The sequence below is a fragment of the Armigeres subalbatus genome, chromosome 2 (assembly GCF_024139115.2).
Source record: "Armigeres subalbatus isolate Guangzhou_Male chromosome 2, GZ_Asu_2, whole genome shotgun sequence".
Classification (NCBI taxonomy): Eukaryota; Metazoa; Arthropoda; class Insecta; order Diptera; family Culicidae; genus Armigeres; species Armigeres subalbatus.
The window spans coordinates 367,340,054-367,451,625 of NC_085140.1; the positions used below are offsets into that span (position 1 = coordinate 367,340,054).

At 39.5% G+C, this 111,572-nt stretch overlaps 1 protein-coding gene across 1 annotated transcript; it reads right to left on the bottom strand.

The window, feature by feature from the left end:
* Positions 1-395: 395 nt before the first annotated feature.
* Positions 396-93,568, bottom strand: LOC134217206 (transmembrane protease serine 9). The gene is made up of 6 exons (XM_062695987.1): positions 93,066-93,568; positions 21,957-22,171; positions 20,746-21,071; positions 20,165-20,681; positions 19,985-20,092; positions 396-985 (listed from the first exon to the last, which is right to left on the bottom strand). Exons 2-6 carry the CDS (start codon positions 22,051-22,053, stop codon positions 822-824), a joined length of 1,212 nt encoding a protein of 403 aa, XP_062551971.1. The 5' UTR covers positions 22,054-22,171; positions 93,066-93,568; the 3' UTR covers positions 396-821.
* Positions 93,569-111,572: the final 18,004 nt, after the last annotated feature.

Genomic DNA, 111,572 nt, shown 5'->3' on the forward strand with positions numbered 1-111,572 from the left:
ATCGCATACCCTTAGTCGATAGGTGGTCCAAGTATTCGTGTCCTTGGGCTCACTGACGACATTACTACGCCGTCTGCTCGCACAAGGCATGCAGATAGGTACATCAATCGACTGGAAACCGAAATGTACATTAGCAAAACCGTTACATTAGAAACATTCGAAAGGCAGAGAAAAACCAAAGTTTTCATAAAATACATACACAAAGCACACACATCCTATGGGAAGTAACACTGTGTCGTATCTCCCGTGGAAACGTTTCAGGACTCAAATGCGAAGTGCGTGTCTATGCAGAATCAACTCAATCAGGGAAAACATATCTCAAAGTGTTTAAGGGGAGCACATCAACATATTTGAAACACTACAATAAAAGGAATAAAACACACAATAGCATTGAATAAATTTAAAAAATTTAATTTATTTGTTCTGCTCTAAATAAATAGTTCCCTACTATTGGCTTCACGTGGGCCGTACATTATGTTCTAAAAGCTTACATCATGTTCAAATGTATCTAGCAGTAGAGATAGAAAAGTAAAATAGTTCTTAAGTACCATAAAAACAGATTATCACCCATCGAATAGTAATAGTTGGAGTATTTTCCCATTTAAAAGTAGTAGGTACTGCATAAAATTGTCACTGAAATTCCACAGTAGTTTAGATCATCACATTCATAGCTTGATTTATTTAAAAGGTAAAATATTCCGCTTGCCGCTAACGTAGCAATATAGAGTTGCGGCGCACAAATTTTCTAAAAAAAATACTGTTGATTACTTCGTTACAGCACCACCCCTTTTCGCTGGTTCTGCCCGACACGCCTCGCCCTTCTAGCTTGCATTCAAAATCACATTCTGTATCCACTTGACAGTCTTCTGGATGTTGTGGTAGATGCCCGGCTGGTGATCTACACCGCACCCGAACCCGGCACTGGTGATGCCGATCAGCGTGAACCGACCCCGATCGTTGATTATCAGCGGACCACCGGAGTCACCTGCCGAAGAAGAAGAAAAGGGGAGACAGGTGAGATATGCGATGGAATCGAGTGGTGGAAATAAACTAGCGTTAGCGAGTGCGCCTAAATGTTAGGCTTCTTGTGTTTTGATCTGAGCTTTGGTATTCTGCCAACACAGATGTCGAAAAGAATTTGTACACCTGAGCCAAAATTCTCTCAATGAGATCTTCGATACTGTGTAGGTACGACACAAAATAATGATATGCAATTAAAATAAGTTTTAATAAGTTAACAATGAATTATTTAGACAATTGTATTAGGTACCAGCAAATTTAACAATATTTGGATGGAAATAAAATAATATCGGACCGTTCAAGGTACAGATGCTATTCCAATAATGTAGAGTAAAATGACCAATATTGGACAGGGGTAGCGGAATTTTGCACTTACTGCAAAAAGGCAAGGAAACTTTCAACACAGACAAACAGACATAACACTCGTCAAATTCCATCGTTCACTGATTTACTGGTCAATTCAAATAATCATTAGTTGGCCAATCGGACACTAGTGGCGCTCGCATCGGATTTGCTCGAGTTTGACATTTGCTCACTACCGCCATCTGGTTCGTGATTTGCCCAAATAACTGAAATCAACAGATGTCGTTAGTGTTTAAACGACGATGAATTTGATGAGTTAATGTTCAATGTGTTATGTCTGTTTGTCTGTGCTTTCAATATATGAAGTCGTAGGGTAGTAGCTAATAAGTTCTGAATCTCTCATGCAAATAGGATACATAAAAAATCAAATACACGACGTTATTCGATGAAACAAAGCTTTTAAAGTCTGACTCAAAAATGGTTAAATGTGCAGTACCTTAGAGCCGAATTTACGAAGGCAATAAACGGTGTACAAAGCCGTTGAAATTCTTTTGGTTTCCCAGTGATGAGAAGCAAGAATCTACTTGGCTTCGAGCGTGTGGAAGAATGTCGAACGAAGCATGACATATAAAAATCTGCTCCGAACATTTTTGTGATCAAGCTCAGAGATTACAGGATGATATTGCTCAACAAAGAATTTTCAAAACAACGGTTGAGAAAAGGTGCTCTTCCTAACTCAGATAGTTCCAAGAATATTGATCTTTACGCTTATCGGTGAGGATTTCAGTGTGCGGAATCTCCGTGAACTGCTAAAATACAAACCGGGTAAGTTGACGCTCAGAAACTCGTTGTGTACATAAAAAGCGCAAGAAATGTTTTCACCAGTAAGGTGCAAGCCATTGATGTTCAAAGGCAATTTAAGTCCCAATAAAGCGTTTTTAACACTTGTGCAAAAACTTGATACAGTACAAGACAAGAAATAATTGAAGTTGCAAAAAAACGTGAAAGTTATTATCACCACATCTTTATAAATAGGGGTAACGGCTCAAACCTTGGCCCATTATGCTACGGTTGAGCACATTTATCGTTATAAATCTTCTTATATTGCATTTCCAACCAGAATTATTCCACCAGCCAGCTTGCTTACATTTGGTTTTGACGCCAAATAGCAAAAGACGACGATGAATGTCCGCAATATCTCATTTAAACCAGCGAAAGTCTCGAGAGAAATGGACAAAAGGTCGGCATCCTTGTCCCTATCATGTGGATAATTTTTCAGCCCACTTGGGACGAGTGAGTGTTGATTTCGAACATACGAGAGATAAAGATGGGTTGCTGTTTATAGTACCAGTCATTTTGCTTGCGTTAAATAAAGGCAGCATGCAAACAAATAGAGAAAATTAAATCATCTTATTGAGCGTGAATTCTAATTGGTTGCATGTAAAATACTACCACACTGACTGTGAGAGTGCGTTTCAGATTCCCCCAATAGCACGCTTACCAAGGACATGCTAACGAAAATACTATTGTATGAATCGTTTATTTCCCAAATATTTACCATATTTGCAAGTGTAGAAGTTTAAAAAAATGAAAACTGTATTAAAAACTGCACTTGCAAAAAGGCTACATGTTCTAGCCCTCATGTTGTACCTTCAAACAAATTGCATACGTTAATTATTAGCTGCCGCATAATTTTGAGATTTACTGCTAGTTGAAACCATGGCAGTTGTGTTGCTCTCGCTCTTGCGATACTCTCCAAGACACTTTTTTCCAAAACGTAAACAACGCTTTAGGTGGGGATGATGCATAACGCACTACTAAAGAAAGCCAATTGTAAAACTTATTCTAGGCAATTCCTTGCTTTGTACTGTGCATAAACAGTTATAACTGTGCCAACTACCTGATATTATTACACAATTATTCATAAATAAAATTATTGGATGCTTGTTTTTAACTCTGCCTGCATTGAAGTTTTATGATTGGTACGTGCGTTTGATTCCACTCCTCTCTATATCGATCAGCTGTTGTGAATCCTCTCAAAACTCTCACGTGTTTCAACTTCCCGAGTTGAAAGAATACTTTTTCGGTATAATTTTTCAGATCAAAATACTTTTTGCAAGCAATAATAAATCTAAATTATGATGAAGGTATTTGTCAAGTAATTTGACTTGAAATTATTCACATGAAATGACGTTGAAAGTTTATCTAATGAAACATCCGATCCATTGTATCTTTCCATTATTTAATGGGAAAATGTTTGTAGGATTCGTGCGAAAGATGATAAAACTAAATGTTCTTACACTTATTGAATCATTTATTTGCGAAATTATGAAGAAAATGGTGTATCGAACCACGAAAGGTTGATGCTTGAAACGCTTTTGCTTGAATCGTGTTTGTAAGCCGTAAGGTAGGCAATTATTTTTGGTATGTTCTGCGAATGGAAGCGATTATAAATATCGTGATTCGAGAAAAGCATCATGAGGGCCCATTTACAAACTACATGCTGTTTCAGGTTGTGGGAGGGTACTTGTCTGAGCGTTAAGGACTTAATAAATTTCAGAATCCTACCATACATGAAGCATTACTAGAGGCTTGGTGTGGGTTGAGTTTAGCGTTATGTAATTTACGAATGAAACTTAACCGCTGAGTGGATTAACCTGTTTTAACAAAAATTCTTTGCAACCTAATCCCAAGCATCGGATATTCTATCTGCAGCTTTCGGTTATTTTCTCCAGTACGGGTTATTGGTGAGAATGTTTTGATTTTAGAGTTTCACCTATACTAACGTAGTGCTACAAATCGAAAGCACATGCCACCATTTGGCTACCGGTGCCCCAGTATTGTCCAAAAAGTTTTGGTTAATTTTGTCGCTATACTAATGGAAATTGTGAAATAAAATGATATCTGACATAGTGTGGTTGTTATCCATTCATCTGATGTGCGAAAGCAGGTATGTTCATTCATAAAACTCTTTTATTGGGCAAAAGAAAAACTCTAGTAGAGCCAGCCTGCATAAGTCAACGAAACATGGCTGCTAAAAAACCGAGTCAAAGTGATTTTTCACGCAAGATAAATGCTTGTAATAGTTTAAGAAGAGTATAAATCTAGAGTTATGAAGCAGATATGTGTTTGATACACTTTTCTATAGAAGCAGTGGTTAATATCTCCCTACAAATCGACGTATTATCGCTGAAATATTGATTAATTTGCGTGAAGAGCCAATGTTACATCCAGGGCCAACATTACCGCCGGTTACCCTATAATTTATTTATTTATCATCAGACTAAGGTCGGAGTGGCCTGTGCTGCACATAAAAGACTTCTCCATTCAGCTCGGTCCATGGCTGCACTTCGCCAACCACGTAGTCTGCGGAGGGTCCGCAAGTCGTCCTCCACCTGATCGACCCACTTTGCCCGCTGTGCACCTCGCCTTCGGTGGTAGGTCATTTGGCATAAAGTCGTTTGGCATAACGCCGTTTGGCATAAAGGTCATTTGGCATAAAGTCGTTTGGCATAACGGCCGTTTGGCATAATGGCCGTTTGGCATAATGGTCATTTGGCATAATAGTTGTGTAATCATCAATTTCGAAACTTATGCATAATGTGTTCAATTATGTATAATGATTGTCAATTTAACATTATAAGAGAGATGTTTTAATTTTTTTCGAATTAAAGTTCAGATTCTATCAAATCACTCTGATAGACTTTTTATTATCTGCCTATTTCAAATAGAATCTTTTTATCTCTGGGTCAGCAGCAAGATCGTCGTTGACTAAAAAAAAAACAAAATATGGAGAGTCTAAATAGCAAAATTGTAAGTGCTCAAGAGCAAAAACAATTTTACACAAAAAAGGCAATGAAAAGCAAATGAAGTTATATCTGGATGACATATATTCATCTCTTTAAAAGCATACTTTGTCGTTCATAAGTCTAAAATGGCTTCTTTTTTCAAATAATGCATTTGTCAGGCATAACATAAGGGAGAATATGTATGGTTTTTTTTCTCAATGTATGCAATATTCAGTTCAGGGAAGATATAGTTCTTTCTTTTAAAGGATGCATTTTCTTGGCGAAGGCAAGGGAAGATTTTTTTCATTTGTTCAATGAAGGCATTTGCTCGGTTTAAGGCAAAGTATGATATGATCCCTTCTTTCAAAGGATGCATCTTCCCGACAGTTACATCAGAGAAGATATGGTTCCATTTTCCAAAGGATACATTTGCCCGGCAGATAGCGAAGTTCGAAGATAGTTCCTTCTTCCAAATCAGGCATTTGCTCGGTTTAATGCGATGGAAGATATGATCCCTTCTTTCAGAGGATGGCAGAAGGTCCAGTAGAAGGCAAAAGATGATATGGTTCCTTCCTGCATTTCAAGCATTTACCCGGTTAGAGGTAAGGGAAGATGAGATCCCTTCATTCAGAAAATGCATTCGCCCGGCAGAAGTCAAGAGAGGAATTGGTGGCTCCACTCATGTACCACGAATGCCATTACCCCGAAGGCAACCACCCCCAATGGGACAGTACCCCGAAAGTCATTACCTCGAATGGGACACTACCCCGAGATCCATTACCCCGAAAATTCATTAGCCCGAATACATTTCGAATATGTATATTTCTACTCATTATTACTAGTTTTAACACCCACAGATACCGATGAATCGTAAAATGACAATCTTTGAAAAGAATTTGTTTAGAACAAAATTATATACACCCGATTCTGTTTTTAAACGGATTTTTTTTACACGGCCGTGAAAAAAACATTCCCATACAAATTTTTTGCAAAATTGCTCCATTTTGCATGATTCGTCGAGAAATCATAAAACTTTTTTTTACACGGAACGCTTCCCGGAACGTACTACTTAGAGTCACTTAGAGAAACGCAATAAAGCTTCTGTTTAATAAACATTTTTGAGTTAAATTATCATTTATTGTTATCTGGAAAAGTTCTATCCTACGAAATGGTTCTTTCTATTAACATAAGTGTACAGTGGAAATAATACCTCTTTAAATGAACGCATTTGTCCAGTATAAGGCAAACAGATGAGGTAAAGCCCTTTTTCAAATGAACGCCTTTGCCCGGTTTAAGGCGAACGGAGATGATCTTCTTCTCCTTTTCTCCAATGACATTGCATCCCCCACTGGGACATTGCCGTCTCGCAGCTTAGTGTTCATTCAGCACTTCCACAGTTAATCACTGCGAGGTTTCTAAGCCAAGTTACCATTTCTGCATTAGTAAATCATGAGGCTAACGCGATGATACTTTTATGCCCAGGAAGTCGAGACATTTTCCAAACCGCAAATTGCCTAGACCGTACCGGGAATCGCATCCAGCCACCCTCAGCATGGCCTTGCTTTGTAGCCGCGCATCTTACCGCAGAGCTAAGGAGCGCCCCGGGGTTGTTAATGCCTTCTTTTAATGAACGCATCTGTGCAATATAAGGCAGACAGAGGATAATAGTGTAAGGCGAACACAGTTGATAATCTTCTTTAGATGAACGCGTTAGCCCGATATAAGGCGAACCGTGTTGGCAATGCCTTTTTTAAATGAACGCATTTGTCCGGTATAAGGCGAACATAGAAAATAACGCCTTTTTTAAATGAATGCGTTGGGCCGGTTTAAGGCAAACAGAGTTGATAATGTATTTTTTAATGAACGCAAATACGCCTGATATAAAGCGAACATGGTTGATAACGCTATCTTCAAATGAAGCTTCTGGCCGTACTAATTATTTTCGAAGACGGTGTGTAATAAATAAATAAATTTAATGGTGTAAGGCGAACAGAGTTTATAATGCCTTCTTTAGATGAACACATTTTAAGGCGAACCGAGTTGATAACGCTTTTTTTTAATGAACGCATTTGCCCGGTATAAGGTAAACATAGAAGATAGTGCCTTTCTTTAAATGAACGCTTTTATCGGTTTAATGATAGATGATAAGAGATGATAATGTCTTGTTTAGATGAAGGCATTTTCCCGATATGAACAGTTTTCAAAGGTAGCACGTGATATGTAATGAGAGTTTTTGGACCGAGAACTATTCGTTCTATACTGTTTTCAAACAGTTGGAGTTTGATGAAACGAATCACGTGTCCAACACGGTGAACCTTGTAAAAGGATCGAAAAATAAGTAAGGATCAACGATAAAAATTATTATAAAAATTGTATTATTTACTCAACTGGAGTCGCCCTGCTATTGAATAAGTTGGAAAACAAGTAGTAATCGTTCACATCAATTATAAATAAATTTCTATTGATTAATTTTTTTCACTGAAATAAACTATAAATTTGAAATCAGGACCACTTGGGGTACTGGCTTATTTGGGGTAATGGCGTTCGGGGTAGTGGCCTTTGGGGTATTGGCATTATGGGTAATGGATATATGGGTGGCGCCATAGAGTCGAAAAGGTTCCTTCTTTGAATTAAGGAATTTGCTTGGTTTAAGACACGGAACGATATTTCCCTTCTTTCAAAAGGTGCATTTTCCCGGCAGACGGCAAGAGAGGATATGACTCCTTCTTTCGATTAAAGCATTTGTTTCGCTCGGTTCAATGCAAGGGGAGATATGGTCCTTTCTTAGAAACCGTTTGCTTAAGTTCTCTTTCTTGCCCTTACAGAAAAAATATTCAATGTCAATTTAATATAATGCTGATCTATCTTGCTGGTAGGTGCGTTAATATTTCAAATGGTCCTGTTCTGACAGGAAGCATCTTTATTCTAAATTTGTCACGCCGTACAACTCCGTTCCCAATTATTACTCATATGAAGGAAATCACGTAACTGAATGGCTCTAAAAATCTTACTTATCAATTACCCAGCTCAAATAACAATTATGCCAAATGACCTTATGCCAAACGACCATTATGCCAAACGGCCGTTATGCCAAACGACCATTATGCCAAACGACTTTATGCCAAACGACATTATGCCAAACGGCATTATGCCAAATGACTTTATGCCAAACGGGGTACAATCCTCGCCTTCTTGTTCCCGTCGGATCGTTGTCAAGAACCATTTTCACAGGATTACTGTCCGACATTCTGGCTACGTGCCCGGCCCACCGCAGTCTTCCGATTTTCGCGGTGTGAACGATGGATGGTTCTCCCAACAGCTGATGCAACTCGTGGTTCATTCGCTTCCTCCACGTACTGTCCGCCATCTGCACCCCACCATAGATGATACGCAGCACTTTCCTTTCGAAAACTCCCAGTGCGCGTTGGTCCTCCACGAGCATCGTCCAGGTCTCGTGTCCGTAGAGAACTACCGGTCTTATAAGCGTTTTGTAGATAGTCAGTTTGGTACGGCGGCGAACTCTATTCGATCGGAGCGTCTTACGGAGTCCAAAGTACGTACGATTGCCAGCCACTATGCGCCTCCGAATTTCTCTGCTGGTATCGTTATCGGCGGTCACCAGTGAGCCCAAGTACACGAATTCTTCAACCACCTCGATTTCGTCACCACCGATAGAAACTCGTGGTGGGTGGCTTACATTGACCTCTCTTGAGCCTCTTCCTATCATGTACTTCGTCTTCAACGTGTTGATGACAAGTCCAATCCGTTTAGCTTCGCTTTTCAGTCTGATGTAGGCTTCCTTCAACCTCTCAAAGTTACGTGCCATGATATCAATGTCGTCGGCGAAACCAAATAACTGGACGGACTTCGTGAAAATCATACCACCCGTGTCGATCCCTGCCCTTCGTATTACTCCCTCCAAGGCGAATAGCAAACACGAAAGACCATCACCTTGCCGTAACCCTCTTCGCATTTCGAAAGGACTCAACAATGCCCCTGAAACTCGAACTACGCACATCACCCGATCCATCGTCGCCTTGATCAACCGTATCAGTTTATCCGGAAATCCGTTTTCGTGCATTAGCTGCCATAGCTGGTCCCGATCGATTGTATCATATGCGGCTTTGAAGTCGATGAATAGATGATGTATGGACGTTGTATTCGCGGCATTTCTGCAATACCTGATGTACGGCGAACACCTGGTCCGTGGTAGAACGTTCACCCATAAATACCGCCTGGTACTGCCATACGAACTCTCTTGCAAATAGAGTTAGTCGGCGGCATAAAATTTGGTAGAGTACCTTGTAGGCGGCGTTCAGCAGTAGTTGCTACAATCCAGCTTATCGCTCTTTTGTAGATGGGACACACGACACCTTCCATCCACTCCTGTGGCAGAACCTCATCCTCCCAAACCTTGGTAATCACCCAGTGCAGCGCTCTAGCCAGTGCCTCACCACCGTGTTTAAACAGCTCTCCTGGTAGTTGGTCAACTCCAGGGGCTTTCCTGGAGATTCGGAGCCGGAAGTCGCATGTCCAGAACGCGCGTGCTCCTAGGTTCATTACCATACCGACGTTGTCTGCCATATCGCCATTCAGGTGCTCTTCGTAGTGCTGCCGCCACCTTTGGATCACCTCACGCTCGTTTGTAAGAAGGTTCCCGTTTAGCTCCTTACACATATCGGGCTGTGGCACGTGGCCCTTACGTGAACGGTTCAACTTCTCATAGAACTTTCGTGCGTTGTTAGCGCGGTACAGTTCCTCCGTCTCTTCACGGTCTCGATCTTCCTGCTGGCGCTTTTTCCTTCGGAAAATCGAGTTTTGTCTGTTCCGCGCCCGTTTGTATCGTGCCTCGTTCGCCCTCGTGTGGTGTTGCAGCAATCTCGCCCATGCTGCATTCTTCTCCTCAACTAACTGCTCACATTCGTCGTCATACCAGCCGTTTCTCTTTCCGGATAGTGCAGCGGTTGCGGTGCTACCAATGGCGGATCGAATATCTCTCCAGCCATCTTCAAGAGATGCTGCGCCTAGCTGCTCTTCCGTTGGGAGTGTCACTTCCAGCTGCTGCGCGTAGTCTTGGGCTTGTCTACCGTCTTGCAGCCGCCCAATGTTTAGCCGCGGCGGACGACTCCGACGCGAATTGATCACCGTCGAGAGTTTTGAGCGCAGACATACTGCAGCGAGGTAGTGGTCCGCAAGACGCTCCGATCGAATAGAGTTCGCCGCCGTACCAAACTGACAATCTACAAAACGCTCATTAGACCGGTAGTTCTCTACGAACACGAGACCTGGACGATGCTCGTGGAGGAGCAACGCGCACTTGGAGTTTTCGAAAGGAAAGTGTTGCGTACCATCTATGGTGGGGTGCAGATGGCGGACGGTACGTGGAGGGGGCGGATGAGGCACGAGTTGCATCAGCTGTTGGGAGAACCATCCATCGTTCACACAGCGAAATTCGGTCGACTGCGGTGGGCCGGGCACGTAGCCAGAATGTCGGACAGTAATCCTGTGAAAATGGTTCTCGACAACGATCCGACGGGCACAAGAAGGCGAGGTGCGCAGCGGGCAAGGTGGATCGATCAGGTGGAAGATGACTTGCGGACCCTCCGTAGACTGCGTGATTGGCGACGTGTAGCCATGGACCGAGCCGAATGGAGAAGACTCTTATATACCGCACAGGCCACTTCGGCCTTAGTCTGAATAAATAAATAAATAAATAAATAATAATGCTAAAAGAGAACGGTCTTCTGCATTCTCCGTGAGTGTCACAAGGGCAAGGAATAGTTGGTTAGTTGATTACCCGATTACCTTTTCATGGGAACTCGGCTTGGTGAACGACTAAATATTTATTGTGAATGAAGTTATTTTAAAATCACGAAGATTAAAACCGTGTTTCAAATCAATCCGAAGCGAAATCAATTTGCTTCGTTTTAGTAAGCTTCTACAACACAATCGATCCCGTACGAATCAATTTTCTGCTCTTCGATGGAGAAATCAATTCTCTCCAATTGAACGCACACTAATAAAAAAATGTCTGCTCTGCGAGGCAGATTTTTTTTTTCACTACGCGTTGTTTGCAACACTCTCATTCCTCATTTCTTAATTCTCACTGTCACTGTACGCACTAGGGCCTTGTATTTAGGCTTATTAGGGCCTTGTTATTACACACCAAATTTTTTTCGCTGGAATTCAGCAAAATTTTGCTGGATTTTGCCGAGCTGTAAAACCAGCAATCCATCCAGCAAAATTTAGTTTGCTGTTCTTCCAGCAAACAAGGAAATCATGATAATGACAGCTACTTAACTGTATTTTCAGTAATGTTATTAATGGTTTGCTGGACATCCAGCAAAACAAAAATCAAAATAATCTGCTGTATTTCCAGCAATGCGATTTCATTACTGAAATGTCACTTCAGTATGAACGAAGAAGCGCATTGAATTAAAAAGATATCAATTAAGAGAATGAAAACTTCCATTAACATGTATCAGTTAATGCAATCAAGTTAATCAATTAATCAATAGTTAATCAATAAAAGTTGGAATAAAGTTTTGCATGATTGACTGCTGATACATGACATAGGAAATCACTCAATACACCGATAATTTTGTTTCACATCATTTTTTATTTTCTGTTATTTTAAATCAAATAACGTTATCCAAAACAGCTATTGAATCTGGGCTATCACTGGATTTTACCGCTTCAATAGTCCAAGACATCATGCATGTTTCAGCTATAACAAAAAGTAGTGTTAAATATAATTATAACATTTTTCATAACAAACCATTACGTTTATCCAACGATGCCATGCGAAAGGTTTTTTGTCGATCCTCCACTAGCTGTTTCGAAACCTTTGATTTTAAATTACTAAAACGCACAGCTCACACGAAACACTTTTGGCGGCCGTGTTCTTTCCACGTATTTTGAACTCTAGCTCGTGACTTCAAATTGACAGATAATCACAATTGCTGGATTTCCAGCAATAACATGACTTTCGGTGATTTTCAGTAAACCATTTTGACGATTGCTGTATTTCAGCAAACAAGCTCATTGCTGGTTTACAACCAGCAAATCGTTTTGCTGGAACGAGAAATGAAATTTTGGTGTGTAGGCTCTCTTGATAAACTTTTTTTGTCGATAATTTAAATAACATGTTATTCGGGCTTCAGTGCGAACATAGTATAAAAGAAAGAAATTCGAATTGAGAAGTGAGAAAGGAGGAGAAACACGTGAGACATCTCATTTTCATTTCTCACTTCACTTTTAACCAGTGTTAGTAGAATCACACTCAAATCTCAATCATCGAGGCTTCATGCACGAGCTTGCGATTCTGGAGGGAGAACATCGCATAATCGTACCGGTTGCTGATTGGTTGAAAATGACAATCGATTACTTCGATTGGCGGCGGCGCGTTTTTCGTAGGGCAGTATGTTGTTAGTTTGGCCGTGTTGCTGGTTTTTAAAGATGATATTAAGCAATATACGTAAATGTTTGAGTTCGAGTTTTTTGACACAAAATTTATTTATATTGAACTGCAAACGCCATATAAATTATGCTCAAGGGTTGTAAAGGTTTAAAACAGCTTATTTTAAGCGTTATTATTCACTTTTCTGTCATTTTCGATATCAAAGTCATATTTTCATTAGTGAAAAATTCTCTCTGTTAATCTTTCGCTTCTCTTTCATAAATAATGGATGGAATGGAAAGAAAAACATCAAGTTTTGATAAATGAAATTTGGAAGATTTTGTACCAAATTAATTTGGCTGCACTAGCGACCACCTCGTCAGAGGAATCGATTAAAAAACAACAAGGCAATTTCAATTGAATTGTCACATCCTATCCTAGGAGTTTCCCGGACAGAATCGCATCGCTTCGCTCACTCACTGAAACATGATTTCGCTCTAAAAAGCCTCAAAACGAAATCGAGGCGTATGTATTGTTCATATATGGATTTATTAGCCGTTGTTTCAAGCGAACTTGTTGTATTTAACGATGAAGAACACGTAAAAATCATGAAATGATGGAAATCGCGATTCGAACATGAGCGTTTCCTTGGCCCATGATTATGATGGGATTTGACTCATGCATGATTTGAATCGCCGATGAGATTTGAGAATATGAGATTTTACCAACACTGTTTTTAAAAAAAATTCAGATCTCAATCATCATTAATTACTTGATACATTTTACATTCTTTATTGCTCGGCTAAACGACATCTTGCCCATATGAACGGAGAAGGGTCGTTTGGCCGAAACCCGCCACTAGGCTGAACAAACCATTAGACCGAAACCCATCTGACCGAAAGTTATTTGATCGAAAGGGTAATTTTGCCGAACGGGTCATTTGGCCGAAAGGGTCGTTTGGCCGAAAGGGTCATAAGGTCGAAAGCGAAAGGGTCATAAGGTTTCGCTAAGTGAACGGCTGGTCATAGGAAGTTTTTGCGAGTAGACTACGAAGTTTTTGAGTTTTTGAAGTTAAGTTAAGCTAGTTTTGACTAAAGTGTGATTGGAGTGAATTGTTTTGTCTATTTTAATCAAATTTCTAAATTAACAGTTCACGTTACAGACGTCATTAGGACGTATTTTTTGAATTCCGCGAACATCTCGTTAATTAGTGAAACGTACAAAAGGTAAAACACTTTTTGGTACGGTTGGAGTTTGTACACCCGATTTTTTTACACGGGGGTTGCGTTCCGTGTAAAAAAAGTTTTCAGTTCAAAATTTGAAAATCCGTTTAATAAAACTTTATGAATCATGCAACATGGAGCAAATTTGCAAAAAAATTGTATGGGATTTTTTTTACACGGCCGGTTAAAAAAAGAATCGGGTGTATATTCGACCGGGGTCGGATTCGGGAATACGTGCGGGAAAACGAAGCTCGAGCGTGCGTCAAGGCCCACCTGTAAAAGTAGTCAAACGGAAGAAGAGTGAAGTCGCTCGAGTCAAAAAACGAAAACTCGGCGGTCGCCAATTAACCGTCGAAGGTAAGATCTCCGAGCCAATTCCCGTGGACCATTCCCGAGAGTGTGGTCCCCGTGCGTCGTCAATAATCGTACGCAGGACCGAACCCAACCCAAGCAGCACAAGTCAAGTGAAACTGGTTGCAACCCCAGGGGCTTTGTTGTTCTTCAGCCGGCCAATCTCCTCCTGGATTTCCTGGAGATCCGGAGCCGGTAGAATTATGTCCTGCGCGCGTTCTCCCAGGTCTATCACCATACCGCCATCTTCGTCTGCCACATCGCCATTCAGGTGCTCTTCGTAGTGCTGCCGCCACCTTTGGATCACCTCACGCTCGTTCGTAAGAAGGTTCCCGTTTATGTCCTTACACATATCAGGCTGTGGCACGTGGCCCTTACGTGAACGGTTTAACTTCTCATAGAACTTTCGTGTGTTATTAGCGCGGTACAGTTGCTCCGTTTCTTCACGGTCTCGATCTTCCTGCTGGCGCTTTTTCCTCCGGAAAGTCGAGTTTTGTCTGTTCCGCGCCTGTTTATATCGTGCCTCGTTCGCCCTCGTGCGGTGTTGCAGCAATCTCGCCCATGCTGCATTCTTCTCTTCCACTAACTGCTCACATTCGCCGTCATACCAGTCGTTTCTCTGATCCGGGGCACCGTCCCTAGTGCAGCGGTTGCGGTGCTTCCAATGGCGGATCGAATATCTCTCCAGCCATCTTCAAGAGACGCTGCGCCTAGCTGCTCTTCCGTTGGAAGTGCCACTTCCAGCTGCTGCGCGTATTCTTGGGCTAGTCTACCGTCTTGTAGTCGCCCAATGTTAAGCCGCGGCGTCCGACTTCGACGCGTGTTGTACACCGTCGAGAGTTTTGAGCGCAGGCATACTGCAACGAGGTAGTGGTCGGATTCAATATTCGCACTGCGGTAAGTGCGGACATTCGTGATGTCGGAGAAGAATTTACCGTCGATTAGAACGTGATCGATTTGGTTTTCCGTTTCTTGATTAGGTGATCTCAATGTGGCCTTGTGGATATTTTTCGGGGAAAGAAGGTGCTTCGGACTACCATTCCGCGGGAGGCTGCGAAGTTTATGCATCGCTGGCCGTTGTCATTCGATACGGTGTGCAGACTATCCGGTCCGACGACCGGTCTATACATTTCCTCGCTTCCTACCTGTGCGTTCATGTCACCGATGACGATTTTAACGTCCCGCAGTGGGCATCCATCGTATGTCTGCTCCAGCTGTGCGTAGAACGCTTCTTTCTCGTCGTCGGGTCTCCCTTCGTGTGGGCAGTGCACGTTGATGATGCTATAGTTGAAGAAACGGCCTTTAATCCTCAGCTTGCACATCCTTGCGTTGATTGGCTGCCACCCAATCACGCGTTGGCGCATCTTACCCAGCACTATGAAGCCGGTTCCCAGCTCGTTGGTGGTGCCACAGCTTTGGTAGAAGGTAGCCGCTCGATGCCCGCTTTTCCACACTTTCTGTCCTGTCCAGCAAATCTCCTGCAGCGCCACGACGTCGAAGTTGCGGGGATGTAATTCATCGTAGATCATCCTGTCGCAACCTGCGAAACCTAGCGACTTGCAATTCCATGTTCCAAGCTTCCAATCGTGATCCTGTATACGTCGCCTAGGTCTTTGCCGATTATATCGAGTCGCATTATCTCTTATATTGTTCGTAATGATTGGTTTTCTAGGCGGCTTATTGGGCCTGCGCAAACCTCCTGTCTCGTCGGAGGGCCGTCGTGTCAGGGCTGTTTAGCGTCCCACCTAACACCAGGACTTGGGCTTGTGCGCTTTGAGCGGCACACGGTCGCTTTGGTGGGGCCTGCTTGCGGATACATGCAGCTTTTTATAGGAATTTAACAGGGCCCACTGTCAAACCCCACCACATTCTAGGCAAGTCCCACAACTCGCAGATGGCTTGGCGTGGGATCGTCAAGCTCTTGGACATAGTCCCTGCTGCCCGCAATTCGAAGTTAGCTTGAGTGTTTAATTCGTATTGAGTTTCACGGAGCTGGGAAAATTCAATCCCATTGCGTTCGCCGTGGCTACAGTTTTCTCGAGTTCACTTCGAAGATTTTACGTTTACAGTATACAGCGGGTGGGGAAAATAGAGTATTCTAGGCGTAAGTAATTTTGGAGCCAGCGGCCGTTCGAGAGTCCCCAGAGGTAAATGGTCTATAAGAGTCGGGTAAATAAAGAACACGACCGGTGGTCTCTCTTTGAGAGTGGGGCTTAAGCCACCGTGCTTTTAATAACCTAACCTAATAAGAACAATTCGCGAACGGTTACAATTTCTCTTTCGTAATTTTTCTCTTCTCACTGTAGACTGTAGAATGCTGAATGGTCCTTTCTGGCAAACGACCATTTTGGCCAATCGGAATTTTAGGTCAAATTAGCTACTCGGCCAAACGACTTTTTTGGGCAAATGGCCCTTTCTGTCAAACTCTATTGCGGACAAATTGCGCTTTTTGCGAACCAACCATTTAAGCTAAGCGACATTTTCGGTCAAATGACCTATTCAGCAAAACGAGGATGATCGCAGCAAGCTGCCTTAGATAGTGGACGTGTTTTTCCTCCGCGAAAAAAATCTCCGTTTTTCAATCAAACGATAAATTTAAATTAAAGAAAAAGCTGTGCTGTGAAGTGAGAATATATTTAAGAAACCTTCCTGTAGATGGATTCAAGTAGTTCGAAAATACCGAAATACTGCAATACCGCAACTAGGACGACCTCGCGCTTTGTTTTTACTTCCGGGAATTGGTTTGTATATATTGCCCAATTCTAATAAAAAAGTTTCCATCCAGGTATGTAGTGAACTTATGATATTGAAAGTATTTCTATCAAGTGATGCAGCTTTATTGGCCTCGCAACCATTTCTTCCCGAAAATGACGAGCGTGTAGCTCCAATTTGGTCTTGATACATTGTGTAGCTAACTTTTGAGTAGAAAATTGTCTTGAATTCACCTACTTTTAGTGAAATGCAGAAACATAAAATAAAAGACGCCATTTCTGATAACATTAAATGTGTATTAGACCGATACAAATATTTAAAATCCATTTTGTCTCCCCCCCCCCCTCGGATTTTTTTTGCCAAAAAATGATATTTTGAGGGGGCAACAAAATAAAATTAGGATAATTTTGAGGATTTTCAAAACATTCTTTAACAAATCCGAGGAGTTTTTTGATTTTTTTCATTTTAATATTTATTTTTTATTATCCCCCCCCCCCTTGACCTTTCGGAGACTAGTAGGACAAAAAGTCAATTAAATATTTGTAACGGCCTTATCAAATTTTCATACAATTCACTTCAAATGGTCACGTAGAGATGGTACCTTGTGATAAAAAAGAGCCTTGACAGTCATTTGACTTTTTATAACAAGATACCACGGACAAAGATTGTATGCGCTATCCGGAGAAAATCGTTTACTTTGCTTTTTGTTTGCTATCTCTTTCTCTCTGCTTGGGAATTTACCCGTTTTTGAGGGTGAGTAGGTTTACTCATTAAAATGAGTGGATCGACTCATTCTCACAAGATGGGTGATTTTTTCTTTGAACAGAAGGAGACGGCGGGGAAGGATGCCCATTTGTAAGTGAACGAGTTTCTCCAGGTATGGTAGCTTTCATGTGGTTGCCTCTAATTTCTTATTTTTATATTTTAAAATCCATTTTTAAACGGTTCTTAATTATGCCATATGTTTCTAAAAGTATTCACAGTTTTATAAATATTTTAATATGCCATAAGTTGTCATATAGATATGCGTCAGATATTCCCAGCAGACTATTATACATAATTACCCTAACAATTTGTTTCAAGAATCTTCCATGAATCCTCGAGTTTTTGCAACATAACATCACTATTATCAAAATTTACATTCTTTTAAATCAATTATTACAAGGACTGTCATTTTATGTTTTTTTGGAAAAAATATATGATAACCAGAATTTTAATTTACAGAATGGCATAAAAAAATGTGTACCACCTACTGGTAATAATTGGAATAGTGTTTGAAAGATCGTGTTAAAGTGCGCGTCGGTTCGGTCGCAGTTGCGCGTTTCTCGGTATGCTATAGTAAACGAGCTTACATTATGCGATATTTACTCTGCGGGACAATCCAGTTAATAATTGAAAGTTCATAAAGTTTATTAGTGCGCGAAGATTCGGTCGTAGAAGCGCAATACCTAGTATGCAGAAGCCACCGAACCTGCATTGTGTTAGTTTTTTTTATCGTTGTCGCGGGATAATAAAGATAAAAGACTTTTTAAATTAATTAGTGTGCGATAGAAAGTGTTTGTTTAAAAGTAGAACGGTTTCGAGACCACGGGTTTTTGTTCTGCTTTGTGCCGAAAGTTATTCAAATAATTAAGTGCGCGATCGGACGTGTTTGTTCAAAACAGAACGGTCTCGAGATCACGGAAATTTTGTTCTACTTGGTGCGGTCAGTAATTGAACTAATTAGTGCACGATAATCAAACTACACGTTATACACTGCATACCGTTTACCAACACGAACCCCGCTACATGCCCTACCCCATATATCCAACATCCCAGTGATTTCTCGTGGAAGTGCAGATGACTCGTCGGCTTCCATCAAAGCGAGTATCACGTCAACATTTTCCTACCCATTCTTTAATTGACCTGCATTCGGACACGGCCGGCGCTGGTATTGCTTTATATTGGGTCACCAGTTTTTACACATTGAGGATGGTGTTAGTCCCAAACATCATCTGTTGCTTCCCTGTGTAATTACTGCTGACCTGGCAATAACGGAGTAGCAATCGTGGGCGGTCAATCATGCTCATGCTCTGCTCATGCAAATGACCTATTCAGCAAAACGACATTTGACCTATTCGACCATACGGCTTGTTCAGGTCGACTGAAAAACATTTTCAGCATTGGTCAAATGACTTTCGGCCAGATGGGTTTGAGCCTAATGGTTTGTTCGGTCAAATGGCATATTTAGAAAGGTTCTATCACAAATACCCAAAACCATTAACCCGAATGACATTCACCAAAACGTAACAAACGTAACATATACCCGAAACAATACTTTTAGTAAAAATCAATTGTCATTATTCCGTTCCTGAATGAAGGAAAGGAAAAACAGGCCTTCTCGGTGGTGAGTTGAGCACCAGCTATTGTTAGAAAGTACAGTGACTGATTGATTTTTACACACCAATAATGCCTTCTGTAAATTGACGCGTCTGCCCGGTGTAAAGCGAAGGGATGATCGATACGTCCATTCAAAGAAGGCATTATCTTCCCCTTTCGCCTTACACCGGTAGCGATAAGACCAGACCTTAGACCAGTTCTTACGTTCCTGACGCGATAATTTGAAGAACCCATTATCTCCTCGATTCGCCTTGTACCGAGCAGATGCGATCATTCAAAGAAGGCATTATCTCCTTCTTGTAAAACTCTTTGTAAAATAATTACGAAATAATTACGAAAAATAATTAAAGTTGACAGATGGCATGAGCATCATGATCGTACAATTCGTAGTTGCTACTCCATGATTCACTAGCTCAAACCTAGCGTTCAAGGTAGAATACATCCGAGAATGTTAGGTATAACTACATTTTACACAAAAGTACTTTATAGATCAGTATTGGAAAAAACTCAAATTCTCAAATCTTGTTTGCATCGTTGCATGATTTTTATATGTTTTTCTTCGAATTAATTTTTTGCGCCTGAACGATGCACGATGCTCTTCCTGCAGAATCGCAAGCAAGTTAGCTCGCGCATGTGGTCTAGATGATTAAGATTTGAGCATTCTACCAACATGGTTAGGGATTATGGATGTTTGGCAATTATAACAAATGCGACGACATAAAGAAGAAATAATTGTGCCAAATGTCCATTATGTCAAAAAAAAAGACTTATCCCAAACTTCGCGCTCCCAGCTCATACACTAAGCTCACCTAAACAAGCATCCTGATGACCGTCCGAGTGACCCGCACAAAACATCTCATTGTAGAGCTCCACACTGATGTGCTTACTATTGTGCCACCGAAGGCAATCCTTTGTACCTAAAAAGTGTGTAAAATATAGTTAAATACATTTTACATAAAAGTAAACCGATATGTGAACAGAAAGGTTACTAATAATGGGCACCGCAGCCGTCCTCAGGATATTGGTCCCTGTTTGACCCATGTTGGCATCCGTTTTTCCCCACCCAGCTATGATTCCTTTCCGACCGGTTAGCTCCAGCGGCCTCACCGGCAGACAAATCGGTAGAATATGCGTTTTGTAGCCAGCCGGTCTGGTTAGTTTGAGCAGCGCCAAATCGTACCGGTCCGGTTGTGTCATTCGAAAGAGGAACTTAGGGTGAACGATTTTCAGCTCGGCACGGTGCTTCTCCGCCGGAAGCGGTTCAGCTATTTTGCCGGAATTTTGAGTGTCCAGTTCACCCAAATAGATTATGATGTCCTTGAGGCGCGCCTGTTGGATACAATGGGCCGCCGTTGCTATAAACATCCGGGACACGAGAACACCTCCGCACTGGTACTCGGCTATTCGGATGTGCGCTTGCCATGGGTACTCCGCAAAGTTGGCCGTTCGACCACCGATAATTCGCTTCTGGAGGGTATTTTGCGGTGTTCTGGGGATGCCACAATCCTTAAAAAATAGATAACGTTAGTCTGTTTTTGATTAATCCATCTCTGCACTTTTCCTAGGCTACCATATTTCCCATCTGATCGGATCGCCTTCGGAGAAAACTACTTTTCTTTGCAGCTGCATAGGGAACGGGTTTCATTGGAGCTACGGGGATTGGTGCCACCATCGGTCGCATCGGTGGGGCAGCGAATGCCAGTTTGGGATTGATCATTGACGGGGCTGCAGATAGTTCATTGTCCTTGACGCAGCATGAGAACAGCCATCGGCTATCGCCACATCCGGCAACATGCCGACCTCCTTCCAGCCAGCAGGAGAATGATAGTCGACACTGCCGCACTACGTTCTGGTGGACGCAGGTCGATGGGACGCCCAGAACGTTGTGGATTACGTCTGGAAAAATAGAGGTTTTTTAATCAACATTTTAGATATTCTGCTAATGTAATAACAATTTCGCCATCTTGATTTTTACTGAAATCTCATACGAATTTGATCTGGTCACCAAATTCAATTACGTTTATGAAATGCGAAATTATGCAAGCCAAGTCATGCTAAACGAAACACATCCATTGTGATTTGATCACAGTAATTTCTCATAATCCAATCTTCTGTACCTTTCAAGCTCCGGGGCACGAGGTTCACGGCCGAAAAGTTTGATCAAAAACGTCTTTTGACCGTTTGCCTTTTGATTAGTTCATAGACGCGATATCTCAAAGAACATAGAAACTAAATTACACCGACGACCTCGACAAGATCGTGAGAATCGCAGCTAAGGGATGACAAATTGGTGGGCTGCTCCATGACCTCAATCATTTCAATAGAAAATTAGCAACTATAGGCCAAATGTCTTGTTGACTGCTAAATTTGTCTTGGGTCTGTACACGATCGGCAGCACTAATCCAACGCCATCGTCAGCTGCACAAACTCAAAAAAGATGATGATTACCATCTAACCTCTCGGCTAGGCTAATGCCGTGAAACCGGTGCCGGTTTAATCGTTTCTGTGTAAAGCTCGAAGAACATTCAACACATGATGGTGCGATTTCGTATTCACCCTTTTGTGATAAACGGCTTACAAACCATCTTGCATCTAAAATCGGCTTGAGAATAAGTAGTGTGAAAATGCATCCGAATTGAATCTTTTCAAAAGCATGCCCCTGACTTAATGAGATTTTTTCCAGTCTATTCATATCAAATCACCTGAATACTTAAAACCCAACTGGCCTACCTCGCCAGGGTGTCTCAAGTAAGGCTTTTTCTAACTTCTCCGCAAACTTACTTGCTCTCGCTATTGTTGTGGCCGTTTTCGTTAGGAAACACCCGTGGCCGACGATGGAAATTCCAATCACGCACGTTACGAAATGCCATGAGAGCATCTTCCACCGGCGGCGTTCAGCTCGGCCAACACCACCACTGGAACTGCAGATGTCCGTGCTGCTACTGCTGCTGCTGCTGCTGCTCCGATTGATTGCGCGGATCTATTTTTCATTCTTTCTGCAATTAAATCGAGCAATGGGGAGAAGAGGAAATTGTGGCGTTAGATTTCCAGAACAAGATGGATGGGTGGGAAAACGTTTTGTTGGTTGGACAATGTGCGCAGCTAATGTGGTAAAGAGCGATGGGTTAATTGTTCTGCGGTAGAGCATTAATCTTAACCGGGGTGGTATAAAAGAGCAACTGCCGGTAAACTTACGGAACAATGGATGTGTGGAAATGTTGCAAAGAAGATTGTTTATTTTATCGTTTATCTGACAGAAGATGAATGTACGGGAGATCGCTTTTCGCTGGGTAACATATGCATTGTTTCTATGATTGAAAAATGTATGTAAGAAAGAAAAAGCGTGTGCAGAATAATGATTTAATTGAACTGTTTACTAAATTAATTGAGTGCGAATTCATTTAAAACGATGCACATGAATTGCGGAAATGCTTAAAAACTGTAATACTTGAATGATTTATGAGATGACTGTATTACTTCTGCGTGAAGTTAAACATTGTAAAACTTTAGTTTATTGCAAGAATTAATCAATTTTCTAGGATGCAGTTGAAACGAAATCTAGAAGCATTGGACCAACCTGTTCTCACAGATTTGTAACGACTTATGTTATGTATATCACATGGTGGTACATTGAGGGAAGAGCAGTATTGAAAAATACTTTAAAATAATAAATCATTAATTGTGTAGAATCAGAATATGAAATAATTTCAATACGACAATTTTTTTTTTCTTTGTCTGTCATATCGAGCTCGGACCTAGTTGATCCATCTCGCAATACGACAATTTTGTATGTATAGTTTTTACGCCAATATGTTAGCCAATGCAAAGTCGTCTTCAAGCATGGTATGCTTCATACAAAGCCGTAAGTCTCAGACACCTTTTGGTATAACGCGACGTGACACCATGAGGAACCGACTTCAATAAGGAATTAGATTATTATGATTTATTCAGACTAAGGCCGGAGTGGCCCGTGCGGTATATAAGAGTCTTCTCCATTTGGCTTGGTCCTTGGCTACACGTCGCCAACCACGCAGTCTACAGAGAGTCCGCAAGTTATCATCCACCTGATCGATACACCCTGCCCGCTGCGCACCTCGCCATCTTGTGCCCGTCGGATCGTTGTCGAGAACCATTTTTACCGGGTTACTATCCGACATTCTGGCTCATGGGCGTAGCCAAGGGGGGGCAGGGGGAAAGATTGAACGGGTACTGAAATGAATTCCCTCAAACATGTGCACTTTACGATCCAATCATATACAGAAATAGGTGGTTGAAATTCAAAAAATTCCCAAAACTTATTAGGGCATCCAGGATCCATAATATATGAAAGTTCAAAACAATTCGAAACATTTCGGGCTCAAAAATTCTCCTTGAAATCCTTCTAGAAGCTCCCCTGGGAATTTTCAAATTCCTCCGGAAAGTTATCAACAAATTCCTCTGAAAATCGTTCGAAAATCCTTCTCATGTAATTGTAATTCCTCCTTATCTAGAAACCCCCCACTATTTTTTTTAGGAAATTCACGAGGAAATTCCTTGAAGATATCTTTTCTTCTCTTCAAGATTTACTTCTAAATATTTCTTCGGCTATTCTCTCTTCAGGAAGAAACCGGCATTTCCTTCAGGCATGCATCCGCAGAGATTTTTTTCAGCAATTAATCTGGGAATACTTTTAGGATTTCATCGGGGAATTTCTGCATTAATTCCTTCAGATATTTTTTCGGAAATTCCTTTAGGAACTTCTCTAAGAATTACTTCAGGACTTCCATGTGGGAATTCCTACGGAAGTGCTTATGGGAGTTCCTCCGGGAGTTCTTCCAGGAGTTTTTCCAAGAAATTCTCCGGTAATACCTCCAGGAACTTCACAGGGAATTCCTGGACGATATTTGGCAGGAATTGCACGGGAAATGGAATTTTTGAAGTTCCTTCAGAAATATTTTTTCTCTTCCTCTAGGGTATTCCACCGGATGTTCCTCTGAAGTTCCACCAGTAGTTCCTTCGGGAATTCAATTTAGCATTTCTTTAGGCATTTATCTACAAATTCCTCCAGAAGTTTTTCGGAAAGTTTCTCTGGGAGTTCTTACGGGAATTCCTCCGGGAGGTTCTTTTAAGAATTCTTCCAGGAGTTCCTCCTGGAATTCTTACGGAAGTTCCTTTGGGAGTTCATCCTAGAATTCTTACGAGAGTTCCTCCAGGATTTCCTAAGGAAATTCTTCCTGTAGTTCTTCAATAAATTTCTCAAAAAGTTCCACCGACAGTTCCTCCGAGAATTCCTCTGATAATTTCTCCGGAAATTCCTAAAGAAAATCGCCCGGGAGTTCCTCCGGAAATTGCTCTGGGAGTTCCTCCGGGAGTTCCTTTTCAGAGAAACACCCGGAGAAACTGCAGGTGAAACTCCCGAAGGGATTCTCGTAGAAACTGCTGGTGGATCTCCCGGAGGAATTCCCGAAGGAACTGCCGGAGGAGCTCCCGTAAGATCTCCTGTAAGAACTCCCGGAGGAATTTCAGGTGGAACTCCTAGAAGAATTCCTAGAGGGCCTCCCGCATGAGCTATCAGAGAAACTATCGGAAGAACTTCGGGAGGAATTTCCAGCTTAATTTCTGAAGAAAGCCTAAATGATTTCCTGAAAAAAACCTGAATAATTTCCTGGAGTAGCTTCTGGTGGAACTCCCGGAAGAATTTCCGGAGAAACTCCCGGATGAATTGCTGGTGGAATTCCCGGAGGAACTCTCGAAGGAATTTTCAGTAAAAATTTCCGAAGAAACTCCCGGGAGAATTTTCAAACGAACTCCGGGGAAACTACCAGAAGCATTCTCGGAAACAAGAGAATTCATCTTATAGACAAATCTAGTCTAGCTGAAACCTTTGTTGGGGTTTGTAGCTGGACCATCATCATCATCAGAGGACCTCCCGGAGAATTCCCTGAGGAGCTCGCAGAGAAATTCTCGGAGGAGCTTCTGGTGGAAAATCTATATAAATTCCTGAAGAAGCCTAAATAAATTCCTATTCCGCCAAAATTCCCGGAAGAATTTTCAGAGGACCTGCCGATAGAACTACCGGAATAATTCTCGAAGGAAATCCTAGAGAAATTATTGGTGGAAATACCGGTGGAACTCCTGGAAGAATTCCAGGAGGAATTTTCAGAGAAACTCCTGGAGGATCTCCCAGTGGAAATCTTGAAGTTCAGGATTTCATTGCGAATTAATCTATTAACTCCTCCGAAAATTCCATTGTTGATTTGATTTTCGGTATAATTTCTGTATAAATTTCCGGTGGAATTCCTGGAGAAATTCTTTAAAATTTTCACAAGAAATTATTCGAAACAATTCGCGGAAAATTTTATGGAATTTACACAAGAAATTCGAAGATTTTTCGTGAATTTCTTAGGAATGGTTTCTGCGGAATTTCCACGGAATATTCTTATTCTTAAAAATTATGGGAAACAGCACGAAATTATTTGAATTATTGCAGGTAATTCTGCAGAACATACAAAGAAGTTCGTGAAGATTTTCTTGGAGTAAATAATGGTGGAATTTTCGGATTAATTCCCGGCAAAATTTATGGTGGAATTCCTGAAGACACTGCCGAAGAAGTTGCTGGAGGCATTTCTAAAGAATTTCTGATAGAATTTCGGATAGAATTTCAGGAGCAATTGTCGAAGGAATTCCTGGATAAAGCTTGCATATTGTTTTTTTCTGCCTATTTTATAATAAATATTATTTCAGAGAGGATTTATTTAGAAATTCAGATGTATGGTTCTGGTTTTCTAAAACTTATGGAGAATGCAGGATTTTTATAATAATTGTTATAGCCGATTTAATATTCTTTCTGAATACTAAGTTCGTTAATATTATTGTTTCGATTTGGTTTCATGTGTTTCATAAAACTACTATAATACTACGATTTGGAAGACCAAAAAATTTGGCCCCCCCTTCTCGAAATCCTGGCTACGCCCATGTTCTGGCTACGTGCCCGGCATGTCTTCCGATTTTGCGGTGTGAACGATGGATGCTCCCAACAGCTGATGCAACTCGTGGTTCATTCGCCTCCTCCACGTACCGTCCCCCATCTGCACCCCACCATAGATGGTACGCAGCACTTTCCTTTCGAAAACTCCAAGTGCGCGTTGGTCCTCCACGAGCATCGTCCAGGTCTCGTGTCCGTAGAGGACTACCGGTCTAATGAGCGTTTTGTAGATAGTCAGTTTGGTACGGCGGCGAACTCTATTCGATCGGAGCCGTCTTGCGGAGTCCAAAGTACGTACGATTTCCAGCCACTATGCGTCTCCGAATTTCTCTGCTGGTATCGTTTTCGGCAGTCACCAGTGAGCCCAAGTACACAAATTCTTCTACCACCTCGATTTCGTCACCACCGATGCAAACTTGCGGTGGGTGGCTCACATTGTATTCTCTTGAACCTCTTCCTATCATGTACTTCGCCTTCGACGTGTTGATGACTAGTCCGATCCGCTTGGCTTCCCTCTTCAGTCTGATGTAGGCTTCCGCCATCTTCTCAAAGTTACGTGCCATAATATCTATGTCGTCAGCGAAGCCAAATAGCTAAACGGACTTATTGGAAATTGTACCACTCGTGTTAATCCCTGCTCTTCGTATTTCACCTTCTAAAGCGATGTTGAATAGCAGACACGAAAGACCATCACCTTACCGTAGCCCTCTGCGGGTTTCGAAGGGACTCGAGAATGCCCCTGAGACTCGAACTACGCACATCACCCGATCCATCGTCGCTTTGATCAACCGTGTCAGCTTATCCGGAAAAACGTGTTCGTGCATTAGCTGCCTTAGCTGGTCCTGATCGATTGTATCATATGCGGCTTTGAAGTCGATGAATAGATGATGTGTGGGCACGTTGTATTCACGGCATTTCTACAGTACTTGGCGAATGGCGAACACCTGGTCCGTGGTGGAGCGTTCGCCCATAAACCCGCCTGGTACTGTTCCACGAACTCCCTTGCAATTGGTGCTAGTCGACGGCATAAAATTTGGGAGAGTATCTTGTAGGCGGCGTTCAGCAATGGGATTGCGCGGCAGTTGCTACAATCCAACTTATCGCCCTTTTGTAGATGGGACACACGACACCTTCCATCCACTCCTGCGGCAAAACTTCCTCCTCTCTCCGCAGCGCTCTAGCCAGCGCCTCACGACCGTGCTTAAATAGCTCTCCTGGTAGTTGGTCAACCCCAGGGCTGTGTTGTTCTTCCAGTCACACTCGTCATATCAGTCGTTTCTCTGATCGGGGGGCAGAGTGCCAAGTGCAGTGGTTGCTACTAATGGCGGATCGAATATCTCTCCAGCCATCTTCAAGAGATGCTGCGCCTAGCTGCTCTTCCGTTGGGAGTGCCACTTCCAACTGCTGCGCGTATTCTTGGGCTAGTCTACCGTCTTGTAGCCGCCCAATGTTAAGCCGCGGCTTCCGACTTTGACGCGTGTTGTAAACCGTCGAGAGTTTTCAGCGCAGGCATACTGCAACGAGGTAGTGGTCGGATTCAATATTCGCACTGCGGTAAGTATGTTTTACGAAATAATCAATAGCAATCCTTCGTCACCTCCTTTTCACGTCTTGTTCAACTACTAAGTACTCGACGGTGCTTTCCGTTCTTCAAACTGGAACTGGTATGAATTCTTGTTCCGTAAAATCCCATCTCAGCTTTCCGATTATTAAAATTGGGGGTAAATTTTGAAGCATATTTCATGCAAAATTAAAATAGTCTGTGGAAACTTAAGTCCACGACGACTGGGCTATACTTAGACATAGACTGCAAAATTTAGATATAGGGTATGCCTCGTTGCGACAAGAAGAACAACTCTTCTTTTTTTCTTTTCATATTATTTTATACCGGCAGTCTCGTTGATTTAAAGGAGGCATCATTTCTGTTTGCTTCATGCCGGGCAAATTCGTTCATTTAAGGAACGAATTTTTTCTTCTATTTGTATTATACCGGGCAGACGAATTGATTTAAAAAAGGCATCATCTCCTCTGTTCACCTTACACCGGGCAAAAGCGTTCATTAAAGAAGTCTTTATCTATCATGTTTGACTTATACCGAGCAAATGCATTTATTTATAGAGGGCATTATTTTTATCTCATACCGAGCAGACGCGTTTATTTGACGTAGGCATCATCTCACAAAAGTTATTTTCCATAGTTTAGAATAGAAAAAAACTAAAAAAAAAATTTACTTGATTGTTTTCAATACTTTCACTATTTTTAGCATAGCATATGTGATTGTACAAATCATGGGTGGCTATACAATGCTTAATTGAGCAATCTACTGTATATTGTCGCAAATTGATACTTGGGATTAGTACCTTTTCCTATAGAGTAGCATTTGTATACTTAGCCACGTCCTTACAATTACGGAAGGAAGGGAAGGAATGTTAGTTCAACATCTACTAGTGAAGATGCAGGGAACCCATACTACCTTCAGGAAGGAAAATTATTGTTAATGGGTAAGGTGAATAATAGGGAGCTCTATTCGACAATATAGAGCGTTTATCAATAACAGTATATGCTGGAAAAAAATTAAAATATATTCATTAAGTCACTTACGAACCGTCCACAGGAGGACAAAGTAACCTGGATCTTACAAATGTTCCGCATCATATACAAAACACGTTCAACCGCACACTTTTCACCGAACATTAAAAACAGAACCAAAACTCGGACTTTACGAATGTTCAAAATCCTACCTGAAACACGTCCGAACACGCACCAATTGTTTACTCACTCGGCCGCGCGAACTATCTGCTTACTGAGCAGACACACCACAGGCCGCGCAATGCGGAACACAAAATTTCGTTTTTTTTAAACTAATTTTATTTGCTAATTATCTAATACATGCATTCATCTCTTAGACTAGGTGTTCCGTGTTTTCTTAACACTATCATCCTTATTTGCTATGTTATATGTTTTAGTTATTATTAATACATTTCAATTGCCTCTGGCAGTTAGAATTTTTCCTCTGGTTGAATTGAACCATGTAGGAATTACAATGTTTTGAACTTAAACTAAACTGAATCTATTTTATACTTAGGGTACAAGGAGTTAATCGTTGCAATAGAAGATTGCAACGATTTTTGTCTAAAAATTGGAAATTATTTTGTTGGACATTTGTTGCAATGACTCAATGTTAGAAATTCTAGGAAGTTCATTGGTACTATACCACGGTGGCAACTTCAGAATCATTTTCAGAATTTTATTTTGAATCCTCTGAAGTGCCTTCTTTCTGGAATTGCAGCAACTAGTCCATATTGGCACAGCATACAACATGGCAGGTCTAAAATTTTGTTTGTAAATCAAGAGTTTGTTCTTAAGACAAAGTTTTGATTTTCTGTTTATAAGTGGATATAGACACTTAATATATTTGTTACATTTGGCTTGAAGGCTTTCAATGAAATTTTGATCTAGCAGAAGTCCTAAATATTTAGCTTCGCTAGACCAAATAATTGGAACCCCATTCATCGTGACAATATGTGTGCTACCAGGGTACAAATAAGAAGCTCTCGGCTTATGTGGGAAAATTATAAGCTGAGTTTTGGAAGCATTCAGGGAAATTTTCCATTTTTGCAAGTAAGTGGAGAAAATATCCAAACTTTTTGCAATCTACTACAAATGACACGAAGGCTACGCCCTTTGGCTGAGAGACCTGTGTCATCTGCAAACAAAGATTTTTGACACCCTGGTGGTAAATCAGGTAAGTCAGAAGTAAAAATGTTATACAAAATGGGCCCCAGTATGCTGCCTTGGGGGACACCAGCCCTTACAGGTAATCTATCAGATTTAGAATTCTGACAGTTTACCTGCAGTGAGCGATCTGATAAATAATTTTGGATCAGTTTAATGATGCACAGAGGAAAATTAAAATACATCAATTTTACAATCAAACCTTCATGCCAAACACTGTCAAAAGCTTTCTCTATATCAAGAAGAGCAACTCCAGTCGAATATCCTTCAGATTTGTTTAGCCGAATTAAATTCGTTACTCTTAATAACTGTGGTTGAACGCCCATGGCGAAAACCAAATTGCTCGTCAGCAAAAAATAGAATTGTCATTAATGTGAACCATCATTCTATTTAAAATAATCTTTTCAAACAGTTTGCTTATTGAAGAAAGCAAACTGATTGGGCGATAACTAGAAGCCTCAGCTGGATTTTTGTCCGGCTTCAAAATTGGAACAACTTTGGCGTTTTTCCATTTATCTGGAAAGTATGCCAATTGAAAACATTGGTTAAATAAATTAACCAAAAGAATAAAGAGCTCTCAGGAAGTTTTTTGATGAGTATGTAGAAAATACCATCATCACCCGTGGCTTTCATATTTTTAAATTTTCTAGTAATAGATCTCACTTCATCCAAATTAGTTCCCAACGAAGGGTCAAAAACATTATCTTGGTTGAGAATGTCTTCGAAGCTTCGTGTAACCTGATCCTCAATTGGACTAGTGAGACCTAGACTAAAATTATGGACAAAATTTCGGTCAATCGCGCGATCGTTCTGCTGTCCGAAACAAGAGCCAACACGCATTCGTTTTCAATACATTCACTATTTTTAATCACAAAATTCTGTTAATTTTAATCACAAAATTGATTATATAAGCAATCGAATGAAACTATAAAGCTGTGCTAAATATTTCTTTCTGTTGTTGAGAAAATCAATGAAAGTTCTAAAATCTCTATTTTGCTTTCTAAAATCGATCTAAACATGGTTTGGGTATTAACATTTTTTAATTCAATACTATCGTACAGATGTGCAAGGTCTCAGTACAACATACGCTGGTTTGTTGCACACTATACTAAAGTCGACATAAGTAGTAATGCGATAATACACTTTTTGTCCTGACGAAACGAAACGAAACGAAACGAAATTTAAAATGTCTATATTGATTCGAAAGAAAAACGAAACGAAATACAGATTTATTTTCGAGACCTCGAAACGATACGAAATCAAATTCCATTCAATTCGTAATTTTTCTAAACGAAACGAAATTTCAAACTTTTCCGCGCAATTTTGGTGAATTTCTTATGTACGCATGTTAAATTAATTTTTTGGAAGTCCAATAAGGCCTAAACAAATATTTAATTTCAATTATGTCCTACTGGTCTCCGAAACGTCGAGGGTGGGAAGTAGCGGGGGATGATAAAAAATTTAAATGAAAAAAAAAAACTCCTCGGGTTTATTGAAGAATGTTTTGAAAATCCTCAAAATTACCAGAATTTATATTTCTCGCGCTTAGGATCATGGGGGCGTAACTGCGTTGATTGATTTCTCTTCATCGATGCTTTTTTTTTTAACAATGCAGCGACATTTAGACGGTTTACCATAGATCTTATGGTTTGAGATGGTAAAGGATGGTTGCCTTTTGCTTCAGAAGCAACAATAGCGAAGCAACAACACGAAGCGATACTAACGAAAGAAAAAATCAATGAAGAGAAATCGATCCATGAAGTTACGCCCTAATAAAACTACGCGTGAGATATAATTTGTCACGATTTGTCATGTTTTTTAAATCCCTCTTCTCTGTGACGCACTATAAAGTACGTCGATTTCTTCAATTAAGGCTCAAGAAAAGTTGAACGATGAAAAGAGCTTTCTGAATGATTTACCACCGGCGTTGTGTCGTCTGTCTCTTTCCGTCCTTCGAAAAATTGTAATTGTAGTAGTGCAACACCGAGAAATACCACAAACACTCATTCAAAAGATGCGGATTAATGTTGTGGTTTGATGCCAATCCTTGTTCCCCTCTAGGCTCAAGAAACAACTGAATAATGGTTAGAGGTTTCGGATGGAACCACCATCGACAGTGTGCCATTTGTCTCTTCTCGACTGTCGCAAAATTATAACTCCGGCAGTGCAAAACCGAGCGGCAGCACAAAAACTCACTTGAAACATGTGGTTATTGGTTTGCCAATTTTACATCCTCCTTAAGTGCAAGAAACAGCTGCTATGGACAGTGTAAGCTGAACTTGAAGGCAATCATGAATCTTTACTTTTATCAATTCTTTCAATACGTTCTGGACTTTGGCAAAGCACTAGCTCTAGCTCTAGCTCTAAGAATACCCAGGACGTTGCAATGTTATATACGTATTTTGCAAATAGTCAAACACTATGACAAAACTTAAAACCGTCTCAAGAATTGTACGTTTCTCCAATCCAATGGAGAATCTCCAATCCTCTAAAAAAAATATTCTTATTTTCGGTGAGATTCAAATTGTGGTTTGAATGTGACATGTTGAACCTTTTGTGTTGGCCTTCTTCACGCTCGCTTAACTCTTGAACGGTGCTTTTTTAACTATTTCATTTATTTGACGGGCTCAGGCGTGTATGAAACTTAACGGAGCCGAGACTCTTTATGATATTTACAATCTATATCATTATTATCAACAGTTAATAAGGGGTGACTGACAAAGACCAAGATTGAACGGTGCTTACTCATATGCTAATACCTAGTTTAAGGTCTAAGTGGAGGTAAAGGCCTTTAGTACGAAAGAGGCGCAGACGGAGTGGCCGGAGTGGCCTGTGCTGCACATAAATGTCTTCTCCATTCAGCTCGGTCCATGTCTGCACGTCGCCAACCACGCAGTCTGCGGAGGGTCCGCAAATCGTCCTCCACCTGATCGATCCACATTGCTCGCTGCGCACCTCGCCTTCTTGTTCCCCATTTTCACCGGATTACTGTCCGACATTCTGGCTACGTGCCCGGCCCACCGATGGTTCTCAAAAACAGCTGATGCAACTCGTGATTCATTCGCCTCCTCCACGTACCGTTCGCCATCTGCACCCCACCATAGATAGTTCGCAGCACTTTCCTTTCGAAAACTCTAAGTGCGCGTTGGTTATAAGCGTTTTGTAGATAGTCAGTTTGATACGGCGGCGAACTCTATTCGATCGGAGCGTCTTGCGGAGTCCAAAGTACGTATGATTTCCAGCCACTATGCGTCTCCGAATTTCTCTGCTGGTATCGTTATCGGCGGTCACCAGTGAGCCCAAGTACACGAATTCTTCAACCACCTCGATTTCGTCACCACCGATAGAAACTCGTGGTGGGTGGCTTATATTGACCTCTCTAGAGCCTCTTCCTATCATGTACTTCGTCTTCAACGTGTTGATGACAAGTCCAATCCGTTTAGCTTTGCTTTTCAGTCTGGTGTAGGCTTCCTCCATCCTCTCAAAGTTACGTGCCATGTTATCAATGTCGTCGGCGAAACCAAATAACTGGACGGACCCTAGCAGCACACATGTTTCACATAGGTTACTGCAACACATATGTGACCAGATTTAGTCACAATTAAGTTGCTGCAACCATTTTTGTCTGACTTGTGCTGCTCGGGGACTTCGTGAAAATCGTACCACTCGTGTCAATTCATGCCCTTCGTATTACTCCCTCCAAAGCGATATTGAATAGCAGACACGAAAGACCATCACCTTGCCGTAACCCTCTGCGCGTTTCGAAGGGACTCGATAATCCTCCTGAAACTGGAACTACGCACATCTCCCGACCCATCGTCGCCTTGAGCAACCATATCAGTTTATCCGGAAATCCGTTTTCATGCATTAGCTGCCATAGCTGGTCCCGATCGATTGTATTATATGCGGCTTTGAAGTCGATAAATAGATGATGTGTGGGCACGTTGTTTTCGCAGCATTTCTGCAATACCTGACGGCAATGGCAATACCTGTCTGTGGTAGAGCGTTCACTCATAAATCCCGCTTGGTACTGCCCCACGAGCTCTCTTGCAATTGGTGTTAGTCGGCGGCATAAAATTTGGGAGAGTACCTTGTAGGCAGCGTTCAGCAATGTGATTGCGCAGTAGTGGCTACAATCCAGCTTATCGCCCTTTTTGTAGATGGGACACACGATGTTCCGTCATGGAGGCAGAAATTCTGGGGATTCAAGAATCCTCCAATAACTCGGGAGAATTCCAACACTAAGAATTTTGAGGAATTTTGGATTCTTTAATTTTGAGGAAATCCCGTCCCAGAAATACTATGAAATTTCTTCTTTCGAATTCTCAGGAATTCAGGGCTTCTCATATTTCAAGAAATACAGGGTATGCTATGCTTGGTCATAGAATTCCAACGAGATAAAAGGCGGCAGACTAACTGTCACAGGCTCGATTGCCTGACAGCATTTTACTAGTTCAGTTCTTGACTACTAGTGGTGTCTACTTGCGTAGATCACTAGATTTGGAATTTCGGTATGCAGTATTAAAGACAAAAGTCTAGAAGTGCATCGAACACCAGTCAGAGCAGAACTCTGACCATTCTTCATTGATCGTACGTTTATATAGATTTCACTTAACAATAGATTGATTATATTTAATCGAAAAACTATAAACGCCTAGGACTGTATTTACAAATATCGAACGAAATATAAATCTGCTTATTCGGCACTTATTCTATGGCCTACTTCTTACGCTCCGCTCGTGCTGGTTCTACTGTACGTTTAACGATAAGAAGCGTGTCACTGCTCAACGCATGTCGAGTTGCTTGCGCCGCCGCATCACGTGCTTACAAACATACCGTACATGTTGTTGTTGCTTTTCCACGACCTACCGCAATCGTTCTACTGTCGTTGGGTTGCTCTTAATTAATTAATTATGTGTATGGTTTTAGATGTAAGGAAAATGCGTATAGCACAAGGGCAGCTAAATAAAATTTCCATTTAAAATTAGAAATTTTCCATAAACAATTAGGAAATTGCCAATAAAAAATCAGGGTATGAGCAATAAATAATTATAAAATTTCCACAAATAAAACAAAATTTCCATAAACTATTAAGAATTTTCCACAAAACAAAAATAAATAAGCACTTTTAAAAGCAAAAATAGCAATTATAAAAGAAGATTTTGCAATAAAAAAATCAAAATGTTCAACAAAAAAAAAATACAAAATTTCCATAAATAAATCAATATTAGCCATAAACAATTACAAAATTTTGCACAAAATAAATATTTTTTCCAAAAAAAAATATTTTTTTTCAAAATGATCAATAAAGAAAAATAAAAAAATAAGAAAATTTCCATAAAAAATACAAGAAAGCAATGTAGCTGATGAAATTTTACATGAACTTTAAACGCTTTTGAAGAATGGGTCATCTATGGAAAAAAAGCACAGTTTGATTGCTTTTTGCCTTTCTCGTATACTAAGTATACGGTAAAGGCTATATGATCGCTCCAAAAACAAACTTTTTATAGAAGGCCCGGAGACCCATAGTGTTATATACCAATCGACTCAGTTCGACGAATCGAGGTGATGTCTGTGTGTGTGTGTGTGTGTGTGTGTGTGTGTGTGTGTGTGTATGTGTGTGTGTGTGTGCGCAAAACTACTCAAAAAATGTCACTCATTTTTCGGGCACTTATCCTCAACCGATTTGCTCGCAACAAGTTGCATTCGACGCAGAATCCTGTCCCATTGTTTCCTATTTGAAATTGGCCAGATCGGACTATGGGATCAGAAGTTATGGCCAAAATACAAATTCAAACGAAAAAATCGCGTAAAAAATGTCACTCATTTTTCGGGCACTTATCCTCAACCGATTTGCTCGCAACAAGTTGCATTCGACGCAGAATCCTGTCCCATTGTTTCCTATTTGAAATTGGCCAGATCGGACTATGGGATCAGAAGTTATGGCCAAAATACAAATTCATACGAAAAAATCTCGTAAAAAATGTCACTCATTTTTCGAGCACTTATCTTCAACCGATTTGCTCGCAACAAGTTGCATTCGACGCAGAATCCTATCCCATTGTTTCCTATTTGAAATTGGTCAGATCGGACTATGGGATCAGAAGTTATGGCCAAAATACAAATTCATACGAAAAAATCGCGTAAAAAATGTCACTCATTTTTCGGGCACTTATCCTCAACCGATTTGCTTGCAACAAGTTGCATTCGACGCAGAATCTTGTCCCATTGTTTCCTATTTGAAATTTGCCAGATCGGACTATGGGATCAGAAGTTATGGCCAAAATACAAATTCATACGAAAAAATCGCGTGAAAAATGTCACTCATTTTTCGAGCACTTATCCTCAACCGATTTGCTCGCAACAAGTTGCATTCGACGCAGAATCCTGTCCCATTGTTTCCTATTTGAAATTGGTCAGATCGGACTATGGGATCAGAAGTTATGGCAAAAATACAAATTCATACGAAAAAATTGCGTAAAAAATGTCACTCATTTTCCGGGCCTTTATCCTCAATCGATTTGCTCACAACAAGTTGCATTCGACGTAGAATCCTATCTAGTTGTTTCCTATTGAAAATTGGCCATATCGGACTATGGGATCGAAAATTATACCATTTTTGCCTTTCTCGTATACTAAGTATACGGTAAAGGCTATATGATCGCTCCAAAAACAAACTTTTTATAGAAGGCCCGGAGACCCATAGTGTTATATACCAATCGACTCAGTTCAACGAATCGAGGTGATGTCTGTGTGTGTATGTGTGTGTGTGTGCGCAAAACTACTCAAAAAATGTCACTCATTTTTCGGGCACTTATCCTCAACCGATTTGCTCACAACAAGTTGCATTCGACGCAGAATCCTGTCCCATTGTTTCCTATTTGAAATTGGCCAGATCGGACTATGGGATCAGAAGTTATGGCCAAAATACAAATTCATACGAAAAAATCGCGTAAAAAATGTCACTCATTTTTCGGGCACTTATCCTCAACCGATTTGCTTGCAACAAGTTGCATTCGACGCAGAATCCTGTCCCATTGTTTCCTATTTGAAATTGGCCAGATCGGACTATGGGATCAGAAGTTATGGCCAAAATACAAATTCATACGAAAAAATCGCGTAAAAAATGTCACTCATTTTTCGGGCACTTATCCTCAACTGATTTGCTTGCAACAAGTTGCATTCGACGCAGAATCCTGTCCCATTGTTTCCTATTTGAAATTGGCCAGATCGGACTATGGGATCAGAAATTATGGCCAAAATACAAATTCATACGAAAAAATCGCGTAAAAAATGTCACTCATTTTTCGGGCACTTATCCTCAACCGATTTGCTCACAACAAGTTGCATTCGACGCAGAATCCTGTCCCATTGTTTCCTATTTGAAATTGGCCAGATCGGACTATGGGATCAGAAGTTATGGCCAAAATACAAATTCATACGAAAAAATTGCGTAAAAAATGTCACTCATTTTCCGGGCACTTATCCTCAATCGATTTGCTCACAACAAGTTGCATTCGACGTAGAATCCTGTCCCGTTGTTTCCTATTGAAAATTGGCCATATCGGACTATGGGATCTAAAATTATACCATTTTTGCCTTTCTCGTATACTAAGTATACGGTAAAGGCTATATGATCGCTCCAAAACAAACTTTTATAGAAGGCCCAGAGACCCATAGTGTTATATACCAATCGACTCAGTTCGACGAATCGAGGTGATGTCTGTGTGTGTGTGTGTGTGTGTATGTGTGTGTGTATGTGTGTGTGTGTGTGCGCAAAACTACTCAAAAAATGTCACTCATTTTTCGGGCACTTATCCTCAACCGATTTGCTCGCAACAAGCTGCATTCGACGCAGAATCCTGTCCCATTGTTTCCTATTTGAAATTGGCTAGATCGAACTATGGGATCGAAAGTTATGGCCAAAATACAAATTCATACGAAAAAATCGCGTAAGAAATGTCACTCATTTTTCGGGTACTTATCCTTAACCGATTTCCTCGCATTAAGTTCCATTCGACGCAGAATCCTGTCCCATTGTTTCCTATTTGAAATTGGTCAGATCGGACTATGGGATCAGAAGTTATGGCCAAAACACAAATTCATACGAAAAAATCGCGTAAGAAATGTCACTCATTCTTCGGGTACTTATCCTTAACCGATTTCCTCGCAACAAGTTCCATTCGACGCAGAATCCTGTCCCATTGTTTCCTATTTGAAATTGGTCAGATCGGACTATGGGATCAGAAGTTATGGCCAAAATACAAATTCATACGAAAAAATCGCGTAAAAAATGTCACTCATTTTTCGGGCACTTATCCTTAACCGATTTGCTTGCAACAAGTTGCATTTGATGCAGAATCCTGTCCCATTGTTTCCTATCTGAAATTGGCCAGATCGAACTATGGGATCGAAAGTTATGGCCAAAATACAAATTTATACGAAAAAATCGCGTAAAAAATGTCACTCATTTTCCGGGCTGTTATCCTCAATCGATTTGCTCGCAACAAGTTGCATTCGACGTAGAATCCTGTCCCATTGTTTCCTATTAAAAATTGGCCATATCGGACTATGGGATCGAAAATTATACCATTTTTGCCTTTCTCGTATACTAAGTAGAGTAGAGTGGGGCAAGAGTGCGCGTGGGGTAAGAGTACGTTTTCGATTTTTTGAAGTAATAAAAAAAGATAAACTAACAGCAGTTTGACAGGTATTCTGACCAACTATTATCATATGTAATTGTAAACGATTTGAATAAACAACAAGGGAGATATGGAGTTAGATAACTTTTTGGTCATTTTGCTTAAAATAATTGAATTTCCGCAACTAGTATTTCATTACCATATATACATTCAATCAGGTGAACATTATACCATTTCGATAACCTATTGTATAGAGTACTTTATGGTTACAGAACACCAATCCGGTTGGTTTTCCAAGAAGTCAAAACCATTACTTGAAGAATTTTTGGGACTGTGGGGTAAAAGTACGCAGGAACAGGTGGGGCAAGAGTACGCATATGAATCTTCAAGTTATGATGTCAAACCCGTATCTCCGGCCGAAATCAGACTTCTTCCTAAGCGTAAAGATTCACAACTAAGAAAAAAGGGACAGAATTCGAAATTATCACAAGTTTTTAGGATAAGTTGAAGTAATTCGGTGTTAGGAAGGAACAAACAAAGCACAAACAAAGCACGAAATAAGCACTGAAGCGAAATAATGAAATTGTATTAGGACTTGTTGTACACCTAAACATACAGTATCCCCCGCTTATCCGGACCTGGTTAGTCCGACGACTCGTTAGTCCGGATCTCACTAATTCGGAATTTTCCGGATTAAAAAGTATCAACACCCGTTTAAACACATTATGCAGTCAGTTTTCAAATTTGTGCTGTGATTTTGTTTTGGTTCATTTGTATGGATTTGACAGTCTGATTAACGAGAGAAACCCCGATAGTCCAGCCATACATTTGTCGGATCAGCGGGGGTATACTGTAGTACGAAAACACAATTTCATCTAAATGATAATTTTATTTAATCAAAAGAATCATTCATAAATTACGCAACATTTAGCTGGGAGGGGTTATGAGATGTGTGACGATCCATACAATTTTTAGAGGATTCATACAAATAGTGTAAGATAGGGGGGAAGGGGTGATGAAATAGCCAAATTTTACGTTACGTGATTGGTGGACTTTCTTTAAGGAAAATGCCTTTGTATACGCCACACGAAACCTGATATATATTTTTACCTTTGAAGTTTTTTGTATATATAAAAAACAATGATTTTTCGAATGAAAGTGCACCCCCTTCCCCTTTAAGAGTTACGTAATCTTTAAACATTCCCTAGTATATGCTCATTAAACATCAATTAAATGTTATAACTCTTATTTGTGATAATATATACTTAAAGCACATGATTGGATAAATGCGTACTCTTACCCACCTGATGCGCACTTTTACCCCACCGGTGGGGTAAGAGTGCGTTTTCACTCTGTCTTGCAATAAGGGTTCTACTAAAACGAATCTCAATAATTTCAATATTTTTCCCTGGGTAACATACAGGAAGAGTATATGAATCATCGACACTGATTTGATATGCAGAAGCTTCCTTCATAAGGGCCACATGATCGATTGAAAACTAAGTGCGTACTCTTGCCCCACTCTACTCTATACGGTAAAGGCTATATGATCGCTCCAAAAACAAACTTTTTATAGAAGGCCCGGAGACCCATAGTGTTATATACCAATCGACTCAGTTCGACCAATTGAGGTGATGTCTGTGTGTGTGTGTGTGTGTGCGCACAAAGCGACGCAAAAAATGTCACTCATTTTTCGGGCACTTATCCTCAACCGATTTGCTCGCAACAAATTGCATTCGACGCAGAATCCTTTCCCATTGTTTCCTATTGAAAATTGGCCTATGGGATCGAAAATTATGGCCAAAATACAAATTTATACGTAAAAATCGCGTAAAAAATGTCACTCATTTTTCGGGCACTTATCCTCAACCGATTTGCTCGCAACAAATTGCATTCGACGCAGAATCCTTTCCCATTGTTTCCTATTGAAAATTGGCCAGTTATGGCTAAAATGCAAACTTTTACGAAAAAATCGCGTAAAGAATGTCACTCATTTTTAGGCATTTATCTTCAGATTATTTGCTCGCAACAAGTTGCATTCGACGCATAATCCTGTCCCAATGTGTCCTATTGAACATTGGCCAGATCGAAATATGGGATCGGAAGTTATGACCGAACCACCATTTTTTCCTTTTGTCTACAAAGTATACGAAAAGGCTATACGTTCGCTCCAAAACCAAACTTTCACAAAAGACCTGGAGACCCATAGTGTTATATACCAATCGATTCAGCTCGATGATCTGAGATGTGTGTGTGCGGTGCGCGCCAGAGATGCATCTGAACACGAGAACGCGTGTTCGTGTTCAAAAAGTTTTGAACACTGAACACTGTTCAAGAGCACTGACCTAACTTAGCAACATGTATCCTAGGAAAACAAACTGAAGCGACGGCATGCTACTCATTTTTCGGCTAGTAATGGAACACGTGGGCGTCTAACGGATAGAAATCAAGCATGCTCGTATGTTTTTGCATAGTTCCAAATCTAAGGAAACTTAGTTACCATGATCGTTTTGCTTGCGTACCAACCCAGTGCACACTGAACTGTGTTCAGAGTTCAAAACTTAGAACACCAAGGCGCGCTCTTGGCTCATGTTCTGTTCAGGATGCATCTCTGGCACGCACCAAAAGTGCGAAAAGTTTAGCTCACTTTTTTGGTACTTATCCTCAACCGATTTACTTGCAACAAATTCCATTCGACGCGGGATCCTGTCGTATTGTTTTCTATTGAAAATTTGGAAGATCGGCCAAAATGCTTTATGTTATAAAAAAGCGCGTAAAAAAGTCTAGCTCATTTTTAATGCACTTACCCTCAATCGATTTACTCACAACAAATTGCATTGGACGCGGAATCCTATTCTATTATTTTCTATTGAAAATTGGCCAGCTTGAAATTACGGCCAACATACTTTTTGCCTTCCTTGGGCTACAAAGTTGTACCGAAAGGCTATAATTTCTCTCCGAAAACGAACTATCGGATGCTTTCACACTGATACACTTCCCTCCCTCTTCATACGAGAGTTTTGCAGAAGGATGGTCATGAGATATATCATAACAAATATTGCCCTCCGCTCGCTTGATGGGAATGACATTTTCGTTTTCTTTTTGTGTAGTCAGAGCTTCAGTTTAACAAACATCCAAATGTGATATCTTTAAAATATATAACTAGGTAAAATAAAACAGGGGTATATACATCAAAAAGATTGGAAAAGGAAAACAAATTGTAGAAATTCTTATTAGCATATTGTAGATCAAGTTGAAAACCGATCCGAGATCTCGCGTTTTCAACTGGATCTACAATATCTTTGCTTGAAATAATTCGATTTTCATAGAACGGACAAAGAAGTTTTCTTTTTTACTCCTAACTACTAGCTCATCTACTTTCAAGCAAACACATTTTACGAAGGTCGAGAAAGGCACCATCACCGCTAGGTGGATTAATCTGGGTTTTTATGAAAAATCGCGTAAAAAATGTCACTCATTTTTCAGGCACTTTTCCTCAACCGATTTGCTCGCATTTGCATTCAACGCAGAATGTCTCATATTTTCTTATTGAAAATTAGCCAGATCGGACTATGGGCTTAGATGTTATGGTCAAATTACTATTTATTGTGAAAAAGAGTTCAAAAAAGTCTTGCTCACTTTCTTAGCACTTATACTTCATCTATTCCCCAAGCAACACAATTTCAACAAATCTGGTTGCAGTAACCATATTGTGACTGAATCCGGTCATATATAAGTTACTGTGATTGATGTGCAATATGTGTGCTTTTCAGGTCACTCGCAACAGATTGCATTCGACGCAGAATCTTGTCCCATTGTTTCCTATAGAAACTAGGCCGGATCGTACAATTGGGTCAAAAGTTATGGCGAAAATACTAATTTTAAAACTACTAAATAAAATGCCATTTTTTGCTCTTATGCTCATCCGATTTGTTTGCAACAAATTGCGTTTGGCGAGAATTTTTTTATGCATATAAACAAATATGAAAAATAAGACCAATCCACATATTGATGTTATTTGAGATTTTTCCAAACCTTTTGAACGAACGAGAAAGGCACCATCACCGCTAGGTGGATTAATCTGGGTTTTATATTTCTTTATGGAAATTTTCTTATATTTTTTATTTCTTTTATTGATCATTTCGTGGAAAATTTTTATTTTGTTATGGAAAAAATATATTTATTTTGTGGAAAATTTTGTAATTTTTATTGTTAATATTGATTTATTTATGGAAATTTTGTATTTTTTCGTGGGACATTTAATTTTTTTATGGAAAATTCTTCTTTTATAATTGCAATTTTTGCTTTTAAAAGTGCTTATTTATTTTTGTTTTGTGGAAAATTTTTAATTGTTTATGGAAATTTTGTTTTATTTGTGGAAATTTTATATTTATTTATTGCTCATACCCTGATTTCTTTTATTGGCAATTTTCTATTTTTTTATTGAAATTTTTTAATTGTTTAGGGGGAGTATTTATTTTAGTCATAGCACAAGGGTTCTATTTTCTCTAGAAACTTTTGAGAATACCTTCTCAGGAACTCTGATCAATTATCCCTTGAGAAATTATGGAGAATGCTTCCTCCAATGATTTCAGGAAACTATCGCCTCCTGCAGACTGTATTTTTCCTTGGATGCTGTACAATTTCTCTATGACTCTAGAAAATTCCTCCATGAATTATGGGAAACTGATTTTCCAACCATTCTGGGTTCTTCCATCTCGAGTAATTCTGATTTCCTTCTTCAGGAGTTTCTGAGAACTTCATTCAAATATGGGAAATTATACTACCAACAATCTAAAGAACTATCAACCCAGGTATTCCTTTTTCTAAAGTTTTATGGAAATTTCGCATAGAGAAGAGAATTGTTCTTCAGGAAATCTAGGAGCTCGATATACAAGAATCGTAGAAAATTCATGCATTAGCATTTTTGGGAGTTCTCATTCAAAAGCTCTGGGATATTCCAATTTCAACGCAGTGTTCCATCTTTTTGATTTTAATCTATCGCCAGATGCCCTAAATGACTTTTCACAACACGCTTGAGGCACCAATTTACACAAAAACTGAAGATTGCTAAGTCCTGTTTTATTTGATTGATATATTTCTTATATATTTTGATTGCTGTTCATATTGTGAGTATATTTAAACTATATTTGTATAACAATTAGATTTAGTGAGCAGTTTAATCCATATAGTCATTGAGACATCAGATGTCAGCTTACGATTATTCTTATTCCTTCTATAGGAATTATCTGGAATACTCCAAAACATTTGGCCAATTCCACTCGCACGAACTTTATGGGATGCCTTCCTCAGAAATAAAGGTGAATTCCTCCTTAAGGAATTTAGGAATTTATCCTCCTAGGATCCTGGCGAATTACTTACTCACGAATTATGAGGAAATCTTCTCCTATGAATTTCAGGAAATTCCTTCTCCTTGTATTCTAGTGAATTCCTTCGAAAGAACTCCTAAAACGTTCCTTCTACGAAAATTCCTGTTAAAAGGCGGGGTAGGGTTTTTATACTACCATGTTTTTAATTCGCTCCAAGAATTGCTTATCTATGAGTTTAGGGATTCCCTTATTAAGAAATTCTGAGGAATGAATAATACGTGTCCCAGAATAGCTGGATAAGAAACTTTTGGAAAATTTCTTTCATCAATTCCTGTAAATTTATGTAGGATTTTCACATATGTCCTGCAGAAATTTTCTCATCTGATATTTTTTGTTGGAATTTAATCCTCCATTTGAAAATTGCAGTATCACACATTGGTGTTCATCAAATACTTCTACAGTTTTTATCAGCGAGGTTTCTGAGTAGATTCACTTTTTGCATTCCTGTATCATAACACTAACACGATGATGCTCATAGTCATAGCGGTGTACAAAATAATCTTACACCGTACCATGAAATGGATCAAGTCACCTTCTACATGGCCTTGCTTTTTGGCCATCAGGCGAAGGAAGGCATAATTCAAGATTTTTAATAGTATTTTTACTTGAAATTAGAAAACCTCCCGGAAAAAATAATGAAGAAATTTGTATCAGATAGTAAAGAAACTCCTAAAGATTTTGTTAAAGGAATCTTAAGTGAATTTTCTTATTGTCTTCCTAAAGGATTATTTAACAGCTTATAATATAAATTATGCTTACTGTTATTAATGAACGATACATGCAAATTATATTCAAAAACGGTATTGTTCGTCTCCCACCAACAAAATGATAATTTTGAATCGCGCCGATCCGAGCCGTCGCTGCGCCGTTAGAAAACTGTGTCCACTCCGCCGCTGGTTCAAAGTGGATCGGCGCACAATTCTATTCAGACAAATCAACCATTTGACCATAATATTTGACTGCAATTCACGTAACAACAAAGATTTCTCGCTTAACTTTTCAAAAGGACCTAAGTAACATTTTTTTTTGTGAATTAATTTGAGTAGTGCAATTAAAAGCTTTCATGTTTTTCTGTTAATTGCGCTATTCAAATTAATTCATGAAAAAAATGTCACTTAGGTCCTTTTGAAAAGTTAAGCGAGATTTAATCATGCGCGTCACGATAAAACATAAATAAACATAATTTCTGTCAATCCAATTTTGAATGGCTTTCTCCTGTCTCCAATGGTAAATCCCAACTCGACTTGCGCAGTAATCGTTATTCACTAAACCTAAGCCGGATCCTTTCATAATCCCTACTGCTGCTCCTTCGGTCAGTTGCCTTTACGAAACACAAATTGATTTCCCCCATTGTCACCTTCATTCGAATTATCCACTTTTCCGCTCTTTCGCCTGCAGCAGCCTATAGTCATAGATAGACAAACGCGAAGCCATTGCATTGTGCTTTGTTTCCACCTTGCACAAATGAAGCATCCAGCTGTTTTTAATCTTTTAATTTGCTCTGCCTGGTGACTAAATAATGGCACGTGACGCCACCAACTCCACCTCCAGGCGCCAGGCACGGCTCGATCCCTTCGTCGTCCATTAGATTGGTAGAAAGTTCGCCGTCCTTCTCCGTCGGTTTAATCTCATTTCACTACAAAACAACCTCCTTCACTACTTTGCCGCACAATCCATCCGCATCCATCGACCGCGAAGCGGGTGGGGGAGGGGGATCTGATCTGCACCGCTGATTTGACTGGCGGTGAGAAAAGCAACAACGAAACAACTGCACCACCATCGTCGTCGTCGTCACCGTCGTCATAATGCAGCATAACATGGCTGTTAATTAATCCTCTTAATTGCAAACTTCTCCGACTTTTCTGTGTTGTTGCTACTGTTGTCTACGATAGGCATGAGTGGCGCCGCACAGTGCAATGAAATGCAAATCAAATGTTTCTACATTTTGGTTCAAGAGCTGAACATTGCTCTTAACTCGGATAACTTATTGCTTTGGTCCTCATTTCATGTTCATGGTATTGTTTCATAATAGAAACGAAGTGTATTTTACAGATATAACCACAACAAATATCAAAGCTATTTTAATCCGAATAACCAAATCTGCTGAATAATGCATGATAATACATCACCCAAACTAGGGCCCCTAATTGATTTTTCACATTCTAAAAAAATAACTGTTGGTTGTCTTGGAACCGCCCACAGATGTTGAAGCGTCCATGGGACAAAACAAAAATTGCATGAGCATGAGCATGATGACCGTGCATTTCGTAGTTGCTACTCCGTGATCAACCGAACAATCGCAATTGCACAGGGAATTAATGGATGGAAGCATGGGATTTGCTCTCCAACCTCAATGTGCACAGTCCGAGAGTTATAGTATGTTGGATGGAGAGAAATATATGAAAGATACAAAGGAGAAAATGGAACGGTCCTGGGATTCAACCCACGACCTCCTGCGTATGAGGCACAAGCGGTAGCCATATGACCACCAAGCCCGTCCATGGGACAAAACAAAAATTAGGGCGAAACTTTACTCGAACTAGATCTCCTCACTTTCCAGAGTGGTGTTATCGGAGTAGAAGCACTTATAGAAGTCCCTCCAACACCTTATGTAGAACAACCGTCTAAGACGAGTTTAGTTCTTTTCATTTAATTCCACTACGTTTTGTTATCTTTGCAGATACGTATTTCGACATCAACTGTGAAGCCATCTGCAGTGTCTCGTACTTGACTCGACTTCTGTCAAGTACGTCATACGTCGAAGTCGAGTCAAGCATGAGACACTGAAGACGGCCTCACAGTTGAGGTCGAAATACGTATCTGCAAAGATAACAAAACGTAGTGGAATTAAATAGAAAGTAATAAACCCGTTTTATGCGGTTGAATACATTCCACTAAAAGAGCTTAAAATATTTTGTCCACCTTATGTATACATAAGGTGGACAAAATATTTTAAGCTCTTTTAGTGGAATGTACTAGTACAAAACGAAGATAAGAAATCCTTTTATAAAAGTGGCTTTTTTTTATTTGAGATTAATTTTTTCTCCTAATATCAATATAGATATTGTTTTGATCCTTTTAGAATTTAGTCATATTTTGCACAAAATTCATGATTTGTCAGACATCTTGTGTTAATATATGTAGTCTGAAACCAAGTTCGGTACCAGAGCAGCTGTTGCACAGGTCCGAACAGTAACCTTTTCATGTGAGCAAACAATCCGTATATGTTGTTACCTAATTCCAGCGAAATTATGCCACATTACTTTTAACCTATTCCACTGTTCATCATGACGACGACGAAACGGAACTACTGCAGCCAGCACGGCATCGCTTCGCAACGGCCTTGCCGAAGGTCATTTTCCAAAACGCAATCCCTCAGGTCCATCGAATGTTGCTGTACCTACTCGATGTAATAATATGTGCACGATCACTCACAATGGAGGAAAGGCGGACCTCATTGCCGCCACTTCCACCGCTCTGCTCCACGCCCATGGACTTTGGTCGACGAAACGGGGCAGATCGCCGCAGGGGTGTTTACTCATCGAATGATCATTATTCTCATTTTCTCCCATTTCACGTCGAATTGTGAATTAGGGTGCAATAGATTTTTATATTGATGCCCTTCCTACATTTTATTAAATATTGTATGAGAGCTACAAACAAATTGTTCATAACGTTTCATGATAGGTACATATCACATATAACTTATAGACTTTTTTGGAATGCTGTCATTAAGACAAAAATGTGTCTCACCCTGATTATTTTTTTATAGTTGGCGTAAATGCGATGTTATCACCCTCGTCGTGGTCAATCCCAGCATAACCAACATTATCATCGTCATCATCTTCATCATCATTAGCATCATCGTCGTCGTCGTCGTTGTCGATGGGACAGCATCCACCAATTCGAACGATTTCGATTGCGCGTCGTCTTCCTTTTCGGAACTTTCCGCGCACACATAAGAGAAAGGAGGAGGAGGAGGATTACGCGAGGATTGCGTGCCGGCCGTCGTCGTCGTCGTCTGTTATTATTTGTGCAGTCAGTCAGTCAATTAAGATTTGCCTTCCGGCTAGTATTATGACCTCGCGGCCTCGCGCAGCGGTAGCCCACAGCGGGGGATGAGCGATGAAGCGTATATGTGCGTATAGGTTCGAAATTGCAGGTTTGCGAATATGGCAATAATGGAGGAGAAGGTTAATCAACCTGCTTGATTTTGGTTGGTGTGCTTCCTGCAACTTGATGGAGTAACAGATCCGTTATATTTTTAAGATTTTCGTTTGATACAGCAGACATTTTCAATCACATGTTGATGAAATTTTGACGTATTTGAAATATGAAAGCTTTACATAAGTCCTATTTGAAATCTGTCATTTTGCAGATTAAATTGGCTTTGGTGCATACGTTTGCGAAGCTATATTTAAGTGTTTGATTTTAACTAGAAATTTTTCAAAGTCTGTGACCCAACTAGTACGAGAAATTTTTTCTTACTATGAATTCTGCTAATGCTAAGTACCAACAAGTGTGTCTCATATGTAGAAATAATTGTTCCATACCGAAGATGTTTTTGCATCGGTGCGCCTCTGATTTATAATTCCTCACGGTTCACATTTGTAGCAGTCTATTTTATTCAATAGCATAGTTGCAATGTTGTTGATTGAGAATTTTCCGTGAAAATGCCTCAGAATTTTTCATATAAATTCAAAAGAATGCCATGAAATTCGATACGAAAATGGTGTTATGCTCATAGTGGAACATATTTACTTTGTGTGTATCTGTACTTTGTATGTGTGTATGTGTACAAAATGTTGTAAACACACATTTTGGAACTTAGCATTGGCCGAATTACTCGCGACAAGTTCCATTCGACTGAGAATCCTGTCTCATTGTTTGCTATTGGAAATTGGCCAGATTAGATTATGGGATCAGAATTTATGGCCAAAATACTATTTTCTTTGCGCAAAACACGCTAAAAAGCATTAAAAAGCATTTTATTTTACTCATATTTTCTAGTATTTTTTTTTGCACGAGAAAGGCACCAACACCGCTAGGTGGATGAATCAGGGTTTTTTCTTTTAATGTCAAATTTATCCTGCCACGCATGCCTAGTAGTCCAGGGGAGGTCCTTTCACATGGCAGGAGTCAGTTTAATAGCGGTTCGTCGATGAACGGGTCAGGCAGGTAGCAGAGTCATTTAGGTCGTGGTGGGTGTAGCAAAAAATCTAGGGGGTTGGTTGTATCGTTGGCAGGTCGTCATATTCGGTCGAAAAGGTAGCTGTCTTTCAGAAAATTGATGACGTTCCTGTCGTCGACACGCTTATTCCGGAAAGTGGTGTTAGTCCACTCATAGTATGGGTGGCATTGGTGTGACCCGTCCGTAGGCGCAAGAGGACCATCTTCTCGCGAAGGTTAAGCAAATCTTCTCTATGGAGCGTGGATTTTTTTTATCATGATATATTTATCCGCCATTCCGAGGCGCAGGCTGCGGATATTTCATAGATTTGGGCCATTTAACAACCTAGCCCACTCCTACTTGTAGCTTTCTCCTCACCGCTTTAAATGGAGTCCGGACGCAATGAGAAGGAGATCGTCGGCATAAACTACGATAAATATCCCTTTGGGGAGGTTAGTGAAGACCTCTTTCATAGCTACCTGGAATAGTGTTACGGCAATGACCGAATCTTGGGGTCCTGGTTTTCTCCTTGACGATCATTACTATTTTTACGGTCTGCTTCCGTGTTTCACTCGGAAGAAGCTATCGGACAAAAAGGGTTTAATGAATTGAAGGAGGTTCCCAGAGATCCCCCAAAGTTTGAGCTGCTTCGGGTGTCCAAGTTATGTTGCACGCCCTGGTAATGTCATGTAATGGAAGTTCGACGTAGTGATTGTCGTAACTTTTTATTAAACCTACCACTTCGGATGGAAATCAAACGATTATAATCCGCAAGAAAAAAAACTGAGACGTGCTACTGCCTCTAAAATAGCCAATAGAATGACCCAGACCATGAACTGCACTTGAGACCGACTGAAAATCGTTCCACTCTTTCATGCACACACATATCCAATCTTCGTTCTCTTCCTTCATTTCCACCGAAAACCATCGCAATGAAAATGCAAACAATGCTTTCACTGTCTCACTCACATCCAACATGCATTTCATTCCAAATCAGGGATGCCAGGGGATATTTTCAAATGTCTTCACAGTCGAGTAAAAATGTCTTCAAATGTCTTCAATATCAAAATTATGATTATCAGTGGAAAAAAAAATCAAAATCCAATAAGTTTATAATTTCAATCATCTCCTTGTTTTATGTATCGTTTATTTTTTAACACTCAAATTGTTAGAATTCAAAAGAATATTCTTTAAATCTTCATGAGTAAGGGCAATCACTTTCCCTTGGATTTTTTAATCAGTCCTTACATATAATTCCAACGGATTTTTCTAACTGAATTTCTTTGTGGAATTCTTCTGTATTTATTTTTAAAGAATTGCCTGTAAGGATTCGGAATATATATACCTGAAGGAGCTTCCACAAGATTTTTTGAAGAATTTTCCGGAAGAAATTCTGGAGAATCTTCAGGATAAATTCGTGATGAATTTTTCGAAGACTTCTTAATGGAACTCCTGAAGGAATTTCCGGGGGAATTGCTGTTGGAACAACCGAGAGATTTTCTGAAGGAACTTCCAGATAAATTTCTGGAGGAGCTTCCGGGTGAAATGGTAATGAAACTTCCACCCGGAATGGTAATGGAAATACAGGAGGAATTCCTGAGGGATTTTTTGAAGGATTTTCAGGAGGAATTCCTGGAGGGTTTTCCTGAGCAATTACTGAAAGAGTTTGCAGTGTAGTTCCTGAAGAAATTTCTGAAAGAACTTCTGGATAACTTTTTGGAGGAACTTCCTGAGGTATTGCTGCAGGAATTTCCGAAAGAAATTCCAGAGTATAATTCCAGAGGTATTATTGGAGAATCTTTCGGCAACAATCTTGGAACATCATCAAGAGGAATCCCTGGAGAAACTTCCGAAGGGATTCTTGGAGATTCGAAAGGATTCTTGGGAAATTTCGAACGAATGCCTGCAGGAGCTTCGAGAGGTATTCCTAGAAGAACTACTGGAGAATGTCGGGAAAGAAACAAACTAAGGAATTTCTGAAGGAACGACTGGAGGACTTTCCGACGGAATTCTTGAAGGATGCTACGGAGAAAACTTATGGAAAGAAAAAGAGAAAAACTTATGGAGGAGTTCCTAGATGTACTTCCAAAGGAAATTCTGGAGAAATTTTCTTAAAAATCTCTGAGAATTGCTGGACGAATTCCTGGAGGAACTTCAAGGGGAATTTCAAAAAGAATTCCAGAGATGGATTTACTTGCGAAATTCATAGAGTGATTTCCAGTTAAAATACTGGAAGAGTGCCCAAAGATATTTTTTGAAAAAATACCAAAGGAATTCAAGGAAGAATTCAACAAGAAAGTGTAACGAGTTTCTTTAATAAAAACTCTGCCGGATTTGCCTTTTTGTTTATGAAATTCCTCCAAATTTTTTCAAAAGATTTTCCTGTCCAAATTAAAAATAATTTACCGTGGCTATTCTGAGAAATATCCATTAACCAGAACAATTTTAATTTCTTGTCGACATTCGTAAGAATTTTCTATGGAAACTTAAGAGAATTTTCTGAGAAAATTCAAAATAATTTCCTGTGGAAATTTAGAACTTTCCGTAAAATATGGTACATGGAAAATCCGAAGAGACATCCCAAAAATTTCAAATACAAATCCAGAGTACATCCCACGAAAATTCAAGACAAATTTCCGCAAGAACTTAGAAATTTGTTTGTGTAAATAAAGATGAATTTCCCGTTTCAATTTTGGGGGAATCCCTTTATTTGGCCATACTGAAATTGTTATAAATTTTCAAGATAATTTAAAAGAATTCTCAATTTCAAGTCTCTTGAATTTTCATGAAAAATTCCTCAAAATTTTCATGGTTAATTCTCTCTATTTTACACGAATTAATTCTTTAAAACGAATTTTCACTGAAAATTATTTCTAAAATCCACGGAAAATTCATCGAGTTGTTCAAAATTTATTCTCATTCTCGACGGGTATTCTGGAAATACCGAAAAGATCAGATGAATTATAAAGAAATTTTAAAAAATTGGTTTCAGCCAAAAAAGTCATGATGGAATTCTATTTTTTTTTTTTTGTCGTTTGAAATAAATTAGATCGGTCATTGTGTTCTGATACAATGATCGAAATACCTTTTAACCAGACACTTTGAAAACGCCATGCTACCAAGGAAAATTTAAACGAATGCCGCCATCGGGAATTTTTTAACCAGCACATAATTAAAAAATGTCAACCGGCTAGTGTACATGTGTTTTTACGTATGAAATTTTAAGCCTGAAACATTATTCAAGTATGTATAACTTTTGTGATATTTATATTATCTGCATTTAGAAGTCGCAAAATTTATAAGTTAGTAATCCAATTATATTTTATATTTGCTGGCTTATTGATTGTCTTCAAGTATCTTTAAATAAGAAGGTAAGTCTTCAAATATTTTGAAAAGTCTTCAAAATGTCTTCATGAAATAAATGTCTTCACAGAGATTCAAATGTCTTCAAATTGAAGACATGTCTTCAAATCTGGCATCCCTGTTCCAAATACATTAATAGCTCTCACTCCCGCTTGTGCAACCTGCGTAATCGAGACGGGTCGTCGTGAGTGGCTGAAACACGATTGGCGCTTTGATGTTGCATGAAGAAGAAGAAGCAGAAAGATGATAATCGAAAAATTCTCAACGGGAAAGCATAAGAAGTTTTGAAAACTCTTCTCAAAAATTCTAAAAAGGACTTTTCTTATACTGTATAATAAGTGGAATATCACAAAAGAAACCGGAGTATTCCAAAAAAAAAACGATCAAACGTCTGTTGATCATTCGTTCGTTGGGGTACGCCGTTGATGGACAGGATGGTTCCCTTCGACCGCTTTTTGGCTTGTACGGCACCAATGCATCTCCACAGCTCGCTTGTCGTTTGCTCACTGGAGATACCGTTTTGCTTCATGCACTATCTGGCGGCACTTGTTCTTGCATTGCTGGTATGTCGACCGTAGATTTTTCAATTCCGGACTATCGAGGGTAAGCCGAGCTTTAGCTCTTTTCAGGGCTCACAGCGCTTTTAGACGTAGTCACTAGCATCGCGTCTTCGCTTCGGTGTTTGTTGGGATGGGCTTGTGTCCATGACCATAGTGACAGAGAAGTCCGTCAAAATGTCGTCGCTGTCGCTGTCCGTGTTTCTCTTTCCTTGCTAACTTGCATTGCTGGATTTGGCACTTTTGGAGAGACGCCAGTGCGGATTGAGCTTCTCGATGATTTGGTCCTTGATTTTGCAGTTGTTAACTGAGTCGATAAGGAGAGCGATCTTTTGAACCAGGTCTTCGATTGTTCTATGCTTCTGCACCTAGGGTTTCGGTCCCTTTTCGGCGATTCTCTTCCTCCAGTCTTGAAATGGTCATTTTCAGTTCCTCGATCTCCTGGTCTTTGCTGGTTGATACAGCTTTGGCGTACGAGCTTCGCTGGTTAGCACCAGATCGAAGGTCGATTTCGCGCCGGGCTTAAGCGTTTGGGATGCCTTGATCTACCCGGATACGATGGATTTCAGTCTCCTTCACGTACGCTGGGCATTTCATGCTGGAGGTTGCATGGGTATTGAATTTGCAAAATTTGCATTATGACATTGTGGCAGGATGCGGGGGTTTTCGATTCTACGTCCACGTTCATGGCATTTTCAGGTTGCTGATGGTTCCCACAGGTGCCGCAGATCTGGTCAGAACTAGGGTACCGGTAGCACCTAATTGGGATGGAGTAGTAGTTCCTCGTGCGAACCCTAGTCGAACCAAAATCAAAATGGTCCCAGCCAGAGTCAGGACGTGGAAGTATTTATGAGTCTTCCTTTCGGGCGGTATGTATGCGGTGGATTTCTTTCACTCCTTGCGGCTTCAGCTCCAAAATATAGTCGTCTGGCAGCGAAATTGCGTCCACATACGGTACAACACATTTAGCGGAATTTAGCATGAGTTCAGGAGCAACTGACCGTTTTTACCTTGAAGTCGTAGGTCTTGGAGCATGCCTAACGTATCGTTCGTGTTCATATACCATGATAGACGTCTGACAGTGTATTCTCCGTCGATTCAATTCTATGCATCGTTATCGTCCCAGTGATCCTTCGTAGCTTACTAGGGAAAGCACCTGTCTAGCGTACTGGTTTCGTGTGCAATTGCACAAATCGATATTCAGACATAGTAACTAATTTCCACTCCGCGTGGCTAATACCCGGAATATAGGCAATTAGCTTTGATTGTAATGTCTTTCTTATTGTATTTACAGTACAGCCGAAGAGGTTGACGAAGACATTGGGTCGTATGAATAAAAAGTAGCAAAGCTCAGCTCTTGTAGTAGGGTAAGACGGTATAATGCGCCCCACCCGGCCAAAACGCCCCCCTCTGATTTCTAGAAAACTATAACTAATTAAGGGTCAAAATCAGTTGGTACCTGTAAGTATTTGTAAACCCATCATACTATGTGAATGTGGAAGTATTTTTGTATTACACAATGAAAATAATAGCAAAATACAAAAAGTTACAGTTTTGATGTAACTTTTCATGTTTGTTAGCTCAACATTCTGGAGCGACTCTGGCATACTATCCACAAAACTTGCACCGGAACACTCAGTTGGGCAACAAAATAACTTTTCTCAGTGGTTAATATGATATAAAATTGCTTCCATCCTAAAAAATGTAACGTTTTTCGAAAACATGTTTCACTGGCCAAAACGCCCCAGTGTAGGCCGGACGATATGCCCTTACCAACTGGACACAAGCGCAGCGAGCCTGCAGCAGTTGCTTCCAAATTGTATGGAAAATATTGAAATGTAATTCACACCTGCTTAAATGGACCTATGTTGGTTTTTTAATGTCAAGCGCATAAGGATTTGTAACCTTTTTATTATGGGATTGATAAAATACTAATGAAAGGCCATAAAACGTCTGTGGCTAAGGTGGGGCGTATTGCCCAGGCACTTGTTGAAATCCATTTTTTCGCGACTTTTTAAAAAAGCGTTATTACGTGATATTTGTAATGTTTTTGTATGACTACTCACGGGCAATGCATTTGCGTCTTCCTGGACTACCAAATAACACAAAGTTTGCATAAATTGCGTTGAAAAGTAAAAAGTTATCAAGGAGTTGCCTTAGGGGGGGCATATTATACCGTCTTGCCCTATCTACTCAAAAATAAAGTCCACAGAGAAAACTACATGTTCGATATGAATAAAAATATTTTCGAACTTATGGCATATGCTACATTCGAAATTAGCCTTTACTACAGTTTACTGCCATTTACTACACGGAGAAACGTCAAAACAAAACTAGACCCTTGATGATGACGATGATGATTTCATCATTTTTTGCGGCTAATCAACAAAAAGACATGTCTGTTTTGATTGTTTTCCCTAAATTGGACTTATATTTTCAAGAACAAAGCCAATTCGCTTCGATTCTGATGAATAATCTGCATTTAAAATATGAGTCGCAACTTCTTGAGCAGACTACAAGAAATCAGTAGTAAACTCTCGTTTTATTCATACCGAATCCGTTGTTTGTAGTATGTTCGAAATGTGTAGTGTAGTGAAGTTTCTTTTATTCATACGAACATGTTCCACAAATGACGTTTACTACTGAAAATGTAGTAAAGTTGAACTTACTACTTTTTATTCATACGACCCATTGAGAAATTAGACAAGTCATTGTGGAGTTCATCCTTTGAAAACTTCAGTCCCCTGAGAAAACTTCCGGTGGTAAGCGAAATTATGATTTTAAATGAAGTTGATAAGATGAACTAGATGTTCTGCTGATGGCTTTTTTCCGCAAAAGTTTTGGGATCTAATAACCGCCCATACAAATGAGAAACTTGATATTTTCTCGAAGAATAAGCGTAAAAACATCAGAGCTACTAACAGTGTTCGGTTTCAATCAAGGTTTCAATACATTTTTCTAAAGCTTTATTTCAATTCGCCGGAGAAACCGGAAGGCGCAAGTAAGCTGTATTATCTTGAAAAAGTATTACCAACGTCCAATTCGTCATTTCAAAAATGCATTCCAACATTGTTTACCAGTCCATCGATGGTGAAATTTTTTGGTCGTTTGTCTTTCAAGCAATACCAGCATCTTAAGCCCATTAAGCATGGAGTAAATTTTCGGGACCGTTGCGAAGCGTTAACTGGCTATGTGTACGAAATTCTTTTGGAAAAGATACAACAACTACTGACAGATGAAATCGATTCCGTCTGCTTGTGCTTTGATAGATTCTTCACATCACTTGAACTGCTACGACATATGCCATGCTGCGGCGTGGGAACTATCCAAAAAGACCGTAAGAATAAATATAGTTACAAGTTCCAGCACACAGCGGATGGGACTTCGCAATGTAGTTGACAGGACGCGAAGGACGTGTTCGTAGTCAGCAATTGCCACTCAAGCATTAGCATTAGCATTAGCATTGTTACGGTGTAATTCGTAGATTGGACACTAGTGATACTCATGTTTTACTTTTGAAATCCTTATCTAGAATGCTATCAGAAATCAAGAGGGGAGTGGTCCTTGATTCCAGTCTTAAACAAAAATAACAAAAGCATGAGGATTACTACTCCTGGCCACGCCCATCTTCACCGTAACTAGGGAGAGGAAGGAAGTGTTGATGTGGTACTTACTTAACGAGAGGCCACTGACCTAGCTACCACGGAGTTGGATAATGAAGAAGGAATTCGTTGGGTCAGGATTTGGCTGTAGCTGGCAATGTAACTGTGGTAGATCTTACCCCGTAACACACCACGTAAAGGTGTCTACCCAGCATTACGGGTAGTCAGCAATTGCCACTCAAGCAACTCACTTACAATCGTGAAGCGTACTTATGAAACCGGAACAAAAAATGATATCAGTTGTCCTGAAGCGATAGCGTTTTACAACACATACATGGGAGAAGTCGGTCAAATGGTTACAATTACGATGTTGATGAAACATATAAGTTGTGGCATCGTGTTTTTTCCAAGCTCTTCTTGATTGCAGTTTTGAACTCTTTTTTTATTTTCAAAGAGTTGAAAGGAATCGATAAGCAATCCTTTATCGATTTTCTTGTTCCATTAGCAGACCAACTAATTGCTAAAAGAACCAAAGAAAATTAAAGACAACGAGGAAGACAATCGAACAGGAAATCTCAGGGTAAAGACCATCTTATTATCGTCGGGGATATAAGTAGACGTTGCGTCAGTTGTTCAGCAAAATGTGATGATCTCGAGACCAATACACGCTGTTCAAAAGTACGTGTTTTCAAAGAAATTTGTTTTCTCTGTTAGGCAAAGCTGAATGTTGGCTTCTCACTTTGAGAATAAAGTTTGAATATTGTAAAATGGGCCTTGTAGAATACATGTGAGTTGTTGGATTCTATTTGGCACGTTCATTTGTTGTGAAAGTATTTTAGTAACAAAAGTGCGTATTTTCAAAGGAATTTGGTTTCTGCACTCCCCAAACTGAATTTTGGCTTCTCACTTTGAGAATAAAGTTTGAATATCGTAGTTTAGGCCTTGAAGAAAGCATATGGTCTGTTGTATTTCATTTGGCGCGTACATGTGTTGTGAAAAACGGAATTTAATTCACAAAAGTGCGTTATTTCATAGAAATTTGGTTTCTCTGCTCTGCGAAGTTGAATGTCAGCATCCTTTTATATTCAAACTAAATTAACGTGCCTAATAAAATCCAACAACCCACATGCATTCTACAATGGCATATTTCACGATATCAAAATTTATTCTCAATATGAGGAGCCAAAATTCAACTTTTCAGAGCAGAGAAACCAAATTTCTTGGAAAATACATAGGAGGAATGACGGCTTTGGCAGGTTTTGTTCTATTATTGTCAAGGTTTTTTTTATGACTGGTTATGCTCAAATTTCGCCCAAACATTATTTGTATTTCAAAGAATATTTTTACCAAATTTCATAAAACTTGGTTGACTAAAACTACCCTGACAATAATAAAACAAAACCTGCCAAAGCCGTTTTCCCCCTACTTTTGTAAATTAAAATCCAGAAAATTATATTAAGCTCGTTTAGTGGAATGTATTAAACCGTCTAAGACGAATTAAGTACTGTCCATTTAATTCCACCAGTTAATTTTCGTTATCTTTGCAGATACGTATTTCGACCACAACTGTGTGGTCGTCTTCCGTGTCCGGTGTCGACTTGTGTCGAGTCGAGTACAAGACACGGAAGTCGACCACACAGTTGTGGTCGAAATACGTATCTGCAAAGATAACGAAATTAAATGGACAGTACCGTAATCCGGGGTATCATTGATCAATTTTTTCAATGTTTTGTAAATATTTCCTCCGTAAGTAAAATAATGGTTTTTTCATATTTTTAAAACGAGTACTGCTACGTGTAGAACGTTTGAGGCTATTGTTCTTGATTATTTGATAATTATAAAATTGTTTTAAAAATCTGTTTTGTCTAGTTTTTCGAATTTCCAATTTGGGGTAACTTTGATCATCAATCATTTCACTTTGTTACGTCTATAAAGCAAGCGTTTGTAAACGCCTTAAGGTAGGCAATTACTTTTGAAATCCTTATACTGAGGCGAAGCGTATTGATTGTTTCGAGTAAGGCATCATGACCGCTAGGTGAATTATCTGGTTTTTCAACAATAAAAATCAAAATTTTGAAACAAAAAATATGGATAAACAAAGAAAATAAGATTACTTATCACCCAATTGTAGGTACGATCTCAATTTTTTTGTTATTATGCTTGTTTTGAGTGCTTTTTTGGCAGCTTACTGTGAGTTAACAAAATGATGTTGATTTTATTTTTCAAACTATGGCAAAAATTAAATGCAAAGTCTAGTGGAGATTATATTATTCGGTAGCAAATTTAGTCAAGATTAAAATACCTAACTCATAATAAGTAATCGTAATAACAGAAAGTAATACTTTATTCATCTTTTGAAAATGGTTCAACTGATCAATGTTACCCCGCTGATCAATGTTCCCCCGGATTACGGTACTTAATTCGTCTTAGACAATTAAAATCCGTTTATCTCAAAAACTGGACGGAAAATCTGAATACGTAGGTATCTGAATTCAGCGTAAAAAAAATCTATTGAGTGTATTGAAAATGGTTGAAGGGAGCGCTCTTTTAGCTCTTTTAGTGGAACGTCTTCACCCGTCATAAGACAAGTTTAATATTATTTCATTAAATTCCACCACTTTTTGTAATCTTTACAAATACGAATTTCGACCTCAACTGTGTGGCTATCTTCAGTGTCTCGTACTTGATTCGACTAAAGCGTAAAGTACGAGACACTGAAGACGGTCTCACAGTTTAGGTCGAAATACATATCTGTAAAGATTACAAAACGTGGTGAAATTAAATGCATAGCTGTTGCAACAGTCGCGGATTTCACGATTTTCGCGTTTTTCGCGAATTTTGCGGATTTAACTTTTCAGTTGCGAAAATCACGGTTTCGTCAAACATTATCGCGAGAATCGCGGATTTATAATTACACTCTCGTGAAAACTGCAATTTCCTCAATCTAATTTCAGGATAAATTGTCAATTATTTGGGCGTTTGCAAAATAAGCAATCCGTCAAAGATTCAAACACGGTTTAAGTGGGCGCATAGGAAGTCTGTTGAATTGTCAGATCGATCATATTGCATTTATAGATACAAGAAATGGCGAGAACTACTTATTATATTGCTTAGAACTTTTGTGCCACTATTTCCGGAATTACAATTATGATTACTTGCGCTGCATAGAGGGTCGACGATAAAGTCGGATCAAACGCATTAATATTCACACCTGCAACTGCCGAGATGGAACTGATAGCTGATCGAACTGTCTTTATTTATGCGTTTTTGATTTATAATATTAGGTTCAACACCAATGAGGAAAGGAATCAGAACGATTACTTTCGCGAGCCAAGCGTGGGTCCCGCAAATAGCAAGGTACACATAGCAATTTTAATTAAGAGAAAGGTTGGACAAGAAGGGCCTCCTTCCTTAAGCCAACCAAGGGCTTCTCCAGTTATTTTGAATTAAAATTGCCACTTTAAAATTAATGTAAGGATAAAATTGTGATGAAAGTGTTTCCACGGTTCCGGCTTCTCTGTAAGGACTGGAATCCTGGGGTTCCTGCCGCTTTGTATGACTCCTTATCCTAGGGTGGGAATCTGGTTCATCTGCATCCTCGAGTGTCTCGCAATCTTTTCTTTGCGCGCAGTTCTCCGGTGGTGTGTTAACTTGCTGCTGAAGGATTGAGGTCTAGGTTGGGATGGTTGGGGCGATATTCAGAAATCCGAACATCGTTGGTTGAACGACAGATAGGTTTTTTTTCACTGCCGGACCATCAGTTGCGTCCAGTTCTCTACCGTGCTTAATTACTCCCACTACTACAGGCATCACATTTAAATCATTCAATATTCGTCCTTTATTCCAATAACTTTTTGGTATGCTAATTTTGTCAGTTCCATGTGTATTTGTTCCATTACCAGTGCTTCAAAATTCCTCGCTGTTCTTATATCTATTGAGTTTATTCGTAATTACTTAGTGTGTTGCAACACTGCACAATGGGGAAATACGATTTCAAAGGTGGAAAAAATTGATAACTTTCTTCACGAACAACTTACAGAAGAGATCAAGAGCTTATTTGAAAGGGAATTTTGCAAAGAATTCAGTGAGTGCTGTTTCATGGACGTGGAACGCTTCTGTATGTAGTTATCGAGCTTGTTTTGCCCTAATGCCCCATATATCGCGAGTTTCCAAACTATTTGTCATTTTATCTTTACGACATTATTCTAAAATTGTGTTTATCTCTTTACTGTGGATCCATAGAAGGGCACTAAATATGTTTTGTTGGTAAAAGTTGGAAATTTAAGGGATTTTGGGGTCAAATAAGCATCAAAGTGCATTTTATGTGAAATTTTCATGTATTCTGTAAAAATAATAATATTTACAGATAATTGTTGATATTATTGTCTCAAAGTGTTGAACACTTCGGGTTCTGCATATGAATGGTTTAGAAGCTATTTGTCTGACAGAACTCAAAAGACTGCTTTTAATGATTGTGTTTCAAATCCTATGGAAAATAATCTTGGTGTTCCACAAGGAAGTGTATTAGGGCCCGTTTTATTTATTATGTATATTAATGACATGGGACGGGTTTTACGATTTTGTAATATAAATCTATTCGCGGATGACACCGTATTATTCATTGCAGCTAGAACTATCGAAGATGCAGTTTCACGCTTGAATACAGATTTGCGTTCTTTAAGTAGATGGTTGAAGTACAAACAGTTGAAATTGAATGTAAGTAAAACTAAATACATGGTAATTTCGCGAAATCGAGTCATTGGTAATGTTTCCGTTCAAATTGATGATGAAACACTTGATCGCGTTCGGGAAATTAAATATCTTGGCGTGATTATTGATGATAAATTGAAATTTGATTCTCATATCAACAATGTCATCAAGAAAATAGCCAAGAAGTATGGAATTTTATGTCGATTAAAAACAGAATTACCTGTTGCGAGTAAAATACAGTTGTACAAATCAATCACCTCTCCTCACTTGGACTTTTGTGCTTCCATTTTGTTTCTAGCTAATGAAACACAAATATCGAGGTTACAGCGTTTGCAAAATAAAGTTATGCGTTTGATTTTGAGATGTAAAAGATTCACTTCCTCTTCCTTTTTGTTGGATGCTTTATAATGGTTATTAGTGAAGCAGAGATATTTGTGTAATCGAATTGAAAGAGGAAGTGACATTCATGGATATAATATTAGAAACGCGGAAGAAATAAAAACACCTTATTTTTTGCATGATGCTTCACAAAATTCATTGTTTTATAAAGGAATAAATGTTTTCAATTCGATGCCTGCACACATCAAGCGAGCAAGTACACTATCACAGTTCAAGAGACTTTGCATTTCACACGTGAAAGCTGTTTTTTAAACAGCTATTTATTTAAGTTTTTATTATTGACTAATTGTGTATCTTGACGAAGTTTGTGATAACGGATTTTTGTTTGGACGAATGTAAATGATTTGTTATTTCATTAGGGCGCTTATAGACTATATTGTTCGCCTCGATGATGATGATGGTATTTTATTTGTTGATGTGTTTTAACTTTTATTCTTTATGTGTAGTCTACGAAAGTTTGAGAATCGCGCGCGTAATACAGGTATAAATGACTTTTTGTATTTATCACTACAATTTGAAATATTTGAAACTGTTTGAAAGATACTACAGAAAAGTAGGGAGCTCTCAGATAGAACGCGATTTTCTCGAAACTTTTGGTATCTACGGAGAGGTAACACAAGTTTTGAATGTTGTCGAGCTTTGTACAGTAAATTGATTGGTACTAGCGAGAATGGTTTGAGTACGCGCTTCCTGACTAAACTTTTGGCATCATGCGAGAGGTATCACAAGTTTTGTATTTGTATCGGACTCGCTGTATCACTGATGATGCTTGCGAACATCTGCAGTAGAACTCAACGGTTCTTTTTACTTATTTATATTTTTTGCTGGAAAGCGATGATAATTTGTATTGTTGTTTATATCTGTGAAAATAATCGGATCGTTTAATGTTTTGCAAAATCTGATTAAATTGATCACAATTAAATATCTTAAAGATAAATCGTCTAGCTCAAACCTTTGTAGGGGTATGTGGCGGGACCATCATCATCATCATCAACAGATATTGACAAATGTTTGCCGAACTTGCCGAAAATTAATGAAATAAATCGTTTTACAAATGTTTTATTTGGTTATTTAATGAGTAAAATACGATTTTTTAAAACTTTTGATTAGCACCGATGCCAAACATTTCCAAACCATACCCGATAGCACAACTAGACAAGAATAGTCATATGTTATGAGTCTTGATGTGATCATAGATAGGAGGTGATGGGAGATACTCTTTTTTCTTACCTTTTTGCCCAAATTCTCCTATGGAAGAATATAGCTCAATGATGCTGAGCAAAGAAATGATGTAGTAATGTTAATTTAATTCATAGTTTACCAATGATATAATAAAAATAACAAATAATCATATAATTCATTAAAAATATTGAATTATAGGGGATTTAGGGGTCATAAAGCTCATTGATTGTAATTTTTTATTCAGAGTAGTATAACATTTTTCACGGACGACGTACATAGAAGATTAAGGGCTTATTCGAAAGGGGGTTTTCCAAGAAATTCAGTGAGACATGTTTTATAGACGTGAGACACTTCTGTATGTGGTTATTAAGCTAGTTTTGCCCCAATGTCCCATACAGCACAGTTTATCATATTTTTCGTGCTTTTATCTTCTAAGTATTGTACTAAAGATGTGTTCTCCTCTTCATTATAAATCCATAGAAAAGCACTATACATGCTTTGCTGGTAAAAGTTGAAAATTTAAAAGATTTTGGGGTCAAATAAACATTAAATTGCACTTTACGTGAATTTTTCATTTTTCAATTACTAATGAAGTAAGTCATTTCGCAAGTGTTTTGTTTTATGATTTATTGGGTAAAACCCGATTTTTTAAATGCAACATCGTAGTAAGCTTCGCTTGAGAAAAGACGCATTTTTCTTCTCTCACGCCAAAAAATATTTTTCCCTAGTTGAACTTTTATTACTTTATATCAAAATTTCAATCAAAATGGATACGAACTAGAAGTTTTTACGACTTTTACGACGAGAAGTGAACGACTCGTAGCTTTTCCATTTATTCCTGAACACCGGAAATCAGGACCGAGGGTGATTAAATGCTGGATCTTCGTGTTCCTGAATGGTATATTGCGACGGCAACGGTATGTGGCAACGGTACTGCGCAACGGAGCACCCTCAAGTATGCATCAAATTTATCTTCGATGAAGGAAATTCGTTTGGAGATGGAATCTGCAGCAGTCCTTGGTATAATTTCAACATAAAGGTAAACAGCTTTCCATGTTCTGCTGGAATAGTGATATGTCGGTAAGTTTTTCCTCTCAAGACTCCCTTTATTACAAGTCACTTTAATGCCGTCCCAGGCATAAATGTCCAATATCATTTTAAGTCAATAACGTGGCGGCCAACAAAAGAAACTATTGATGATGTTAAACACTAGAATTGATTGCTTGAAAGTCTTGATTCTGACAAAGAAATAACTTGTCTGGTTCAATGTGTCACCGCCAGCACAGTGGGAATGGCATCGCAAAAAAAAAAAATACGACGTGGAAAAACTATTCTTAGCACGGCGCGTCGTTGTCTGTAAGGGTAAAAACATCACAAACCACAATCTATTCAATCTTGCTACGTATTAACTATTTTTTCAGATTTCTGCGAGTTTCACCAAAAATCTCAATAGGACCGTTAATTATTTGTGAATTATTTTTCAAAGCATTACTACATTTCTACCGTTGTCCTCGTTCTAGTCATACATCGTAGCTATATTCAAATAAATATTTTCGCATCAAATACTACAAATAATAATGGAAATTAAAACTGTATACAAGTTGTATAAACTTACAAATTCACCTATTAATCATTTGCTTTACAATTTATATTGTAGTTACGAAATCTTAAATTAATCTTTTTCCTATGCCATATTCCGATAAAAATGCCGTCAAAAAGATTTGATTTATACCTGTATTCTTTTGAAATATTCTACCTCTTCCCGGTAGAAAATAGTGAAAGTAGTGATACCATTTGTGTTTTAAGAAATTATAGTCGGAGGCGAGCCAAGGGCTGAAAGCCTCCCTAATAAAGATAAAAAAAGAAATTATAGAAAACTCAACAGATTTAGGATCCAAAGAGTTACTACATGAAACTGAATGGTTATATGTTTTAAAGACTGGACGGCTCCTCAATTGTTTTTTTTTCGTGTATTTTTTAAAATGTAAGCCGATGTATCCTGAAACGATTCTCATACGAATTTCAAAATCCAACGCTTCATTCGATGCGGAGAATATATTTTTTATTATTACCTATATATCTTATTTATGACGTATATTTTATCAATTCGGTCCCTTCATTTTATTCATATGACAAACTCAATACATTCATTATATTCCAGACATAGTTAATTTTCAACCTGAAAACATGATAGTTCAGTTAGAAGCAGAAGCATTGGATTAGAAACAAGCAAGGCTTATGATTTATTATATTTATTGTAAAGATTGAATTTTATTAATTTTATACTTGTTATATTCAATGTTTGCTTCTATTGATGTTATTATAAATGAAGAATATTCTAATTATGTATAACTTTCAATATTATATTACTTTATTTCATACCATCATACACGTAACTGAAGCTGACATTTATTGATCGGAGAAATGAACTGTTTACATTACATTTATATCATTTTATTGCCGTTTACATCATAATTAAGAATATCTGTCTTCATGATATTCATATTTTAATCGCCCTGGGCCGGACCGAGAATGAACTTTTTACCTCAGGATTGACGATGCTTTGCTCGAAAGAATTATGACGGCATGGTATTCTTCATATGTACTGTATATTTATGACATTTATCGTATTTCTTCTAATTAAAGTACATAATAGGAACAAATATCCCAAATTGAGGGGAACGTGCCTCCTGAGCCGACCTTCTGTTACATTAAAAACATGTTTCTTGGTTACAGGTATTTCAGAGATTCATTACATTTTCTTTCACTGCAATTTTAATATTTACAGTAGATCCAGGAATGTTTCCATTGTAGTTTTGTATCTTCAAATGTATTATATATGGCATTTTTGCATTACTACCTATTACTTATAACTATTTATCGTAATTCAAATCACTCATGCTTATATTATTAAACTCATCAAATGATTTGTAATATTCGTTAATAAATTAAATATAAGACCTATCAAACTCATTAGAATGGCCATCTAAGGTTTGTGCTCGCAAAGCTATTGCATACATTGTATTCTAAATATGTATTACTATTATTGTATATTAATCACATTCTTTCTTATCATGCATATAATTCATACTAGTTATAATACATGTGCTTTATTATATATTGTATACATCTTTTAACATTTTCTTATTGGATTAACTACTTCTTAGCCTGTGTTGAACTTAATTAATAATTAAAAAACACATTAATAAAGATTAAAAAAAAAAAACTACTTCTTAGGCCGTCAGGGATAGTTCTTCCGATACATGTCCAAGGTGCAGTGATGGCGTTATTCTTCCACCGAAACACCACCGTTTTTCGTTGTCCTTACAGAAAGTAGTTATTTATAGTTTAAATTTACGATGAAATTGATGTTTCAGAGTAAAGTATTTCATAAATTCCCTACACATGCCTTAATTTCTCTTACGATATATATATGATATGGGGTTGGGAGGGTGCATCAGGGCATCAATAAAGTTACAATTGGACAATGAAGTGGTAGCCAATCGGAGTCAAGGAAAGAAAGCATTAGTCATTCGCGTCTATTACTTTCATCTCCAACAAATATTATCCAGTTGACGCGCCCTTCATCAAACAAACCATCCGGTGGAAAGCTTGACAAGTATTGCACATTTCATTATTGTATTTGTTGGATCATTCTGCTGGAAGGAGATTCTCATTTTCCCGTGGGTTTCGTGTAAGTGTCTCTGCTTACAGGTCCACCACCCTCATTTTTGGCCCTTCATACAGCAATTTGTTGAATTCAAAATGATATTGAAATTTGACCTTACTGTTAAGTGGAACCGCATGCAGAGCAAGACTCAAGCCAGGATGGTGGCTAACTACATACATACATACAAAACCCGATTTTTAAATGCTTCTGAAAAGTTCCGATGTCAATCATTCCCAAACCATACCCGTTTGAACAACTAGATAAGAGTAAATATATTAGTCGATGTGATAATAGATAAGAATAAATAGGAAATATTCTTTTCTTATGACGTTTCACCCAAATTCCCTTATGAAATAAAGCTCAATGATTCTGGGTTAAGAAATGATGGAGTAACATTGATTCAATTATAATTTGTCAATGATACTATAAAAATAACAAATATTCGTAGATTGCATTGAAAAAAATCATAGGGTTCAGGACTCAGAAAGTTTTTTAATACATAAATAATGAATTTTCACTTATTTGTCCCAAAATATCTTAAAAATCCATTTTTAATGAAATATATGGATATTTGTTTTTTATGGCATCAATTTCTGTTAAAAAAGTTTATGACAATAATATAAACTATTATCTGTAAATATCTGAATAATCAATAGGCTGTAGATTTCGCCTAAATTGACCATATGTAGAGCTACATCAATGCTTACAAGTTTTTAAATCAGTGCGAATGATTTCTTGGGTATTATTATTTTTTACAGAACACATGAAAAATTCACATAGAGAGTGCGTGATTCCTCTTGTTTCGGACAGCAGAACGATGGCGTGATCGGCCGAAATATGGTGTTCTGCATTGCGCGCCCGGTAGGCTGGTAGTTAGTTTGTACTACTTTTCGCGCCCGATTCATGGCTAGGTAAAATCACTGTGTATAAAGAATGGCACGGCCGTATCGCTTATCAGAGGGAATCCAGATCCAACGATGCCTACCAATTAACTGATAATCCTGCCTGTGGTTTTTGTGGAGACGCAGAGGTAAACACCGTCTTCAAATAGCAAAAACCACCTACTAATATTCCTTCCTTCCTGACTTCAAGGACGTGGCCGGCGCTGTTATTGATCATTTGAATTTTAGAGTCACTGAAACTTGCACACTGAGAATGCTTGAACAATCCCAGTCAATCATTCAGTTGATTCTTTGTGCAATTTCACTGATTCTGGTCAATCACGGAGTAGCAACCATAGATATGTGTAGTCAGTCAAAGCTAAGCTAAGCTAAGTTAATACATGAAAAATGCACACAGATGCAGTTTGATGATTATTTGACCCCAAAATCCCTTAAATTTCCATATTTTATCAACAAAATATGTATAGTGCTATGTATGGATCTACAATGAAGAGAAAAACAGAATTTCAGTGTAATTTTAAAGATGAAAGTACCAAAATATGAATAATTTTGATGTATGGGATATTTTGGCCAGTGACGGGAAATGTCATATCGATGTCATGGGACTAACTTGCTAATAATTTTCCTCACAAGTCATTTACAATTATTTTTTCCATATAAACATGTAGCCCTCAAATGACCCGAAAACTTTTTCTAATAGGTGATTTCTCTAAATATGATATTGGCGGCGTGAGAGCCGAATTAGTGTCAGATGACATTAATGTCATGACATTCCGTGACATTTTTTTAATCTCGCTCTCATGGCTCACACTTTGTATTTAGAACAATGATCTGTTCGACAAAGTTCTAGGACCCTTTAAGTACTACATGTTAATCAAAAAATCCGAACTGTAAATGACTTTTGGAAAAAGTTATTACGAAATTAGTAATAGCAATGCCATGACATTTTTTTGACATTTCCCATCACTGATTGGGGCAAAACCAGCTCAATAACTACATACAGAAGTGTCTCATGTTTATAAAACATTACTCATTGAATTTCTTGGAAAATTCGCTTTCGAGTAAACCCTTAACCTTATCTGTGAGTCGCTCGTGAGAAAAGTTATCCTATTTTGTATAAAAAAATACATTACATGAGCTGTATGACCCCTAAATTTCCTATAATTGCATAGTTTTAATGAATTATATGATTATTTGTTATTTTCGTTATATAATTCGAAAATATCAATTAAATTAACATTTCCTTGTTCGGAATCATTGAGCTATATTGTTTCATAGGGGAATTTGGGCAAAAAGGTAAGAAAAAAGAGTATCTCCCATCACCTCCTATCTATGATCACATAAATACTCATAACATATGACTATTCTTGTCTAGTTGTGCTATCGGGTATGGTTTGGAAATGTTTGGCATCGGTGCTATTCAAAAGTTTTTAAAAATCGTTTTTTACTCATTAAATAACCAAAAAAAACTTTTGTGAAACGATTTACTTCATTAATTTTCGGCAAGTTCGGCAAACATTTGTCAATATCTGTTCAACACTTTGAAACAATAATATCAACACTTGTAAATATTAGGGGAAACTGGACACACATGATCCCCGGGGACACATGATCCCCCCCTGTTTTCTCGAAAACTAATCACATTTTTATACCAGTGATATGTTCAAACGAATCCGTTAGATAGAATATTGAATCTGAGTAACATTTGATATTAGTTACTTTATGTATATGAGTTTTAGAGAGGTTTTATTATTTAAGCATTCTCAATCCTTTTTTTCTTCAAAGGAGAAAAGTTTAATAACTTTGAATATGTCCAACCAATACATACCAAATTTTTACTAGACAAAGTTTTATTATTGTAGACATGAATAAATTCACTCAATTATCTATTGCTTATTTTCCATTGAATACAAAACAAAACAAGATAAATACTCAATATGGACACACTTGATCCCCCACAGTTTGGACACACTTGATCCCGATATTGCATATATTAAGGCGTTTGTTGTATACCGTCGCATATTATTGTATTGTATGTAACTAATTGATCTGTTAAAATTCCTTTCTAGTTAAAAAGTATAAATAATTTTAATTTCTCTTTAATTTTGTCAATCAGACAATACACGCGCAATTTGAATTTCTCATTAGGCTTATTTCATTAATCAGAAAAAGTGTAGTTGAACGTGAACATACTTAGTTTTGATTAGTTTTATTAAATGCATTTTAACATTATTTTCAATGAAAAAGAATGTAAATTAGGCTTTGAAAATATTCAACAAATCACAGGGCTTAAAAACAGTATTGTTCGATCTGGTGTTAATTTTTTTCCGTTTGAACTAGGAGAAGTTTGCTTACAATCACCATTTATTTGTAAATCTTCTTTAAAAATTTTTAATAATGGGCTCATTCAACATCTTTTGGTCAGTCGTTTAAGAGAAATCGCATTTATGTAATAATAACACGCACTACAAAAATGATGATGCGTGGCAGTAGCATATTGATGTATGAAGCCATCATCCTGGTATGATCACGGTTGTGGTATTGATAGTAGTCTGGCGATCTCGATGTACCGTCGTCGGGAAAGGCAATGGGTCAAATAGGGATGAGAAAGGGTCACTGTTTCAGCTACTTAGAATGTTTGTAGAATAGATTGAATGCATCTGAAGACAAGGAGACCAAAATATAAGAGACCTTTTTGAACAATTTTGCTCTACTACCTCTAGACTGCCGGTGAGAACGATGACCTATTCTCACCCCCGATAGCGGTATCACACTCTTTTTTTATTGGTCCCAAAACAGGTACTCAGGGATATTTACCAATAGCCATGGCATTTGTAGTGCGGCCAATTTTCAGAGATTTAATAGAATAATAAGATTCTAAAATTACAAAGATATATTTATGTATCGATCAACCATTTTTGGTATCATAACTGTATCAATCACAAAGAGAGATCCTCTTGGGAACATCATGGTTGTCGTGATATGACTATAGTCTTACTGTCTTTTAGTGGAGTATTTTAGTGAAGTGAATGGTTTGCAGATAAATCATCATCAACATGCAAATTTTGTTGCTATAGCAGACATTCTATCTGTCACTATTACTCTATTCGAGAACTAAAATACTTGCCCTGCTTAATACTAACAATATTTAATTCTCGCACGACTGATATTACGGCAGACTATGAAGAATTGTTAGGATTTGAGGCTAGACCAATTCAACCTTTCATTAGACTTGGAAGAACCTCAGCTCATAAAGGGCTCATAAAGGGATGTTCAGCTCATAAAGGGATCAATTTCCCCCTATATGGGGATCAAGTCTCCTGCAAGTTTTGAAAATGCCTAATTTTCTATCTCTCGGCAAAATCGATTTTTGGTAACTTTCATGAACAAATAATTGCTTCCAATGACGTTTTTGAATAGTTTATTAAATTCTTTATCAAGTCCATCAAGAAGCGTGCAGATCTGTGCATGTTACATCGAGAAATATGCTAAACAAAAAGTGGGGATCATGTGTGTCCAGTTTCCCCTACTATTTTTTACAGAATACATGAAAATTGAACATAAAATGCACTTGGATGCTTATTTGACCCCAAAATCCTTTAAGTTTTCAACTTTTACCAACAAAATATATTTAGTGCCCTTCTGTGGATCCACAGTGAAGAAATAAACACAATTTTAGAACAATGTCTTAAAGATAAATTGACAAATAGTTTGAAAACTCGCGATATATGGGGCATTAGGGCTAAACGAGCTCGTTAACTTCATACAGAAGCGTTCCACGTCCATGAAACAGCACTTACTGAATTCTTTGCAAAATTATCTTTCGAATAAGCTCTTGATCTCTTCTGTAAGTTGTTCGTGAAGAAAGTTATCAATTTTTTCCACCTTTGGAATCGGATTTCCCCATTGTGCACTGTCTGACTGAACTTGAGTCTTGAGACACCAAAAAAAGGCTACGATGGATAGCACATACGGCGTTGTAATGCTCACTATAGATGGCTAATCGCTAGCTCGTGACAAGTCTCTTCTTCGTTTGAAAAATTACTCACTTACAAACTAGTTTGCACATGTGGTGGCAGAATGTAACTATTTCCGTTTACCCAGCTTCACTGCGATATAGATTCACTCTTACGTACTCAGTCAATCCTGGGCCAATTGCTAAAAGGCGCACTGAAGTTTAGTACCATCAGGTCCACTTCAATTGCAAAAAGCCATCGTGTACGCGACCTACCATAAAGCCTACGACCTCTTTCGGGATCTTCAGTGCATGTTATCTTCGCTTGATGCTCTTTTGGCAAATGAACAACGTGGAGTCTGCCGTGTTGTATAAGCTTAGCAATAAAGCTATGTCCATTTAGAATCCGGAATAATAAAACATCTGTATCTAGGTAACGGATTAACATACAAATAAGGTTAATACATCAAAACAAAGGTAATTTACTGTACTTTAAGGAAAAAATATAAATGCAAATCATTTCTAGTTTTCTAGTGACAATTCGCACTTTCTTCTTTATTCCTCTCATCAAACACTGCACACCTCCGGAAACAACTTCCTTGGCACATTTGTTCCACATTTTGGTCATCTGAGTCGCGTCCCGAGCTGTTTATCCACTATTTATCTACCTAAAATTTATCGATGGGCTGGAACTGCGGGCAGTCGGGTGCTCTCCGAAAATACAGTAATTCACGATCAACTTATTACAAACGACTATTCAATGTTGCTAGCCAGTGCTACCGTAACTATAACCACTCCCTGTACAATCGGTACGTGAAGCGAACGGAAGCTAGTCTTCGTGCTAATCCCAAGAGATTCTGGTCATTCGTGAACGAGAAGAGGAAAGAATCAGGACTGCCATGCTCAATGTTTCTAGGAGACACGACGGCCAACAATGAACGCGAGAAATGCAATCTATTTGCACGTCATTTCCAACGCGTTTTCAACGCATTTTCCGCATCTGAAGTGCAAGTGGACGATGCAATCGTTGATATGCCAGGCGATGTCTTCAACTTCGAACTTCCCCGCATTACAGCTGACATAGTGATAGCAGCAACGCAGAAATTGAAGCTATCGTTCGCTCCAGGTCCCGACGGAATACCCACATCCGTGCTAAAGCTATGCAAAGACGTTTTGAGCCAACCATTAGCAATGCTATTTAACCTGTCAGTTCAGTGTTTCCGGTTCACAAAAAAGGAGGCAAACTATCGGGGCATTACTTCCTCGTGCTCTTGATCCAAGTTATTCGAAATAATATTGAACGAGTGCCTGTTTGCGTGTTGCAAAAACTACATCGACAAAGACCAGTACGGATTCTACCCAAAGCGCTCTGTATCCACGAATTTGATGCAGTTTACTTCCTCCTGCTTGCGGAGCACGGACTTAGGTTGGCAGGATGATGTTGCATATATGGATTTGAAGGCGGAGTTCAGCACAGTTGACCACGGAATTCTGCTTGTCAAACTGGAGAGACACAGAGCATCCTCAAGGAGCGTAGACTGATTTAGATCCTACTTGCGAAACCGTCCAGTCAGCATAATAGAGGTTGTTCGGAATTCCAACTGTTTGCCAATAATCCTGGAGTACCGCAAGGCAACAATCCTGGGGCCACTTCTATTTTCTATTTTCATAAATGACCTTGTTGCTACCTCCTGGATGCCGCTACTTATTCGCAGACGACACAAAAATAGTCAAAATAGTTAAATGTTACTCCGACCGCTATTATTTACAAACCATGATAAACATCTTTGCTGAGTGGTGCTCAAGAAACTTGCTAAGACTAAGTATCGAAAAATGCAACATTATCTTGTTTTAACGGAAAAATCAGCCATTCACATTCAACTACGTCCTCAATGGGTAGAGTCTTATTAGGGTTCAGCAAGTTAAGGATCTTGGTGTTAAGTTGGACAGTGTCCTCACATTCCGTGTCTACTAGAACGATATCGTGACCAGAGCTACTTGGCTTGGCTCAACTTGGCTCTATTTTCTAAATCGCTGAAGAGTTCAGGAATCCGAGGGGCCTCAGGTCCCTCTATTGCTCGGTATGCACTACGCTTTATTGGTTGGCGTGACCAATGGGATTTGCCACCGTATGAAGAGCGATGTCGTCTTTTGAGAATCGAACCACTTGACGTGAGAAGAAGATTCGCTCAAGCAACGTTTGCAGGAAAATTGCTCACAGGTGACATCGATTGTCCAGCATTGCTGGCCCAAATTCAAATATACGCACCAAAAAGACCGCTTCGTCATCGTAACTTTCTTTTTCTGGAGTCGAGGAGCAGCAATTATGCTTTGAACGAGCCCGTCCATGCAATCTGCCATCAATTAAATAATTTTTTTTTCATACTTTGACTACAATGTTTCTGCTGACGTGTTTCGACAACGACTACTAGAAGTTTTCCGTACCGCCGGACGTTACCAAATAGATTTAGAATAGAATAAGTCATATTCATTGAGACAATCATTGTCAGTTGGATAATAAACAAATAACAAATAATAATAATAATTATTATTATTATTATTATGTTTTTATTATTGAAATCTACGTTATTATCGCGGTACAACTGGATGACTTCGCGGCTGAAGTGGCAACTCGTCAAATCTGGCCAAAACTTCACAGGATCTTTATGGGCTTTCATGAATCTTAGTACGCGGTTTTTGAGACATTCTTCCTTGTGCAGCTTAGAGTCCATCGTCTTATTCTTTGGTTCTTGCTCTGCTGCTGCATATCTCTCGCCAAATCATCAGTTTTTTTTGGCAAATTTGTCCATAAAAGCAAACTTAATCTCGCAGGAACAACTCCTCGTGCCGTCGCCATGCAGAATTTTTGGCCAGGAAGCTATCCTAAATCCATTTTGACGTAGGTTCCACCGTCGATGAGCAGGATTATCAACGGGGGTGTGCAGATTTTTTTCTCTCCTCTCGGCTTCCATCTGGAATAATTTTTGACTCGCTGCACGAAACACCATGAAATTTATACCACAGAAAGTGGGCGCCTAGGTAGACATACCGCTGTAAAATAATTCTTGCAGTGGTCACTTTCCGTGCCGCTGCAATACAATAAATGATTCCGGATTCTAACTGGACAGAGCTTTACCCATCCATTATCTCATACATAGTGGTAATGACATCATTTTTCAAACCGTGAACATTATCCAACTTTTTAAAAATTCGCAGGCCTTAGAATAGTTCATTTCCGCTTCTGGTATCATCCCGCCTTAATCAAAATGCTTTTTAATCAGATTCGTCAAGCTTTGTTCGGGCCTCTACAGAGCTCTGTCGCTTGCTTTTGAAGAAATTGGTCTTATTATTTCCTAACTGGCGGATTGATAGAAGTACACAATGCAATGACTGATCAATAAATAACCTGACGAATTATTGATGCGTCCATGCCCTTGTAAAACGATAGTAGAGATTAGAAGGAAACTATAAAGCGTACTAATTCAAATATACATAGCTCTTGATCTAACTGGTATTTACCTATGACAACAGACTGCGATCCGCCCAACCAACTTATAACGAAATACATCGATACAACAACAAGAATGAAGGGTTTCCCAGAAACATTAAAAATTGAATTTCTTGCGGAACAGTCGTTGATGGCATATCCAATTCGGTTTCATGGGTCAAATAAGCCATAGACTATTAAAAAAAGAAATATAAAGGCCTTTGGTAACGCATGTAGGCCTAAGGGCCTATTCTCTAGGGAATTCTTGGATGACCTGGAAAGGAACAGTTATTAAATGCGTATCGTATATAGGGCGAGCCCAATCTTCGACATAATCTTCGTATTAACTTTCGTCGAAACAAGTCAATTATGTCGTACCATCCAGAGAATGTACTCAACCAATCAAGTACAGTTAATCTCATGTTAGGAAATTGTCTTCAATCTGGAAATCATTAAAGAGTTGTGTTTTCGTCAATTATCGACCACCAATTCTTAGTGATTGTCTCCCTTTATCAGAAGATTTGTTTTTAATGGCCTCTTAGAAACCGTTATTTACGCAATTTTGAATGCCAAATCAACGATTTCCGGAATAACTAAAATATACAACGAAGCAGTGACCTCAAGCGCGATTAGATTAGAGACGTCAAGAGCGCCCAAATCAAGATAAATTTGCAAATAATGGGCAGTAAACTTTACTGTTGTATGCCACTGCAAAGACGGCTGAGCTGATTCCTATTCCAGCATAATAATCAAACCACGTCGGGCTTAATTCTTCTTCGGTTAGTTTTAGTCTATTAAAGCTCCACAAAAAAAACGTCAGGGGGGGCCTGCTGGGTGCAGATCAAATATTCTTCCGTTCCATCTCTCCATCAACGACGACGACGACGACGCACGTAGCACCTTCACCATAATGGCAAACCCAGCTGGCAGGTCTCATTTGGCGCGGAGACGAACTGGTGGGTAGCGACTCCGAAGATTGGTACGAAATGTTTGTGCTCTGATGAACACGGGGCGAATCCGTTTCCAGAACTGAGGCAAAACGCCATCAACCACCGCTCGGTTAGCCCCACCAGTCAGTGATGGGGTGCTGCCTGCGGTGGGTGGGAATGGAAGAGAGGGTTGCAATGACGGCGCAATTTTAGCTGAAAAAGAAGAGCATTTTCCGGTTTATTTATGTTTATCCGGTTGAAGTTTGCAGCAGCGCTCGTTAGCTGTTGGGGCCCTCGAGACGACCATGATTGTGATGATAATAATAATGGTGTTTACCAGATGGTTGCATTTGTTTAGGTGTTTAGGAAAAGTTTAGGGTATCTAATCGAAGCCGCTTTCTTTGCCGTCACAGTGGCGCAAAATGTGATCTCATACTGTTTGCTCGGAAAACGAGTAGGGGAAGGGGGGCAATATGCCCTAGCTAAGCAAACACTGCTTTATTGTCTTATTTGTAACGCTATTCATGGGTATTTTTACATTATGCAACAGTTAAACAAGATAGCTAGTTGATGCCATTCAAAAATTGTCAAAAATCTCAATCATATTGATAATATTCACATTTCAAAAAAGTGGTGATATTCTGTTGCCGGAAAACTCATGAGGCAAAACGCCTTTTAGCTGGCAGCTCCTAGGGAACAAAGTACCACGCGTCGGCGAATCAGCATTCTGGTATGGATAGTGCGTGGAGACGCAAGTACATTGTAGGTTAGAGCCACTAGGGCGTTTTGCCTCGCCAAAATGTTAGATGTTTCTTCAAAATGTGGAAATTTTAAGTTTTTCCGACCTTCCCATACACTATTTTGAAACTTTTTTCGCCTAACCTACATAATTTTAGATCTTGCTTTGTTACGACCATCTTAATGACGGTAAATATGAGGGAAACCACAAAAGGCGTTTTGCATCGGGGGGGCGTTTTGGGGCCTCTTCCCCTATTTAAAAAGTTTGTATGTAAAGGACAACTTTTTTAATTTCCTATATGATTGTGAAAAGAAAATTATTTGTAACTTTTCACGTCCTCATTTCAAACTAGTCACTAACGAGAAGAATGTCGAACCAAATACATATTTAACTTAGATATGATTTTTGCACATCTCAAACTACTGTACGATAAGTATTCCTTTCGTACGTTGCATAGTTTGACGGGGATGGGGATTGAATAAATTGTTTCCGCAATTTATTGTTGAACAGATTGTAATGAATAGTTTGATTGCCATCGAGCTAAATAAGGAGATACTTTGCCGAGAGGAATAAAAAATCACATACCATGAATGCTTACCACGCTTCGAAATTTGCTGCTACGGAGCAGCGAAACTTGCGCTGCCGACTTTGGGTCAGTTTCACAAGCATTCGAATTCGTTTCAAATCGTCGATGAAAAATGCAATTGACGTTCGGATTAACAGAGAAAGCTCACTTTTCGGATCCAAATAGGTCACGACACAACTCGTTCGAAAATACTTTATGCGGAGAGGTGACATCTTTGCGCCTAATAAATTTCTGATATAAGTTTGGGTTTGTTCGTGTTGTTCGTGTCCCATTCCATCATCTTCCAAGCGGATCACGACACGCGTTTTATATTTCCTCTACATCCACCATGTTCCCAACGCTCGCTCTCGAAAAGAAAACTTCCGCACAAGCGCACAACTAGATAATCCGCTTTTAATTAGAATAAACAAGTGGTCCAAGTTACATTTCACCATCACCCGCCCTCGTTATCATCCTCACCATCCGGTTCGTGTTTCGTTTTTCGCATCACGACACCCGTAGTTGGCTTAGCCAGAGCGTCGCCAACCATCCGTGATTGGCGCCACTTTATCATTCGAGTTTCGCTTTTCTCGCAGCGCTTTTAATTCCCGTGCTACGATGCTTGCCGTAAGCTGTCAGATTTCTACATTGAAAGCAATCATTGTGACAGCCATATTTTGGGTTTTGGGAAGATTTTAATGCATGTTTTGTTTAAAGTTGAATATTGTGCGTTGCAACAAAATGGCAACTTTCGTGATCATTCTCCAAGGCTCTCATAGATGTAAAAAAATTATCCGCAGTACAAATAGCACGTGCTATCAAAGCATATCGTGCTTTGCACCTGCATTCAACCACGTGGCGGCCAAATTTTCAAAAATATCAAAGTTTTTTTTCTGGAGGTATATTTTTCTTAGGCGACTATCTGGCGCTCATTTTTTGTTGCGGTTAAAAATAAGCGGAGGAGTAGATTTTTTTATGAGCGGTGCAATACAACACGAAATTCAAAACTATTCAAGCATTAATATGTAGTAGTCATACGCAATAATATACACATGTGAAATGTGCTGTGCATATTCAACAGAATAGAATATATAGCTGATGATTCAAATTCAATACATTTATTAGGTATACTTATATTGAAAAATATATTCACCCAACCAGCGGATGGCAGATTTTAATACAGTTCTGCATAAGAACCTTGCAGAAACTGTATAATAATTGGGCATATACAAAATCTGTATTATTTCAATACAATTATTGTATTTAAATAATACAGATTTGTATTATTTCAATACAATATTGTATAAAAAGCTTACAGAATTGTATATGCCCAGATCCAATATCTGACAATAATTGTCAGATTTGTTTTTTGGGTGTTGGAATGGCATCATGTCTCTCTGGTCATATTTTAACATCACTTCGGGTGCCCTTTATTTTCTGCCGAACAACCGGAATACTTTGCAACCAGCCAAGTGCAGAATAATAACATGTCTTTCGAGTTTGTATAAAATCATCGGACAAGCGCCAAAAGTTCAAGACCATTATGGCACCAAGAGCCTGATATTCAAGGAATAGAAACGTTGCCGATGTTGTTGGGCCTCACAAACATAGAAGCCTGAGCATAGTGTACGTACATGGACTTTAGGACAATGTTTACGCGCTTTTGATATAAAACAAGTATTTTGGCCATAACTTCTGAGCCCATAGTTTGATCCAATTTTCAATAAGAAATAATTGGACAGGATTCTGCTTCAAATGCAACTTATTGCGAGCAAATTGGTTGGAGATAAGTGCCTGAAAAATGAGTGACATTTTTAACGCAATTTTTCAATGAAAAACCCAGAATAATCCACCTAGCGGCGATGATGCCTTTCTCGTGCATCGTAAAATGTATTGAAAAAAGCACATATTAAAGATCAACCTAGCACTTTAGGGGAATCGATCGCATTTTTTTATCATTTTGCATGTTTTTGCATTAATTACTATGCATTGCCACCAACGTCGAACTTTTTTTTTCCAGAAGTCGACGCATGGGAAAAAATCAATGGTTTTTGAATAATTCCGAAATGCAACGTCCGATCTGGCCAATTTTTAATAGCAAATGACACACACACACACACACACACACACACACACACACACACACACACACACACACACACACACACACACACACACACACACACACACACACACACACACACACACACACACACACACACACACACACACACACACACACACACACACACACACACACACACACACACACACACACACACACACACACACACACACACACACACACACACACACACACACACACACACACACACACACACACACACACACACACACACGCGCACACACACCCGGACCACTGTCCCTCACCCCTAATCCCAAGGCGTCAAGCGACCCGTGCCGAGGGGATGCATGGCCAGGGGGGTGAAATAATAAGCTAGGCCTTTAACGGAGCCTGTGGGGTACCTGGGCACCCTCCACAGTAATTGTCCCTCACCTCGTCATGCTGGGCTCTGGCGTGGTGGACCTTCTTTTCCCGAACAACTCGTGGGACCAAAATGGAAAACCAAGGCAATTCTTCAACTAGTGGTAGTAGTGTAGGCGACAGCCCCTTCGCAAGAGGTGGGTTGTTCAGGTCTCCGCCTAGGAGGCCAGAGGCAATAGTCGGCAGCTCAGTGCGCAGCGCCAGCGTGGGTCACTTAACCTTCCTCTCGGCTAAAAAACGCCGGTAGAGGTTATTGACGGCCCATGGCTTGTGGAGGCGATGAACCGCAAACGCGATGGGCTTTCGGCCTTCGAGGTGGCGACGGAACAGCTGGACGCCATCATCGACTTTGCGTCATCGAAGCATAATATCAGTAAGGACCTCAAGAGGAGCTTGCAGAAACTTCGAAAGTCGATGCTGGACGCCAAGCTGGAAACGGCGGCCAAGTGCGAACCCGTGAAATCCATGGAGTCGAGGTTTACCCAGACTGAGGCCCAAGAATTCGCGGATTTGGGCAAGGTTGAATCGACCGAGGGCGTGCCAGCGAAGACAGTGGTGCCAAAGTCTACCCAGACTGAGGCTCAAGTATTCCCGGGCACGTCGGGGGTGACTGCTCCAGCGGAGCAGACTCAAAACGGGGAGACAGTCTCCAGGGGATGAGCTCCCTGGGGCCGCTCCAAAACGCGGAGGTTACTACCCCGAACAAGGGTAGTGGGGCTGGGAAGCTGAACCCCGGCCAGGTATCTCCAAAACCGGGGGAAGAAGGACCTGGAAAGGTCCGTCCACCAAGGAAAGATGGTGGTAAGGGGTTATAGCAGGCTGAGAGCTCTCAACCGCCCCAGACCAGGGAAATAGAGGGGGATGACGCTTCCTGGACCCTGGTCAAGAACAAGAGGAAACCGAAGACGTCAAGGGCCGAAAAGAAGGCCCAGGCGAATGAGGGTAGCAAGAAGTCTAGGGTAGGCGTCAATCGCTCCAGGGGCGATGCCCTATAGTCATCAAAACGGACGAGGCTAAGTACTCGTTCGTCTTGAAGGCGATGAGGAGTGACGTCAAGCTCGGTGAACTCGGCGCCGACGTACGTCGAATAAGACGTACCCGGATGGACGAGATGATCCTCGAGCTAAAGCGGGGCGTTTCGCAAAAGGGCGCCGCCTACAAGAAGTTGGCGGAGGAAGTCCTAGGCGAGACGGTCAAGGTAAGGGTACTCAAGACGGAGGTGAATCTAAGGGTTAAAGACCTGGACGAGATCACCGAAGTCGAAGAGCTCGTCACGGCACTGCGGCGACAGTGTGAAGTGGAGGCGTCCACCGCAGCCGTTTGGCTACGGAAAGGTCCAGCAAGGGACACAGGTAGCATTGGCTCGGTTATCTGCAGCGGACGCCTCCAAAGGTAGTCAAGTTAGGGAGCGTCAAGGTGGGGTGGTCGGTATGCCCTGTGGGCATTTATGAGCAACCGAAGTTTGCTTCAAGTGCCTGGAACCGGGGCACAAGCAATGGGACTGCAAAGCGCCCTGACAGAAGCAAGTTCTGTCAACGCTGCGGATTGGAGGGACATAAGGCACAATGCTGCACGGACCCTCCCAACTGTTTGATCTGTTCCAGCGAAGCTGCGAACAGCAAGCACCCCATGGGGGGTTCGAAGTGCCCGGCGTTTAAGCGTGCTGCAAAATCACAGTGCAGGTAACGCAGCTAAACCTGAACCACTGTGATGCAGCCCAGCAACTGCTGTGTCAGACAGCTGATGAATGGGGGACGGATATCGCCATCATAGCAGATTCTTACCAAGTACCCGCCAGGAACGGTAATTGGGTCACCGATGGGTCTAAAATGGCGGCGATATGGACAACGGGGAAATATCCAGTCCAAGAGTTGGTGTCTTCGAAACACGAGGGCTTCGTCATTGCCAAAATCAACGGGGTCTTCTTCTGTTGCTGCTATGCGCCTCCTCGATAGTCTTCCCTGAAGCATGGAAAAGGAAGAGCTTGGTCCTATTGCCAAAGGCGGGAAAACCACCTGGGGATCCGTCGGCATATAGACCAATATGCCTGCTTGATACGGCGGGGAAGGTGCTCAAGAAGATCATCCTCAACAGGCTGCTGATTCGCACGGAGGGTGCGGATGGTCTATCGAGTAACCAGTTTGGCTTTGGAAAGGGTAAGTCGTCCGTAGACGCTATCTTGTCGGTTACCAAATCCGGGGTGTTCGCTATTGTGCAGTAGTGACTCTCGACGTGAGGAATGCATTCAATAGTGCCAGTTGGGCAGCTGTTGCAGATGCGCTCCTGCGTCTTGGAATTCCCGAGTACCTGTACAAGATTCTACTACTAGCTACTTCCAGAATCGAGTACTGGTATATGACACGGAGGCTGGTCGGAAGTGCGTTAACATAACCTTAGGGGTTCCGCAGTTTTTCATACTGCGTCCGGTGTTATGGAACGTCATGTAGGATGGTGTCTTGAGGTTGAAGTTCCCAGGGGGCGTCGTAATCGTTGGCTTCGCTGACGATATTACGCTGGAGGTCTACGGCGAATCGATCGAAGAGGTGGAGTTGACTGCAGCCCACTCGATCGCAATTGTGGAGGAGTGGATGAGTTCCAGGAAGTTAGAACTGGCTCACCACAAGACTGATGTGGTTGTTGTTAACAACCGAAAGTCGGAGCAGCAAGCGGTGATAAGGGCAGGCAACTGCACGATCACCTCTGAACGCTCCATCAAACTCTTGGGGGTAATGATCGACGATAAGCTCACTTTTCTTAGCCACGTAAATTACGCCTGCAAGCGTGCCTCCACAGCTATAGTGGCATTGCCCCGAATGTTGTCGAATAGCTCCGCGGTTTATGCCAGCAAGCGCAAGCTTCTGGCTAGAGTTGCTCTGTCCATACTGAGGTATGGGGGCCAGCAGGGCACGGCCCTGCGTATTAACTGCTACAGAACGAAGTTAGAAAGTACGTATAGGCTCATGTCCCTAAGAGTTGCGAGCGCGTACCGTACCGTGTCGCATGATGCACTTTGCGTCATCACGGCACGAGAGGCATCCGTAGGACTGTCAGGTTGGCTTCAATGGTCAAATGGCAGCGTACGTGGGACAGTTCCACTAAGGGTAGATGGAAGAGGCGCCATGGGGAAATCACTTTCCACCTGACCCAGGTCTTTGCAGGCCATGGTTGCTTCAGACAGTACCTACACCGGTTCGGACACTCGGCCTCGCCCGAGTGTCCGGTGTGCGCAGGTTTAGTGCCCGCGTTTTCGCACAATACGTGACCACATGCTTGCCACATGTGGTCTGGACACTACCCCGGACAACCTAGTCCGGAGGATGTGTAAAGATGAAGTTGGCTGGAACGCCGTTTTATCGGCTATCGTCCAAATCGTCTCGGAGCTACACAGAAGGTGGCGCGTGGACTGGAGGAATGGCTAGTTTAAGCGAAAACAAGAGGCGGTCCAAGGGTTCGGAGTCGGCTTCATGGGTCATACCGGTGCCCTGTGGTCGAACTCGATCCTTTTATCGAACAAGTGACGAACAGGTGTTCTTCTAAAAAGGCGAGTCACGATGTTCGATGCTGCAAGGATACGCAGCTAACCTCGAGGGTGCGTTGTGCACTGGCCCCCTTTGAAGCATTACTTTCTGGTTGTACCGAAGGGACTATGGGCTTGGCGGCAATGGAAACGGTTTAGCGGGTCGGGGATGTAGTCCTGCCTCCCTCGTTTGCTGTTGGAGGTGGTCCTCAACCCCGGACTTCCTGGACAACCCAGGATGTCTGTTGAGCAGATTCCCTCTCCATTGCTTGGGAAGAAAAAAAAAACACTCACACACATACAGACATCACCTCAATACGTCGAACTAAGTCGATCGGTATATAACACTATGGGTCTCCGGGCCTTTTATAAAAAGTTTGTTTTTGGAGCGATCATATATCCTTTACCGTATACTTAGTATCAGACATCATGCACGTGTACAAAAAAGGATGAGATTGAGCACCGACTGCTACGCGCACATAAAATTTAGCGCGCGCGAGTCTCACGAAGCTTGTGTACCTCACATTAACATTGGTGAGTCGCATTGAGACATCTCAATGCGATCAGCTCATGCGCTGTTTGCCATGGCAAACTTTTGCAAACAACAGCGGAGATGCGTAAAACAGCTTGGGCGGGAAATTTTCATTCAATAATATCGTCGCCTAAGTAACGCCAGCTATGCATTCCTAGCGCATGAGATGAGTCTCATGAGACGTACATTGAGACACGCTCACTTAGTTATTTTATGCGCGCGCTAGCTTCTCTCGTCGCACAGAATCGGTGCTACGTGAGCTTTTGTAGCTCATGGCACACTGTCTCATCCATGTATACACGAGAATTAAGAGACTCTGCTTAGTATACGAGAAAGGCAAAAAAAAGTACACATAGAATTAAAAAAAAAGCAATTGAAGAAAAAAAGCTTTTTTTCCTGTTTTCAAAATTAAGCATTTATTTAGCATTTCGGATTCTGAATAAATGCTAGTCAACGAAAGTTCTACTTTAATGATATAGCAGGACAAAGCACTTAAGAAGCCGTATATTGGGCCAAAACCTGCATTACAGTAGCATTTAAGGCGACTATAGGGTTTATTGGCATTTAATACGTTGCCTCATAGGCGCATATAATGCCACTTAAAAACATTATTTAATGCTTACTGGTTACATGGGGCATTGTTTCCAGCTCTTTTCATTAACCTTCACTTTTTCTCAATTTTCGGTAAGAGTTATATACTTATTAACCAATTTTTAGAGGCGACTGTGAGGTTTAACCAGAGCATTAGTGATTAATCATAGATTTAATCATGATCAATGAATAATGGGTTATTTAATCATTATTCATTAATCATAATCTTACAAAAATACGATCTAATCGTTAATCATAGAATTTTACATTTAATCATTAATCTCTAATCATATTCATAATTGTTTTGAGTATATTCATTAGTCATCAATTTTAATCATTGCATACATCGCTTTTATTCATTAATCTTTAATCATATTCATATAATTTTTTCACCTTTTAATAACCCAATTTGGAAGAAAGGCTACTTGCTTATTGATCACTATGCAAATCATTCAATTTGATTATTCATAATCATTAATCATTAATCATATCGATCGTTAATCATTAATCATACGCATATTGTGTCAACATTTAATCACGATTGGTAATCATTAATCATACTCCAAACGATTTATTCATTAATCATAATCGTTATTCATTCTCAAAAATTAATTTAATCGTTAATCATAATCATGAATCATAGTCAAAAACGAATAAATAATTATTCACAATCTTCAATCATACTAAATGATTTAATCATAAAAAATGTAATCATTCATTGGAAGCTTTATTCATTAACGCTCTGGGTCATTTAGATCATTAATTAACGGCTACGTAGTCTCATACGATTGAAACGAGTTTTTTTTATTCGTCCAACGTTTCGACACGGGATCAGTGACTTCTTCAGGGAAGAATAATCTGTTCGTTTGGGGCCGTCCAGAAACCACGTGGTCATATATGGGGGGAGGGGGGGGTTTGGAAAATGACCACGATAAGCCACATGGGGGGAGGGGGGTGTTGCTCTCGAACCACGTGGTTTTTTTACACGAAAAACTTTTGGTGAATAACAATAGCGGTGTAAAAAATACAAATCATTAAAATTTAATGATTTAATCATTAAACGCAAAGCGCATCTTAGGGCCGATGCCCACGTAGCGTCTTTTCAACTCAGCGTTAAAAAGACGTAGGTGTGCATGGAGATAAAAACCGGTAACGCAGCGTCGGTCCCAACGCCGATGCATATCTGCGTTATTTGACTATTTTAGCCGTAGATCCTATTTCCATAAAAAATAAACGAAAAAACAAGTTGCGATTCAGTCTCAATTTCCACAAAAAAAATTCACCGCATATGGTTTTTAGCATCACGCCGCCGACACTTTTGCATCAGCGGACTGCAGCTACAATTTTGAAAAACGTTCATGTTTTTACAATAATCCAAGAAAAATTTTTAAGAAAAAACTTCAAAAGAATTTCTTGTGGATATTCAGGAAAAATCCAGTAAAGAAATTTCCTGTAATAACTTTGACATTACTTCATACAATCGTGATAAAGTGCTGGCATTCAGAATGAACAATTCTCTCTGAAAAATTTTGCTTGGAAATTTTGTTACAAATTGTTAATGAAAAAAAAAAACAAAACATCTCCAGTGTAAGTTCCGAATTTTTTCCGTAAGACTCCGATAAAAATTCCATTGGAATTCTGTCTGAAAATTCAAAACAGTGCAACGGCTGGCATATTAAAGCATTCAATTTATAACTGAGGAAATGCTAATAGAATATACTAAGTTGAAAAGTAGACCAACTTCCAGTTGGAATGTGGAGCCATAGAAGAAGAAGAAGAAGAAGAAGAAGAAGAAGAAGAAGACGTTTACATTTTTCAAGAAAAATTCTTCTGAATTTCAAGAGATATTAAACAGCCAATGCCACATGATACACTTTGATATGTCCGTTGATTTTAGTTTTTGGATATTTTTTTTTCAAATTTTCATATATATTTTTTTAAAATAAAAATATTCCGGAATACTTTTATACTCTTTGTGAATTCTATCACATTTTTTTAATTTTCCTAGTATTTTTTTTTTCGAGGCTTTATTTGAAATTTCCACAGAAGAGTCTATGGATTATCTCCAAAAGAATCTTTGGGTTTTCAAAAATAATCTTGCCCAGGATTTTGAATTTTTTTAGAGATTCTGTAAAAAAGTGAGCTGGAATTTTTCTAATTTATACTGGAAATTCTTCGGAATTTGATGTTTATTGGAATTTTTATCGTAAATATGCATTTCGGATCTTTCTACGGATTCTTCTAGTTCTTCAAAATTTCTTTCGTCATTTTTTGGAATTCTTCCACGGAATTTCGGAAAAAATGTCGTTGAAATTCTAAAGTTTTTTCCGCGGAGACTCCGAAGAGTTTCTCGTCACTATTCCGACGGGACTCCCCTGCAACTTCAGAATAATTATTATTGAAAATTCAGAAGATATTGGAATTTAAAATTAATCCAAGCAATAAATGTAGGCAATAATTTAGGCTTTAGAAGCCTAGTTTTTTATGATATTGAACAATTGGGATAACTGATCGAAATATTTAATACTGCACCTAAATTTGCTAAACGCACAAAATTCTAGTAGTGCGTATGAAAAAGGTTATGACATAGAGAAGCTTGCATTTAAAAAATCAAGATGAAATTTCTTAATAAAATGCATTTTAAATTCATAAAAGGGTCTTAGAACTGAGGAGGTTCCTGCGATATGAAAAAAAGTGGCAGTGTTACAGAAAAACACTCCAATTCCTAAAACAATCTAGGTTAAAAAATAGTGTCATAATAACGATTGAAATTAAATGCCCAGCGTTTTAGATTGTCTATGAAATCACAAAAGAGAGCTAGGCCACCATTTTATTCAGCAAAATTGTTCATCTAGATATTGGCTTTACAGGCAGGTTGCGACAGGATAATCTACGATGAACTACATCCCTGCAACTTCGATGTCGTAGCGCTGCAGGAAATCTGCTGGACAGGACAGAAAGTGTGGAAAAGCGGGCATCGAGCGGCTACCTTCTACCAAAGCTGTGGCACCACCAACGAGCTGGGAACCGGCTTCATAGTGCTGGGAAAGATGCGCCAACGTGTGATTGGGTGGCAGCCAATCAACGCAAGGATGTGCAAGCTGAGGATTAAAGGCCGTTTCTTCAACTATAGCATCATCAACGTGCACTGCCCACACGAAGGGAGATCCGACGACGAGAAAGAAGCGTTCTATGCGCAGCTGGAGCAGACATACGATGGATGCCCACTGCGGGACGTCAAAATCGTCATCGGTGACATGAATGCTCAGGTAGGAAGGGAGGAAATGTATAGACCGGTAATCGGACCGGATAGTCTGCATACCGTATCAAATATCAACGGCCAACGATGCATAAACTTTGCAGCCTCCCGCGGAATGGTAGTCCGAAGCACTTTCTTCCCCGCAAGAATATCCACAAGGCCACATGAAAATCACCTAATCAAGTAACGGAAAATCAAATGGACCACGTTCTAATCGACGGTAAATTCTGCTCCGACATCACGAACCTATGCACTTACCGCAGTGCGAATATTGAATCCGACCACTACCTCGTTGCAGTATGCCTGCGCTCAAAACTCTCGACGGTGAATAACACGCGTCGGAGTCGTCCGCCGCGGCTCAACATTGGGCGGCTACAAGACGGTAGACTAGCCCAAGATTACGCGCAGCAGCTGGAAGTGGTACTCCCAACGAAAGAGCAGCTAGGCGCAGCATCTCTTGAAGATGGCTGGAGAGATATTCGATCCGCCATTGGAAGCACCGCAACCGCTGCACTAGGCACGGTGTCCCTGGATCAGAGAAAAGACTTGTATGACGACGAATGTGAAAAATTAGTTGAGGAGAAGAATGCAGCAAGGGCGACATTCCTGCAACACCGCACGAGGGCGAACGAGGCACGATACAAACGGGCGCGGAACAGACAAAACTCGATTTTCCGGAGGAAAAAGCGTCAGCAGCAAGATCGAGACCGTGAAGAGACGGAGCAACTGTACCGCGCTAATAACGCACGAAAGTTCTGTGAGAAGTTGAACCGTTCACGTAAGGGCCACGTGCCACAGCCCGATATGTGTAAGGACATAAACGGGAACCTTCTTACAAACGAGCGTGAGGTGATCCAAAGGTGGCGGCAGCACTACGAAGAACACATGAATTGCGATATGGCAGGCAACGGTGGCGGTATGGTAATGAACCTAGGAGAAGGCGCGCAGGACATGCGACTTCCGGCTCCGACTTTCCAGGCAATCGAGGAGGAGGTTGGCCGGCTGAAAAACAACAAAGCCCTGGTGTTGACCAACTACCAGGAGAGCTGTTTAAACACGGTGGTGGAGCACTGTCTAGAGCGCTGCATTGGGTGATTACCAAGGTTTGGGAGGATGAGGTTCTGCCGCAGGAGTGGATGGAAGGTGTCGTGTGTCCCATCTACAAAAAGGGCGATAAGCTGGATTGTAGCAACTACCGCGCAATCACATTGCTGAACGCCGCCTACAAGGTACTCTCCAAAATTTTATGCCGCCGACTAACACCAATTGCAAGAGAGTTCGTGGGGCAGTACCAGGCGGGATTTATGGGTGAACGCTCTACCACAGACCGATGTTCGCCTTACGTCAGGTATTGCCAGAAATGCCGCGAATACAACGTGCCCACACATCATCTATTTATCGACTTCAAAGCCGCATATGATACAATCGATCGGGACCAGCTATGGCAGCTAATGCACGAAAATGGATTTCCGGATAAACTGATACGGTTGATCAAGGCGACGATGGATCGGGTGATGTGCGTAGTTCGAGTTTCAGGGCATTCTCGAGTCTCTTCGTAACACGTAGAGGGTTACGGCAAGGTGATGGTCTTTCGTGTATGCTAGTCAACATCGCTTTGGAGGAAGTAAGACGAAGGGCAGGGATTGACACGAGTGGTACGATTTTCACGAAGTCCGTCCAGTTATTTGGTTTCGCCGACGACATTGATATCATGGCACGTAACTTTGAGAGGATGGAGGAAGCCTACATCAGACTGAAAAGCGAAGCTAAACGGATTGGACTAGCCATCAATACGTCGAAGAAGAAGAACATGATAGGAAGAGGCTCTAGAGACGTCAATATAAGCCACCCACCACGAGTTTCTATCGGTGGTGACGAAATCGAGGTGGCTGAAGAATTCGTGTACTTGGGCTCACTGGTGACCGCCGATAACGATACCAGCAGAGAAATTCGGAGGCGCATAGTGGCTAGAAATCGTACGTACTTTGGACTCCGTAAGACGCTCCGATCGAATAGAGTTCGCCGCCGTACCAAACTGACTATCTACAAAACGCTTATAAGACCGGTAGTTCTCTACGGGCACGAGACCTGGACGATGCTCGTGGAGGACCAACGTGCACTGGGAGTTTTGAAAGGAAAGTGTTGTGTACCATCTATGGTGGGGTGCAGATGGCGGATGGTATGTGGAGAAGACGAATTAACCACGAGTTGCATCAGCTGTTGGGAGAACCATCTATCGTTCACACCTCGAAAATCGGACGACTGCGGTGGACCGGGCACGTAGCCAGATTGTCGGACAGTAATCCGGTGAAAATGGTTCTCGACAACGATCCGACGGGAACAAGAAGGCACCTCGCACAGCGGGCCATGTGGATCGATCAGGTGGAGGACGATTTGCGGACCCTCCGCAGACTGCGTGGTTGGCGAAGTGCAGCCATGAACCGAGCTGAATGGAGAAGACTTTTATGTGCAGCACAGGCCACTCTGGCCTTAGTCTGATAATAAATAAAAGGGATATTCAGTGATGAACATCATAATTACCTATTTTTAAAAAATCACCAACAACAAATAAAAAAAAAATTAAAATATGGGTTATTTTGGAAAATTTCTAAACCATTACAAATTACATTGCGAGTTATAGATATCCTAATACCTGATACACATTACAACATGATAACATCATCAAAATGTTCGAATTCATGAAAATTTATAATTTCCATGCTGGATTTAGTTTGATTTTGAATCAGTTGAAATCGTCTACAGTCAAACCTCCATGAGTCGATATTGAAGGGACCATCGACTCATAGAAATATCGAGATGTAGAATAGAAAATCCTTGAAAAGCTCTTTGGAGGGACCATCACAGCAACCCACAAAATATTTTTTAGTAAGGAATAATTTGCTTCCATGAATCGTTATTGAGTTATAGAACAAATGACCAAATGACCACGATAGACCACATGGGGGGAGGGGGGTTGAAAATCATAAAAAATATGACCACGTGGTTTCTGGATGGCCCGTTTCCTGTCTTATGTTTCATCTAACTTTAACTGTCTGCTTATTATGTTGTCGGTACATAACCAAAACTGCGAATCAAACTGGCAATTCCGGACACTCAGCTAGTGATTATATAAAAATCTAACTAAGTTTTAATACAAAGATGTAATAAAATCTGGCATCCACTGGTATGATGTGTGGAGCTTTATCAAATTATGTTTTGTCGAAAAATATCCAAATTAAAACATGGGAACCATGTGTGTTTACTTTTCCCATGTTAGATAGTAGACGACCAACTGGACTTTAGTTGTTAAAACATATTATGGTTGTTTTGATTGAAAGAATCCACAAAGACGTATATGATATCTCTTAGCATAACAAAGTCAAGGTGTTATGGTTGTTTCATCGAAAAAAGTCCCATACGAATTTTATGTATTTTACATCCAGTCTAATTCAACATCTTGTGTAGCATCATGCCAGAGTTTGTATTAAATGCGTTTTTATTCCAGAAACTTTGCAAAGCGTTTCTGCTTACGTATCAATTATACACTTTTGGCGCTGCTCAAATGCAAAACTGAAGTATACCTTTATGCTTTATTAGCATCGCTTTGCGTACCATTATTGCCTTTTCATAACATAAGCTACAAGGCGATTTGCCATGTCGAAAAAATTTCCCACCTAAAAAAATGTATGTACCTAGACAGCACGGGGCTCGGAAAACCTGCTACCTTCGAAATGGTCTGACCATTGTGCTATGGGAGGCCCCAAAATGTGTATCTTGATGAAATGACTTTTTAATTCAAAGTTTACATTTTTAAAGTATTCCAGCTTCATCATAACATTTTTCCATGTAGGCGAACTGTACCAGTTTTGGCCAGTTTCTCGCATAACTCCTAAAATAAAGCAATTTTCGAGGGTTTCATTAGCTCTAACAGGAGATATATCCCTCATGCTTCTTCACTGTTGAAACTGATCAATATTTTTATAAGAAATTTATTTTGAGCTTTTTAGTGGAATGTCTTGTCTGAATGTCTGTCCTAACTAGAAAAAGAAAATGAATAGAAATCAGCAAAAATTGGGCTACCTATTCTTGAGTGATGCGCGGTCGTACAAATGCCAACTTTGTTTTATTTATATAGGTAGAAGATTATGATATGACCAGGGTCCGTAATGCTCACTCAATCTCAGGAGCACAGGATGCTCCCTCACGAAAATTTTCGGGGAGAAATTGCTTTTCGGGAAAGAAAAACTGCCTGGAGAGTGATAACCATTTTTCGCTCACTTTGATTGCCGCCAAACGTTGGTTTTTCTTTCACATTCGAGTCTTTTCGTGGCATCATAAATGCAAATGGTAGTAGCTTATGTGGAACAAATAACTTATCACTTCCATACAGATAGCGTGGTGGTGTGGCTAGAGTAAGCGCATCCCCACAGCTATTATTATTACTATTCTGGGTTCGAATTCCGGCGCGGCCATACAATTTTATAATTGTTTCGCAAGAATTCTCGCGAAAAATGAGTGAGCGGTAATAGTGATGAAACGAAAGAGGATTTTCATCTAACAAGCAAGATTTTCGTTTATCTTTCAAGGCTGATAATAGAGAAAAGATTGATGGGTGAAAAATGATCCTCAACATAAACAACGAAAAAAGATTCTCTCTTGGCCCGAAAAACGCTTGCTTTGGTCTCATTGAAACGAAAAGTCGAAACCCTGGATATGACTGCTCTCAACCCGAAATTCCATAATGAGACTGTTAGAAAAAGAAGTTAGAAAATCGTTCTTTGTTGGATACCGATTTGGTGCCCCGAAGCGACTAAGCCCTGCTTCCATTTCCGCCATAAGTCCTACAAATCAGTGATACAAATATAATGTAGCCAAAACTGCATCGAAGTCGTTTAGGTTCACTTGAGAAATAATTATGCAGCGCTGCATAGCTGCACTATAACTGAGCTTGAGATTGACATAAATACTGGATGGTTTCCTGCTACGGTGAAATTGAAAAGGTTATTCAGTGACAGTTCTTCGAAATGTAAAATTGATCAGATTTGTTCATTACTGAAGTGTCAATTCTGGGTTGAGTATTGCTGATACAGAAAATATAAAAATACGTTTTCAATCAATTCAGTCATCATCAAAATGAATCAAGTTCCGCATGTTGATCGTATCCGCCGATAATGTAAGAGTTGGAAACCCCAAGATACTTCACCTTCCCTCAATACTCAGACATAACCATCCAAATGTCCACGAATTTCGTTGCACTTCGTTATCATTTTTTGTCTTCCTGATGCTTATCCTCTCACATATATCCATCGAGAAAGGTGAGGAAAGCAAAACGGATTAACCATTTCTCCGCGAGTCTTACTTTCTCGCCGCCGTGTTCAAATCACTGATATCTAGCTTAAATCACACACATCCAAAGTGAGACACTACACGCGTTATGCCCGTTTTTTCTTCTCTGTTTTGCCATTTTGTCCAATAACTCATCCGTCGTGGAAAAGAAAGAGAGCGAAGGAAAACATTAACACACCTGGTAGCAGCGGGATGACACCGAAATTACACCTCACACACTCGGGATCTCCACGGCCCCAATACGGAAGGGTGGGGTCGAGAGATGTGCGGCGGAAGCGATACTCGTTCACTAAGACCGCTCCATAGGGTATCGAAATATGAACTGGATTTGACACTAATCTCGAGCAGAAATAGTTGCTACCCAATGGTATTTGGCTTCCGATGGCAATTGGTTTGTGCGACGCCGTTTGGATCCTCGAATCCACTTGAATCCACAAGCACAACACGCTTCCGATCGCGATCTCGTACCAGTTTTTCCCTTTATGGATCACGAGAAGGGACGAACACACCCCCGCACAGGTGACCGGGATTAAAAACAGGAATGCCGAATGCGGAAAAAAGCTAAAAGAAACGAAGGAAAATGTGAGTCACGCACTAGGAATTGGCACGCGCGCGCACGGAAAGGAGAGCGACTTTAACCGTTTTTTGAAATAAAAAAGCTCAAGCGACGAACCGGCCGGATCGAGCCGCAGAGAAGAACTGCCGCCGCGATCGTACCTGCTGCTTCGATGCCAACAAACGCCAAACCAGTCCCAGAGCAGAGGTCCGCGGTCTGGGGCTGTCAGCTGAAGCGCACGATGATCGATGCTCTGGAAAGGAAATTAGACGAAGCATGGCCAATGGCATGCGAGAGAATGAGAAATGCCAACGATGTAGGGATCCGCTAGCAGTGTGGTGAAGATCCATCACATGCTCCACTGCAATATAGGAAGCTGTGTATGCCGTTAGGGCGGCATATAAATAATGATAAATTCGGATCCCTGCGTGATTTAGTTCATAGAAACTGTAAATTGAAGTGAAAAAAGAAGAAACTTCTTTCCATCTGGAAGTCTTTTGTACAATGTTAATATATTATTCCATCTTTTCACTATATTAGTTACAACTCACAGTAAGTTTGATTGTTTTGATGATTGGCAGAGACCACGTGCAAAAACAAAAAGGAAAGACGAGACTTGACGTTAAATTATGACCCTTTTCTGACCAAATAATTTCTATAGCACCATTAATTTTCAAAAAAATATGTTGTGAATATTTGTACGGAAACAAACTAAAATTTGTAAACCATTTCCATAGAAAATTATTTATTTGTTTCAATTAACTCTTTGCCATAAGATAAGTAACCGTAGCAGGTGGGATCAATAAAACGCTGCTGCTTCATCTCAAAAAGAGAGCGACCAAGTTATTCGAGCCCATCTCTGCGACCTGAAAGACCGGGAACCGCCATGAATCAAACCACTCGCCATGGAAGCAAGAAGAATAAGGAACATGCGAGGGGCCAGTCCCCATGTTTTCATATGATCAATTGATTCCACTCGGTATCGAACCTAGAGGGCATGAGAGCACGCAACCCGCACAAACCGAAAGAATCAAAAAGACAAAAAAAACTGATACCGCAGACTTGATTATGCTATTAAACCGACTGACATTGTAAAATAAAACTGTTCATGTTTGAAATATGTGCTGCGTTTTGTTTAGCCGGATCGAATCAACGATCTCACCTGATAAAAACCGGAGAACCAGCTGAATAAAAACATGAGAGATGGAGCAAGGCGAAAGAGTTGTCAGCACATCTGGCTAAGGGTCTGTGATGTGAAGAACGTTTTTTGGTATCCAAGTTAATAAAAGGAATAGAAACACTGTCAGTGAATAATTAACAATTGAGAAAATAGTTTTCGAAATCCGGACAAATGGAAACTATTTATTGCAAGATTTTTTGCTGTAAATACACCGCTGAATTTCTTCTTTTCACTGCATTCAGAGAATCATTGGGTTCCGTTGGTCAACCCTAGGAACATTGACGAATTTATTGTGATTTTCTAACATACTTGAAGAGTAAATTGATGTTTCGAAGAGCGTATCTAAACCATAATTGGTACTTAGGTATTCGTTACCATTTAGCAATAATGGCGTAGCTAGCCCTAATGTCAAGAAGTGGAACGGTAAGATTCAACGGAAACTTTCGAACGCTTTATCCACAAGTTATACAATAGATTCACACTATTTCGAAATTCTAGAATGGTTTGAGTAAAAACCTTTAGAGGAATTTCTGGAGGATATATCATTATCCCCGGGGGGCCTGCTTACCCGTGTGGTAAGACGCGCGGCTACATCGTCCTAGCCTCATGATATACGAATACAAAAATGGTAACCTGGCTTAGAAACCTCGCAGTTAATAACTGTGGAAATGCTCAATGAACACTAAGCTGCGAGGCGGCTGTCCTAGTGTGGGGATGCAATGCCAATAAGAAGAAGAAGAAGGTATCATTATCTTCGGTAGAATCCCCATATCAATTTGTATTGGTCTTGAAAAAAACTATTAGACCTCGCTTTGTAAAAAAAAATGCTTGAGGTATTGGAAATTATCAAACATCGTAGTAGTCTATGAATTATATGGTATAGGGCACTGCACGGAAAGATCTCTTTCTCTTTCGTTCTCCCTAAATTTTCACATTTACTGGCCTTGTTGTTTTCTAATTTCTTTGCAGCGAGAAAGAGACAAAGCAAAGCATTCCGTGCAGTGCCCTATGACTTGTAGTTTTCATCGACACACAAAATAAATCGTTAGTAAAATTAAGAAAACCAATTAGTGATTTTAAGTAGAAAGTATAGCACATTTGGCCGGGACTCTGCCAAATCCTACGGAGCGCCAACAAAAAATTGCCCATTTTTCTGCCTAGGCTTTCGCTTAGTAGATTTTATTGATTTAAAATCGTATTGGATTTCCCACTACCCCATCCCGATCAGGAATACATAACAAAATTATAACTCAATTCTATCAATGGTTGTTATTTAAAACAACGTGTGTTATAATTAGATAATTCGATAAAAATATGTCTTCTGCCAGTTTTATTTCATATCAAAATTATAACAACATTAGTTATGTACACACCTAAAAATAATCATGTAATTTTAGGTGCTGCGACAACGACATATACGAGCGTCACTTTTGACGTAAAATTAGATGATACTTTAATTTTACATCACAACTTTATTGACAAAAAAATTGAAGGATTAGAACGAGAATCAAATTTAAGCCCGCTGAGTGAAAGCCCAACACGTTACCACTCAGCTAGCTTCGTCTATTGAAAGAGGGGTGATCGAACACACTTAAAATAAATCGCCGAATTCGGTAAAATTTACCGAAATCTCAACAGCAGAACTTTTCGGTAATTAATTTAACCGATTTTCGGTGATTTTGACAGTTGAGCAATGGAAAAAATTACAAAAAACCTGTAAAATAAATTACCGAACAGTTCAGCTGTTGAGATTTCGGTAAAATTTACCGAATACGGTGAAATGAGTTAAGTGTGAAGTAAAGCATGTTCTACGATTTGCACTGAACAAATATTTCACTGCTTCAAGTCATCGACTGCTAGAGCGTTAGGTGCGTCGCATCGGGTGTTGTGTTTGGGTTCCATGACATGTAATTTTAAATCATCTAACATTGAAAAATATGTGATTCAGTTTATGTCATGTTGTTTTGTGTCATTTTATTCACATACGTCACCTGTAAAATTCATAATTTTTTGGTGTGTATATTTACACAAAATAATTGCCTACATTTTTTTATATTGGAAAAAAGCGGAGGTAATCACCTCCAGTATAACTTGAATCAATGTTCGATGTTAATAGCTAGTACAAAGTTAATTGCCTACATTATGGATGGAAATCCGGCTTTGTAGCGTACCACATTTTTATACGTGATGTAGGCAATTACCATGAAAGTAGATTTTTGTACCTCATAATCATATCAACGGTTGTTATAATGTTGAAATGAAGGTAACAACCTCTGATATAATTATGTTACGGCTAGAGGGAATTTTGATATAATTTTTGTAATTTTAACAACTAACCAGCCAATTTTATAACACATTTTGTTACATTATTTTTCTGAAATAAATAACTCCCCTTGTTATAATTTTGTTATTCATTCTTGATCGGGATAACTAAGGATATCCCAAAACAAATCTGTGGATAAATTGATATGAAATGATTTCCGTTTTACTTTTTACTTTTACGATCCAAATATCACAAGTCAGTAAATAAGCCGTTTGGTGCAATGATCTAGTCAAGTACGAGACACTGAGGACGGCATTACTGTTGAGGTCAAAATACGTATCTATCTAAGGGACAATAAAGTAGTGGAATTTAATGGAATAGTACAAACTTGTCTTATGACATGCGCTTGGTACGTTTTGGCAGAACCCCGACCATTTATTCAATTTACCAATACAAAAATGTCACTCCGGCAGGAACTTCAACAAAAGCTGAATTTTCTAAGCAACATTTTCCTCTCAAAGCGTGGTTCAAGGAATGATTCTTTCAAAATAGCAAGTGGTGTGCGCTTTCAAATTAGGTCGAGGATGTTATTTTATTTTATTTTATTTTATTGTTTTTGTGCTTTTTGGAATACCATTGTCTAATGTTTTCGATAATTTTCACTGGATAGACAAACGGTTCGGCCTCAGTCGAAAGAGTTGAATCGTTCGGATTACGGTGCATTAGCATTATGCAAGGCATAATTTTTTTCTTTATTAATGTGATTTGTGATTCAGAGGCAGCATCGCAGGACACTTTCCGTTTCCTTCGTTGTGTACTTTTCTTAAAATGTAAATAGTAATGCTAACGATCCAACGACAGGAAAAGTTTTTTTTTCCAAACCCACCTTAGTATTTTAATTAGAATAATCGATTCCGAAGTCATCATCTCCCTATCGAGCTAAGAATCATCACACGAAAATCGTTTTCCATGCATCCGACTGTTTTGAATCGAAATTACGTTAGAATAAAAGCTTCGAAGAACAATTCATTTTTTTAGAATTTTAAAAAATCTCTTGTCTTAACTCTTTCAACTCTTAAAAAAACTGTTTTTTTTTATCTAGTAAACATTTCTCAAATTAAAAGTTTTTTTCTTACATTAAGAGCTTCATTATTTGAATTTACCAAGTTTTCTATATTTTCAAAATAAAAGTGTCCAATTTTATGAAACACAATTTATTGTGCGTAAAGACATATTTAAATACAGGGGCAATTATTTTAATAGCGTTTTTGCGTATCTAACCATTGAATTGTTCCATTGCCAATTTGAAGTATGTATGGTCCTTGTAATTGTTAAGAGATTATGCATTATGAATATACGGAATCAAATTGCACCTCGTTCAAAGATCGATCACATTTCATTGCCTTGGTCGATTATAACGAAATTTAGTGTAAGACGGTTTCAGCATGTGTTATTTTTGCTGCGTGCGTTTTATTACGAAATTTCCAGTTATTTCAAAAACACAGTCGAAGGAACAGGACGTGCGTGAGAACATCTTGGGTTCAATCATCCACATCTGATAAAAGGATGCTAGTAAACATATTTCGTACCAATAACCCCAAATTCATCAGAGTTGCGGCTGATCGAAAGATACAGGGTTAGAATGAAAACACACGCTTCGGATGCATAAAAAAAAATCATTACGGAACAGAAAATGTTGAATTGGCCACACTTTCGATTATTTGACTAATAAGATCAATTTGAATAAAAAAACATCTGTTTTCTCGCTTCAAAAGTAAAAACCAAAATCAAATACATAAAAAAAAGTGCTGAGATCTACTTTTGGACTGATGTTCACCAGATTTTGGGAGAGCAGCAATCTCATTGCCCAGGCCGGTACACAATGCAGCAATTGTCTGATTTTTTGTTTTCACTTCTTGTAATAGTTATTGGCGAAAATTTGAGTTTTTTGAGAAAATGTATCAAGGAAATAAAGTGAAATAGTTATGCGCAATATGGAAGCTTATATTGTATTTCGGTTCCTGAAAATTTCATGAATTGCAATACAATAGACTTATTTTTGGCGAGTAGTTCTAAGTGATGCAATTCGATTCCGTACACCCCTATTATAACTCAAAGTTTCTTAGGCTAGGAATCCAGACAGTGACCATGCGTTACAACACTGATCTAAAGTTCCGGAAATGAATGTTGAAGATAAGAAACGGCTCTTCAATACAACAAATATTGATGATTTTATGATTCTGATGAACATTTCAACTGAAGAGATTGAACGCGTTGATTAGTTGACCAGTTGACGAGAAATCTATTGCACAAGTTTTGGAAATCGATGCTGAGAGAAGACTACAAAGTGCGAAAAGAGGCTGCATAGGATTAGTAGTGCAGGTCTGCAAATATGAACGGAATCGCTGAAAGTCATCTGATCTATATTGAGGATGCGTTAGAGACAAAAGGCCGAAAGACAAAAGTTCGAAATACATAACGTTTAAGGAACAAACGATCGAATAGGACAAAAGATCAAAAGGGATCAATCTTCCTTGTTCGATCTACCTTCTTCCCTCTTCCTTATTTCTTCTTCTATTATCTTCTTCCTTCTTCCTGTTTCTTTCTTTTTTGTCATTTTTCCTTCGTTCTTCTTTCTTTTTTGTCCTTCTTCCTGCTTCTATCATCCTTCATTCTTCTTTCTTCTTTCATCTTTCATCTTCAATCTTCATTCTTTCTTCTTCCTTCTTCCTTTTTCCTTTTTTCCTTCTTCCTTCTTCATCTTTCTTTTTTCTCTTCCTTCTTGTTGCTTATTCCTTCCTTCTTATTTATTATTTTTTTAAATCTTTATAAACGTAATTCTTCTTATTTATTCCTATTTTTCCTGCTTATTTCTTCTTTATTTCTCCCTTATTCTTTCTTTTTCCCTTATCTGGTCTTCCTTCTTCTTTCTTCCTTCTTCCTTCTCCTTTATTCCTTCTCTCTTCTGTATCCTCTCTACTTTCTTCTGCCTTCCTAATTCTACCTTCTTCCGTAACCTTTCTTCTTTCTTTCATTTTCGACCTTTTATCCTTTCGACCTGCTGCCTCTTTTGACGTTTCATCTTCTTGACTTTTTGTCCGTTGGACCTTGTGTCCTTTCGACCTTTGGCTCCTAGATTCGTTAAGGATAAACCTACAGCCAAGAAAGTGGGATCAAGATAGCAGAGAAAAGGTACCCATTAATGAATAAACGATTTTTACCGAGAATAGGGGGTAGTTCAAAAAAGATGTCACAGGTTTTAGGGGGAAAGGATCTAAAATTATGTGACAGTACGTAGGGTAACCAACTTGATTTGGACCCCTACACATTTTGGACCCTCCTGGCGACATTTTCTTGATTTCTGAACTAAAATCAGTGCCGCTGCTAATTCCCCAATTGGCTTCAGAAAAATAATATTAACCCGCATCTGTTTCACTGGTTTCCCACGCGAAAATAGTGATTTTTAGATGAAGTTTCGAGGAAATTAGTTTGTTTAATATGGCGAGCGTTACAATGCGTTACGCTTAAAAGTAGACATCAATCTTCTCATTGATTAATGCCAATTAAAAGTTAAGACATTGCTTCGGCTCAATTGACAAAGTAAATTTAAATTTCGCCTTTGAAGATACTAAATTGGGGGTGTCCAAAATATGTACATTTGGGGGTCCAAAATATGTTGCACTGTTGAAAACGAAGAATATTTTCATTTCAGAAAATTACAATTCTCAGCGATATATCTACACTTGATGTCAATTTCAAATTTCTATTTCATCTATGAAATGGTGTGATTTCCGCCTATATCAAACATTTAATACATATAAGCAGATATCGGTAAGCATTACCTCTTGGGGTCCTAAATGGAACATTTACCCTATATTAGGTATAAAAAAAAAACGTGATAGAGGGGGAAGACGGGTCTTGAAATTTCAAAAAGTAGTGGACGTCGTATTTGAATAGCCCCTAGCGAGCGCTTTGGAGACTTCCCACTGGTCTTGACAAGGAAACAACCACAAATTACGTAATGCTTAAAGAAGGGTGGGGGTTGAGCGAACTGTCACAGTTTATACAAAATGTTGAGATGCTTCATACAAGAAGTGTGACAGAGGGACGAGGAGGGTTTGAAAATGCTTATTTATAGAGTTACGTAATTAATGGATCTTCCCTAAAGTAATTGCCCTTCAATCCTACAAAGAAAAGAGGAAACAGTGGGAGGATTTCTCCGATTCGGTCAACTCGCCTCAATCCGCTGCCGAGCTCGGGGGGAAAGTCAACGCGCTTAGTGGCAAACGAAGATCTTCCCCAAATCACCTCGATACATTTGGTCGTAGAAGAGATGGTTTTCCTAGAACTAAATGTATCGAGAGAAATAGATTTTTTATTGCTTTTATTGCAATGTACTTGGGTTAGATCATATGTGATGTATTGTTGAACGGCGCGTTATATTGTGGATGCAGTCGTGGTGGTCCAAGACCAACCCCCGTTCTTCACGCTCTGGAACAACGCAAGTGTCTGATAAATAAGCACCTGCATCTTTAGAGATAGCAGCTCGAAATGGGGTGATTGAATTTTTTTTAAAAACATTCATTTTGAATGCGGAAAAAATGTCAAAAACAAAATAACTTGACTGGAAAAAATACAACAGCAATAACAACACGAGCTATGCGCGATTGCTTGAAAAAATAGGTCGGTTTCGGACTATCTAGAAGGGGGTCGGGTTCGAATAATCATTTTTAAGAATGTAGCGTAGCGTAGACTTTAGTAACACTTAGTAGCATTTTTCCCTCATAATCTATCAGGTCCCCCGGATTTACATAATTATGGCTTCAATCTACAGTTTTTGCTGCCGAGTTGTTAATCGTCCTCTCCAATAGCAATGGTACCTCCGGTACCGACGGCATTGCTATGCTCAACATAGGGACAGATACCCTAATAATTACTTCAAAACCTACGCATCCGTAAAAATCCGGTTCCTAGAGTCGGGCAACCAAAAATGGTCTTACCGAACCATCCAGAATTAGTTGCGAAAAGTTTGATCAACTAGCAGCATAACTCAGGTTGTAGGAACTCGTATTTGTCCATAAATAAATCACATAAACTGGTATTTCACAATGGTGTTGGTGCAATGGTGCTGTCCCATTCCCAGGAACAGCCTTTCTTCCCGGGATGTTACGAAGTATCTGTCTATCTCGCTGACCTTTTGGTCGTGCAAGGTCGTCGAGAGTTTCGTGAACACGAGGCGGCGTAGCAAACTAGATGCAGAAGGTACACTCGGATTATGGCATAGGAATGGGTGTTTTCCGAGAAAATATTGATACTGCCGAATCTTATCAAACCCGAACCCGACCCGTACCCGACAATTTTTGCAGTCTTAAACCCGAGCTGGACCCGAATTAATTTTTTGGCGGAAAACTCAAACTAGATATTTTATATTTCTCTTTATACCCATAAGGGTATAGGCCCAAACAACGAACAAGTCTTGAATTAATCAGAAGCGAATAAAAAAATTTCAATACTTTATTTCTCAAACTCGTACCCGACCCAGACCCGACATTTTATCATCTCACAAACCCGTACCCAACCCGAACTCGACATTGTCCGAACCCGACCCGAACCCGACCATCTCTATTTCGGAATTTGAAAAAAAAATAGAAATCCGATATCAGCTACAAAAAATCGATACGGTCAAATATCGAACATAAAAAAACGATACAAAATATCGATTAATCGGAGCGAAAATATCGATTTCCAATATATCGTATCGGTTTCGCCCATTTCTAGGCAGCACGCGCTCCGTGTTCCAGAGTATGATACGGTAACATGCTTTGGGAGACGTTTTTCAAGACATTTACAACGTGGTCAAACTCGCCCAACTGATATCTGCGAATATTTCCAAAACATTTGTCACAGTTGCCAACATCCTTGTTTTTGTCCCAAATTTCCTAACAGGGCGCTCCTTTCAAGTCCTAATCGGGAATCAGTGCTCGAGGAGTTTCCCGAAGGAGACTTACCCCAGGGTTCCGTTCTGGCACTGTTGCCATGAACAGTGTGTTTTTATCTATGCTGACGATACCTATTGATTGCCGCCTACTCTACAGCTGCAAAGTTACCTATATCGAATACCGACCGTAACCCCAAAAACTCTGACAGTTCGGCAGTTCATCCCACCGCACCGATAAAAGCCAATGAAAAATCCATCAATGACTTTCTCGCGGTGATGAAATCTCATAAACAATGTCCGATATAATCTGGCACTGCAGTAGATCAGTGAATTTAAAACCAAATCTTAGCAGAAGTTGACGTTTGATGTTCAGCAAATATTTTCTTAAGAAAATTATTTTGAGCTTTTTAGTGGAATGTCTTCACTTGTCATAAGACGAGTTTGTACAATCCCATTTAATTCCACCACTTAATTGTACCTTGTCAAGGTACAATTAAGTGGTGGAATTAAATGGGATTGTACAAACTCGTCCTATGACAAGTGAGGAAATATTTTCTGTTTTCCAGCAACGTTTACTGGAATTTGAGCAGAAATCATTTAACGAAAAACGATGAAATTTCTGTAAAAAAAACTTTAGCGTATGGTGGAAAATTCTGTTGGTTCACGGCCTACAAAAAAGGCAGGCACAGCATGTATGTATGTCAACATTCAGATAAGATGGGAACTATGAGATGAAGATTAAGAATCTTATTTAGATAATTTCATTAATATTATATTCAACACTTACCATAATGTCCACACTCAAAACTCCAATATCGCATATCCTCAGTCAGTCAAGTGGTGGTAATGAAGCACACTGATGTTGAGTATTCAAGACGTGCTTGGCTGTTCGCGAGAGCCTGATTTGTCTCCATTTCAGTGATCATATGCTTAAACAATGTAAGCCATGTTGGGTGGGTGCTGTATTTACATCCATCAGTGCAGTGGCAGGGCATATTCTTTCCCATGTGGGTTGAGAGAGATCGAGACTTCAAGAGAGAGAGAGCACGCTTGATCCAAACAAAAACAACCCAAACAGTGGAACCTACTGAGATCGGAATCTTTCACCGCGATGTGAGCTCCCGTACAGGGGTCCGATCTTAAGTACGATTGTTCCGATATCATAAACATGTGCGCGGGCACGTATGGAATATGAATATGCTGGCGCTTTGCTGGCTCGGACGTGGATCGGTTGCAGTTCTCACGGTTGTCCGCCAACTTGTTGGGTGCTTTTAAAATTCAATCTGCAATCGAAACTAAATCATAATCAAAATGAGCGCATGAAAACAATCTGTGCTGCACAGAAAATGTTTAACCGAAACAAGGCGCTGGATAATGATGATCAAGCGAAAGGTAGCTCAATAAATACACCATTATAAAACATAAGTTTTAAACGAAAAAATCGTAGAAGCTGTGAACGTTGAAACAGCAGGAAAAAAAACCGTTGATAAAGAGAAAGATTTCTTTTTGATTTTTTATTCAATTTTCTAATTTGTGGTAAAATGTCGAGTTTTAGAACATACTTATTGTATGTTTCATTGTATTTGATAAGTTTCTGCAAAACATTATAACGTTGAAAAAAAAAAACGTCCAAAACGTTGCTGGAACTCATAACTTTTTAAGGTAAAGTTTGTACTGTATTGCGGGTTTATCACATTTAAAACACAGGTAATCCCAATAACTGAGGATGTTGTATGAAAGTGGAAGGTAATAATATCTGTACAGAGCAGAGGTGCCGGCGAGTGTAGCAAAAGAAAAAAAAACTAATTGAAATGTGAGTCAGTGTGTCCATCAAACGGTGAGCGATGCGTGAAATTTAAACTAGACTGAGCCATATAACCGGACGAATGTTGTCGAATGTTAATGCTACACACCCCATCCGTTAGTTGCGTGATTTCGAAAAGATAATAATAAAGGGAAAAACTTATTTCGAAGATGTATCGCATTTCAGTCATGTAAGAATTATATTGATGAGAGGTTCCCAAACTTGATCGCCTTGCAATACTTTACATTGCAGTATTTATTTTCTCGAAATTCCTAAATGCTGTTTGAAAATGGATACCCCTCCGACACCAGGATTCTGATAGTTCTCTCGGCGTTGAACAGTTTAACGATTTATATTGTTCATGATCTTTTTTGCAGCATGAGAATGTTATATGTATACTTATAACCGTGCACATTTGTACCAGAAAATTGTTCTACGGTGTTAAACAAATTGCATATTTGGCATGATGTGCGGAATGTTTCCTCAAAATTGGGGAGTTCCGGATGTGTTTGGTATGGAGCTTCGGACCGATTTGTTGGTGTGTTTCTGCAGTTGGAGATAAAAGAGTTTCACTGGTGTTTCTACCCGAGTAGATGAAAATAGCTCAATAATATCAAATGTTGATAAGATAGCAAAATGAGATATGGATATGATTGATATAAGAGATAAAAGATCAGACGACAATATCATTTTGACGTAAACTACGTCTAAGGGGAAGACTCAGATACAGGGTGTAAAACCGAAATTTCCAAATTCGAGACCGTCACGAAATTAGGATAGATTTCAAACGCTAACAGCGTCTTCATCTTTCGATGGGTTTTCGAGATTTGCTTATCAATAGATTCGGAAACTCTCCAGCAATTTTCCAATTCTATTGATACTATTGATTATCAACGTTAAACCATTGAAAATGTTATTTCTTTCCAAAACGGGTGAAAAATTCAATTCCGTTCAAAAATCCCCAACACGGACATCAGATTGCAGTAAGGTACGGGCCTTTTGATCCACTGCTTCGTTTTCCCTTTGTATAAAAAAGCCCCATGTTTCGCGTGCGCGCGTCATTTTCATTCTGGATGTCATGGAGAACGGACCAGCGGGGTTCCAGTGATAACGCCTGTGGTTTGGTCTGTTGTGGTGAAAACTCATGGACGATTCAAATCAAGCCCAACTCAGCACCTAAAAACTCATGGATGAGTTGAATCATCGTATGTTTTCTATATGTATGTAGAATCACGAGCGCGTGTCAAACGGAGAAGCTGTAGAAATGTATTCGCATGGATGACTATCTACCAAAATTATATGTCTTTCTCTGAATCGTGATCTCGTGATTCTACTACCGACGGAAAACAATCTGCCATCACCAAGCAATTAAGTTTTACTTTGATCAAAATTCCTCTCGCCTCAAGTTGTGACTTAAGAGCTACTTTCATTGATGGTAGCCAATCGTTAGTAGGGGAAATTACGGCTTTGGCAGGTTTTGTTCTATTATTGTCAGGGGGTTTTCTGTAACTAATTATGCTCAAATTTTGACTAAACATTCTTTGCATATCAAAGAATATTATGGCCAAATTTCATACAATTTGGTCAACAAACCAACCCCCCGGGAAATAATAGAACAAAACCTGCCAAAGCCGTCATTCCCCCTACTTCATACAAGAAAATTTAATCTGAGCGCTGCTAATGTTAATGACGACGACCGGCAGCGCGACACACACCATCGCCGGGAATAAAAGTTCCTAAGTCTCCTTAATAAAGACACAAAAAAAAAATAAAAAAAAAATAAAATAAAATTTCCGGTAGGAGCTCTGCCGATGCCGACCCAGCAAACCAGCAGTCGTACACAGATAAAAATATGTTGTGATTTTAAATGTATTTTCATGCACATATTTGGAGCATGCAAATAAACGTAACATTCAATCGATCCCACTATTCTTTTAAATCGAAATAAATTTAAACGGTGCTTGCTTGTAAAATTCAATCAAATTTAATTGAATATCGAATGTTAATCCGTTTGATGGGGTGAGCTGCAATTTTACACGTCGTTGAATTTTCAAAATTATTTGCTGTGTATAAGGATGTCAGAATGAAATTATATAAATATCCAGAAAAAGTTAGAATTATATTGAATGCAATATAAAGTTAATTGAAATTGTATATGATACGAATTTGTAATTTTGTTATGATCTCCATGACGAAATTATATATGTGTTTATTGTATGTCAAGATGAAATTTTTTAACTTCTTACATAAATAAAGTTATAAATGAGGTAATTTCGAATCATTTTAAATCATATAATTAACATTAAACATATTAAGTAGAATGGTGTATTCTACGATTGATGTGTTTTCCGATGAGAAGAAATTATCATGTAGAAATATGAAAAACTGATTCATGGCACAACAATATGCGCGGAGTTGTTCAACGCTACAAACCAATAGTCCTTGCGAGTTTGCAAACTAATTAAAAAAAACCCGACTTAATCCACCTACAGTGAACGCAACCCTTCTTACACTTTTGAATGGTTGTGTGTGCCCAGTGCATATTACAATTTCTATGCATATGACCTTCAATTGAATGTAAAATAACTAATATTATCATGCTTTTAACGATTTCAAAATAAAAAAAGGGATACTTCTGGAAATTTAACAATTTTTAAAAAATACAAAAAGGCTGCAGATTTGATTTGCCGCCTTAAATGGCAATATTACAGCTTCTGTTTAAGCCCGAAAGAGTTCAAATCGGGTCATAGACGGCTGAGATATTGGTGTGACAATTCTTCATTAGTAGTCTGAAAATATGTCTCATATTCGTATTTCACAGATATCTCTGAAACCGAATTTCCAATTGCAGAAAAAATGAATGGATCCAATGACAAAAACATAGCTTTCGTTTAAAGATAAAATCGCACAAATCGGTCTAAGGACGACTGAGATCTTGATGGGACATATTTTACCAATGTGTGAAGTTGATACGTCTAATGCTTTATGTTCGTATTTCAGAGATATCTCGGAACCCAATGTCTAATTGCAAAAACAAAATACAATGGGTTCAATGGCAAAGTCATAGCTTTCGTTCAAAGATAAAATCATGCAAATTGGTTTACAGACGGCTGAGATATTCATGTGACATTATTTTGTTAGTTTTCTGAAAATGCACTTCATGTTCGTATTTCTCACATATCTCTGGAACCAAATGTCCGATTGCAAAAAAAATTGAACTCGTACAATGACAAAGTCATAGCTTTCGTTTAGTGTTAAAATCGTGCAAATCGGTCCACGGACGGCTGAGATCTTGATGTGAGATTTTTGTAACGCACACACATACGCACACACGCACACACGCACACACACACACACACACACATACATACATGTGCTCAGTTCGTCGAGCTGAGTTGATTGGTATATACGACTTGGGTCTCCGAGCCTCGGATAAAAAGTCAGTTTTCAAGCGATCTTTATACCCTTCTTAGGGTGTAAGAAGGGTAAAAAGTCATAAAGAACTAATTAAATATCCGAATCAAATTGCATAAAGGTTATTTTTTAATTATATATGAAGCAGTAATAAATATTATAAATGAAGCCATTTGGAGTCAGATTGAGTTACAAATCCAAACTTTATAATACGTTGTGCATTTTTTTGTTCGCAATGTATGTGTTCATGTGGCTTTGAGGATTGTTGGTGGACTTGCATCTCGAAGATCTTTGAATCGAAACTGGGCAAGTCCGTTATTTCGAAATTTGTAATTGCAGAATAATAAAAAGTGAACTTTAAAAACATTATGAGAATTCCGCTTAATCAATGGATCAGTGATTTTTTTTGCCACAGTCGTTCAATTTATCTTATATTACTGAAAAAAATGCATATTGCCAAACAGATTTTTTAGGTATGGCTACTTTCAAGTTGTTAAAGTTACAATGTTGAGTTATAAATTGATACATACGAAGTCATAAAAAACGATAAACATAGTTATAAACGAAGTTGTATTAAGGATCTTTTTAGTTCATATTAAATCATATAAAAAAGAAAATTTATTCCGCATGTACGTATATGGCCTCCAAATTTGTACGTATAGGTGGAATCTATGCATTTTATATGATCTTTTTTGCCCGAATAAGTATTTACTTAACTGGATTGCAAATGAGTTATATGAACAGAATTGTTGGCTGGGGAAGGTGGTACCACGGTCTGCTCTCCGCGACATCTCGAACGAAATGGCTCGCGCGCGCGGAAGAGGTGCTTTCTTGTAATCAATAAAGTTGAACCTGTAGCCACGCCCTAGTGAGTGCGTGACGGGTACACAATATTTGCAGCCATACCGGATAACAACGAGGCGGGACTGATGGGCCATCTTTATTGATTATAAGACAACTGCTTTCCCCCGCGCGCGTGGCATTTCGCAAATTAATCGATTACTTCGATTAATCGATTATTTGTTGTGATAATCGATTAATTTTGAATCGATTACTTCCCAACGATTAATCGATTCAATAATCGACAAGAATTGAGAGTAATCGATTAGTTACTAATCGATTAATTGGGATTTTACGACAACTTTTAGATGTTGATTACTTCGATTAATCGATTCATCGTTATGATAATCGATTTATTAATAATACAAAGGAAGATTGAGGCGAGGCGATTTTTTTTTCAAAGTGCAAATTAACCGCTTGGAGACGCTATAAAGTTGCCTGGCGTCCGTAGCAGAATCACGAGCGCGCGTCGGAGGGAGATGCTACAAATATGTATTCGCATGGATGGCTTCAGTGGCAGTCAAGTTTAATTCTTTCAAGATTCTTATTTGGTTTTGTTATTCCAGCCAATGGCGTGGGTCGTGTGGTCGTTAGTGATTCGAAATATGCCCTATTGGGAATTAATCGATTCTTCTCAGGGCCACCATTTTAAACATAGGAAGATTGAGGCTAGACGAATTTGTTCAAAGTACGACGTCGAGAATAACGAGGGCGTATTGTAGAGAGCTGCTGCAAATATGTATTCTTGCACTGGCACTAGATTCTTCATTTCACCAAACTGTTTTACGTAGTTTACGTCGGGCGGTCGTGTCTTGTACACAACCCTTATGATTTTTTTGCACTAAAATATCATGAGGATATCAAGATATGTTATTTGTAATAAGTGATCGATATCAAGTGCCATTAGTTTGATTTTATCCATAGCATATCTTGATATTTAAATGATATTTCGGTGCAAATTTTTGATATTGTGCCCTGTTCTTTTATCTCTTATATCAATCAAGTTCATATCATGTTTTGTTATTCTGTTCATGGCTTCTGCCTGGGTAGTCTTGCCGGACGATATGTTTGGTTCAGGTGATCTGTAGTTACGTTTCCGGACACAATGCAGCGTCCCAGGATGCAGGCATTGCGGTAATCCGACATCCAGATTTGATAAACTTGCTGGTAGGATTGCGCAGTTTATTTAATAAGAGGGCTTTCGCTACCAATCAGAAAATCTTTCATATTAACTCGTGGTCCTGAAAAGGACCATTGTTAGCCGTCTTCCTCTTGTTGTTATCCAAACCACCGTTCTCCACTCTCGTTCCGCCGAACAAATGACACGTTTGTGCCTTCCATGTTGGCATGACCTAACCAGTGCAATCAGGGCCGGATTTAGCCGGAAGGGGGGCCCGGGGCCAACAGTTTGTGGGGCCACAAAATGTGCAAATAATTTTGGTTTTGGTACATAAGATTTGTGGGGGCCCGGGGCCACGGACTCCTCGCCAACCCCCCCACCCTAAATCCGGAACTGAGTGCAATGCATCTTTTTTTTTATAGGTGAGGCGTGTGTTCCAACCAATTAGAACGATCGGAGGGGGTGTGCAATAAGAAAAAAAATTTCTTGCTATAGGGATGCCGTCATTCTGTCTTGTTATAAGGTATGTTAAAGATATTTTTTGTCGTTAAATATAATTTTCATTAATTTGGAATTTAAAATTATGTACCATCGATTGGCAATCATCAGTGGAAGCAGATCTTAAGCCATAATTTCTTTGCAAATTCGAACTAAGTAACTGCTGTTAGTGAGGGGAAGGGCCGTTTGGCCGAATGCCACTAGGCCAAAAGTTATTTAGCCGGAAGGATCATTTGGCCGAAAGGGTCGTTTGGCCGAAAGGATCATTTGGCCGAAAGGGTGATTTGTCCGCAAGGGGCGGTCAAACGACACTTTCGGCCAAATGACCAATTCGGCCGAATGCCCCTTTCGGCCAACGGCCCTTCCCTGTTCGGCCAGATGTTCTATTCGGCCAATAATGCACTCCCAGCACGAATGCATCACTTGTTTCAGAACTAGGAGCCTTAGGAATGGAAAAAATGGACAAAATTTACATCAAGAAAATTATGAGATATTGCAGATGAGATGAGTGTATTACGCTGCTTGAAGTTTAATGCATTTCACAAATTCCTTTGGAATACACCCAACTAGTTATCTCATTTAGTTTACATCTAAACAGATAACACTGAATCAACAATTTGACGCCACAATACACGGTTAGAGGCCGCATCTCTTCATGCTCGAATGCGCACCACGCTCGCCAAGTCGTTTTGCACCTGGTCTGCCCACCTCGCTCGCTGCGCTCCACACCGTCTCGTACCTGCCGGATCGGAAACGAAAACCATATTTGCAGGGTTACTGTCCGGCATTCTTGCAACATGCCCTGCCCATCGTACCCTTTCGGCTTTAGCTACCTTCTGGATACTGGGTTCGAGTAGAGCTGGGCGAGCTCGTAGTTCATTCTTCGCCGCCACACACCGTCTTCTTGCACACCGCCAAAAACGGTCCTAAGCACCCGTCTCTCGAATACTCCGAGTGCTTGCAAGTCCTCCTCGAGCATTCTCCACGTTGCATGTCTGTTGAGAACTAACGGTCTTACCAGCGTCATGAACGTGACAGATTAGGTGTGGTGGTGAATCTTTTTTGACCACAT

Coding starts and splice junctions, on each gene's coding strand:
- LOC134217206 (XM_062695987.1), bottom strand. CDS start 22,053: ATGCTCTCATGGCATTTCGTAACGTGCGTGATTGGAATTTCCATCGTC. Junction 21,072..21,956: donor CACAACAATAGCGAGAGCAA/GTAAGTTTGCGG, acceptor CTATTTTTCCAG/ACGTAATCCACAACGTTCTG. Junction 20,682..20,745: donor CCGATCAGATGGGAAATATG/GTAGCCTAGGAA, acceptor CTATTTTTTAAG/GATTGTGGCATCCCCAGAAC.